We start from the raw sequence: 112,915 nt of genomic DNA, 5'->3' as shown, positions 1-112,915 counted from the left end.
GGGAATTGGCCCAATCTGAGACCAGGCTTTTGTCTGCTAGAGAAGAGCATGGCAAAGCCGACGAGGTTTACTCCAAGCTCCAGTTTGAGACTGTGAAGGAGAAACTAGCCAGGTCTCAATAGCATGTTAATGAGTTGGAAGTCGGGCTTAGATCATCCAGGGAGGAGATTTTTTGTTTCTCCCCTCAATTTTCTATGGCTCCTTGGGTTTGTGATTGGGTGTGGGGGGTCAGATAAAAGCTCGAGTTGAAAACATTAAAGAGGTTTTTTTTAGCGCACCTTGAGACAAACTTGAGGACTTTGGAACTAAAGACTCTTCTCACTGACTTGGCCTCCTTACTCTTCCTGGATTCTCTTGACACCAATGTGAAACCAGAAACTTTCTTTAACCAACCACCTTGCCTTCCTCCAAATAGCAACCTAGCTCTTTTGGATTGGGCTTGTTCCACCTATTATTTTGCATTATGTTCTAGTGTTGATGGACCTGTAATATTTTGTTGGGGGCTTCGATATATTTTTATCTTGTGAGACACTTGCTATGTTATGTATGTATTCATTTGGTGTTTGACCTCATCTTCCTTGTTTTGTATTGTGGATCTCTAGCTTGTCGTATTCTATTTGGGTTTGCATTGTAAAAGACATACCGCTTTGCATGTGTAGTCCTTTAGTCTTTGATTATTTGCTATGGGTCTTCTTGTTCCTTGCAGTGCCAGATTTTTATTTTCCTTTATTACTTGTTTTTGCCACGCTGACCAATGTGCATGTTACTTGGGTGAAAGCAAAAGTTGAACGCATGTACCTGGTTAGCCTTTGATTGCTAGGTGTGAGTTTTAACCCTGATCGCATGCACGTTGTTAATGCTTGGCTTGGGAAGTGGGTGGGAGATTTTCTCGACCGTTCGCATGTGCGTTGTTAGCACTCGACTTAGGATGTGAGCGCATGCGCATTATTAGTCTTTGATTACCAGGTGCGAGTGTTGAACCCGATCGCATGCGCTTTTAACCATTAATTGCCAAGTGCAAGTGTTAACCCTAATCACATGCAAGCTATTAACACTCGGCATGGGAAGTGAGTGGGAGATTCTCTTGGCCGCTGCTTGGGTGAAGGCTAATCTTAATTGCATGCGCATTGTTTGCCTTTGATAGCTAGGTGCAAGTATTAACCCCATCTTATGTTTTTTGTTAACACTTGGCTTGGGACATGCACGTGTTAGCCTTTGATCACAAGTGCAAGTTTTAAGGTTGATCGTATGCTCGTTGTTGACACTTGGCTTGGGAAGTGAACGAGAGATTTTCTCGACCGTTACTTGGGCAAAGGCTAACTCTAATTGCATGCGTGGTGTTAGCCTTTGATTGCATGGTGCGATTGCTAACCCTAATCCCATGCGCACTGTTAAAACTTGGCTTGGAAAGTCATCATCATTCTTATTGAAAGTTGTATAAGATAAGTGTTTGCACAAAGCATTGCGCACCCGTAAAAACATTATTTTATTGCACATTCAGATTACATTAAATTTCCTAATAAAGTATTTCTTTAAATGTTTTGCATTCCATGGGCGGGTTCGTCTTTTCTCTTTCATGTCCTCTAGGTGGTATGAGCATGGTCCGTTGCTTGCTACTATCACGTATGACCCCTCCCATTTGTGTTAGAGCTTTCCTTATTCTTGCTTCTTGGTTGATGTTCTCACTTCCCTTAGAACGAGATCTCCAACTTTGAATGACTGGGCTTCACTTTCTTGTTGAAGTACTACATGGCACTTCTTCTGTAGGCTATTGCTCTCACGTGTACCTCGTCTCTTCTTTCCTCTAGAAGGTCAAGGTTTCCCTTCAAGCCTCTATCGTCTATTTCCTCGCATTAGTGTCGAACTCATGACTTGGCATGCCGATCTCCATCTGTATCACTGCCTCATGCCCACAACACTCCCAAGAGCTCTTTGACCATGCTTATTTTTCATCTGCTAGCTTCTTCTTCAGCATGCTAAACACAGTCTCTATGCTCGATTAGGAGTTGCTTTAGATGCTCCCTGAGTTCCAATGTCATTCGAGTCCCGATTTGGGTCGTTGCATCCAGTCAGCCTAGATACAGAGTTAATAGCTCCAGGGGCTCAGCGACCTTTTCTTGCCTTAGATTCCCCTTGTCCTGCGTCTTGATTTCCTACTCAATGAGTTCTGGCGGTGGGGGAATCACATCTTCAGCCTCTCCTTCTTTGGTGGATCCATGTCCATACCCCCGTTCTTTAGCTCTTTCATGAAGCAATCAAGTGCCAACATGTTTGCCATGGACTTCCTTGACATCCGGTTCTATTGAAAATTTCATCTTTAGGTAGTAAGTTGAAGTGACCGCCCTTTTCTTATTCAACGTTGGGCAACCAATGATGGTATTGTACGAGGAGCAGGCTTTAACCACCAAAACGTGTGTCATTACTGTAGTTGCGTAGGGCCACTCCCGCTGTAATAGGTAGTGCGATGGCTCTTGCATGCTATATTGTCTCTCCCAAGAATCCCTTCAAGGATGTCACATCTTGATGTAATATATCCTGCTCAATCTCCATACTTAGAAACGTGCCCCATAATAGGACATCTGTTAAGCTCCCATTGTTAATCAAGATTTTGTAGGTAGTATAGCTTGCAATGAGTAGCGTCACAACCAATGCGTTATCATGTGGATACAATATGCCCTCACAGTCTGTGTCGATGAAGCTTATGGGTACGGTCGTCCCCATCTTAGCTTCCTTTGATGGTTTGTCAAAAGCAAACACTTCTTCATACCTTGTCCTTCTAAGATGAGCTCTTTATGCAAAATGTGATGATTCGCCCCTAGCAAATCCTCATACTATATTTTGAATCTTGCATAGAGGTTGATTTGGCCTAGTAGGGTTGCAGCTAGGGGTATTGCTGCCCTACCGAGCTCTCCCGTCATTTCCCAGTTGGTTGCCTTGGTAGTTGCTCATGTTCAACAATGAGCTGCTCCAACTCCACATTCTCTAACATAGGGCTGCGAAAAAACCAAGTCGAATCGAATTCGAGCAAGGTTACTCGAGCTCAATTAGCATGCTTACGCGTTTGAACTTGGCTCGAATTTGAATAAAACTCAAATATCCTCTTACAAACTTGGCTCATTAACCATTAATGTTGTTCGAATTTTGCCCGAACTCGACTAAAAAAATGAATGACTCGAGCTAAAACTCTTTTTTTTTTTAATTATGATTCTTATCTTTTGATTAATATAAATAATTTTAATTTTTTGAAAAAAATCTAGCCATTTAACTATTCAACTAAATAGTTTTGATCAAAAGATTATTATGATATCATTTTGGATAATATAAATTAACTTATACTTATACTTATAAACTAAAAAAATGGTATATAAGATAAATATAATAAAATAAACCATTTAATATACATATAAGATAATAAATAAAAAGTTCTAGTTGTGTACTATATTATTATTAAATATAAGTTATGACCATATTATATTTATTAGATTATTACAAGTATATGATATAAGTTTATAGTTATAATATATAAGTTGTTGTACATATATTACACTATAAAAATATAATATTATGCACTTATAAATAATAAGTAATAGTTGTAAGCTACAATATGTGTTATCATTTATCTAGTATAATGAAAAACTATATTGTGTATAAGGTTAATGATATGATTCCTTAATTAAAAGAGAAATACCATCAACTTATGTTATGATGTGCATTACATATATGAATTATAGTTATTCAATTAAAGTTAATTTCATAATTTTTTCAAGTAAATGTGTATTCACTCATTCATTTATTACCATATCAATAGGCTATAATCTATGTAACAATTAAAAAATTAATATATAACATTAATGTTATATCACATAATACATAATTATAACCACCAAGGTGGTAGTTCAGTTAGTACAAGTTGGTATTTCATGGGCCATGAGATGGGCTTTGGACCAGCTGGATATTTTGGGGGTGTTGTGGTGACAGGCTCGCCCTTGGGGCTATAGTTATGGCTCAAATTGGACATTTTATAGTAGGGAAGGGCTTTTATGGTCATGCTTAGGGAGGGTTGCTTAGTTGGTCGCCCCTGCCTCCTCTTTTTAAGAGGAAAAAAAACTAAATTTATAAACATAGAATAGATTGATATATCATATAATTAGTAATAAAATACTCAACTAAATATTCATAACTAATTACATAAAATATATTCTATAAAAAGAATTATAGAAATTATCCTATACACACTTTGGAAACATAATAAATATATTAAATAAGGTAAGCTATAAATAAATCAATAAAATATAATTAAGTATATAAAATAAAACAAACATGTAATAACTATAACACATATTACAAGCTCAAACGAGACTAGTCAAGCTTATATGAACTTTGTTCACGAGCCTAAACTAAATCAAGTCAAGTTTATACAAGTTTTGAACTTTTATGAACATCTTATTTATTAAATGAATTGAGTATATACGAGCCAAGCTCGAGCTATCCACAAGTTGCACTGTTAATTTGCAGCTCTATTCTTGCATGACTATATAAGCTTCTAGATGAACCAGATTGTTTGATAGCCTACTCGATACTTGCTCGGTTAAACTCGAATCAAATTTGATTTGTGAAAAAAAAAACTTGGCTGTGACAGCAGATATCCACTCAATTAGTAAATGATACATACTCGACTAAACTCAACTCAACTTGATTAAAGCTCGTTAAGGCTTGCTTGTTTATGCTTGAGTCGACTCGTTAGCTTGACTCAATTAAAGCTCATGCATACATTGATAAATATGTATATACACACACATAAATATATATTGGTTCATAATATAAGTATAGCACCTTCTATAATTAATATATAGTATATAACCTAATTATTTCTGCCTACATATTGAATATACTTCATTGCTATTTTTTAATTAGTACAATAGTTAGTCCACAAGATTTAATAATTTCATATACTAGTATGTAGGAACCAAATATGAAATGTTGATATATACTATAATATTATCTATATGCATTGGTAATTTATGTAGGCATATAATATATGGTTATTATGGATAAATATTAACAAGTTAAATATTAATTATTTATAATTTGTTTCAATTTTCTAATTCAATAAATGATCTACTTGTTAGTTGTAAAATTTTTATTAAATTTAGACTTTTTATTTTCATATTTATCTAATTTTTGAATTATAAAATTTTATTCAAAAACTAAAAAATAAACAATTCGGGCCCGTCTCGACTCGACTTTAGCTCATTTTGGGACCAAGATCATGCTTGAGTTGAAAACTTAGCTCACCGAGTCGAGCTCGAATAAAATTCTCGAGCTCGATTTTTTTGAGTCAAATCGAGCTCGAAAATTCAAAGACCGGCTTGGTTCGGTTCAATTACAACCCTACGCATGACCTATATCCGATGTTTGAGGTTGCGACAGTCCTCGATTCCGTGTCCCCTCATTTTGTGGTAAGCACGTTAGTGATTGGATTCCCGGTTGTCCGAGTTCCCATAATCATCTAGCTGTGGCTTAACCTCATATTTCCCTTTCACATTCGTACACGAATGAGGTACCTTGGAACTTTGACAATGTGAGTGGGAGGCTTTGTCTTTTTGTCTGCCTCTTCTACCTCAGCTCTTCATGGGTACACTCTTAGTGTGTCTTCCGCATTAACAAAGTTGTCTGCCCTATCCATGAATTCCCGTAATGTCACTGGGCATCTTCGTCGCCAATTCTACCATAATGGGACTTGTAGGCAAAATCCCTCATAAGAGCACTACCAATGTTATTTTCTCGTCTTGATCTTTCCCCATCAGGAATTTCTTGTTGAATTGAGTAAGGTATGCCTCGCCCTCCCGTTGTTTCACGGCAAAGACGTATGTGGCCGGACACCTTATGTGCCTACTAGCCAAGAATTGAGTTAGAAATTGCCTACCAAGCTCCTCTTGCCATGCCCTTGAGGGTTAAAGGGAAGGCCCGTCATGTGATCTCTCCCGGAAACTTTCGCAAGGTTATGTGGGTCTTAAAAGTTTCCTAATATTCGATAGGGTCCTTAGACTGGTCATATAGGTCGATCTGCGAGATCTCAAATTTTGGGAGGAGTACAACCATAACGCCACATTGTATTGCAGATTAATCGGGTTGAGCAGGTTAAGGACTGAAGACGACGTTCCCACTCACTTCTTCATCTCCTTATACTTGTCCATGAGGTCACGTAGGCTGTTGTGCATCCTTTTCTTTTCCTCCTGGTCGTTCGGAGTCGGCACACTTTCGCTTTGAGACTCCTCACCGAGTTGTTTGCCACAGTCTTGGTCTATGCTGTGACGCCCCCAAATTCCGCATGGGATCGGACGGACATTTGAAGTGTCGAGACATGCAACACAAGGTTACCTGCCCCCGTTCATGACATATAAGATGCAATATTCCTAACATGCATCTAGCATTATGCAATATTCGCAGCGGATAATTTTTTTCTTTAGCAATACTATGCACCAAACTAAAATATCCCAAATACTTAAAACATACTCCATACTTAACGACATACTAAACAACTAAGATCACAATAATAGTCCATAAAGTTGTGATCAAAAGAGTGCTGGAGATTGAACTCCACCAATACAAGTAGTAATCTGAGGTAACTATTGAAATACCATCTACGTCGCACCGTCGCTTAGTCGGCCGTTTCCAGTTGGTCGATTCCCGGTTCTCCTTCAGATCCTATAACAAAATCTACCATTCGGGGGGAATGGTAGTTGGGACTACCATAGTGAGATTTGATTACAAATCTCAGCAAGTTAACGGAAAACTTCCACACAGGTTAATGATGCATGCATGGCAGTAAAAGCATGAATGCATAATCAAATCATAAGTAATCATAGCATAACTTGACATACAACATAACATAACTGGCATAACTTAAACTGAAACTGAAGCTTAGCATGAACATGACTTGAAACATAGCATGAACGTGAACTTGAAATATAACATGGACTTAAAACATAACATGAAAGTGAACATGCATAATTTGAACATGAACTTGAGCATGACATAACATAAATGTGAACTTGGAACATAACGTAAATGTGAACATAACATAACATGAACTTGAAACATATTCTTGTCTCATGGGATTACCATGATTGCGTGAACGTAAACTTGAACGTAACATAACGTGAACTTGAAACATGACTTGAACGTGAAATACATGAACTTGAAATCTTATTCAATAGACTTAATCATTAAAGTGACCATATGGGTGCTACACAGGTCCCCTTGAGCCGTGTGTCCCTGCCGATTACCGCATCACATCACAGGTTTCTATACCAGCTGTGAGTGCGTTAATACGTACTCCACAGTTGTTGTGGCCCCACGTATTCTACGTGTCACAATTGCTGTGTCTCACGTAGTGTATGCTCCACAGTTGTTGTGGACCCATACTTCATGCTCCACAGTTGTTGTAGCCCCATGACTTATCTGTTTGTGCCACACTTGCTGTGGACACATGTAACATAATGTGTGGCACCATCGGCGTTAGTGCCTGGCACGCTCCGGTGACCAGCTAATTAGGCCTCATTCGCAACCTGTTGACTGTACTTCGTCAACCCAGGGAATTTCACACCTATTTAGACACTCCAGCGTGAACAAAGGAGTTCCACTAGGATATTACCCCATCCTAGCACTTAGGGTCGTGATTGATATGAATGACTTAACTGGCAGACATGACATTTCGTAACGTGACATAACATGAACGTGACATAAAAGACAAAAGTCCTGACGTAGCATAACATGACATGAACATAAGATGACAGACATGACATACTTCAAGACATAAATGTAACAGAATACATTTCATAACATGGCATACATGTAACATGCAACATTTCGTAACATGGCATACCATATAACAGACAACATTTCATAACATGGTGTAACATGTGACAGTGAATCTTACATGACATGAAATACATGTAACAGATGGCATACTTAACTTAACATGACATGCTTGCAATGTATAGGAATATGTGACAGAATATCTTTTGTAACAGATGAATAATTCATGACAGAATATCTTTTGTAACATACTCTCCAGTTTCACGCCTAGAATGACCTTTCCATGGTTACAAATACTTTTGACTGACCAAATGAGAATGAAATGAGACTAATAATATATCCACGGAAACTAGACTCAAATACGAACAACTTATGTGAAGGAATCATCGTGTGAAAATACTTAAAAAGGGTCGTAAATGGCCACGCAAAAAGTCCCAGAAATCTGCCCGAGAGAGCTCTTTTGGGTTTCTCTCTAAGAACGGGAGAAAGAAGTGATAAAATGGAGAGAAGTATGTCTTGCACGACTTTGGACTTCTGGAGGGAGACGTTATGGGCTTGAATGACCCTTGATTGGAGGTGGATATGTGACATAAAGTGGAGAATAGAGAGGGGCAGAGACTGCTTGCAGCAGCTGTGAAAGATGGAGGTTGATGGAGTGGATTTCTCCTTCACATCAAGGCACTATTGGGTGCAGCCAATGGCAGTGGATGGTCTGCCATGTGGGGGAGGAAACTTCTCCAAGAAGCTTTGCCAAGGTGGCCAATTTCGTGGGCCTTGGTGGGCCCCACCAAGTGGGCTTCAATTTGGGGTTTAAAGGGGGTTTGGTTAGGGTTTGAGATGCTATCAAGCCCAAAATCAATTTTTCTTGGCCCAATCAAATTCCCAAGGTTTAAAAGGTTGAATAATGATGTCATAACAAGGATTTGATTAATTAATAGCATGTGGAAGTGATTTAATCAAGTGATTAAACACAATGCTAGAAATCGGATTAAAAAGGGTTTGGAGGCCAACTTTAGGGTTTGGGAAAACCATTTAGGGTTTTGGTTTCAACCAAGCTTTTGGGGTTTCAATTGGATTCCAATCATTTAGGGTTTTGCTAGGGTTGAAACCCTCTTTGGTCTGGCACAATTTGGTTGAACAGATGAAACACAACTTTGCTTAGGTGGCATGATCTCACACCTTGATTCCTTCACAAATCTATCTAATGGTTCTTCTTTGTGTCAAGTGTCTAATACCATTCACTAAGTGTGGCTAAAATCTTGCCAAGTGTCCAAATAAAACTTCTCTAACCTAATTTGGACATTCCACACTGTGATTTTGAAAACACTGCAATGGGTGTGCTTATCGAGGTTACTATTCACTCCAAAAAAATACATAATAAACTTAGTACTAAAAAATTCTAAATATTCATATTAACTTATAGTGAAAATCGTTTAACGAAATTCAACCCCGAAGTGTCCCTAAAAATAATTTCACAATTCTCAACAGACGTTTCGTCCGGAATTATGAAAATAAGTTATTACGCCATAAAATCCTAAATAATCCTCTGATTCTAATGGCGTAGACCATAATGCATTCTGACACTTCTAACTACCTCAAATAATTAAACTCATATTACTAGCACCATAGTGAGTGATTACACTGACTATGTTGACAGACTAAAACCTATGCGATTGGTCGATTCGTAAAAACTTATGGGGTTTTCACGAGATTCCTAAAGTCAATAGAAATTCTACCAATGAATTTCTAGCGGGCTGTTACATATGCTGTAACGCCCCGTCCCCGAGGGTCCGGAGAGTTAACTCATATAACCTGATAATCAACTCTAACAAGGCTAGAGTACTTCCAAATTCAAGAATATATATTTTCTCAAACCTCAAATCAAACGTAAATACTTCAATTAAATAAACCATATAAACTCATCTATCAAATTTTCAATCCAGCAACTCAAATAAAATCAACTCTTATTCATGTCTCAAATAACAAACTAAAAATAATGAAACATTAACATAAGTCTCCATAAACCGTTTAAATCCATTGAAGCAAACTTAAGAAATATAAATACCTTCCAACATCAACACTAATACCACGAGATACCCAACAACCATTCACTGCTAATCTTCTCCATAAACTCTAATACTGATCCTCAGCTGAACCATCAATGTCATCTGAAATATTATGGAGATAAGGGGGTGAGTTATCAACAACTCAGTAAGCAGAGAACATATACTAACATGTAAACATGAGAATTTATAACATTTGATAAGCCGAACAAAACATTTACTTTCAGAATGCAGAAACAAAACTTGTACAAAAACATTAGAGCGAAGTTTTCAGAAAAATAAACTTATTCCAAAAAGAGAATTCGTTGGCATTTCTAAAATGACACCTTATAATCATATCATCGTTTAATAAACACATCGGGACAATACCATGTTTAACCCCTGTGGTAGGGTTATAAACCACCATTATACCCGTGGCTGGGCCATTTTCCATGTTTCACCCCCGTGGTAGGGTTATAAACTACCATTATACCCGTGGCTGGGCCGTATACCATGTTTCACCCCCGTGATAGGGTTATAAACCACCATTATACCCGTGGTTGGGCCTTAACAGAAACAGAACGGATTTCATCGAAAATCCGGTTACAAACATATACAGAATCAGAACTTCATGCCAAGATTTTCAGACGATACATCATGTCTAAACAAAACACTGAAAAGCTTCAGATCATTTCACATGTTCGAGATAAACATAAACAAAATATTCTCATTTGTTCATAACAAAACTTTTAAAATTTCTTATTCGCTCTTTTACATAGTTCAGAAACAAAGTGCACAAAACTAGCTCATGTCTACACCAGTCATGACAGAAAACACTTTCTCTTATATTGAATTTATGCGTATGCAGAATAAACATCTGAGGTTGTTTTCAGATCATTTCTTTTCAAAAACAAACACGTTTATTTTCAAAGTCAACCTCATTTTATTTCTTTTATGCAAAACTAGTATATGAACCCCGCTTACCTAGACTTCTTAGCTTTTTCAGAATTTTCTTAAAAAAAAGTCGAGTCGACTATAAATCGTCACCTATAACAAATAATCACACAATTTCCTTAAGTTTTCAATCAATCACGGATTTCGATATTTAAGCCTAAACTTCTAAAATAACCTATTTTAATATCTCACAACTTAAAACCCTCATAATCCGAAAATAAACCATCACTTCTTAAAAATCACCAATATCCACCATGACCAGCATCAAACTCAAAACACCAATATTTAAACCTGAAACAGCCAACAAATTTCAAAGCATAAGCCAATCTCACACAAACAATTCTATCATCCAATCCAACCGACCCCTTACTCCTTGGACTCAGTCTGGCACAACCAACAAATTCACAGTAAATATAAATTAGCGTAAAAATACATTTAAATCTCAAAAGTTCTTTGGAAAAAATGCTTACAATGCTATAATATAATTGTTGAAAGATCACGAAGGTGCTAGAACCGGCAACGCAGCAACAAAACAGTGCGAAATGTACTGTGGCCGTGGGTCTCAAAAACTCACTTTTGAACGGGTGTAAACGAAGACCCGAGATTGATAGGGTAGGGCTTAGGGATGTCGGTGAAACTAGTGGTGGTGGTTGTTGGCCGTGGGTGGCGGCGTGGGCGGAGATTTAATGCCAAAAAGCTCAAATCAAAGATGGAGATAGATGGGCTTCACCGGTGACAGATCGGAGCCAAGGATGGGTGCATTAGGTTGCTAGCAGGTCGATGATGATGTGGTGAGAAGATGGTGGCCGGAGGTGGTGCGACGGCGGCGCAAGGAGTGCCGTGGCTTGGTGTGGTGCATGGGGGCTAACGGCGGCGCGAGGTCGCCGGCCGGTGGGGAGCACGATGGGGTGGGCGAAGTCGCGCACGGCGGCGCGACGGCGGCGGGCTGGGTGAGGAACGGTTGCACGGCGAGAGAGAGAGAGAGAGAGAGAGAGAGAGAGAGAGAGAGACGTCCGCTCGGGAAGGGAAACCAGGGGAGAAAAAGAAAAGAAAGAAAAAAAAAGAAAAGAAGAAAAGAAAAAGAAAAGGAAAAGAAAAAAAAAAAGAGGGAAAAGAAGTGAGGTCCAAAACTCACAACTTGGGTCACAAAATTCCAACAAAAAAAATTATTTCAACACCACAGTTTTAAATAAAATAAATTTAAATACAGTGACTAAGTAAAATAAAATGATTAAATCCAACAATACAATAATTTTTAAAACCTACAAACTAATTTAAATTAAGAGAATTTAAATGCATAACAATTACTAATATTAAGGAAACATGTCAAATTTAATTTTCACAAATAAAAAAAAATACACTAAAAAATACGGGGTGTTATTTATGCCTCCTTCAGACCTCGCATCTTGTTGCTTTAAGGTTCGTTCTCCCTTTGCAAGGCTTCCATCTCCAGAGCCTTCTTCAGCTTTTCTTCCATCTCTGTGAACCTCATTTCCATCTTGTCTCTTGCTTGTTCCTCCATTGCATACGCTTCCTAGCCATAGATCGTATGAGAGTGCATAGTCACAGACATTATGAAGACTCTAGACATGCAATAAAATAAAGGTTGACACTAACGCCTCTAGCAAAGGGTTGGCGCTAGTTTGAATCCCACAGACAACACTAAATTTTTATGCAACTTTGAGCATGCCTGCGGCGTGTCCTAACGACCTACAACCAGAAAGGAGGGCTTGGGATACCCAGTGGGGTATGCCTATAGTCCTTAAGTTAGCTAAGTGTTATGCTCTTGTAGTTGCCAATAAATATATTTCAATGGTAAGTATTTGGTGGGTTATTTATAAGGTTGAGGTGACCTAATATGGAAAGACTTCCCCTGTAGATACGATTCCCAACACCTAGTTTGGGATATTACCTTCTGGAGCAGGATTCAGCAATTTAATAGTGCCTGTCCGGTTTGGCTATCTTGCTTGGACATATCTTCACAGATCTGAATCTCATCGTGATATGGTTGGTTAGCATTCTAAATCGGTTACACCCTTCTAGGATTTAACCTTGTGGATTGGCCCCGATATTATCGGGATATGAGTGGTCGACTTTTATTCCTGAATCCACATGGTGAATTTAATGTAATTTGATATGTTAACCTCTCTTTGTCACGTGAACCTCGCATGACCTTTGCATTTAGTTGCCCGGAACTTCTTCCTTGTGTATTAAACAGAATTATACCTAACAAGGAGTATGTTTCAGAATTCATTATGGGTCTTAATGACTCGTATTCCCAATTCAGCAGGTAGATTTTGTTGATGGAACTGCTTCCTTGCATTAGCAAAATCCTTTCTAATAGCTATACAATAATAACCAAGAAATTAGAAAAACACACAGCGAAAGTATCATCTAATTGGAGATATGTTTGCCACATAGACGTCATTGCAAAGAGGGTACGTACTAGTAGATAGCCGCACAGATCCTTTCACCAAAACCTTGCTACAAAAGATTCGTGAGTCTCTCCTTGCATGAGTAGGTACGTATTAGGAGCTTGGATTTAAGAACAAGTGAAATATTCTCAAGATTATTAATGTTTGGGAATTGCACATTTGTTGACATTTTAGTTTAAAAGCGTTGTTTTATTATTTGAGATTTATTCTTTTAGGCATAACTTTACTCATTTGATTATGAATGCAGTCGTCAGCTTTTTTTAATCTAAATAAAGTGAATTGAGTTTAATACCCACAAGGCTCAAGGCTTACGTAATTTAGAAAGCCTCCTAATTTCGATTAGGTCTCTTTTTTTAAATGAGCCAAATCCCTCCATTTCCATCCATCCTCACTAATAAAAACCTATTGCCAGTTAGGGCTGTGAAAAAAAATCTGATTATGAGACTCCAACTCCAACTCCGTACCGTCAGAGTTGGAGCTCCGAGAAAATGTAGTCGAAGTTGGAGTTAGAGTCGGAGTTGAAGCTGATTCCTGACCGACACTGACTCCGACTCCAACTCTAAGTACGATACGAAATCCACCTCCGATTGGTACCTCCGACTACGAAATTAGTGTAAATAAGTTATAAAATATGTATTATTTATATAATGATATATTAAAAGTATATAACCTATATAGTTATATTGAATAGTCTACTAGTATGTGATAATTAATAAAGAATAATATTAATAGACTAATAATCTAGTATATGTACACACTACACATTATAGTATCATTATCATATGTATTACATATGTTAGGGTAGATGAAACTTGATTAACTATAGTGAGTCATGTACTATGTATAATATATATATATATATGTATATATATTGTAAGACTATCAATCTATTATCTACTATCTAATATAGTAGTATGTAATTTGAAAAATGATGGTGTGTAATTGTATATATAAAGCAATTGTACGTTAATAGTTATAATTTATAAACTATACCTATGAAATAATTTATTTTTTTAATTTTTCATATATACAAAGGATATGAAATCATTTTAGTTATATTTTTGGTTTTTGCATATCTAAAATTGGGGTTTTTTTTTATAATGTTTTTAGTAAACTTAAATTTTAGAGCCCACAAAAAAATTTACTAATATGTAAAATATTGTTTATAAATGTGCTAAATAGGGTAATGAAGATTGAAGAGGCGAATTTTCAAAATAAATAGGGTCCAATTCAATTAACATCAGCTGCAAGCCTGTCTAATTTTTCACGTGTTACAAAAACTTTATATTTGACTTTTTGATCGTTCCATAAATAGTACTGCCTGGGGGTAGTGAGAGATAAATGCTACATACAATGGACAATTGATGTTGACTTGTATATATTTGTAGATGACATGATTCACACCACCAATTGCTCAGATGAAGGGGAGCTCTAATGCTTAAGTTAGAGAAGCGTGATCTTAATATGAGTATATAAGCAAAAGTCTCTTATTTGTTACCTTTAGGTGTTATTTATAGAGGTGTTGAGGACATAGATAGGCACTAGTTATCTCGTAATAAGTGGACGAGATAACCACCCTAATCTATCGGCATTATCATATCACATGGCTAGACCCGTGGGTCACATGGGCTCTTGGACAGTGCGTTCCCCAGTCTTGGGCCCATAGGCTGGACCTATCCTCTAGTCGTGGGCCTATTACCAAGGGACCTAAGTATTCCTTATAGTTACCCTGCTAATTTCCTATGTGCTTTCACAAAGGGAATTAATTTATTTTATGTCCTTTTAAATCGCATAAAGGCACCTTACCCACTGGCTTGGGTTAGGTAGGCAGCAACTTAGACTTCCTTTCCTTCTACCCCGCTAAGAATCCATGTTAACTAAGTGTGGGTCCAAACTTATTGCATCCCAAAAAATGTGGCCCGCATAACTGTTCGCGCGCTTTTATTATCTTCCATTTAAAAGAATGGTAACCGTCAACTTGTCACCCATTTGGCTTCCCAAGAACCTCCTCATCATTACCCCTTCCCCTCTTTCATTTTGTTGATTCATCTCCTCTATCATTTTCCTTCTCATTTCACCTTTTTCACATTTCACATCCTCTCTCATGGCTAACCACGTCTCCTCACGTACCCCTAACCAACCTTCAACCCAGACTTTAGTCTAGGCCTCCTCTCATGCCACCGCAGAGTCTTCTGAGGGTTGAGCCCCTCCATTCTTTGAAGGATTCACTTGGCATTCCACCCTTCATTCGCCTAGTTTGCGATGTCTTGGACTTTCTAGAGTTGGCTCCCGCTCAACTTCATTCACACACATGGCGTGTTCTGCTGTGTTGATGCATGGTCTTTCACATGACCTTGGAGCCCTTGGGGGAGACGTACCCAGATTTGACCGCCAAGGAATTCCTATTCTTTTATTTCATAAAGGAATTGCCAGGTAACATATGTAACTTTCGTATTCATTCACAACACTTGGCGGCGTTTGAGCCCCACTACTCTAATGCCAAACAATGGCAAAGAAAATATTTTTTTCTTTCTGGTGGAGGTTGGAAATTTCTCACCTCTGAAAGACACATTCAAGATTTTTCTGTTCGTGTGATTTGGGGCAAAGTCCATGACGAAAAAGCCTCTTCCTAGAGCTAACTGGATAAAGAACACTTTCGCGTTGATATAGTCCTCAATTGGGGTAAAGAAAATGATGGTGGCCTGGGGATTGAGCAACTCTTGACTGCCGCCAACATCGACAGGCTTCTTGTTGTAATGAAAGCGACGAAGTTGAAACTATAGAGCCCGCTCAGAAGGGGTCGTGGCTTTTGGTTCTAATTTTTCTATTGGGAGTGAGGTGCCTGAAGCCTCTCCTGTACGAGTGTCGCTGCCGACATCACCGGGTCTTAACGACCTCAATGGGCTCATGGGGCAAGTCCTCGTTGACCTGATGACTGCCTTTGACTTCGACTTGCCCTCTAAAGAGTCATATTCAGTGGGTACACCCCATTTTGAGTTCCCTTCCTTTCCTCCCCGACTTCGATTTATAGTGTCGGCAAGATTTCTGCAAACATTTAAGACGCATTTTCTATGGGCTTTTCTAGGATGGCCATGCCTGAAGCTGTTGCCCCTCAAGTTGGGGGCGCCTAGACCAACGTCGAAGTCGATAACGGCGTTGAAACCTGTGATGGGCAAGATTCCACTCTAAGTTCCCTACTTCCTCCCCTTCCCCCTCTTCTTTTGGCGGTGATGGGGACTCCCCAACTCCCCATGAGGGCGGTGGGTCATCCTTGGAAGAGGGGAGGGAAGAGAAAGATGGGGCTAATCCCGATAGAGTTGGCGGCAGGAGCCCTGGTGACCATAGGGAAAGGGACCAAGGTGAATGCTAAGATGCGTTTGTGCCTGAGCCAGAAGTTCTAGCCGCCGTCTCATGCCTTTAGTGCATTCCTTCTTAGGAGAAACTGAGGCGGCGACCAAAGCAAGTGGGGTCGAGGTGCCCGAGAGTCTGCCCAAGCATTGTCTTCCTCCGAGGAGGAGTGCAAAAAGCTCGCCCTTGAGCTGTTAGAGGTGAAAACATCACATGTATAGGAGTGTAGGCAGCTCAACATTCAACTGTCTGAGGCAAAGGGCAATTATGAAATGTTGGAGTCACAATTTGCCTCCTATAAGAAGAGCTGGGAGGACACCGATGCCCACTTAGATAAAATGAACAAAACCATGGTCCGACATATGGGCTTGATTAAAGTGGTTGGTCCGGTACGTGGACAGGCCAACTTCTACAGGAGCGACTACTTCGCTCCAAAAGGCCAGATTGAATGGTGTCTTGCTTGTTGGGGTCTTCACAATTGTCCTATAGACCCATATGAGGCCTACGGGCCTCTTGGGAGTTCCTCTGCCCATTCTTCCTTTTTGGCGCCAAGCTTCTTTTATAAGATCCCAAGAAGGGGCTTGTTTGTCGACTCCGCCTGTCCGTTGGCTTGTAGGTGTCCTGACGATGAGCATTTTACCCGGATGCCCAACTCCCGACACATTTCTTTGTAATACTCCGAGTTGAACTGCTTCCCGTTATCAGAGACTATATTGTTGGGAATGCCAAACCTACATGATATTCATCCAAAGAAATCTGGTGATGGTCTTCGGTGTTATGGTTGCAAGGGGCTCTGCTTCAGCCCATTTAGTGAAGTAGTCTACTGCGATGACCAAGTGTTTTTCCCTACCCTTCCCTGGCGAAAAGGGACTGACCAGATCAGCGTCCCATTGGGCAAATGGCCATGGGGTAGTAATAGAGAGCAGTTTCTCAGGTGGACAATATGGAATGGGACTGTAGACTTGGCACTGAGTGCACTTTTTTGCAAATAGTTTGGTGTCCTATAAGGCATTGGACCAATAGCAGCCTGCCCTAAGGGCTTTCCTTGCCAAAGCCATTTCGCTTGGATGGTTACCGTAGACGCCTTCATGTATTTTTGCCAGAACATATTGTGCTTCCTTGGGTGAGATGCACCTTAGTAGAGGGATGGCAAAGCCTTTCTAGTACAAGATTCCCTCAACTTTAACAAATCGCGCCACATTCCTTCTAACTTTTCTTGACACCTCCTTCTCCTCTAGCAGTTTACCAATATCTAGGTATTCCGATATTTCCTTAGCCCACTCTGGCCACGAGGGTGCAACGTGGTTCACCTGTGCTCCGATTGTTAGGATCTTTATCACCCTTCTTTCTACTTCCCAAGGCAAGTCTGTGTCATCCCTTGCAGAGGTGGCTTTGGCTAGCCTATCCGCTATTGCGTTTTCTGCCCCAGGTACTTGCTTAAGACTAAAATAAGTGAGTTGGTCGCGGATTTATATAACACAATTTAGGTACTTTTTTAGTTTTTTCCCTTTCATGGCGTAAACCCCAGTTACTTGGTTTACCATTATTTGAGAGTCGGCTTCAGCTTCCATTTCCCTGGCGCCTAGAGCCCTCGCCCTTGAGAGTCCTGCTATTAGGGCCTTATACTCGGCTTCATTATTGGTGGTCATGAAAGTAATTGTGGCCACGTAGTAGTACTCTTGACTTGCCTTGCAAATATTGTAGATCCCTATACCTCTTCCCTTCTAGCAGGCGAATCTGGCAACAAACACTACCCAAGGTCGGCTGGGATGCGCCATTTCAATATCCACCGAACAATTGGTGAATTCGATGATGTAGTTTGCTAAGGCTTGTCCCTTCACTGCACTTCTGGGCACATAGTCGATATCAAACTCGCTAAGCTCTATTGGCCATGCGACCAATCTTCCTGAACTGTCCGACTTCTGTAGTATTCAGTCGAGTGGGTGTTCTGTCAACACTTTTATTGGGTGGGTCTGAAAATACAATCGTAACCTCCTGGCAGTTGTTACCAGTGTAAATGCTAACATTTCCAACCATAGGTACTTGATCTCAGCGCCTCTTAGCGCACGACTCATGTAATATACTAGCGCATGTGTTGCTTCCTCTTCTTTGACTAAGACCACTGAGCGGTGTGGGGCAAAACTGCCAAGTAAACATAAAATGTCCCTTTGATTGGGCTATTTTAGTAGAGGCAGGTTGGCCAGATATTGCTTCAGCTCCTGGAAGGCTCTATCGCATTTCTCATTCCGTGGGTGTGCTTTTCGCAAGACCCTAAAGAAAGGAAGACACTTGTCCATAGACCTCGATACGAATCTATTCAAGGCGGCTACTTTACTTACCAGTTGTTGGCTGTCGTTAATGTTTTTTGGCTACGCTATATTTAAGATGACGTCGATATTTTTGGTGTTTGTCTCAATACCCCTCTCCGAGAGAATAAAGCCCAAAAACTTTCACGAGTTGACCTCAAAGGCACACTTAGCCGGGTTCAACTTCATCATGTATTTGCGCAGCACCGCGAAGGATTCTCTGAGGTCTGCTAGATGCTAGGCAGGTTCCTTGCTCTTCACTAGTAATTCGTTGACGTACACCTCCATGGTCTTCCCAATTTGATGCTTGATCATCCGATTGACCAGACTTTGATAGGTCGCCCTAGCATTCTTCAAGCCGGAGGGCATCACTCGATAACAATAAAGGCCTCTGTTGGTGATGAATGTTATTTTATCCTCATCCGGCTTATTCATTTGAATCTGATTATACCCTAGATACACATCCATGAAGTTCAAAACTTTTTCTCCTGTCACGGCGTCTACGATGATGTCGATTCGTTGCAATCGGAAAATGTCTTTGGGGCAGACTTTATTGAGGCCAGTGAAGTCCACACACATTCTCCACTTTTTATTAGCTTTATTAACTAGTACTATGTTAGAGAGCCATTATGGGTAATACGTTTCCTTTATAAATCCTACTGCCAAGAGACGGTCTATCACCTTAGCAATGGTCGTGCACTTCTCCGTATTGAATGACCTTCTTTTTTGGCATACTTTTTTGGCCTCCAGGTTAATACACAACTTGTGCTCAATGACGGCGTTGTCAATCCTAGACATATCTTGATGGCTCCAGGCGAACACTTCTCGGTGTTCGATTAGCAACTGTGTCAATGCCTCTCTGTGTTCTGGTGGAAGCCTCGTCCCGACCCATGTCGTGGTGTTTGGGCGTTCTGGATCTAAGGTTACTATTTCTAGCGGTTCATTTGCTTCGGCTTGCATCAAGTTGTTCTCATCTCTCGATTCTATAGCCTAGCTGACTTCTACCAAGGGCGGTGGTGGCGACCTTTTGTCCAGACCGTCTACAACACACACTAGGCACCCCACCTTTAGCTCCTGAACATAACATTCCCACACAAGGAGCAGGTCACTTATTACGTATTTAAATCTATGGAATTTCCTTTCGAGGTACATTCTTGTTTTCAAATAAGCGATTGAGATGTGGTCATGGCCAACGAGACTTACAGAGTTGAATTCCCAAAGTTACCACGTAAGGAATCACCCAAGCTTGAACTCAACCTGCTTCCATCAAATTTAAGGAACGAAGAGGCCAGGGAGATCTCCAAAGGGTATACGGCTGCATCTTCATGGAAAATATTCTATTGGAAGACTAAAAAAAAAAATCAGGGGAGCATCTCTTACCTTCTCTCATTCTTTACTTTAGTTTTTCTTCCTTTTTTTTCCATTGAGGACAACGTGATATTTAAGTTTGGGGGGAAAGAATATTATTTTATTTAAAAATAAGAATAATAATAATGATGATGATGATAAAAAAAAAAAATATGGTTTGATGAATAAAAAGCTTATGATAAGAATATGATTGAAATTGATTATAATTTCTAGGAAAAATTCTCATTGCTTAAGTCTAGCTGTTAATTCTTTACTTAATTTAATATTTCCTCTGTTCAATAAATGCCTCTTATAATCATTAATTGTTTTGAGTACCTAGAGAAATTTTATGTAAATTTTGTGAATTTGTATGGTCTCAACTTACTCTAGAACTTGTTTGATTACACTCGAGGCAAAATCATGGACATAATATTATTGGGGAAATGATTAAGGCATTCTTTGGACTGATTGAGCCATTCAAGCTTACATGTTCATTCTCTTTAACTCTAGTCGCCCCTTTGAGCTTTATTGAAATATATTTTGGCCTTATATTTTTCATTCTTGTAAACCTCATATTCCCTACCCTATTAGAGCTTAAACTCTGATATCCTTACCTTTAGAGCTTAAACACTGATATCCTTACCTTTCAAGAGAACTAAGTTTACACAAAGTCAACGACTCACAAGAGAATGAAAGGCAAGAGAGATAGAAGGTCTACAAGTAAAGTAATTAATACAATATTATCAAAATCATAAGTTTGAGGGTGTGAAAAGTCAACTCGTCTACTATGTGGCCAACAAGAAAAGACCGACGAGAGTCATCCACAAAGGCAGTAAAAAAAAAGTATGGAATATTTTCAAAAAAAAAAAAAAAAATTCCTGGCCTACCGAATAGAGGGATAAAAAGAGAGATACTTGAAAGTGCAATAAAGAGAGATATGTTGAGAGATTTACAAAGATTGAGAATAGATGTTTGTGTTAGAAGTGAGAATGCTCTATTTATTCTGTTAGTATTCGAACTTAAGTTCTCTTGTTTTTTGAATCCTACATTTTTTTTGTAGCCCTCACCCTAACCTTACATTACAAGCATAATAAAGACCTATTGATCCCTAGTGATAGTTTTTGTTCTACATTAGTGGAGAGTGATTTGAAAAGCAAGCCTGTGGGGATGGCTAAAACTATTCGGGTGGTTAATGATGAAGTGAGAATGATAGGTATGCATGAATATGGGGATGGATAATGCGGTGGAATTGAGTTTTGAATTAACTTTTGGACTTGATTGATCTTGAATGATTATTTTGAATTATAAATTTTAGACAATCTTTGAGGCAATACATTTTATAAATCAAACCAATGCTTATTTTAAGTTTGGGGGTATTTGATAAGTGTTATTTTTATGTGATTTTTATCACTCTTTTATTTATGAAAAATTTCATTTTCCCTTCAATACTATTGATTTTATTTTATTTCTACATATTTTTATTTATTTTCTTGGATTTGAAGGAATGAGAAGATTTGGTGCAAAATGAGAGCATTTTCGTACAAAAGAATAGATTACCGATCCAGACCGATGAGAGGCAGCAAGATTTGAAGAGAGCCGATAAGATTTGGGCGAGGTGCCTTATCCCAAGGGCAGCAAATAGATTTCTCTCGCCCAAAGGCGAGAAGACTTACCTCTCTGTAGGCGAGGATAGGGTCGTGTGGTCTTCGTGACCTCTGCGGCTGTTCATTTGTGACCTCCATTCCAGTTATATTTAGCGCACAAGACATCTACTCGGTCGGATAATTCCTCCTGACCAGGATTAATCTGCTGCAAACCACCAAATTCGAGTTCCGCAATCAATCTGTTGGCGACCAAATCCTCTCGAACCTCGCAATTCAAGCCGCATATCACTGAATCTTCCATTTTAGATACTTTCGTTATTCTTGAGATAATTTCTTTTATATTAACATTTATCTCTAGAAACTATTTTTCAGATCTTTAGGCTAAATTGTATCTGCAGTTATCTTGTTTCCAGATTTGAATTTCGATATCTATTTAATCCCGCTTTGTGTGATGAATAAGGGGAGTTCTGAATCAGAGTCGAGAGTTTTTATGTTTTAGAGTCAGAGTCAGAGTTTAGAGTTCCAGAATTTATTCTTGAAGTGTTCTTTCGAGAAGGAGGAACTAGAGGGCAGAGGCGAGAACTATCTGCTTCATCAACTGACTTCAACAAAGAACACCAGTTTTATTCTTTTTCTTTTTAATTTCATTATGAACTAATTCTATTTTCTAGAGTTTTGATGTAGCCTAGTTTTGAACACACAATTTATATTCCAAATTATTTTATTTTCAATATTTCCATGATTGATTGTTTATTCTTTGATCTTAATGCTTACAATTTTATAGCTAACTATTGCTCGATCTATTGAATCACAATGAGACCGAGAGGTGATTTGTGATTAAAGCTCTAGGATTAAACACTTTAGTTGAGCGAAAGCATAGATGTTTTACCGCGACTAGTGTGATTTTCAAGAAAAATCGAAACAACTTAATGAGTTTCCAATTAGTTAAATTCACATAGATATATGCAGTTATTAGTAGGAGATACTTTTGGTATTGTTCAAGAGAAAATAGTGAATAGTTAAGGGATTTTTATCATCAACTTGGGATAATTAGGATTTTATAATAATGAAGAATAAACTGTGTGGGATTTGCTAGGTGAAGTCAAACGGTCTAGATCTATTCTTATTATTTTTAAAATCATAATTTTAATGTTCTTTTCTTCTATTTAATTTAGATAAATCATTCTTCAAATTTCGATTTTCCAAATAGTAATTAATTATTCCATGTGCGTTCGATAACCGTTTTCTCTAAAACACCCTGCCCGGTCTTCTTGTCCTTGGTGTTGTTGGAGTTCCTAGCCTTAGACTTCATATTCTATTTTCTGGACTCCAAAAGTGCCTGCAACGTGCCAACGAAGTCATCTGCCTTATCCATGAACTCTCTCGAAGTGGAGGGAGTCCTCCTGGCTAGCTCAGCCATGAACGGGCTTCGAGGCCATATACCCCTTAGGAAGGCGGCTAGTGTGATCTTTTCATCTTGATCATTCGTGATCAACTTCACCTTGTTGAAGCGGGTTAGATATGCTTTCAGGCTCTCTCCTTCTCTTTGTTTGAAGGTGAGCATATAGGCAGCTGGCCTTCGGTGCCTCTTACTCGCCATGAACTGCGTTAGAAACTATCTGGATAACACCTCGAAATTGCTAGTGGATCCTGGACGCAAAGTCCCGAACCAACCCCGTGCTATTCCCTTTAACGTTAACAGGAAAGCTTGGCAAGCCACTTCTCTGGGAAAGCCATGAGGGTCATGTCTGCTTCGAAGTTCTCCAAGTGATCTATCGGGTCCTGCAACCCATCATACATGTAGATCTGAGGAACCTTAAACTTGGATGGGAGGGGTACTGCCATTACTTCCTCACTATAGGGGAGGTCGGTCCGGTTAAGCAGCTGTTCCATAGAAGAGGACCCTTCCATCCTTCTTGCCATCTTTTCATACTTGTCAACGAGACTACTTAGTTCGTCATGTAACCTCTTTTTTTCCAGCTCTTCATTGTTCATGCCTCATGCACTGTGTGCATCTCCTTCCACGTGCCCATTCTGGACAGGTGGTGTAACGGCGTTCTGCTGCTTCAACTCTTCATTCTCCTTTTGGAACTGCTCCACTACCTTCACAGTCTCTCTCAACTTCTACTCGACTTCTGCCAACCTTGCTTATATCTCTGACGCATTCATCTCTTGATCACGAGTTACTTGAGATTGCATAGTAGTTGGCATGTGAAAATCACGCTGAAGTCTGTCAAGATCCCACAGATGGTGCCACTATAGATGACGTATTTCACACCACCGACTGCTCGGATGACCTACAACAGATAAGAGGGTGGCATTGGTCGGCCAATAGAGCTTCAATGCATAAATTAGAGAAGCGTGATCTTAATATGAGTATATAAGCTAAAGTCCCTTATCTGTTATTTTAGATGTTATTTATAGAGGTGTTGAGGACAAAGATAGGCACTAGTTATCCCGTAATAAGTAGACGAGATAACCACATTGATCTATCGGCATTATCATATCACACGGTCCCGTGGGTCACATGGGCTCTTAGACAGTGCGTTCCCTAGTCTTTTTTTTTTTTTTTTTTTAAATACAACCTCCTCTTTCATTCATATATCATTGTCTACAATGCAAATATCTCTCTGTAAACAATCTGATATGAAAGCTGGTGTATCTTCTATCCAAATATTTTCTATTCCTACATGTAATGCTTCTTTAGCTAGATTGTGTGCGACTGTGTTTGTATTTTTATGCGTATGCTTCGTTGTCCAGTTAGGCCACTCCTTTAACAGAACCTTCATGTCTTCAATGATGCTACCAAAATAAGATAAATCTTCAATCTAGCCATTCACTGCATTAACAACAACCTGAGCATCCCCTTCCAGAGTCACTTTGTTAAAACTTAGATCCTTGCATAATTCCATAGCTTTCCTCAGTGCCCATCATTAAGCTATAGCAGGTTGTTCCACATAACTTTTTGAATCACAACAAGCTGCCATCACCTCTCCCTTATCATTCCTGATTATCACCCTTAAACCCACCCTCCTTAACTTTAAATCTAAACATGCATCCCAATTGGCCTTAAAACAATCCACACTTGGTGATTTCCATTTCTGATCCAACCCTCCTGCTCTGCTTCTGTTTTCTGTCATCTGCATATTAGCTATCTGATACTCTTCCAACCTATCTCTTGCTGCTCTAATAACATTGTTGTGACTTAGTAATTTACTTTCAAACACAAAGGTGTTCCTCCTAAGCCATAACCCTCTCATTATTACAGTAGTTTCCTCCATCTCAGACTATGTGAAATTCTCTGCCAGCTCTTCCAGTAGCCGAAGTAGATCCCCTTCTCCCACTCTCCGTTTCTGAACCGACTTAACAGCCTCTGACCATACATCATTCGCAATAGATCATTGCCATAGGACATGCATAACTGTTTCTTCTTCTTGTAAACAAATAGGGCACCTAGCATCTTCAACAATCCTCTTAGACAGCAAATTTTTCCTAGTAGCTAAGAGTTTATTCCCTGCCTTCCATAGAAAATTTTTTGTTGTGCTAGGAATTTTCATTTCCCAAATGCTCTTCGAACTCTTTCCCTAGCCATTCTGCTCTAAAGATTCACCCAATGAAGCTCTTTTCCTCGATTCCTCCAAATAGTAAGCAGTCTTTACACTAAAGATGCCTTTCTTTGATGGATCCCAAATCAATCTATCTTCCATAATCCTCTTGCTTAAAGGATTACTACATATCTGCTCAGCCTCTTCCTTTAAAAAAATTGAATTTATAAGATCCTCATTCCATTCCTTCCTCTCCTCATATCATTAACCTTTGTACAAGTATTCAGAGAAGGATTGGGAGTTTGTACACTGAATGAAGATGGTGTTGACAACCACCTTTGACCCCATATATTGATCTTTTGCCCATTTCCCACCCTCCATCCAAGTCCCTCCTTTAGCAATCCAAGTGAACTCCACATACTTCTCCATATCTGAGATGGAGCCCTACCAAATTTTGCTTCCAGCAAAGATGTGCTTCTAAAGTATTTTTCTTTGAAAATAGTAGCAGCCATAGTAAAGGGATCATGGAGGATTTTCCATGCTCGCTTGGCTAGAAGTACTTTGTTAAAACTGGCTAAATCTCTAAATTCCAATCCTCCATACCCTTTTGACTAACTCATTCTCTCCCAACTTCTCCACTGGATGCCACACGAATTCTTCTAATTCTTCTTCCAAAACTTGGAGAGCATTACATTAAATTCTTTACACAATCGTTTTGGCAACTTAAAGACACTCATAGTATAAGAGGGGATTGCTTGTAGAACAGCTTTGATCATAACTTTATTTCCAGCCCCTGAAAGGAAGAAGTTCTTCCAATTGTTAATCTTATGCTAAAATCTTTCATTTTTACTTCTACAAGTATTATACTTTGATTTACCTACCAAAGTAGGCAGACCCAAGTACCTTTCATAGCTACCTTGCACAAGAGCACCTATTTCCAATAGAATCTTTCTTCTGTCTTCCAGAAGTGTATTAGAACTAAAAATCACTGTTGTCTTATCCTTATTCAGGCACTGACCCGAGGCCTTTTCATATTTAAGCAATAAACCTTACATCTTCCTCCATTCTTCCACACAAGTTCTTCCAAATAAGATACAATCATCTGCAAAGAGCTGATGATTTACTCTTAAACCCCTTCTCACTACTGAAATTCCTTTTGTGTCCCTTTTAAGATCTGAATTATTGAATAAAGAGCTCAACCCCTCTGCACACAAGATGAATAGATAAGGGGATAGAGGATCCCCTTGTCTAAGTCCCCTTGAAGGATTTACTACTGCTCCTGGTTTGCCATTGATCAACACTGAGAAAGAGACTGAGGAGTGGTTTAGATTCAGAGATGAGTTGAGATGGGTTGAGATGGTTTGTGAATAGTAGAATAAAAGTTGAATTATTTATTATATTTTGTGTGAAAATTTAGAAAAGTTGTTTTGAAATTTGAAAAAGTTGAATTGTTTATTATATTTTATGTGGGAATTTGAGAAAGTTGTAATAATGAGATGAGATGAGTTGATGTGGGTTGAGATGGGTTATGAATACAAACGAGGCCTGAGTTAATACACTTCATGATTAAATCTGTCCAGTCATCACAAAACCCAAGCCTTTTCATAATAGCACCCACATAAGGCCACTCTATCCTATCATTTGCCTTGAACATATCCAACTTGATAGCCATACTACCTTCTTTACCCTTCTTCCTCATCTTCATTGAGTGTAATGCATCATAAGCCACCATTACATTACAGTTATGATCCTACCAGGAATAAAAGCACTTTGGTTGGCTAAAATAGTTACTGACAACACTTTTTTGAGTCTGTTAGCTATCACTTTGGACACCATCTTGTAGATGACATTACAGAGGCTAATAGGCCTACATTCAATTACCAACTTAGGGTCCTTTGTTTTGGGAATCAAAGCAATAAAAGTATGGTTAACTGAATTGAAAGGAATTTTACCATTCAGCAGGTCCAGTATTGTCAAACACACCTCATCACTTACTATTGCCCAATGATTTTGGTAGAAACAAACACCAAAACCATCAGGGCCTAATGACTTCAAAGGGGCCATACTTTTAATAGCCTCTTCTATCTCCAATCTGCTAAAAGGTCTTCTTAGTTTTTCATTCATCTCACTTGTCACTCGAGGTACTACATGTTATAAGGGAATCCACATAAATCACGACCATATGTGATTTCCTCTCTGTCAATATCTTTGTATAACAACTCTATTTCTTGGCTGTATATTCCGTAAATAGTTGTTGTCCTTTTATGGTTGTATATTCCTTAAATAGCCACATTTTTGTATTATATAAAGATGACTTGTAATGCGTAATATGAATAAGAGATTTCCACCAAATTACTTGCGTAATCCTTATATGGTATCAGAAGGTTCCTCTCCCACGAGAACAGAAACATCCTCCAATTCCATGTCGTCAAATGATAATTCTTCGGTGCCCAATGGCTCCAACTCTGCATCTACACTACCTCTTGTTACCATCAACACTTCCAACCAATTGCCCTACAAACTCACATCTTCAAATTATCCTTCCTGGCGTGCAACTTTTCTCACCATTCTCATTGGATATGATCTGATGAAATACTTGGACGGCACTTTTCAGTGTCCTCCTACACCTGCTGTGAATTCTTCTGCGTCTGCTGTAGCACTTTACATGCACTGGTGCCAACAGGACCAGTTATTGCTAAATGCTATTTTTGCTTCTATTTCTGAAGCAGTTATGCCCCTCATTGCTATGACTACTACAAGTCGTGATGCCTGGCAGTATCTAGCTCGCTTGTTTGCTAGAAAATCCCGGGCAAGGATTATGCAGTTGAAGGAAGATCTCACCCTTATTCAATGGGGTACCCGCACGGTGTCTGAGTTTCTTCATGCAGTTAAGGTAATTGCTGATGAACTCTCTTTGATTGATGCCCCAGTTTTGGATGATGATTTGACGTTATATGTACTTAATGGCCTCGGTTCTGAGTTTCGAGATATGGTAGCCCCTATACGCATGAGAGAAACTGCCTTGTCTTTTGCAGAATTGCATGATCTGTTAATTGGTCATGAACACTATCTCAAACGCACGGATGGAAATACTTCAACCCTGGTTGTCACTGCCAATTCCACTCAAAAGAAGCCGTCCAACACTCGGTTCAAAAATAACAAGAACCGTTCCAAACAAAATTCCTACAACAAAACTCCTTCTAAGAAGCCCTCTGTTGTATGCCAAATCTGTGATCAGCCTGGACACACTGCTAAACATTGTGCAATAATGCAGTCTCGTCCTGTTGTCAACTGCACTACTTCTTCGGCTCCATCGAATGGCAAATGGCTTCTTGATTCTGCTGCTTCTCATAATATTACGTCTGATTTGGAAAATCTCTCCATTCACTCTGAATATGATGGACAAGATGAGGTTGTTCTTGGAGATGGTATAGGTTTGCAAGTTACTAACATCGGTTCCACCACTATTTCCTTCCCTTCATGTTCTCTTACTTTAAAAAAAAACTCTGCATGTGCCCCTTATTCATAAAAATCTTATCTCTGTTCACAAGTTTACTCATGATAACAACGTTATTATTGAATTTCACCCTTTCTTTTACCTTGTGAAGGATCGGATGACGGGAACGGTGCTCATGCGCAGTAGGTGTGAAGATGGAGTTTATCCCGTGGAACTATGTTCTTCCTTCTCTCAGGCTCATGCAGTCACATTAGCTGGAACTCGTGCTTCATTTGCTCATTGGCATCATTGGCTGGGTCACCCTACTCCGAAGCTTTTATCATCTCTCCTTCGTAGCTTTGACTTACCTATGTCCTCTCCTAAGTCCTTATTGTCATGTATTTCGTGTCATTGCAATAAATCGCATAAATTGCCATTTACTCTCACCTCTCTTACGAGTCATGCTCCTCTTGAATATTTGTATGCCGATGTTTGAGGACCATCCACGGTTCCTTCTGTTGATGGCTACCGATATTATATACTTCTTGTTGATCATTTCATTAAGTATTGCTGGTTTTATCCTATGCAAAATAAGTCCAATGTGTCCTCTATTTTTGTTCAATTTAGCGCCATGGTTGAAAATCAATTCTCCGAAAAAATTTTAAAAAAAAATTTCTGACAATGGTGGTGAATTTATTAAACTTAGACCTCTTCTGGCTGCTTGTGGCATTAGCCATTTTACTACTGCCCCGCATACTCCCCAGCAAAATGGTATTGTCGAACGTCGCCATCGACATATAGTCGAAACGGGTATGACCCTTTTACATCATGCTTCCGTCCCTTCTACTTATTGGTCATATGCCTTGGCCACGGTGGTTTATCTCATTAATCGTCTTCCCACTCCCTTACTCTCACGTCGAAGTCCCTTTGAAGCATTATTTGGCAGGGTTCCCGATTATCATAAGTTGCGCACCTTTGGTTGTCAATGCTACCCTTGGCTTGTTCCCTATCGCACAAATAAATTTCAACCCAAGTCCAAACCTTGTGTTTTTCTCGGCTCTTCCTTGACTCAACATGCTTTCAAATGTTTGGACCTTCACACGGGTAAGCTTTATCTCTCGCGTCATGTTACCTTTGATGAAAATATTTTTCCATTCACAACGTTCACTCCTTCTACCCCTATCGTTGCTGCTACACCATGCCCTGTTGCTTCCTTCGTCAATTCCTCCGGTTTGCATAGTTCCTTAGGATAATCTCCTCGACACACCTACTGCACCTGATGCTATGGCAACTGTCACTCCATCTCCTACACCAGGTATGGCTTCCTCTTCTCATGCTAGTAATCCTTCTAGCTCTAAGTCTCCTCTGCCCATCGAACCCACACCTCCTACCCGCACTCATCCCATGATTACTCGAGCTAGAAATAATATTTTTTGTCCTAAGCAACTCTCAGTTACTACCAAACATCCTCATGCACCACCTTTGGAACCAACCTGTGTCTCTCAAGCACTCAAAGACTCTCGCTGGCGTTAAGCCATGGCAGATGAATTTACTGCCATAGTTTCACATGGTACATGGAAACTGGTACCTAAGTCCTTTTCTTCCAATTTAATTGGCTGTAAATGGGTGTTTTGGATTAAGTGTCATCCTGATGGTACAATGGATCAGTTTAAGGCATGCCTTGTTGCAAAAGGATTCAATCAGCGTCCAGGTGTCGATTACACGGAGACCTTCAGTCCCATTATAAAACTAACTACCATTGGACTTATTCTGTCATTGGCGTTGTCCAACAATTGGCTAATAAAGCAAATTGATGTCAATAACACGTTCCTTCATGGTCAGTTAACTGAGCAAGTGTTTATGCAGCAACCTGTGGGCTTCGTTGATCAATCTAATCCTCATCATGTTTGCTCTCTTCAAAAATCCATTTACGGTCTCAAGGAGGCGCCTAGGGCCTGGTACAATGCACTGCGCTCTGGTCTTCTTGAGCTGGGTTTCTTTAATTCGAGGTCTGACAGCTCCTTGTTTATCTTCAATGGGATGGGATTATGTTCTATGTGTTGGTGTATGTTGATGATTTAATCCTCACCGGAAATAACAATAAGTTCTTGCAGCACGTTGTCAAGTCTTTAGGTGATAAGTTTTCACTGAAGGAACTAAGTGATCTGCATTACTTTCTAGGGGTGGAAGTCATTCCGGTTCAGCAAGGTTTTTTTCTTTCTAAAAACTGATATGTTCATGACCTTTTTACCAGATTGAAGATGGCTGGTGCTAAGGAAGTTCAAACACCTATGTCAGTGTCTGCTAAGCTCATGCTTGATGATGGTTCTGTTAGCTGTGATGCTACTGAATATCGACGCACTATTGGCTCTCTCAATATCTCTCACTCACTTGCCCAAACTTCGGTTTCGCAGTCAATCGTCTTGCCTAGTTCATGCACAAATCGACCGTCACGCACTGGCAACATGTTAAACGGCTCTTACGATATGTCAAACAGACCATTCACATTGGTCTCTTATTGCGTCGTCAAACAAACCCAATGCTTAGAGGCTTCTCAGATGCTGATTGGGGTGGTGATCTTGATGATCGAAAGTCCACTACAGCTTATATAATTTTTCTGGGCAATAATCCTATCAGTTGACACACTCAAAAGCAAAAGGCGGTGGCTTGCTCCTCCACAGAAGCTGAATATCGGGCACTAGCCACTGCAGCGTCGGATATTGCTTGGATACAGTCCCTTCTAGATGAACTTGGTCTCACGTTACGTGAGCCACCACTTCTACTCTGTGATAACGTTGGTGCAACCCAGCTCAGTCTCAATCCTGTTATGCATTCCAGGATGAAACACATTGCCATCGATCTCCACTTTGTTCGTGACTTTGTTCGTCATGGTAAATTACATGTTGCTCATGTTCACACGGATGACCAGCTCGTAGATTTACTAACAAAACCTCTCACTCGATCTTGCTTCCATTTGTTACGTGGCAAAATTAACGTTGTTGATGGAACGTCCATTTTGAGGGGCCGTATAAGGGAATCCACATAAATCACGACCATACGTGATTTCCTCTCTGTCAATATCTTTGTATAACAACTCTGTTTCTTGGCTGTATATTCCGTAAATAGTTGTTGTCCTTTTATGGTTGTATATTTCTTAGATAGCCACACTCTTGTATTATATAAAGATGACTTGTAATGCATAATATGAATAAGAGATTTCCACCAAATTACTTGCGTAATCCTTATACATGTTGTAGACACTCCTCCATTGCAGTTGTACTTGGGTTTGAGGTAGTGAACAACCTTTCAAAATAGGATATGAAAGCTTCATCAACTTCCACATGACTTCTGAACACTCTTCCTTGTTCATCTCTCACTTGATTAATGCTATTATTCCTTTTTCTCTGGTTTGCACAAGTCTAGAAAAACTTGGTGTTCCTATCACCTGAGGCATACCAATTCCTTTTTGTCCTTTACTTCCACTTCACATCCTCTTTATCAAGCAAGAGTCCCACATCCCTTTGCACTCTTTTAATCCTTACTGAGTTGTGCCTATCCTTCTCATCTTGTAGCTTTTTTAGATATTCAGTCTTCTCTTCAATTTCTTTCATCCTATCTACTTTGTTCTGATCTTTTCACTTCACAAGTGCCTAGTTGCATCTTTCCACAAGTGCATTTCCTAGTCTTGGATCCATAGGCTGGACCTATCCTCTAGTCGTTAGCTTATTACAAAAGGACGTAAATATATCTTCCATTATTAATTGTGCTTTTTATTGTAATAATTTTTTAGTTTCATAAATCCTTGAATTACCACCTTGATGGAATATTATCAACCCTTTTATCTCTTTTTACACTGCATTAATACCGTCAATATTATAAATTGTATTTATGTTTAAATATTGTAAAAAGCATTAATTAATGATAATAAAACTGACACGATCCGTTTTGACCGTTCATGTCTCTATCAATCAATGAAAAAATATATATATCTAGAAAGAGGGAGATCAAGGGAGAGGGCAGCCATGCGTGCTTCAACAAACTTTCAAGATTTTCAAAGAGCTTTGTACGAAAGTTAGTTCGAAGTAGGTCCAATTACGAGTGAAGGTTGAAAAAAGTGCCTACAGAGATTTAATTATCAAACCATTTGTTCTTTTTTAATGCAGACAGGCATTTTGGGGGCAATTATCAGTTTAGGTCATTTAATATTTTCGTCGTTAGTGACTATTGTATATTGAAAAATAATTTGTGCAGTTCTAATTATGTAAGTCGCATTTAATTTGAAAGTATGCGAAATTTACACGTTTTCAAATTATATATAGAATAATTTTATATATAATTATAAAGTATATAAATATCGCATAATTATTTTTAAAAAAAATAATATTTATTATTAAAAAATTAATTTTTTTTATATGAATCATATGTTATATTTATTTTTTTTAAAACGATTACATGATTGTATAATTTACAGTTAGAAATATCTTTTCTGTTATATATAATATTATTTTTATATATTCATGCCTAACCTATACTGCTTTATAGGTTCTTCTCTTTTTTTTTTATTGTGCAAATCACATCTCGTTGATTTTAATTAGAATTAAACCTTTATTATATATTATTTTGAATTTTTTCCACAACTTTAATAATATTACATGTCTTCCTTTTTATTTTGAAAAAAAATATTCGAATCAAATACTTGTTAAGGACTAGATAGGGAACAAGATTTGACTCTTTTGGTCCGCTATTAGTAGCTAGTAAATGGATATGATGTTCAAGAAAAGCTTTTTATCCCCAAAAAATTATTATAAAAATATAGTTTGATTTAATTAGTAGTTAAGTTGCTTCAGTTTTCTTTTATATATTTTTATTTGGACCCGACACTTCATAAAGCCAGCACTGGAATCTCTCTCTCTCCCTCTCTCTCTAAATATAGGTTTGATTATATTCATCATGTCAGTGACGTAGATAAGACCACAGGAAACGAGACACATGGGCCAATTAATGAATAATGAAAACATGGTAATTAATTCTGGAGCAATGCTACATACAGTCGTGGAATGCGCAAACGCTGTGCAGTCGCTTTGAAAAAGAGTGTGGTCTATTATTAAAAAATTAATTTCTTTTCAGGTGGGTCCCTTATTTATTCACTTTTTTCAAAGCGACTGCACGGCGACTGCACGCTCACAACTGCAAGTATCATTTCTCTTAATTCTGTATGACAAAATTGCTACTATAAGCCTATAAGAATCACTCTCGTACATTCAGCACTGGCAACCAAAATCCATTGAAAAGACTGTACAGAGAGAGAGAGAGAGATGGGGAGAAGCCCGTGTTGTTCCAAGGAGGGCTTGAACAGAGGTGCTTGGACAGCTCAAGAAGACAGAATTCTCAGAGAATATATTAGAATCCATGGGGAAGGCAAATGGAGAAACATGCCCAAAAGAGCAGGTAACATACATATTATAGGAATCAAAGAGTGATTTTTCTTTTCTGTTTTGCTTGTTGTGTATGTCTAATTGGGATATATAACTGTTTCTTCTGCAGGTTTGAAAAGATGTGGGAAGAGCTGCAGGCTCCGCTGGTTGAATTATCTTAGACCTGACATTAAGAGAGGTAACATATCACCAGATGAAGAAGAACTCATCATCAGGCTTCACAAGCTCTTGGGGAACAGGTCTCTCTCTCTCTCTCTCTCACCCAGAAAATGGGAACTAATGATAGCTCTGATATGATGTAAATGTAAATGAAAGATTCAATTGACAGTAAGATAAAGACGACAGAGGAAGATGGATAATCTAGTTTTAGTTCATTTCTCAGGTGGTCTCTCATAGCTGGGAGGCTCCCGGGGCGAACAGACAATGAAATCAAGAACTATTGGAACACCAATCTGGGCAGAAAAGTTCAGGGCCACCAAAACACTGCCCCACACCTCAAGCTTTCAAGCAGCTCCGTTGAGAAGACTCTAAAGAACACCAATATCATTAACCTTTCCCACAACACAAACTCACTATCACTATCCAAAATGAATAATTTCCAAGTGATTCGGACCAAGGCAACTAAGTGCTCCAAGGTTATCCTGGCTCCCCAGCCTGGAAACATTGAACATTTTGACACCGAAAAGGCAGGAGCATCAGTCGAAAGTGAGCAATATCCCACCAGCAACAAGGCCGTGGAATTTGATGCTTTCAAGGGATCATCGTCGTTTGCGAGCACAGAAAATAATCAAACATCGGAATTACAGACGGATTTCAACATTGGAGAGCTTTGCTTCTCTGATCTTCTCAACTCTTACTTTCCAGATTCAGGTGACCTCAAATATAGCAACGATAGTAACAAGGAATCATCGACCTCTTTGAAGGAATCTATGATGTTTCTCGATGAAATGCTGCAAGATTGGACCAATAACAACAATTGTGCTCAATCGAATGTGGCTTCCGATGAACTGCATTCTTTGGCTTCAATGCTTGATTCCAAAGGGGAATGGCAGGTTGAATAATAATCGATTAACAAACTGGTCATGTTGACATGACAATGACATCTCAGACTTTTGCTCCACTTCACGACGCAAGATAATGTGTTTAATATTTCTGGGACACTGCAAAATTAGCCAGTGGCTGTGAGTTTAGCCAGGTTAATTGTTGTATGAATAAAGGGCTGTGCTGCGAATCAGCCGGAAGGCCCAGCACACTCTTCATAAAATTTTTTTTTTTTTTTTTTTTTTCTTCACCCTGCTGGGCTTATTCACACAGTATTCATAAATAAAACAGAAACAGAATCTAGCGAAGAAGAAAATGACTTTTCCAGATACCTTGTCCTCCTCACATGTCAAGCGCTCGTGCTGGTCAGCTATTCAGCATCTCATTTTTCCTACTTAAGATTTTTCCTACTCTGAAAAAGGTATATTCGAAGACAATACCATGCATGACGGCATGACCACCGAATATCTGAAGAACTATTTGCTTTTGTCTCCACAAATTAGCTTGGCCAAAACAATTCAAGCATTAATTAACGAAATAATATCATGAATTTTCACTTATGTTATTATTTTGCCACCCCAATAATAATTTCAGCAGAAAATAATACTCATAGTAAAATATAAATTGAGAAAAAAAAAATATTTGTATTTTCCAAGACGAAGTTTTTAAATGAAAATAGTAATTTGTTAAATTTCTCTTTCAGTCTCGGCTAGTGGGCGCCACTTTTGGCAGTGACCACGCAAATCTTTGTTTCAGTTTTACCTACTTCTCTCCTTCATATGTTTCGACTTTGGAAATAATGGGATGTTTTAAGTTGGCACGTCTACGCAATGTGGCTGATCTGTAAACATATTTTCAAACAAAGAATTATAGTCATTTGAAAATGGAGGAACAAACGGTTGATGGGTTTCATTGAAGTGTCTCCCTGCACCATCAATTATTGCTAAAAGTTTTAGCTTTAAGAGGATGGTTTGAATTCAAAGTCGAGTTTTGAATTCAGAACTACATTATTAATTTTATGGTATTTTGTTCAAACTCCACGATGGATATAAATCCTCAAGACTTGTTTGAATTGATCTGTAATATCGCTCCATGAATGGGAGCTTAAACTACATATGATGCCTGGAGGACATGAGGTCTATATATCATTTGGAAATAAGTCAGCCTGAGACAAGGAGGCAATTGACACTCGATGCCAAACCATCTGACTTTCAACATCAACAAAAGAATTGAAGGTCACAACTATGTTGTTAATTACGACCCTTGAACTGTTATTACTCATAGCTAGTTCTAGACGCTAGCAGTACGTACGTATCATGACTTGGCTTGGTTTGTATCATCTGAGTACAACAGCCTTTTTCATAGACACAAATCCCAGAAACTTTGCTAGCTTTTTACTTTGTGTAGTAGAATAATCAGTCAGATATTATAACAATTAGGGGTAAAAGTTGGTTCCAACAGGAGAAATCGACTCAGATCAAGATTGGTTGGTCTCAATATCAGAAATAGAGGATTGAGATTTTTTGATCTAGTACCAGTCTAGGGTTTTCCATCTTAGATCGGACCAGATCGACCAAATTTTTTTAACAAAATATATATATTATATATATTATTTATATAATAATTACTTAATTAATTATGTAATTTTCACCATTAAAAATAAAAAAATTTAAATATGTTATTAAAAAAAGTAATATTCTATCAATTAACTAATGTATAATATCAATTAACTAATTATATAGTAATTATATAAATTAAGAATATAACTTTCATCTAATTTATTATCATTGACCATATAAAATAATTTTTTTTATTGAGTTAGTTACATAATACACATTAATAATTCATTTAATTTTAACTTGATATTTTAAATAAATTTTTTTATTATTTAAAAAAAAACAGACCAGACCGATCTATCTGGGCTAGGGATCGATCGGTCCAGTCCGGTCTAGGGAAAATGATCCCCACCCCTCCCCCCCCCCCAGCGGGGACCGGACTGGACCAATTTCCACCCCTAATAACAATACTCCTTCTACATTAGAAATCATTCACTGTTCCAAAAATTTAAGTCAATGTGAAATAATAGACTTAATTATTTGTATTACATTTTTAACACTTTACCTCACCATGTGAATAAAACCAATGAAGTTCAAGTTGTCCAAAAAGTTCCAAAAAAATGCAATATTTGTGAAGATATAGGGCATCCAACAAGTGAATGCCCTACAATTCCAGCATTTAAAAAAGTCCTTTTAAACTAAACTAATGTTGTTAACATGGTGACTAAACCTTTTGCAGGTCCATCTTCAAACACTTACAATCGACAGTGGAGGAGTCATCCAAATTTTAGTTGGAGGAATGAGCACTCAGCTTAGTCCTCATCTCATGCATCTGTAGGGCTTACCAGTATGCATTTGCCCTAGTGGGGTAAGAGCCATCCCAATATCCTGCACCAGCACCTTTTGGATAGAAGAGAAACCTTAAGGAAGCTATCCATCAAATGGCAGCAAACCTCCAATAGTTCATGCAAGGGCAAGCAACCATAAATAATCAAAATACATAAGCTATCAATGATATTAGGGGGTCATTAACAAGGCTAACAACAACTTTAAGTGTGCAGGAGAAGGGAAGTTCCCTGCACAACCCCAACCAGCCCCCAAGGCCAAATTCATCGAGTAACAAAAATGACTGAGGACTCAAGTCTAAAACAAGTGAAAGCTATCACAACATTGAGCAGTGGTAAAACTCTAGAAAATCCTACTCTTGAACAAGATACCACTGGTAAGGTTTCTAACCCTCTTTGCATAGAAGCTGAAAAAGAACACTGCACTGCACCTGGACCTGCACCTTTCCCCATAAGGTTGACTTCCTTACACAAGGATAAGAACCTCGCTAAAATCGTAGAGGTTTTTAAACAAGTATGGATTAACATACTTTTGTTGGATGCTATTCAGAAAATTCCCACATATGCCAAATTGTTTAAGGACTTGTGTACTATTAAAAGAAAATTAAATGTGAAAAAAGGGGTCTTCCTGACTAAGCAGGTCAATGCTATCATTCAGAGCAATACCCCACCCAAATATAAGGACCCAGGCTCACCCACTATTGCTTGTATAATTGGAAATTCAAAAATTGGTCATGCATTGTTAGACTTAGGGTCTAGTGTGAACTTGTTGCCTTATACTCTGTATGAAAAGCTTGGCCTAGGAGAACTGAAACCCACCTCAATCACTCTGCAGTTAGTTAACAGTTCCATAAAATTACCCAGGGGATAGTGGAAGATGTTTTAGTCCAAGTTGATAAGTTTTATTACCCAGTGGACTTTGTGGTTCTTGATATGCACCTTTGAATAAATTATGTGTTTCAAGCACCTATAACTTTTGGGAAGACCATTTCTTGCTACCTCAAATGCTCTAATAAATTATAGAAATGGTGTTCTAAAATTAAGTTTTGGAAATATGACCTTAGAACTAAATATTTTCAATTTGTGCAGGCAACCCCAAGAAGTGGAAGAATTGCAGGAAGTAAACCTGTTAGAAAGCATTTTTTCATAAACTTTTCCACTATCTTGCCAATCTACTAATTCATTAATTGATTTAGAGGATGATTTTGATCCAATCAATACATCTACTGAATTTTCCTCTATTTCATGTATAGGGACTCAAGCCGAACCACAGTGGAAACTCAAGTTTGAACAACTAGCTCCAGTGACAGCAACAGTAAGACACTCAAAGGAGTAGATCCCAACATGGATCTCAAGCCCTGCCAGCAAAACTTAAGTATGCCTTTTTGGGACCCCATAGCACCTTCCCAGTGGTAATTTCCTCTTGTTTATTAGTTAAACAAGAGGAGAAACTATTGGAGGTCCTAACAAAACATAAAAAGGCCTTAGGCTGGACCTTGGCCGACATTAAGGGTACTGACCCTTTAATCTACACCCATAAAATCTACTTGGAGGAGGATACCAAACCTTCTAGAGAAATGCAAAGAAGGCTCATTCCTTCAATGAAAGAAGTAGTAAAGAATGAGGTCTTTAAATTGTTGGATGTGGGTATCATTTACCCCATATCTAATAGTAGGTGGGTTAGCCCCATACAAGTGGTTCCAAAAAAATCAAGGTTGACAGTAATTAAAAATGAGAAAAATGAGTTAGTGCCCACATGGGTGACTACAGGATGGAGAATGTGTATTGACTATAGGAAGCTTAATGCTTCCACTAAAAAAGACCTTTTCCCTTACCATTTCTCTACCAAGTCTTGGAGAAGGTTGCTGGCCATGCATTTTATTGTTTCTTAGATGGATTCTCAGGCTATTATCAAATTGAAATAGCACCTGAGGACCAAGAAAAAAACACTTTTACCTACCCATTTGGTACTTTTGCATTTAGAAGAATGTCTTTTGGGTTGTGTAATGCCCCAGCAACTTTTCAAAGATGCATGCTTAGTATATTCAGTGATTTAATTGAGAGTAGCTTAGAAGTCCTTATGGATGACTCCTCTGTTTTTGGGAGCACTTTGAGAAATGTTTGACTACCTTACAAGCGGTTTTTGCCAAGTGAGAAGAAACACTTACTGCTCAACTGGGAAAAGTGCCACTTTATGGCCCAGCAGGTGTATAGTATTGGGGCATATAGTGTCCTCAAAAGGTATTGAAGTGGATAAATAAAAAATAGACCTGGTCTCTAAACTCCCCATACCTAAAGTTGTAAAGGACATTAGGTCATTCTTAGGGCATGCTAGGTTTTATAGGAGGTTTATACAAGGTTTTAATTCAATTTCTAAACCTTTATGTAAACTACTCATGCATGACACTGTTTTTTATTAGACCACAGAACACCAAAGCGAATTTGATAAACTCAACTGTAATGAACAACTGTAATGTGGAAAGTGGCCTAATAGAAGATGACCTGCAACTCTAGTGACCTAGTCACACACTGAACACAGTTTGGGGAATGCAATTGTATTATCTATTTCCTGTGAGCAAGTGATTGCGTATTATATGAACTTTTGAGTTAAGCTACTTTCTGAACTGTGGAAGTTAAAATAACCCATGCTTTTGACAAGTCCTTAATTTGTAGAATTCTGAATGATAGTTTGAATAGTTGAAAGAAAGAGTAATTCCTAGGCATCTATAGCATCATTTGCTAGAGGCTAGTAAAAAGCTAGTTGGAGGGTGTGATAGAGTGGACATAATGTACTAAATAAGCATAAAGTTGAGGAAATTTTAGAAAAAAATCATGTTACATTGTGCTTAGTAAGTAGTATCATCTCGTTCTATTGTTTTTAATTTTTTTTCCTCTCAATCTTATTCTATGATGTTTTCAGTGTTTTCTTTCATTGTTTACCAACACACTATATGTGAGTAATTTCTAAAACTTAGGCTCGAGATTTCTTTGAACGGTTTGTGTTTCCTAGGGTTTGTCATTTCCATTGTGCTTAGTAAGTAGTATCCATAAAGTTTTCTTATCATCTGTTATATGATGCTATTCCAGAGCTTACTTACCTCTCTTTGATCCATCGTAGACTGAAGGGCATGGTGGATTCTTGGTTTGTGTGAAACTTTGGTTTTTCTTAGCAACGATAGTTTGATATTAACATGATGGAGGTTATTTCAAGAGTTTAATTTGAGCATGAAACATATACATTAGCCATACAGTTTGTTCTTGACCGAAATAGTGTTTGTGGAAATTGAGAAATCCTAATCCTTCTTGTGAAACCAAGCTGTGAGAAGGAACCCGCAGCTTAAGTGTTTGACAAAAGTTTGATTAACATCAAAAAATTGTTTTAACTCTTCTTTTATTTGAAATTGAAAAATTCAAGTATTATTGAAAGATCCTCCAAAAAGATTCATCAGAATAGGAACATTGTTCAAATTGAAGGAAAGTGAAGATTAAATCAATTCATTTCATTCCTGTGCATAATAAGTCAGACTCAATAGTCTAAGACTTGTTTCCATCCCTTTTCCATAAACATTCTTTCTAAGTTTGAGTAAATAAGCATTCTCATTTTAAAACACCACGGTTTAGTTCTTTAAAAAGCTTTAATCCTTGTGAAATCAATCTTGGTACTCTTCCTAGAAACAATTTCATATCTTCTACACTTGGGAGACACTTTAATTGAAGAGACACCACGAAAGTCTGATAAAAGAGGCAAAATTTTAGCATGGAGAACTTTGCCTCGATGGCAAAGGAGGTGGACTAGCTACTCGCTATGAGGTTCATCCAGGAAGGCCCTAAGAGCAAAGCCAAGATATCCACCGATGGAACTGTTGGTGTTCGCACTTGTAGTGGCTGACCATTAGCTAAGGACTTACTTTCAAGCATATCCGATAAAGGTCGTAATGGATGCGTAATTAAAGAAAGTCCTTCAGTGCCTTGACACATCCGCAAGCATGGTAAACTGGTTGATTGAACTAAGCGAATTCTACATCGACTACATCTCCAGTATGACCATCCAAGGACAAGATCTGGCGAACTTCATCTCTGAGATAACTGGACCTGCTGAAGCTGCACCTGCCCCACTAGAGGACAACCAGTGGCATGTTTACGTTGACGACTTGTCATGCCGAAAAGGCAGGAGTGTGGGGTTATATTTAGTTTCCGACGAAGGTGAGGAGACCTACCACTCGATAAGACTTGAGTTCAAGACTACACTTGAGGTAGAGTATAAGGTCTCACGACGCGACGGACTTAACAATAAATTCAAACTCCGAGATAGTGGTGAACCAAGTTAAAGGGAAGTACATTACGAAGAGTGAGAGACTCCAGCTCTATCTGCAACAAGTATGGAGAGAGTGCAACTGCTTCTGGAGCATCACTATCAAACGAATTCCCTAAAAGGACAACTAGAAAGTGGACTGGCTAGCATGGGCTGCATCGGGCATAGATGACACATAACTACTTTGGAAACAAGGGTAATAGAGGTCCCAACTGTGGGAATCATGACCTTAGAAATAGGGGACATCGTCCCTGATTGGGCTCATGAAATAAATTTACTTCTAATCACTAGAGAGCTACCAATCTGAAAAGAGGAGGCTATGAGAGTAAAGAATAGAGCAACTCGCTTTGTCTTTGCAGAAGAGAAGTTGTACGAACGAGGTTTCTCTTCCCCCTCCTCCAATATATCTCCTCAAAAGAGGTTTAGTACATCATGGCAGAAATACATGAATGGCTATGTGGAAATCGCTCGAGCAGGATGACCCTGGTGTTAAAGGTACTAAGAGTTGGTTACTATTAGCCTCGAGCCCTCCATGACAAGGAGGAGTTCATCCAAAAGTGTGAGAAGTGTCAAATGCACGCGCCGATAATGCATTGCCCATCTGAGGAAATGACAAATGTCACCTCACCTTGGCCTTTACTAGGGACTAGATATCGTCAGGCCATTGCCACGAGGAAAAGGCGGTGTAAAGTGCATTTTGGTGGTGGTGGACTTCTTCACTAAGTGGGTGGAGGCAGAGCCCACTCTCTCCCTTCCTCTTGACTCAAACTCCACTCTTTTTGTAGAAGTAATTCTTCCGCAACCTCGCTGACCCCTTCTTTCTTATATTTGTTTATTTTCTTCCAACCGAAAACAAGGTTCCAGATTCCCGCGTGAGTGGTTCTGCCAGCCAACTTTTTTTCACCTTCAATTCTTTATTCTCCTATTTTCCTGCATGCCTTTTTCATCCATATTCTCTAGAAAAGAAGATTCAGTGATATGCGACTTGATTTATAGAGTTCAAGATTTAGTGGTCAGTAGCAGATTGATCCTGGTCGGTAGGAATTATCCCATCAGATAGATGCCTTGTGCACTAAATAAAATTGGTCTCCTCGCTTATCGAGAAGACAAACTCCCAATCAGGATTATAGAACCCTTTCACCTACCAAGTAGATAGACTCCCAATCGAGATTATAGAACCCTCTCGCCGACCTACCAAGCAGTAAAGCTGCTCACCTTCTACCTCATGATTGTCGATGATGTCGTTTAGATTTGTCTTTTAAGTTGGTCGTTTAGACTAGTCACCTAATCTAACCGCCTTCTGGTCGCGAGTTTCCTCGCCTACTAACAAGTAAGTCTACTTACCTTTGGGCGAGAGAAATCTCTTTGCTACCCACGGGATAAGGCTCCTCGCCCAAATCTTATCAGCTTTCTTCAGATCTCGCTACCTCTCATCTGTCTAGATCTGTAGTCTCTTATTTTGTTCCAAAATACTCTTCTTTCGCACTAAATCTTCTCATTCCTTTAAATCTAAGAAAATAAAGAAAACTATGTAGAAATAAACTAAAATTAACAGAATTGAAGGAAAGCTGACACTTTTCATAATTAAAAGAGTAATAAAAATCACACTTATCATGTAACAGCCCGCTAGAAATTCATTGGTGGAATTTCTATTGACTTTAGGAATCTCGTGAAAACCCCATAAGTTTTTACGAATCGACCAATCGCATAGGTTTTAGTCTGTCAACATAGTCAGTGTTATCACTCACTATGGTGCTAGTAATATGAGTTTAATTATTTGAGGTAATTAGAAGTGTTAGAATGCGTTATGGTCTACGCCATTGGACTCAGAGGATTATTTAGGATTTTATGGCGCAATAACTTATTTTCATAATTCCGGACGAAACGTCTGTTTAAAATTGTGAAATTATTTTTAGGGGCACTTCGGGGTTGAATTTCGTTAAGCGATTTTCACTATAAGTTAATATGAATATTTAGAATTTTCTAGTACTAAGTTTATTATGTATTTTTTTTGGAGTGAGTAGTAACCTCGATAAGCGCACCCATTGCAGTGTTTTCAAAATCACAGTGTGGAATGTCCAAATTAGGTTAGAGAAATTTTATTTGGACACTTGGCAAGATTTTAGCCACACTTAGTGAATGGTATTAGACACTTGACACAAAGAAGAACCATTAGATAGATTTGTGAAGGAATCAAGGTGTGAGATCATGCCACCTAAGCAAAGTTGTGTTTCATCTGTTCAACCAAATTGTGCAAGACCAAAGAGGGTTTCAACCCTAGCAAAACCCTAAATGATTGGAATCCAATTGAAACCCCAAAATCTTGGTTGAAACCAAAACCCTAAATGGTTTTCCCAAACCCTAAAGTTGGCCTCCAAACCCTTTTTAATCCGATTTCTAGCATTGTGTTTAATCACTTGATTAAATCACTTCCACATGCTATTAATTAATCAAATCCTTGTTATGACATCATTATTCAACCTTTTAAACCTTGGGAATTTGTTTGGGCCAAGAAAAATTGATTTTGGGCTTGATAGCATCTCAAACCCTAACCAAACCCCCTTTAAACCCCAAATTGAAGCCCACTTAGTGGGGCCCACCAAGGCCCACGAAATTGGCCACCTTGGCAAAGCTTCTTGGAGAAGTTTCCTCCCCCACATGGCAGACCATCTACTGCCATTGGCTACACCCAATAGTGCCTTGATGTGAAGGAGAAATCCACTCCATCAACCTCCATCTTTCACAGCTGCTGCAAGCAGTCTCTGCGCCTCTCTATTCTCCACTTTATGTCACATATCCACCTCCAATCAAGGGTCATTCAAGCCCATAACTTCTCTCTCCAGAAGTCTAAAGTCATGCAAGACATACTTCTCTCCATTTTATCACTTCTTTCTCCCGTTCTTAGAGAGAAACCCAAAAGAGCTCTCTAGGGCAGATTTCTGGGACTTTTTGCGTGGCTATTTACGACCCTTTGAAGGTATGTTCGCACGATGATTCCTTCACATAAGTTGTTCGTCTTTGAGTCTAGTTTCCGTGGATATACTATTAGTCTCATTACATTCTCATTTGGCCGGTCAAAAGTATTTTTAACTATGGAAAGGTCATTCTGGGCGTGAAACTGGAGAGTATGTTATGTTTTGGAAGTTTTGACCAAGCTAATGGACTTATCTTGGTCCGAAAATTTTATGGAGTGTTGTTAACATGTGTTTATGAATGTTCATTGAGGTTTTGTTGCATGAATAAAGCTTTTGATGATAGATTTGCTTAGAGTTAGAAACTTGAAAACTGGGAGTGGAAAAACAGTTTCTGTTTGGTGAAAGTTTGAATATTTCGTGGTTTAATCTTATTCCAAAGGCTTTGATATTTTTATATGATGATCTTAAGCCTCTTATATACATGTTAGGATGTTATTTCGAAGATATTTAGTATTATTTTTAAAGATATGATTTTCTATGCGAGAGGATTTCGGTTAGGCCTAAACTTTGATGTTTTTGAGTTAGATCCATGTTTTATTAAATTTTAGCCATGTGATTTTAAGTTTGATGGTGGGATATTCTTTAGGACACATTTTTAAACCATTTGATGTGTTAGTTTGAAGATCACATGTCTTTAAGCCATGGATCAAGAGATTGATCATAGTTAGTTGGGAAAATCAGTTTCTGTTTTGGACTAAGTTTAAAACCAAAAACTCCAAGTGTTGTTTTGTGTTTTTTGGTGAGTTTTGTTTGATGTTTTAAAGCATGTTTGATCTTAGGATGATGTTATGAATATGTTAGAAGTAAGATTTGATTTTTTGGAATTCTTGGAGATGTTTTTATTAAGGTCAAAACTTGTGATTTAAGGTTTACTTTTTGTTAAAAAGTTTGGGTCTTTTTACAAAAAGTTTGGTATTGATAATTAGCTTTTTCTTAATGGATAGTTTTAAGGGTGTTTTTAAACTTAGGATAGGAAGATCTTTGTTACAAGATTTTGGTTTATTCATGAGTTTTGGAACTTGAAAGAATTGCAACCAAAATAAGACAAATGGCCTATGTAGGTTTCGGCCATAGTGAGTTTTTCATAGTTGTTATTGGTTTTAAATTTTTCTGAGTTGAGATTTGAGTTTGGGACAAAATTTACATTAGGAATGTAAATTTTGGTAATTTTTTGGAATTAGGATATCAAATCCTTAAGTTATGGGGTAAAATGGTCATTTGCCCACATGTAGAGGGTAAAAGGGTAAAATGGTAATTTTACTCTAAGTTGTCTCTTTTCACATTTCTAATTGTTAGTAATTAATTTCTAACTTTTAGAATAACCTTTTACAGTTTCTCGTGTTTCGCGCTTTATTCTAGTAGAACGCGACGATCGAGGTAAGTTAGCTTTTAACTTACTATCAGTTTAATGTGTATGAGTGATAAGTAATGGAACTAAATTGTATGTATGCATGTTATCATATGTGCCATGCCAAGTCATTACATATTTATCTGTTACACAGAATTTATTCTGTCATGAATTATTCATCTGTTACAAAAGATTTTCTGTCACGTATTCCTATACATTGCAAGCATGTCATGTTAAGTTAAGTATGCCATCTGTTACATGTATTTCATGTCATGTAAGATTCATTGTCACATGTTACACCATGTTATGAAATGTTGTCTGTTATATGTTATGCCATGTTACGAAATGTTGCATGTTACAAGTATGCCATGTTATGAAATGTTCTATATTACATTTATGTCTCGAAGTATGTCATGTCTGTCGTCTTACGTTCATGTCACGTTATGCTACGTCAAGATTTCTGTCTTTTATGTCACGTTCATGTTACGTCACGTTACGAAATGTCATGTATGCCAGTTAAGTCATTCATGTCAATCACGACCCTAAGCGCTAGGATGGGGTAATATCCTAGTGGAACTCTTTTGTTCACGCTGGAGTGTCTAAATAGGTGTGAAATTCCCTGGGTTGACGAAGTACAGTCAACAGGTTGCAAATTGGGCCTAATTAGCTGGTCACCGGAGCGCGCCAGGCACTAACGCCGATGGTGCCACACATTATGTTACGTGTGTCCACAGCAAGTGTGGCACAAACAGATAAGTCATGGGGCCACAACAACTGTGGAGCATACACTACGTGAGACACAGCAATTGTGACACGTAGACTACGTGGGGCCATAACAACTGTGGAGTACGTATTAACGCACTCACAACTAGTATAGAAACATGTGATGTGATGCGGTAATCGGCAGGGACACACGGCTCAAGGGGACCTGTCTAGCACCCATATGGTCATTTTAATGATTAAATCTATTGAATAAGATTTCAAGTTCATGTATTTCACGTTCAAGTCATGTTTCAAGTTCATGTTATGTTACGTTCAAGTTTACGTTCACGCAATCATGGTAATCCCATGAGACAAGAATATGTTTCAAGTTCATGTTATGTTATGTTCACATTTACGTTATGTTCCAAGTTCACATTTATGTTATGTCATGCTCAAGTTCATGTTCAAATTATGCATGTTCACGTTCATGTTATGTTTTAAGTCCATGTTATATTTCAAGTTCACGTTCATGCTATGTTGCAAGTCGCGTTCATGCTAAGCTTCAGTTTCAGTTTAAGTTATGCCAGTTATGTTATGTTCTATGTCAAGTTATGCTATAATTACTTATGATTTGATTGTCCATTCATGCTTTTACTGCCATGCATGCATCATTAACCTGTGTGGAAGTTTTCCGTTAACTTGCTGAGATTTGTAATCAAATCTCACTATGGTAGTCCCAACTACCATTTCCCCCGAATGGTAGATTTTGTTATAGGATCTGAAGGAGAACCGGGAATCGACCAACTGGAAACGGCCGACTAAGCGACGGTGCGACGTAGATGGTATTACAATAGTTACCTCAGATTACTACTTGTATTGGTGGAGTTCAATCTCCAGCACTCTTTTGATCACAACCTTATGGACTATTATTGTGATCTTAGTTGTTTAGTATGTCGTTAAGTATGGAGTATGTTTTAAGTATTTGAGATATTTTAGTTTGGTGCATAGTATTGCTAAAGAAAAAAAAATTATCCGCTGCGAATATTGCATAATGCTAGATGCATGTTAGGAATATTGCATCTTATATGTCATGAACGGGGGCAGGTAACCTTGTGTTGCATGTCTCGACACTTCAAATGTCCGTCCGATCCCAAGCGGAATTTGGGGGAGTCACATATCAAGCCCTGACTGGGCCGACAACACCACGAATTGTTCAATCTTCACTCTCATCAACAGGGCCTTGCTCTAAGCCTTTTCCTAGTGCCCTTATACCCGGGCATAAACCTTCCCGATGCAAGCTCGCTCATGAACAGGGCACTAGGAAAATGAGTTTATTATTGTAATGAGTTTCCTGATACCCAGGTGATGAAAATGAGTTCACGATAAACTCATTTTCATCACCCCCCACAAGTTTATCATGAACTCATTTTCATCAGGGACGATAGGTGGAGTACTTAAGGGTTGGCCCAAACTCTTTGTGACTGCTTTCCTGGCGGGAAACTCCCAACCCCTTCCTGACATGAAAAAGAACTTCTTAAACCAATCCTTGACACTGGAGAATCGTTGTTCAAGGTGGGTAACTCGAAACTTAGGACGGGACCTGAAACTACACTTGTTGGCCTCACGACCCTGTATCTGGTGGGTATGGAAAAACTCCATAGCTGTTAGGTCAAGATATTCTTCATCCTGATCATGCAACACCTTGCACCAAAAAATGCAATAAGACATCAATATCCTCTAGGCGTTGGGGTGAAGATACAAAGGGGCCAGCAAGACAAAATTCCAAACGTCTTAAACAGGTCGGCAGAAAGGGAGTCGCAACCCGTTCGAGAATATCTTGGGGTCTGGAGGCACCTTCTCAACGAACCCCTCCGAGTCCACGGCACCTTGATAGAGTCCTAACATCTCGAGAGTAATGCACTCTAATACCCCAAATGAGGCACTAACAGCATTTAAATCTAAGCGAGAGGTGGATGCAATCCAGTGGTACCCCTCAAAATATTGGGAAGCATCACGGAACATGCGCCCCAAATACTTAAAGGAGGATTCGGGACACGAAAAATGCGATTCTCAAGAAGGGAAGGATTGTTGCTCTAAGCTAGGGGTACAAATAGGTCTACTGAAATCGTTGGAAGGTTTATGATGGAAATGTGACAAGTGTCAAACAAGGTGGGATGCTGGAAACAAATCCCGTAACTCCCACCACACGATTGGACATGGAAGATGAATAATCGTACATTATCTCAGGACTAGGGATGCAAGCTATAGCGAGAAATGGTCATGGGGGCATGGAAACGTCGCGAGACAAAAAAATTAATTGTCACTGCTCACACAGTAAGAATTGGTAGGGTAACTAGAGGTATATTTTACCCCCTCCATAGAATTAGGTTTGTGAGGCCTGTGCCCACAGAGCCTCTAGGCCTCAAATCAAGGCATCTAGTCCGACTTGATATCGTGAGGAGAAGGCCTAGCTTGAGTGACTTGCAAAAAGTGATGTTACATTAAATGAGCCGGCATGGAGTGTAAGCTTGAGATCCCAACTAAAGATCCTGTTGTCGACAAGAAACTACCACATTAAATGTGGCAGTGTGGCAATCTGAGCAGAAAGACCTTGACGAGGTAAATATAAATAGCATAAAATTCGATAACAATAGGAGGTTAATCACTCTGACCTCACTCTCAAGCACTTAATATCTTTTAATTTTGGCATCAGAGGTGTCACGGAGACACCCAACCACCACGTTCTTCTCTTTTACAGGCACATGGTGCAATTCTTGACTATTGGTTACAAAATACGCTTTGACATACTATAATTTATGGTCACCTGAGATAAGACACCTTGCACGATATGAGAATGACATATGTTAAAACCGGAGAAAAAGTAGCAAAGGTGTGGAATGATCCTAAATATAACGAACACTAAATACATGAGAAATTTCCCATATTATCTACTTAAGGATTTTCTAATATGGAATAAACGAATAAATTGAATGGCCTTTAAATGCATAGACAAAGGTAGAGATCGAGTATGTAAGGCAATCTCGAGCACTATGGTTATCTATAGAGATCATAAAAGTTGGAGATAGCCGAATCTGCCAAATAGAACCCATCAAAGTGTGCAGCACTGCCCAGTCATGCCACAATTCATGGAGTGAGTGATGGGGATACAACATGATAAGCTCAAGATGAAAGGTCGATGTCATGGGTGAGAGATCTCAAATTGGAGTTTTGAGGTGCGAGAACATCGCAATGGTGGAGGAAAGTGTCATTGTAGAAGAGGAGCGAAGTAATAATGGATGAAGAAAGAGATATTGCATTTGTTGGGAAAAAAAAATGAAAGAAAATACTAAGGGATTGAAAGTGAACATTTATGCAGGACAGACAAAGGCACAATGAAATGAGGCATTGGTATATATGGATATTGCTTAAATGTTACTTTGCACTGCAAGAGAATGCACTGTTTGGGAAAATGGCATTTTTGTCCCAAAAAAGTATCAGAGACAAAATATTTTCATCTCTAATTTGTTCCAAAAGCTCGATCTCAAAAGGTTTTTTGTGATGAAATTTAATTTTGTCCCAAAAAATACTTTTATGAACGAAATCCGGGCAGAACCAGTTGAAAGCGTTCAAACGAGAACATTCTTTTGGGATGAAACATTTTCGCACCAAAAAACCATTCGAATGGAATATCTTCTGTTCAAACGATCGGGTAATTGTTCAAACCCTATCAAAATTTGATTCAAACGACCGAATTTATTTGATCTTGTTCGAATGGAGGGAGTGTTCAAACAAATATATTTTTGTTTGAACAAAATTAATCTAATCGAACACAATTTATATACATTCGAATTGAAAACATTTGTTCAAACGGATGGTTCAATATTTTCTTTTGAACGATGTATGGTACATTCGAATGATGACAAATGTGTTCGAACAAACTATTATTTGTTCGAATGTTCAAACATGCAGTCTATTCGAATGGACAATTTATATATTCAAATACGCTTGATAGTTCTCAAGTCATTTGAATAGTTTTGATTGCTAGTTTGAACAAAAGCTAAAATGCGTTCGAAGGTTAATAAATTATAAATTGCAGTTCAAACTAGGTATTTTCTATTCGAACGGTACACATGATACCGTAAACTCTTAATTCAAAATATGAAACTAATATTAAATATTGTAATTAAAACATCACATTTATTCAAATGTTCAAGTCAAAATAATAAAAAGACAACTAAAGAAAATAAGTTTTAGGATTGTGGTGGCAAGAGTTTTAGGACATCATTGATTGTCGTTGTTCAAACATTTTTTGAGATTGAGTCTTCTGCTTCTTCTACATGTTTTGTTCTAATCTCGCTTCTATATCCGCAGCCTGATCTAATTGTGTCTGCAACTCTCTTTGCTTGGACCTCAAATGTTCTATCTCGAGCCTTACTTCCTCTACTTCCTTTAATTCACACAACGTCCTAAGCTCCTCAAATATCCAGAATGTGGTCCAAGAACCTAAGAAAAAATTTGAACATCATTCACAAACAATTCATCAGATGGAGCTGCACTAGTTTCCTTAAGTGATACCATCTTGTCCTACAAAAAAAACCATTAAAGATAGTATAAATAACAAAAATATTATTAAACAACACAAATAAAAAACTTAGACTTACATAATTTTCTTCCGTTTCGGGACTAGTCCAAACACCATCACAATTTGTATGTGATTTAGCATACAATTTGGTCAGTTTATACTTAGTAGGGCTTTCTTCTTCCTGCAAAAGGAAAATCTATATTATAACTTCAATAAAAACTTTTGATATGTTAATATTTAACGAGAACTAGTACAACATTACCAATTTTTAGATAGTCGATGAAAATATCGCAAACCTGCATGATGGTGTATCGTTAAATTTACTCTATTTGCTTTGTTAACAGTACTCTGTTTTTGTTTAATACATCTATCTTATATCATAAAGAATGATTGTAGTGAAATTCTCTGATATGCCTAATCTTCAAACATTTCACAAAACGTCTCCCATTCGTTTGGTGGCATTTCTTGGAATGAATTTTGACTCGCCTCTACTGCACTACTGAACTTCTGATAGTGTGCATGGCGTCTACCATTGTACCTCCGAAATGCATTAGAGATTAGCTCCTTAACCATTAGTTGATCCTCTCGCCGGCCAAAATTAAGTTCAAATTCATCCTTGAAGAAATTATAAAGAATTAGTCTAAATACAAACTAATTATAAATTAACATGTTATACTTATTGTTTTCTAAGTAACTTATTACCAGGCAACTATTTTTTACGCAATCTTTCACATCTTGGAGAACTTTAGCCTAGGAGGATGTAGTTATCGGAGCATATGTGCGAGTAAGGATACCGACAAAAGAAGCAAGCCAAGCAGCCGAACTCCCAAAGCCACTAGTGTGATCATCAAGAATATTAACTTTAATTTTTCTCGCTTTCCTTACTTTCTCTACGCATGCGATAGCTTACTAGTAGTACCTTGACCACGGCGATAGCTTACAATAGCTATACAGTAATTAAAGCACATAATATCAAAAAATATATTTTATTTTTAAGACACTATTACTTAAATCATCACATAAAATTAAGTTTATTTTGGAAAAAAACCTTGTTCTGAATCTGGTGATGGCCCACCATTCATGGCAGGCAAACCAATTGGAGAGTCAGTAATGGATGAAGATGGCATAGGTGTTGTTTTGCATTCGGGAGGCATATCTGTTTTAAAGGAAACACTGAACCAAATTCTCAAACTAACACAAGAGTTTAGACTGAATATATCTGTCATATAGATGATAGAATCCCAAATTATCCACTTTGGACAATTCAGAAGTTGTACCCAAACATTCTTTGTGAACAATAGGGCATAACTTTCAAGCGGGTCTAAGATTCAATTAGACCAGAAGTCAAACATGCAAACACAATAGCATTTTATTTGGGTAATTTATGGAAATGACACTAATATTTTATTTGGATTTAGAATTAGTAGGTAATTAACTAGTTGGTTTAGATTTAAATTAGAATAATTTATGGTTTATGCTCATATTATTACAATTAGGTAATTTATGGAAAATGAGACATAAATTAGAATAATTTATGGTCTAGATTCATATTATTTCAATTAGGTAATTTCTAGAAAATGAGACTAATATTTTATTTGGGTTTTGAATTAATAGTTAATTAAGTAATTTATGGAAATCTTTTATTTCCCTACAATCTTATGTTTCTTAATCATGTTTGTTGTAAAATGAACTTAGGATTTATTTATTTTTTTATTATTCCATGTGTTAGGATTTATTCTTTTTTAAAAAAATGAAAATAAAATTCTGATATGATTTTAAGCCTATCTTTCTAATTTTTATTATTTTTATTATTCTATGTGTTAGGAATTACTCAATTTTGTTAACAAAAGTTTGATGGAGCAAAAAAACTTGATAAAAAAGCCGAGCCTAGAGATTAAAAAACCAAATGACTTAATTAAAAGATAATAAAATGTCAATATAACATGTAACTTAATTCAGGCATATCATAAGAAAATCTCTACTCAAACTTACATACAACCATGCATATAAATTTTAGATAGATACTAATTAAGTTTTGTGCATACTAAACAATGGCTAACACATATATACTAAAAAACACGTTTCTTTCACCCCATGGCTAACACATTATATTATAATCACTATCAAAAAATTTCCAATATATACCAAATCCCTAATCAAACACATATATATAATAATTTCAAAGAATTTCAAATCCCTAATCAAATACATATATACTATATACTATATACTATATATAGTATATACATCCTCAGGCATCATGCCAGAGTCTGAAACTGCATCAAAGTCTATGGTCCCGAGAACAAAACCATACGTAGGTTAGGCATCTATAAGACTGTTAATGAAATATAATGCTATTGGAGATGCAATGAAAACATTTCTTTAAATACTGGAAGAATATGTAGGTGCATGGAGGTATCACCCTCTCTCCTTGTAGCAACATGCATTCCTAAAACCTGGCAAGGAATCACCCTTTCAGTGAAAACATAAATATATATATATATATATATATATAAGCATGGCGAGAAATCACCGTCTCAAGATGTAGCCTTCTCTTTATGCAAAATAGATTAAAACTCAATAGTATTATTATGGCGAGGAGTTACTCATCTCCATATAATAGAAAACCTGTAAAAACCAATATTGGGTCAAGTATCGTTCTTTGTTCATAGACGCTCATTCCTTCAAATGTCTAATAGGGACACACACTTGGTCATAAGCACACACTGAAACTTGTTGCCCTAGGAATGCTACTCAACCTAGCCACTGCCAACTCGAAAACATTAGTATGTGTCACGTTGAGGGATCCCATATCCCAACTATCAAGTGAGACCAAATACGACAGCATTCCTTCCTACTCCCACAAAATATTCTCCTTTGCGTTTGATGTACATGGTAACGCTTCATAGAATGGTCTCAAGGAATTCTCCATCCCGTACCAAGATTATAGACTCACGCTGACTCCATAGAAACTTATACTCACATACACTGGTATCCAAAGTTCCCATTCAAGATATCGCATCAGAAGCATAAAACAGTTAAAGCATTCAAAACATAGAAAGCATAATAAAACAGCGAGTAAATATAGTTTGAAACATAGTGCTAGAAATATTTATCTATGCTTTTAGAAAAAGGGGAGAAGATTAGAGAAGTGATGCAATGTCTCTCACATACAACATTCACCCCACATTACCCAACATTATCTTAGAAGCTAATCTACCTTCCTCTCGTTGCTTTCCTGCTCCTTGTTTTCTATAGCAGCCGCCTTCTAGAGCTCTTTAGTGAATAAAGAATAATAAGTGAGATCTTGTCTCACGTCTAGGTCCTTTAAATAGAGTATGAATGTCAGATGTCCTTCCTGACATATCAGAGACACCAAATATGCTTGGAAAATAGTATTTCATCCTTGTCCTATCATATTGTAGGATGATATAGACAAGCGACCAGGGCATGGTCCGCACACCCTACGATTAGCCAACTCCTCAGTTATCCTTTGAACGAGGATCCTACACATGGCGTTGGGCCATACTTTTGGGTCTTAATGACCCGACTCGTCGAGCTTTTACCTTTAATTGCATAGGCACTCCGGATGTGACCTCTCAGACGGAGTGGGCTTTTGCACTTGTTGATACTTATCCAAACTCTTCCATGTTATTCTGAAAAGTTCCAATGACTGATTGTGGCAGTCATTGTATGTAGTTGATCTTTGGCAAGTGAGTGTTTCTCACCTTGGGTGGGTAGCTTGTAACTCGCCTAAGCTCATTAGTCCCTTCAGCTCCTCATTTCCATCCTTACGAGAGATAAATTTTCTAGCTCATCTACCATGGTTGAGTTCCTCATCTCTACCCTATTCTAGGACATGTCAGCCAGATTCCCACGTGGTGCCTGCTCACCCAGATGTTGGACTAGCTACACTCAGTCGCTCTTGTTGCTGGTTCCTAAGACTGTTGGAGTGCTCCTCATCTTTAACTTTTCTTCAACTCCATGAATCGTGTGTCCCCTTTCGGATTAGGTATGACCCTCACATTAGAGTGGGCATGGGATAAAAAAGGAAACAAATGAGGGGTTGCTTGGTTCGGTCATGGCATGGGATGGGATGGGGGTGATAGGAAGGTTACTTGTGGACTTGGACAAAATCTTTGGTGGTTGAGGTTTGAGGGATGGGGTTGGTTTTTGCTTGAGTGTGGGAGGAGTTTTGGTGGCTGTCAAGGGAGGTACATGGCACTATGGCAGGTGATGGGCTCAACAATCATGGAGTTGCTTGCTTGTGGAAGGAGCCATTTTGTTTTGAGAAAGGATGGCAAACCAATTGGGTGAAAGTACTTGTACCTGATGGAGTGGAGGGGCTCGGCTTGGAATTTTAAAACTTGACCATGAGGCTGTTTTTCATGGAGTGTGGAGGTGGATTAGAGGGATAAAAACGTGTTTGACTTTGTTCACACTCAAACTCCTTACATATGTGTACTAAACTTGACACGTGTAAATGAGGTCCAAATGGATGATGGTGATGATGCCACGTGTCCATGAGGTTCTGGCCTAGTGTTCCTGGGCTGACTTGGACATCTTACATGGCAATGTAATAGCTGGATGATGACAAAGTGTGCTAGACGCCATATGGCATTCTTCGATTGGTCCATTTGGCACCCGAAAACACGAAACTTTTTATTGCACCATAAAATCCTTAAAACATCATACGAATCTAACGGTGCAATTCATTTCGTCTAATTATGATCGTAAGTTCCATAAAAAATCCAAAAGGTATTCACTCCCTTAATGGATCATAATTCGACTATGCTACCAAACTTAAAGTCTCACGAGTTCTTAAGCCATGAATTTTATCATAAGTTTTCATGGTATGTCCAAGGTCTAAATAGAAAAAAAATATTATTTCCGTTCAAATTTATTTCGGGGTGTTACACGCAGCTCTAGTAAGCACGTAGCACCTTGCTCCTTCATGCGCGTAGCCAACTTCCATGCAGGCCACTGAAACCACGAAGGCCAACCACCTACATCTAGCCCTTTTGTCATGCTCAACTCCACCCAAAATGGGGAACCACTACAATTTGTCCATCTCTAAATAATAGCAGTAATATTTTCATCAACATTTCTTTTTCAATAATAAAACAAAAGACCTTAGGCAGAAGTATAAATGAATTAGCATTAGAAACTGAAACAGGGGCCATGTTTACCCCCGTGGTAGGGTTGTGCATATCTGTTGTTAGCTAAGCAGAACATAAATTGCTATTTTTTCACCGAAGTGAGTACACTCAAAATAGAGGCTATGTTTATCCCTGTGGCAGGGTTTTGTATTCTGCAGATAGCCAAGTATAACATAAATCACTTTGTCACCAAAATGATTGCACTTAGAACAGAAGCCACTATTATATCCTGTGGTAGGGACTAGAAATCAAAGGCAAATATTATATCTCGTGGCAAGGCCAGAAATAAGAGCATAATAATCTTATGCCTTAGGGTTTTTAGATACAATGCAATAATAGAAATAGTATATTGATCAAATAATATCAGATAATCGGATAAAATATTGTAGACTTAATATTCACATTTTATGCAGAAGAGAAACATGGTACACAAATTGGTCATCCACACTAGTAATGCTAAAATGTCACGTTTCAATGTTAAATACAGAGATGAGTGTAGAAAATAGCAGGGCTGTTTTCACAACAAAATGTGCATGTTTTCTTAAAAATCAACCACAATCAATTTTAGGCAAAGTCTAGCATATGAGTACTACTGCTTACCCAAACCTTTTAACATTCTTTGAATTTTCCTCACGACAATGATAACTGTATATCAATCGTCACCTATAAAATGGACATATAACTTGCATAAATTCCCAATTGTACATAAATCTCTAAGTAAGCACATACTTTGTAATTAAACTTGAAATACTTAAATAACCTATACTTCATAAACCCTAAAATCATCATAATCCTAAAAAATTATGGCTGCCAAATCATTAATATCGAGATAATTTCCCCAAATAATTACACAATTATGCCCATATCTCCTCATCCAAGCATCAATTTTTCTCCTGATTTTATCATAAACTATCATCAACCCTAAACAACTCATGCAAGCTTGTATGACCCATATAGCTAAACCAATGACCTATATTATTCATCCAACCCGTAATACTCAATCCACCTTTAACCTATGACCTATAATCACGATATATAAGCTTATAGTCTAGGTCTATGCCAAGCAAGAGAGAGGTAAAAAGGGAGAGGGAGTCTCACGTAGGGAGAAGATAGAGAGAGAAGACTCACGGTTGGGCATTGGTCTTCACCCGTGGTACACAAACGATGCTATGGACAGAGGGTAATGGCTCACGGTGGGTGCAAGGACTAAGCGGCTGGTGCAGATGGGTTGGTTTCGTGCGTGCATGGAAGAGTCGGGGTTGCTATGTTTGTTTTGAGGCTTGCAGTTTGGATATTTGATGATGGGTGGCTTATGGCTGAGTATGGATGGGCGGCAGTGCAACCATGGTTGAACACAAAATGAGGGTTGTAGCGGCTTGGTGGTAAAGCTGGGGCTTACATTGTGGGAAAGGTCATGCTCTATTTTCAATATCGTAAAATAAAGGATGTGGGTGTTAATGCCAAAAATTGCACAACAGACTGGAATGGAGGAAAGAATTATCCACGACCCATGAGACGATTCGGGCATCGATGCAGTGCTCTTCGAATTCATTCATATGATAAATAATAAATAAGTGAAATAAAATAAATAAAGGGAGACACAAGAATTTACGTGATTCGGCTATGTCCACTGGTTGTTGGGGGAAAAACCCACTATATCAGGTCATGATTTTACAATGTCTCATGGTCATACATATCAATCAATACAATAGGAGAATTTACTCTCAATAGAGTCTCTTTAGAGAATTGGTGGATAATGCCTTGAGTCAACCTATCATATTTGTGGGGGAGCAGCTCCTTATATAGACGTTATTTCCTTGGAGTGATGGAGTCCAACTTAACTTGTGATACCTTTTGCTTTTAGGAGTCTGGGCCAACTTCTCTTCTTTATCTCTTTCTGCCTTGTCTTTTGACTTTATCTATTTTTCTCTTATCTCTTGACTTTATCTCTTTCGTTAGTGATAGGTTTCCAGAGGGTTTGACCAATCAATTTAGTCCCTAACAGTGGGATTCTTCCACCGAATAGGTTGTTCGCTTTCTTAGCACTGGTCTTACTTCGTTTACGTTGCAAAAGGCAGCGGTGCAATTGGGTCCATATTCGATGTGGGCGATGGCACCATGCGAAAGGTGGAACCAGTAGTGTGCTACGATCTTGCAGCTTGATGCTTACTAGGTGAATGTTCATGGTAGATGTTGGTTGCCGGTTGGGTTGACAGTTTTTGAGTCATGGGGAGAGGTGGTTGGTATGGAGGTGTTGTGTTGTTCTTGTGGCTCACCATGGTATAGAAGAGGTGCAGGCGACAGAGAATCAAGCAAAGGGTTGTATTTATCATGCATTGTGCTAAGGCAGACTCTTGTCTCGGTTTGTGTTGGTTGTTGGCGGAGTAAGCGTGCCGTGGAGTGCCAGGTTGGTTGTACAACTGAGAGAATGCGGTGGCTTTGCAAGAGGAATACTTGCAGTGGTTGCCAATGCATGGATGCTATGACATGAATGGGGTTTTCCGTGGTCTTCACTAAAGACAGCAAATTCTGGTAAAAGGGAGAAAGGGCCTTGAATTTGCGAAAACCGGAGAAGTTTGGTACGGATGTGATGGGCATGGAGGGGTAGGGATGAAGCCAGATGATAAGTTTGGAGGGGGCAGGTATTTTTATGTCTGAAATAAATAGTTGAATTTAAAATTTTCAAAGAATATGATTTTTACAAAGCAATAAAAAATCAAAGAAAAAATAAGAAAGAAAAAAACTTTTCAAACTTGTATTCATGAGTAAAATAATTTTTATATCGAAACTTTTGTTGCAATTAAGAGAAATGTTGAACTATGGTAATGATCTATATAGGAATTATAAAAAGTGTACTAAACATACGTAAACCATAAACTAAATTTTGTATTCTGTTGAATAATGTATAACAGTAATTTCATATATTTAAAAAATTTGAAGTAGAGCAATTGCATACCACGTAGCTAACTAACCACTAAAAGTGGGGTTTTTTGTTAAATATATTTCTTCTAGATAATTACAAACTTTAAAGGACAAATAAGTGAATATTATTTTCTAATTTAATTTCTTGAAATAAAACAGTATAAGAAAAAATGTAACTACTATAAAGTTATAAACTTTTAAGTGAAACCAAATTCTAATTTGATGAGATATAAGAAATATCTATTAAAAATTATTGATAACTTACCAGGCATCTGTTAAAATCAACAAAAGTGCCAAATCGAGAAGAGCGGCATGAGTAGAGACACAACTCTTTGTCCCTTCGGGGACATCCAATAAAATTGGAACGATACAGAGAAAATTAGCATGGCCCCTGCACAAGGATGACATGCACAAATCGAGAAATAGTCCAATTTTTTTAAAAGATTGTAGATTTGTTGGCTAAACTATGCGATTTTCTCGGATCTATCGTTTTGGATTGTGATTAGGTTTCAACTAGGGTTTCGCCTATGGCGGCATCCCTTGGCCCTCTAGTGTCGTTGGCACTGGTAGGGTCTCCGTCCGATGGTGGGAAGAGTGGTGCTGGGGATTAGTGGTAAGGATGAGGGGCATGTGCCGAGGACCTACGTTCAAGCTTTGTCGCGGATTAATGATCCATCCGGTTTCAAGATTCCTATGAGATATCCAGTGGAGGTGGACGACGAATTGCAATTTGTGTCTACAAAGGCGGAGATGTCAAAAGTGGCGAAGGAGTTTCGGTTTGCTCTGGTTTTGAAATTTTTGCATACGAGACCATCTATTGATGCGGTTCGATTGGCTATTATGAAGACATGGGGGCTGTTAGAGATACCTACTGTAAGCTTCATGTATGATTATCATGTCCTGGTGCAGATGGCAAGTGAGAGAGATTTTGTGCATGGGTGGGCGCGAGAGTGGTGTTTGATCGAGGGGTGCAGTTTCCGGATATTTCGTTGGACAAAGGATTTCTCCTTGGCTGAGGAACCTTCATTAGTAGCACAATGGATCTTCTTGCCGGGATAGCCATTACATATGTATTGTCGGGATTGTCTTCAAATTCTAGCTACCAGGTTTGGCAGATATATGGGCACGGACAATGCCACTTTGAACAAGATTCAGGTGACAGTTGCTAGGATTTGTGTGGAGATGGATCTAGCGGCTGAGTTGGTTCAAGGTTTTCCGATTGTGGTAGCAAACAAGAATCGGTGGTAGCCTATTCGATTTGAAAAATTGGGATTCTATTGTTCTAAGTGTAGGCATCAAGGGCATACTGATGTGGTGTGTAGATTGGGGCGGATTAGTGTTCGCCATGCTCCGGAACAAAGGGATAGAGGAAAGCAGGTTGTGCGCAAGGATGTTTGGCAGGAAAAAACTGCTCCAAAGTCTGTAAAGGACACTCAGGCTGTTGAGGAGATGCCAAATGTGGAGGCCTTGCCTTCTGGTGCAGTTCTAGTTGGCAAAAGGCATACGGAGGGTGAGAAAGCAGGGGATTCACAGGTTGGGAATAATCAAGCGCGGGTTCCTTTGGAGCAGTCTAGTGGGGTGAGGGGGTTTGCTGAGGTGGAGCTTCACATAGAAGAGGTAGGTGTAGAGACTAATGTAGTGGGGGCGCAGCCTGAGGATGTGGCCCAGGAGAACGCATGTGAAGTGTCAAAAGGAGGTGAGGATGAAGGTTTGAAGGAAAATAATGGTGTGGTTGATATGGGGAGCAATTGTAAAACTAAGTCAGTAATGGAGGAAAAACAAAGGCTGAGGAGGTTTAGTGGGCAAGCTTCCTCTGTGGTGGATTTTCTTTTGATGGATGAGGGAAATCGCTTGGCGTGGGATAGTGGTGGCTCCTCAAGGTTTATTACGGATGCACTAGACATAGAAGGGAGGGATGTAGCACCTGAAATTGATATTAGAGATGGTCATATCTCTGATTGTGAAGAGGAGGAATCTATTGCGCAACTTGCTATTGACAGGGGGTATGAGTCCAATTTGGAGACCGAAAGGTCTTCGTATAGAGAGGCGAGGAATACCAAGCTCATGGGGTTAAGGCAGTCAAAGAGGGTGTTGTCCAGGTTCTCAAAACTTACAACATGATTGAATCAGTTCTAGTGTGGAACATCCATGGCTTACGTACGTCACGGATACGCTTGAAACAGTTAGTGAATAAATGGAAGGTTCATATTGTTGTTATTCTAGAACCATTTGCAAGGGAGGACAAGTTACCAGGTCTTGCAATTTATCTTGGCTTCCAATCTTATTGTTCCAATGAGGTGGTAGGAAAGAAGGTGTGGCTTCTGTGGCAGGATGTGTTTGAGGTAGATATTATTGATATGTCGGATCAGTTTTTGACAAGCTGCTTTCGGGTTGCAGATCAGAAGCTGGTTTTAACATTTGTTTACGCTAAATGTACCTATCAAGAGAGGAAGGACCTTTGGCAGGCGCTGGAGTGTCATGACGGTGACCTTCCGTGGTTGGTGGCAGGTGATTTCAATATTATATGCAATGACGGTGAGCTGATCGGGGGTAACCCGAGAGCACTAGTGGCGATGGAGGAATTTAATCAAAGCTTGAATTCGTGTGGATTTCTAGAGTTGCCGGTGAAGGGCCGCAGGCTATCTTGGTGCAATGGACAGTCTGGATGTGCACGTAGCTGGGCTCATTTGGACCATGTGGTGATGAACACCAGGTTTTTGCGTGGCTATCCTTCAGTTTCCATGGAGTATGTTAATTGGAAGATATCAGACCATTGTCCTATGATTATAAGGGGATCAATGATGGAGGATAGATACGGTCTAGTGCCGTTCAAATTTCAAAACATGTGGACTATTCATGCTTCTTTTCAAGAGTGTGTTGCTGCGGTTTGGAGGGAGCCTGTGGAGGGAAATGGGCTGTAAAGACTTGCGGCAAGGTTAAAAAAATTAAAGGTAATGTTGCGAACGTGGAATAAAAATGTTTTTGCTCATGTTGGCAATACTATCTCGATTTTGGAGGAGGGAATTGTGAAGTTAGAGGTTCAGCTGCATGGGGTTATCATCCTAATGTGGAGATGGAGTTTTTGGTCTCTAAGGCTGAATTGGCATATTGGAAACAAAATGATGAGATAAGGTTGGCGCAATTGGCTAAGAAGAAATGGCTAGATGAAGGTGATCAGAATTCCAAATTTTTTTATGTTGTTGCAAACATAAGGAAACGAAAGGCGGTAATATCTTCGATGACGCTTATGGATGGGATGGTGTTATGTTCGCCGGCGGAAGTTCATTTGGGAGCGGTTCAACAATTTCAGAATTTTTTGGTTGAGGGTCGTGTGGCTGAACAGGTTGATTTATCAGACTTAATTAGTGAAGAGGTTTCAGAGGAGGAGAATGAGGCCCTTTGTCGAAGACCTTCAGAAAATGAGCTTTGGGAGGGCGTTTCTTCCATTCTGAGATTGAGTAGTCCGGGGCCAGATAGGTTTGGGTCGACTTTCTATTTGTCTTGTTGGGAAATTGTTAAGGATGATGTCATAGCAGCTGCGGGGGATTTCTTTTCAGGGCAAGTCTTACGCAGATTTTATTCCTTATCTTCTATTATGCTAATCCCTAAAGTGCAGGATCCTAAGTCTTTTGACAAATTTAAGCTTATGTTATGTGGCTTATAAGATTTTTTCAAAAAATTTAGTAAGGCGAATGATGTGACTCCTCCGTCGGCTAATTTCTCATGAGCAAGGTGCTTTCATTCCAGGAGGGAGTATCATTGAAAATATCACTCTGGCTCAGGAGATGGTGAAAGTGATCAATAAGAAGGCTATGGGTAGCAATATTTTGTTGAAGATTGACAAAGCCAAAGCCTATGATCGAGTGGATTGGAGTTTTTTACCAGCCTTTTTGAAGAGTTTTGGCTTCTCAAAAAAATCTTGTGATTTGATCAAGGTTTGCATTCAGTCCCCATGGTTTTCTATTATGATGAATGGGACATATAAAGGATTCTTTCAGCCAAAGAAAGGGTTGAGACAAGAGGATCATTTATCATTGTATTTGTTCATTATAATGGAGGAGGTGCTTTCTTGTTTATTGAAGAAGGAGTTTCAGCAGGGTAACATTAAGACCTTTTCCCATCCTAGGGGGGGCCCTTTAATCTCTCATCTATTATATGCGAATGATTTATTGATTTTTACGAATGGTGAGAGGAAGTCTTTGAGGGTGCTACTGGATACTTCAAAAAAATATGAGTCATGGTCGGGGCAAAAAATAAATAATGAGAAGTTGGCGTTATTTTTTTTAGATAAATGTTCAAAGTCAAGAAGGATTTCTCTCTTACATATCACTAGTTTCGTTGAAGGAAAATTGCGCACTTGCTATCTTGGTGCACCGCTGGTTGTGGGAAGAATGAATTCAAGAATAGTTGTGCAGTTAGTCAGGAAGTTTCAGCAAAAAGTGGAAGGGTGGAAAGTAAAGTTGCTCTCTCAGGGTGGGCTGTGGTTCTTATTAAACATGTTCTAGCAAGCTTGCCTACTCATTTTGTAATTCATATGCCGAAGATGGTTTTGAAGAAATTAAATTCCATTCTAGCTTCCTTTTTTTGGGGGGGAATAGCATGGTAGGAATATGAGGAAATGGAGGCCGTGGTCCTAATTGTGTAAACCTACCGTGGAAGGGGGGATTGGTGTGTGAGATTTTGCGGAGGTGCAAAGGGCGTTGCATATAAAATTTGCGTGGCATTTGTTATCATTAGGGAATTTGTGGACGAGGTTTTTGAAGGTAAAGTATCTAAAGGGGAAGCATTTTCTGGAGACAACAATGAGGAACTCGGATTCCATGTTTTGGAAATCTATTTGTACTGTTATGATGGAGGCTATTGTGAATATGTCAGTAAAAGTAAGGGAGAGAGATGTTTCTTTTTGGTTCAACCATTGGTTGGTGAAGGGGTGCCCTCAGCAAAACTGCCTTATATTAAGCAGCCTAATTTGGAGGTGAAAGAGTGTTGGGTGGATGGGAAATGGGGTTGGGAGTTATTGGGCTCACTAGTGGACTCAAATGTGGGTGCTGACATTCTAAGGGAGATTCCTGGGAGAAGGGTGGGGCTTGACATTCGAGTGTGGTATCCTGGTGTGGATGGGACATTCTCGACTAGAACGGCATGGGAGATCACTCGGTTTAAGCAGCCACAGCTTGAGGGTTTGGACTGGATATGGTACAATCTTATACCAAAAAATATGCCCGTGTGCATGTGGAAGGCAAGGTTTAATTGTCTTCCTGTGGAGGAAAGGGTGCAATCGGTGGGTGTGTCTTTGGCCTCAAAGTGTATCTGTTGTTCCAGAGGAGGGGTAAAGGATCGGGATCACATTTTGTGTAAGGGGTCTGTGGCGTCTGAAGTTTGGCATCGAGCAGCATGTTTCTTAAGCGTTCCATGCATGGGTTTCAATGAGTGGTGGGCGAGATGTAGAGTGTGGTTTAATTGTGCAAAGAAGTCGACGCAGCGTTGGGTTTTAATTGGAATCATGCCGATGCGGATTTCTTGGAGGCTCTGGAAGTGGAGATGTGATGCTCGGATGCAGGGGAGGTATGAGTCAGTGGATGCGATTTGGTGCTCTATCAAATATTGGCTGATGGTTGTTTCGTCCAAGCTACTGAAAGCAAAATCTTTATCAAGTTTTGACCGCAGTATTATTACTGAGTTGGGTATCCCAGTGAGAACAGCGAAGCTAGTTTCGTGGGCCAAATTGAGGGATGGATGGGAGAAATTAAACGTAGATGGTTCATGTAGGGGCAATCTAGGTAGTTGTGGTGGAGGTGGGGTTATTAGGGATCATAGAGGGCGTTTTTTGGCGGCTTTCTCTACTAGGTTTGGTTTTGGTACTAATAATGAAGCAGAGTTAAGGGCACTTATTGGTGGTTTAAAGCTTTGTAAAGAATTGGGATATAGGAATTTGGAGATAGAAAGTGATTCAACTTTGGTGGTTAATTGGCTTAGGGAGAAGAAGTGCACGGTGTGGAACATTTCGGATTATTGGGAGGAAGTGATGTAGGGGCTAATTGGTTTTCAATATTTGGTTTCACATCAATTTCGAGAAGGGAATAAAGTTGTGGATTTCATTGCTAGACAGGGAGAAGAGGGGACTGATTGCATCTATATGTCTTCATCTGAATTGCCTCATCATGCTCAAGGTTTGCTTCGGTTGGATTTGCTGGGTTTGCCAAGTCTTAGGATATGAGTTTTGTTGTTTCCTATTTTTGAGTTGTGGGTGGTATTGGTTGATTTGTTGGTTTTTTACTCTTTGGGTTAATGTGGTTTTTTGGGTGGTTTGTAACTACGTATTCCTCCTCCGTAAGTGAGGTTTTTAATAAACTGGAGAGGGGTCACTCTTGTACATGTCGCCCTAACTTTGTATACCGTTCATTATACAGCCAGAATATGAACCCACCCAAGGGTCTGGTCCACAAGCTATTGCATAAAGATCATCAGAGACACTTGGAGGATCCGTAGCATGCAATGCTTGAATCTAGAAATGATGAAGTAAAGTAGTTGAAAAGGCAACCGCAATGACTAAGGTTTAATGACTAAGGTTTAATGATCATCCGTACCAAAGTTGATAGATAGGCACATTAATAGAACTTACGCGTTTCCTGAACCTCGATGGAAATTCAGCTTCATGCCTCCTTTCAATGTTAGATATGCTCTGCTCCTTCAAAATGATATTATGCTCCTTGCAATGTGTAATAAAATGATTTAGTTTCATCCAAAGTGCAAAGATGGTGAATGGCTACCACAGTTAAATTTAGGTAACGAGCCAAGGTCAATGTTAGGTTCTTACTCCAAATATTGGACAATCTCGGCGCAATTGTTAAGGGTGTACCATCTGACAGTTTTAAATAGTTTCTTCTCTAAGTGGATGGTTATTGCATTATCAAGTGGCCGTACTTTCTGATAAAATATTGAGAAGCCAAATATCTCGGATGTTTGCACACCAACATCAATATTTCAATCCTCTCGAGTGAACTTAGTTGGTACATCATGTAGATGCATCGATGAGAAAGTCAAACATTTTTCATGAATATAAGCCTCAGCAATGGACCCTCCTAGGTGGGCTTTGTTTTTCACGTACCACTTAAATTTCTCCAAATACCTTTTGAGGGGATACATCCATCTGTATTGAACTAGACCTCCAAGCATCAAATCTCGGGGCAAGTGGATAGCTAGGTGGACCATTATGCCAAAAAAGTTGGTGAAAATATTATTTTCAGCTCACAAAGAATGAGGACAATGTCAATCTCAAGACATTTCACTGCTTCTTTCTTACATGTTCGTTCACATAATTTGCTGAAGAATGTGCTAAGGTCCATCAGTGCCACCAGGATGTCATGTCTTAAGTACCCTCTGATTACAGCTAGCAATAGCCTTTGCATGAATATGTGGACATCATGGCTTTTCATACCAGATATTTTACAGTCAGTAACATTAACACAACCAGAAACATTAGATGCAAAACCATTAGGAAATTTGACCGAGTTTAGCCATGCTCAAAACTCTTTTCTCTCATCTCCATGCAACATAAAATATGCACGAGGGATTATAACTCGATCGCCAACTTCTCTCAAATGTAACTCTTTTCTTATACAAAGTTTTGCCAAGTCCCATCGAGCATTGGTACCATCTTTTGTTTTACCTGGAATATACATCAATGTACCCAACACATTGTCACAAATGCTTTTTTTGATGTGCATGACATCTAGATCATGTCAAAGTTTAGAGATGGCCAATAGAGTAGATTAAAGAAGATACTTCGTTTTGTCCAATTTAACTCCTCAAGAGTGTGTTCCATTCTTTTACTAGCCTTGCCAAAATCTATATGACCGATGCCATTTAATTGTTGCAGTATATCCTCTCCCAAAAGTTGCGTAGGTGGTATTCGGTTATCTTATTTGCCATTAAAAGAGCTCTTCTTGGATCTCCAGATGTGACCTACTGGTAGGAAGCGCCATTGACCCATGTAGTAATGTTTTCACCCATGTCTCAACCACTGAGATTCTATATCTAGATTGCAACAAGGACATGCTAACTTTCCTTTAGTGCTCCGGCCAGAAAGGTTACTGTATGCGGGAAAATCGTTAATTGTCCACAATAACGCTACATGTAATTTAAATCTTTGTCCAACCATGACATCATACGTATCAACACCATTTTTCCACAAATAAACTAGTTTATCAACTAAAGAACATAAGTAAACATTAATTTCATTGCCAGGAGATTCAGGCCCAAGAATTAGTGTAAACAACATGAAGAATGGATCTTTCATACATAACCAAGGAGGCAAGTTATATGGAACTAGAATCATTAGCCATATACTGTATGGTTTGCTCGTATAATTGAATGGGTTAAATCCATCACTAGCAAGACTGAGCCTGACATTACGAGCATCTTTAGTAGACCAATGATGCTTTCTGTCAAATGTGGACCACACCTCTAAGTCTGCAGGATGTCACAAAGTGCTTTCATCGTGCATCCTTTCTGATCAATGCCACCTCATGGATGATGCAGTTTTCTTGGACATAAATAGTCTCTGCAACATTGGCTTCAGTGGAAAATACCGCACTACTTTTTGGGGTACTGGTCATTTAGAAGGTGTGGAGGAGGACAACCACCTAGATGCTTTACACTTTGGGCACTCTTGCTTGTTGATATTTTCCTTATAAAATAGTACACAATCGTTTGGACATGCATGAATTTTAATGTATGTAAATCCCAACCCGCGCTCCAATCATTGTGCATCATGGAAAGAATCTGGCAAAAGCACTTCAGGAAAAACTGTTTTCATAGTGTAGCATGTCAAAGGATTTTACACTCCACCCACCAATTGATTTGATGTGGAGCAACTTCACAATGAATGATAGTTTGGAAAATGTTGTGCAACCATCTTAAAGTGGACACCGAGCATCTTCCAAGAGCTTCTCAAAAGTCGTTGGTTCGGGTTCAACCGTGCTAATTCCCAAGGTATGTGGAGCTGCGTCTTCATCAATCCCAACGGTGGTTGCCGCATGAATGTCACCCAACATATCGTCGATGTCATCAAAGTAACTATCATCAAGATTATCAAGCTACATATCGTCGAGGCCCATGAAATTCATGGGTTCTGTCTCCCCATGAAAAATTCAATCAGTGTAAGTTAGATCTATGCCCGTGATAAATAAATGTCGTTCTACCTGGCTTATAGGCAGGAACAAGTTATTACGACATCTACGACATGAACACTTAATATTGTTGCTTCCGAAAGCATGAGCTCGAGCCATTGTGATAAACTGCCCAACTCCTTTGCCATAGTCCCTTGACCTAAACCTATCGGTAAGCTGCATCCAAGTTTTGTCCATCTGAAAAATTAAATATTTGAACACTAGGTTTATTATAAAAGCACACCAAGCTAACAAACATGGATTGGAGTTCATATGGTCAAAACTACCCATTATTATTTCAAAAACATAATGCGAATGCCTCCCTTAATTAACAAAATGTTAATGGCTCATTTTGTATTGGTGAGTGAAATTTCTATATGGCAGGAATATCATGTGAATCATGTGAAGCTGAAAACAGGGGATCAAGTTATGAAAAGATAATATGAAAGTGCCATTTTTGCTAAAAGGGGCAACAAAGTTGGAAATATTGAGAAGGCTCAATATTAGTTAACTGTAAGTCACATGTTGTGTTAACAATGAAAGCATGGCCTGTAAATCATGGTAGAAAAGTACGAGTTAATTGGGAAATCATGTTGATCCAATTTCCTCATGATTACTCCCCTTTCTAGTAAAGAAAATAGGTACGGGTTACAATGTATTTTGTTGGTAAAGTGAACCAGTTTTCTGTTAAAATGGTGCCTTTATATGCATGTACGTGTTTTTTGTGTGGCATAAATTTGGCATAACTGAGGGCACAAGCTGTGAATGAACAATAAAGAAATACAGTGATTATTTGAATTCATTTTGTCAAGATGATGTTGGAGAGGCTAAGGAAGAAGAGGCTTATGTTTGTGGGAGATTCTCTTAATAGGGGTCAGTGGGTTTCAATGGTCTGCCTGCTCGATTCATGGATTTCACCAAAACTCAAATCCATGCAACACAATGGCTCTTTGACCACCTTTAAGGCCATTTTGAGTAATATATATATATATATAAATATATATATATATATATATATTTGGTTAAATTTACTAACATGTAGTTCTGCCTTATCAACCTTAGAATTGAGATAGGAATTATTGGATTAGCAATAGTCTAAAGAAATAATATATACCTAAAAGGCTGATCTTAAGATACAACTAAATTTTAAAGCCATAATTCTAGATTGTTAGAGTCAAGGCAATAGAGAAGCCTGCTAGGCATTGGACAGATGTAGACATATTGGTGTTTGACTCCTACTTATGGTGGAGAAGGCCATGCATGAAAGTTCTATAAGTATCTTCAATACATAAAAGTAGGCCAACATTAACAGCTAGATAGTTAGCTCCTTAATTGCTCATTTGTCACAATATCAACTTAATTAGGAATCTAATCTTACAATAATAATTTTTGGTGGCAATGATTAGGTTGGGATCATTTGAAAGTCCAGATGATGCTATTATAAAGAAATAGAGATGCTTAACGAAATTGGGCTCTAAGAACAGCAAGAAGATTGGGTGGAAGTTTAGGTATAATAGAACCAAGACCCAATTGTTTTTTGTTAACATGTCACCAACTCGTGAAATTTATAACTAATATATCCTGACTCCCTCCTACCCTTGTTCCTTGGCAGGCCCAATTTTTTTTTTTTTTTTTTTAATAGAAGAGCCGAAGCCACCTGTCCATGAGTGACCCCGTCCCAAATTTTATTAATAACCCTCACTTGTGGCGGAGGAATACCGTGGTTACAGACCGACACCTAGTATTACAAACAATATTACCAGATGTCAAAATTACAAAACAAAATTACAAACCTACTAAAAACGGACAAACATTACACAAGAACAAGACACTAACGATAACGTAAAGAAGGCAAACCCAAATTATCCAAACGGATTAAACCACGAAGCACCCTAGGCACCTCCCTAACAAATCTCCACTCTGAATTAAGACCCAATGCACCACTCCGAGCCAACCAATCCGCAACTTTATTTCCCTCTCTATAAACATGACGAACAACGCACACCATAGAATCCATGAGGGACAATTTATCTTCCCAAAAATCTTCTAAATACCACACACCACACCTTCTCCTATGCCACCACGAAATCACCACTTGCGAATCTAATTCAATTTCCACAAAATTAATCCCCAACTCCTTACATGCTTTGAGCCCCTGAAGAACAGCTAACAACTCCGCTCTATTACTTGTACCGATCCCAATAGAAGAATTAAAAGCATAAACCATAAGACCACGATCATTCCTAATGATACCGCCCACCCCTGAACAACCAGGATTACCCATACTACTCCCAACTGTATTCAATTTAAACCACCCATGAGCTGGCTTTTGCCAAGCCACTGGTTGTACATGCTTTCTAATAGGAACCAAAACAGGAATATTCAATGACTGTAAAACCTGTAAATCATGTCTGGAACAATTACTAACATTTTTCATATCTCGAACTACAACTCCCATCCATCTACTAATAGAAAGCCGAACCGAAAAAATAGACTGGAACCTTCCCTCCATACGTGCAGCACAACGTCTAGTCCAAAGGTGCCAAGTAATAATAGACGGTAAAATCCCCACTATTAATCCCAGTTGAGAATTAAAAGATGCCCTTCGAAACCAAATTTGAACCGTCTCCCTCCAAGTACGACCAATAGGAATACCAAAAATAGATCCATAGAAGTGCCATATAGCTGATGCAAATTCCCCTGTAAGTAACACATGATCTTGATCTTCATAATTACCTTCATCACAACAATCACAACGAGAAACAATCTGGATCCCAATGCGCCGAAGACGATCATCAACACTTAATGCCATGAACCACACCTTCCACATTAAAACCGAAACTTTAAGTGGAAGTAATTTATGCCATACCCAAGGATGCCACTCCATACTAGAACCTTGAACCCGAATATAATCCCAAGCGGATTTAGTCGAAAAATTCCCATTGTCATTCTTCATCCAGATCAATACATCAGATCCTCCCTTACACCCAGCCAAAGCCTCAATAATACTCTCCACCTTATCCTGACCAACTAACGTACTCAAAAACTCCACATCCCAACTATTGGACAACTTACACTCTTTAACTTGCAACATCGGATTACCCACTATCTGTAACTCATCAATTAGAGGACCCTCATCTCTCCATTTATCATACCAAAATAAAATATTACCATCTCGAACTCTCCATTTAGAATTATTAAAAACACTCGGAATACTTTTGACAATCATTTTCCAAAACCTCGTACCTTTTCTCATATCAATAAGACACCAACTCGAATTTCCCACATATTTTCCTTTAAAGAAACTAGCCCACAAAGATTCTCCTTTCAAAAGATTCCAAGCAAACCTCATATGCAACGCTCTTTGAATATCCCCCAAATTCCGCAAACCAAGACCACCCTCCTCTATTGGCTTACAAATATTCTCCCAAGCCACCCACTTTTTTTTTCCTTTACCATTAATCTCACCCCAAAAAAATGTGCTCAACAGTCGATTTAAAATTTTAATAATAGAATGAGGAACCTGTAAAACTGCAAAAATATGTAAAGCCATACTAGACAGCACATGACGAAGTAAAATTAAGCGCCCACCCGCAGATAATAATTTCATTTTCCAACCACTGATTTTATTCCAGACTTTGTTAATCATCTCCTCTAGATGCTCATGCTTAAGACGCCCTAAAACAATCGGAACCCCAAGGTATTTAAAAGGAAACAAACCTTCAGAGAACCCTGTCAGCCTTTTAAGATCTCTCTTTCTTGCTAACGAAATTTTAGGAGAATAAAATATAGCCGTCTTTTCTTTACTAATTTGCTGACCTGTCCATTTTTCATATTTTTCAAAAACCACCAAAAGTTCCTTAACCGATTTCTTACCCCCATTCAGAAAAATAATAATATCATCAGCATACATAAGATGAGAAATATGAGGAGTACCTCTAGCTTGGGAAAATTTTCCAATCTTGTTCCCATCAAAGCTTTGTTTCAAAAGTCTAGAAAGTACTTCTTGAAGAATAATAAAAAGGTAAGGCGAGAGAGGATCCCCTTGGCGCAAACCCCACCTCCCTTGAAAGAAACCTTTCGTCGTACCATTAAGCATCACAGAATACCACACATTCGAAATACAAGCACTAATCAGAGCACAAAAGGAAGAAGGAAAGCCAAAACACCTCAAAACCTCAAGCAAAAATTGCCACTCCACCCGATCATATGCTTTAGCCATATCAACTTTAATCATAATATCACCACCATGTGACGTCCTCTTCAGAGAGTGAACCATTTCCTGGGTAAGACTGATATTCTCAAAAATACTTCGCCCAGGTATAAACGCACCTTATTCAAGAGAAATCATTTTGGGAAGGAAACCTGTCATGCGATTCACAATAATTTTTGAACAAATTTTATAGAAAACTGAACAAAGGCTAATTTGTGTGTGTATATGTATATATAAAAACAGTTTAGGATTTGGGTACCTCTTAGAATTTCTAGGATAATGCAAAATGATGGATCAGAAAAAATTTATATTCTCAATAAATTAATGATACACTGCCCAAAAATATATATACATTAGTGCTTGAGACACAATACCAATAACAAAAGAAAACGGAAGATTATATACCAAGTAATTATTATCTAACTTTCATCATATACAGATATTGCTTTTAGTTTTATATATATATATATATATATATCTACCTATATATATAAAAAGCCTATCTAACGGCAATTCTTGTTTTAACAGTTAACAAGATTTTTCCGTTAAAAACAATTCCTCTCCGTTAAAAGTTCTTCAAATCGTTAAAAAGCTCTATTTCCAATTTGATACCCATTGATTGGGTATTTTATGCCATCCGTATTTCAAATCTGATGATGCCCATCTATTAACTCTTTAATACCATTTATTACCATTTATTGATTGTTAAATTATGACAAATAAATATAATAATCAACCGTTGATTTTTCACCGTATCATTTAAATTCTCTCGTTTAAACAGTTCCTGACGATTCAAATGTATGTATATCATTCTGAGATTCATTATATTCTACACTTGCCGTTACAAATTCCAATTAATAATCACATATAAAAAAAATACACATACATAGAATTTAAATAATATCAAATACTATTCTCCTAAAATAACATTCTAATAAAATATCCTTCCCAGCCGAGCCGAAGAAATCCCCCGTTTCTCTTGAATTTGTATTCATCATTCCCCATATTTCTCCAGTTTGTATTCAACATTCCCCTGTTTCTCCTTCAGCTTGTATTCATCTTTGTACTCGTGGAAGCTATTAGAGACTTACATACACAAATTCTGCTGGATTTGAGGTAATATTTTGTTTCTTTATCAATCTTTTATGTTTAACTATTTGAATGAAAAAAAATTCAATTCATATCTACAACAGAATTTTCACAGTTTATCTTTTCTTCTATAGGTTGTTTCTCTCAAATCAGTTCTCTACAAGTAGTGCAGTGGTGATAAAGTTTGAAGGAAACATTGAAAAGGTCAGTGTACGCACCTTTTGTGTGTTTATAGCATATCATTAGTCTACCTCTGTAATTTTCACAGTTTATCTTTTCTTCTATAGGCTGTTTCTCTCAAATCAGTTCCCTACAAGTAATGCAGTGGTGATAAAGTTTGAAGGAAACATTGAAAAGGTCAGTGTACCCACCTTTTGTGTGTTTATAGCATATCATTAGTCTACCTCTGTTTTACATTTATAGTTTGTTTCTAATGTTTATAGCATATCTATAGTCTAGCATATAACTTCAGGATTAGTATATAGAAATAGACATAAATTTACAGAAAATTCTAACATCATAGGATTCAAAATTCTGGAGTAATTTAACTATAACAAAAACCATGGATTAAACACGATGGATTCAAAATTCTAACATCATAGGATTAAACACCATCATAATAGAATGGGAAGAAAAAAACCAAAAAAAGAAGTGCTGAGTGGATTTAAAGAAGCAAAAAAGAGAAAAAAAAACACACAGATCAGCAACTATAAATCCGATAGCATTAGCACAAACTATAAATCTGAAGTAGCACCAACCATAGTAGAAGCAAAAGCTATTTTATTAAAAAAGAAACACAGTTCAGCAACTATAAATCCCATAGCATTAGCACAAACTATAAATCTCAAGTAGCACAAACCATAGTAGATGCAAAAACTATTTTATTTTGATTCCACAGTGAAGCAACACCAACCAAATCAAAGTAAGAAAAATTTATGATCACACCAAATCAAATCAAAGCAACACCAAACAAGAAAAACACATCCAAAATAAAGAAAAACACATCGAACAAGAATAAAGAAAAATATATATATATACACACACAATCGGGATTGCTCGAAATTTTTATGAGTTCCAAAAAGATATAAATATAGAGGTAAAATTTTTTCGATCCAATGAAAGAAGTTTTCTCATGATGACGAACAACTTGCATCATTTCATGCTTTATATCATAACACTGCATGAAGCTAGCCTTGACATGATGATGATGATGATCTTCTTCTAATTAGTTAGTTAGTTAGTACCATCTAGCTGAGAAAAAGAGAGTTGGTTTTCGGTACTACAGTTGATAATGCTTTTTTCCCTTTATCTAGATCACTTGTAACTTTATCGTGCAGTGATGGATGTAATTATCTGATTCCTGATCAAAGCAACACCAACCAAATCAAAGCAAGAAAAATTTCTGATCACACCAAATCAAATCAAAGCAAAAATGAAAAAAAAAAACACAGATCAGTAACTATAAATCCCATAGCTTTAGCACAAACTATAAATCTCAAGTAGCACCAACCATAATAGAAGCAAAAACTATTTTATTTTGATTCCACAATGAAGCAACACCAACCAAATCAAAGCAAGAAAAATTCCTTATCACACCAAATCAAATCAAAGCAACACCGAAGATCGAGTGCGAGGGTTTGGTATGTTTACCCTGTTGCTGGGATCAAATCTGGAGAGTAGCTCTGAAGCAGGAGCTGTGTTATGATCTACACCATCCAAAATAACCAATCGGACAATATAGAAAAACACATCCAAAATAAAGAAAAACACATCGAACAAAAATAAAGAAAAAATATATATATATATATATATATACACACACAATCGGGATTGCTCGAAAATTTTATGAGTTTCGAAAAGATATAAATAGAGGTAAAATTTTATCGATCCACTGAAAGAGGTTTTCTCAGGAACCAAACATATTCAATCAGAGAGAGAGAGAGAGGGAGGTAGAGAGATTACCAGATGAACGGACTCATTTTTAATCCCCTCGAGACTGATGGCCTTGTCGCCAGCCATGTTGAAAGCAGGCGAGACTATAGCCTGAGGTAACAAGAAATCGAATCGGATCAGAAACCCCTTAAGCGAGAGAAGCAGAGTAGAAAATGCATGGTGGAAGAAGTACAACCACTTCATCAGAAGTGAAAAAGAAAAAAGAAAATTAAATGGAGAGAGAGTAGATGCCGACGGTCTGATCGGGAGGGATGAGAAATCTAGAGAGAGAGAGAGCGAGACAGAGAGAGAGAGAGAGGCTCTGTTGAGCCGAGAACAATGGAGGTTCTTGAACCTTCTTCCGTAAGACAGAAAGAGAAAGAGAAAGAGAGAGGGTTGCGGGTAGAGTGATCGCAATCCGTGTGTTGTGCTTTTAATGTGTGAAAGCGAACGGTGGATGGAGTTGTAAGCTGTGTTTTTTCGCTTGGAATGGACGGCCAAGATGTGATTGAAGAGATGACGCGGATTGTGATAGAAATTAACTGTATTTCAACTAATTTTAATTCATTATTATAATTTTTTTAAATTTTAACATAAAATATAATAATTAATTAATATTTTAAATTTTTAAATATTAATAATATGATAAAATTAATTTTCTAACAATATTAAAAAATAATTTCCTTACCAAAATTTTTACTGAATTGTATTTTTTTACTAAATAATTAAGTAAGCGTTTACTTAATGATTAATTTTTTTAAAAAAAAAAAAGTTATTTACTATTTCTACATGAATTTCTTACCAAAAATTTTCACCGAATTGAATTTTTTATTTTTTTATTTTTTTATTTAATGATTAAGTAAGTGTTTTTGAGTGGTGATGCGAATTGTGATAGAACCTAAATGCATTTAAACTCATTTCAGTTCTTCATTATAATTTTCTTAAATTTCAACACAAAATATAATAAACAATTAAATATTTTTAAATATTACAATATTAAAAATATTAAAAAATAATTTTTTAACAATATTAAAAAATAATTTTCTAACCAAAAATTTCCACCGAATTGTCTTTTTTTTTTCTTTTATATAATAATTAAGTAAGTGTTTACTTAATGATTAATTGTTTTAAAAAAAAAGTTAATTATTATTCCTACATGAATTTCTTATCAAAAATTCTCACGGAATTGCATTTTTAAAATTTTTTTTTTAGTTAATGATTAAGGGTATGTTTAGATATCAAACTACTCTAAACACTTTTCAAGTATTCTTGTACTTTTAAAAATACTTTACATGCCAAACAACTTAAAATACTCTCAATGGGACCCACAAACCCACTTCAATTTCTACTCATAACTATTCACAAACATTTTATAATACTTATCACTATTATATATAAATAAAAAATAAAATCACTATAATATTTATCGCTATTAAATATAAATAAAATAAAATCACTATAATATATAAATAAAAAATATTTATCACTATTACATATAAATAAAAAATAAAATCACTGTAATATATAAATAAAAAATAAAATCACTATAATATTTATCACTATTAAATATAAATAAAAAATAAAATCATCATAATATATAAATAAAAAATAAAATCACTATAATATATAAATAAAAAATAAAATCACTATAATATATAAATAAAAAATAAAATCACTATAATATTTATCACTATTAAATATAAATAAAAAATAAAATCATTATAATATATAAATAAAAAATAAAATCACTATAATATATAAATAAAATCACTATAATATATAAATAAAAAATAAAATCACTATAATATATACATAAAAAATAAAATCACTATAATATTTACCACTATTAAATATAAATAAAAAATAAAATCATTATAATATTTATCTCTATTATATATAAATAAAAAATAAAAAATAAAATCACTATAATATATAAATAAAAATAAAATCACTATTATATATAAATAAAAAATAAAATACTATAATATTTATCACTATTATATATAAATTAAAAATAAAATCACTATAATATATAAATAAATAATAACATTACTATAATATTTATTACTATTATATATATATATATATAAATAAAATCATTATAATATTTATCACTATTATATATAAATTAAAAATAAAATCATTATAATATTTATCATTATTATATAAAAAAGTAAAATAAAATCACTACAATATTTATTAATATTAAAAAATCACTATAATAAAATCATTATAATATTTATTACTAAAAATAAAATCACTATAATATTTATGGGACCCACACATTTTTCAACTACCTACTCAAAAGTCAACAACTCAACATATTTCACACATCCAAACAACTCAAAATACTCTCAATGGGACCCACAAACTCACTCCAATCTCTACTCATAACTATTCACAAACATTCTCAATACTTCTCAACACCCAAACGTACCCTAAGTAAGTATATTTAAATGAATTTGTGATTTTATTTATTTTTTTTAAATATTTAAAATGTTTTAAAAAATGATTGAAAAAAAAAAAGGAAAGGGAAAAAAAATATATTTACCCTTTTAGTGAGGATTCTATGTAATAACCCTCAGAAAAAGAAACACATTTTTACTCCACAAAAGTTTGTGCCCCAGAAAAAGCACTTGAATAAAGATATTAATTAGAAAGGAATAAAGTAAAAGAACAATGACTGTATGTAAAAAAATTGATATGGATTTCAGTTTCATAGTATTTTGAAGAGAAGAGAGGGATTTGTGTGGCAAAAAAGTGATATGGGGAAAATATCACTACCAAAACATCAAGTTGTAAAGACTAAATTTGCTTCTTGAAACCGAGAAATAGAATGAAGAAAGACTTTTAACCTACGAATTTTTTTAGTTTTAAAAATTTTAGGATAAATTATATATATATAAATATTTCAACCAATTAAAATAAATAAATAAATCATAACATTCAAAATAAAAAATTAATAGAGAAATATTTTAAATAATAATTATTAGAGAAATAGTTGGCAGTTGCTTGGAATAGGGAATTAAGTTTGACAAATATTTTCTAAAACATTTTTTATGTGTGATATTAAAATATGTTTTTTTTAGATTTCAGTTTCATAGTATTTTATCATTTGATTATTTATTTAATTTTTTATATGTAATATTGAAATATGTTTTTGTTAGATTCCAGTTTCATAGTATTTTATCATTTGATTATTTATTTAATTGAGCATTAGAAATAATAGTTATTTCTTTATTTCATCTTGCTTGTGTAGAACAGTATCCAACAGTTGAAACAATCATTTTCTTCATTAACATAATGAGAAATGGTAAGATTCTTCAAATAATTTATTTAAAAAAATTTAACAACGAAAATATAAATTCGTGTCAAATTTAAGTCTATAAATAATTTTTTGAAGATCATGGAAAACAACCTGCAAAAAGAATCTTGTATAAAGATTTACTAGAAGAGAAGAAGGAGGAGATTCGTAGAAAGCAAAGAGAAAGATATGCTAAACAAAGAGCATATAGAAGCAACTCGATTCGTATTAATGATTCGACATCATTTGGTGATGATGATTCTAATAGATCTGTTGGTGATCAAACGACTACGTCGATTGCTCGATATCCAAACAATAATGTCCAATATACAGACAACATTGGAGACTTTAGTCTTGTTCAAAGAGTATCAAAGAGACAACGAAATTCTGATATTCACATCGGTATCACTGAAGAGGATCCTTCTCGTGAATCATGTGTTCTTCATGGTGTTGATGTCTGTGTCATTAATTCAGAGACACATTCATCCATAAACAATGTCTCCGAATCATCTAATCAACTCTTTATCCAGCAGGTTCTCCTCTAATAATTTTTCTAAATTTCTTATTCACCCATCATTCTGTTATTTTTCTCTGAGATTTCGAAAAATATTATACAAATAGGATCCATATGTTGTTCGAGAGGAGTCAAGCTATGGTCAGTCGCATCACGGTTCTACTGGATTCAGACAATTGTTGAAGGTAGTGCCATCTGAAGCGTATTCTCTACCATTAGTACCCAGCTGCATACACTGTAAAGCAAAGCGATTTTGCCATGAAACAACTGGCTTTTGCTGTGCTAATGGGAAAATTTATTTAGCCACAAATAATGTTCCTGATCAGCTTTATGCATTGTTCACCTCCAACACGGATGAATCTACACATTTTAGGACATACATTCGAACTTATAACAACAAGTTCGCTTTTACATCCTTCGGAGTGAAATTTGATAAAGATCTATGTAGGAGAAATAGAGGAATTTATACTTTCAGAACTCAGGGACAGATCTATCACTATATCAACGATTTGCTTCCTTCAAATGGTTGTCCTTCTTATCTCCAGTTGTATTTCTATGATACAGAGCATGAATTAGAAAATCGCATTTCTGATTCAAATAGAATGGATCCATCAATTATAGCTCAACTCATCGATATTCTTCGCATCAATCCATATTCCATTTTTTTCCGTTCTCTTGGTGATTTGCCAGATTTAGAAAATCAAAAAATCCGCATAAGATCAGATGCTGGCCTAGATCAACGTGTATTTAATGCCCCTACATCTTCACAAGTTACAGCAATATGGGTAGAAAATGATGATGGAGGTCAACTAAGAGGACGCGACATTTTTGTCTTTAACCATTCTGGTGGAAGTCATATAGTTCAGTACTATTTTGGATGTTATGATCCACTGCAACATCCATTATTATTTCCTTTTGGTGAAATTGGTTGGCATCAAGGAATTGAAAGGGTCAGTAGAGGAAGAAGATCTACACATAACGAAACAAGCCGATCAATAAATCCTCAACAATCAGGAACTGCAGATGAATTACTTGCAAGAGAACAGCGAGGTTAGATTGCGATATTAATATTCAAAAATTTCATTTAGCATCTACGACCAATTTAATAACATTCCATTCACATTCTACTTTTGTAGTGTTAAACAGAGAAAGGAAGGATCCAATTGTTTCTTGCCGTGAATATTATTGTTACAAATTGCAAATAAGAGAAAATGTCAGATCAATTTTACTACTTTCTGGTCGACTACTGCAACAATTTGTAGTGGATATGTATGTCAAAATCTAGACGTCAAGATTAGATTATTTTAGAAATAACCAACAACATATCCGATCAGAGGTATATCAAGGTATTGTTGATACCATTACGCTTGGGGAAACAAACGCTTCTAATGTTGGGAAACAGATTATACTGCCTTCGTCATTTATTGGAGGTCCAAGAGACATGAGGAAAAGATATATGGAAGCAATGGCTTTAGTTCAGCGATATGGCAAACTAGACATTTTCTTAACAATGACGTGCAATCCAAACTAGCAAGAAATTACAAACGAATTAAGTCCGCACGAGAAGAGTCAGAATCGACCTGACTTGGTTGCTCGGGTCTTCCATTCAAAATTAGAAGAATTAAAGGATCAATTATTCAAGAAACATATTTTTGGTAAAGTCTCAGCATATGTCTACGTTATCGAGCACCAAAAAAGAGGTCTTCCACATGAACATTTTTTAATTATCTTACAGAATGATTGGAAAGTCTATGCACCTGAATCTTTTGATGAGATCGTATCAGCAGAGATACTTGATAAAAATACAAACATGTACTTGCATAACGTTGTTGTCAAGCATATGATGCATGGACCATGTGGAGCCTTGAACCCATCAAATGTTTGCATGAAAAGAAATGGTTGTTGCAAAAGTAATTATCCAAAGAATTATGCATCTGCTACGACCATTGGAAATGATTCCTTCCCAATATATAGACGTAAGAACAATGGAATAACTGTCAAAGTCAGAGGCAAAAATTTAGACAATCGTTGGGTTGTGCCAAATAATCCATATCTGCTTGCAACATTTGACTGTCATATCAATGTCGAGATTTGTTCTACAATACAAGCAGTCAAATATCTTTATAAGTACATTTATAAAGGGCATGATCGTGTTGCTTTCAACCTGATATCTGAACAAAACAATCAACAAGTTGATGAAATCCAACAATTCCAATCGGCTTGATGGATTACTCCCCCCGAAGCTATGTGGAGAATATATGGGTTTGTTATTAATGAAATGTATCCTGCAGTGTATAGTTTACATTTACATTTAGAAGATCAACACCCAATGACTTTCCGAGCAAATGAAGATCTAATTAACGTTATCAGTTTAGATCGTTCCAGAAAATCGATGTTAACAGAATTTTTTGCATTAAATCGAGTAGATGATAATGCAAAGAGATTACTGTATAAAGAATTTCCGGAATATTATGTTTGGAACCAACAATACAAAGAGTGGACTCCTCGGAAAAAGAAAACCGTTATAGGTCGTATTGTTACAGCAAATCCGTTTGAAGGCGAGAGATATTATCTGCGGATATTACTAAACCATATAAGAGGACCTTTGTCCTTTGAAGATCTTAGAACAATTGATGGTGTTGTGTCCCCAACATTTCGCGAAGCAGCAACAATGCATGGTTTGCTACAGAGAGACAGTAGCTTAGAAGATTGTTTACAAGAAGCATCTCTGTATCAAATGTCATCCAATTTTAGACGATTATTTGCAACAATATTGGTTTATTGTAATCCAACCAATCCCAGGGAACTATGGGAACGTTTTGAGCAAGACATGTCAGTTGATTTCAAATCAACAGAAAATTCTATATCAAATGTAAGAACCAAAGTATTGAGGTCAATCTCCTTCACAATCGAATCGATGGGTAAAGACATTAATTCCTACAATCTACTTGATGATGACATCTGTTTTGATGAAGAAGAATTTTAGTTTAGAGAAATCGATGATGAATTGGCTGTTGAAATTCCAGAAGAAGATATTGCCGCATCAGAATTTCTTAACAGTGAACAAAAACATGTCTATAATGTAGTGCTGGAAAAAGTATTTGCAAACCAAAATACTGCATTCTTTGTAGATGGCCCGGCTGGTACAGGGAAAACATTCTTATACAAGGCACTTCTCACAACAGTACGATCAAGAAAATTGGTAACACTTGCAACTGCTTCATCAGGTGTTGCAGCATCTATTCTTCCGGGAGGTCGAACGGCACACTCACGTTTCAAGCTTCCACTTGATACTGACAAAAAAAGCACGTGTTGTGTCAGCAAACAAAGTGCACTGGCAAACCTACTTCGTTCAGCAAAACTAATAATATGGGATGAGGCTCCAATGACAAGAAAACAACACATCGAAGTATTAGATAAAATGCTACGAAACATCAATGATTCGGATGTAACATTCGGTGGAAAGGTTGTTGTTTTCGACAGGTTTTACCAGTGGTTCGCAAAGGAACGAGACAAGAACATGTTACTTCCAGTTTGGTTTATTCGTATTTGTGGCCTACATTGACCAAGTTCCACTTAACTGAAAATATGCGAGCAAGATTTGATCCAGTTTTTTCAGATTATGTGTTAGAAGTAGGCAACGGAATGCCGCCAAACACAATTGATGAAACCATAAAAATTCCGAATGGGATGCTTGTTCCCTATGAAGATGACAACACTTCTTTAGATCATTTAATAGAAGATGTTTTCCACAATATTCAAGAGTATTCAGCAAATATTTCAACTATGATGAATTGAGCCATATTAACACCAAAGAATGGTTATGTTGATGAAATAAATGCATTGTTGATTCATAGGTTCCCAGGTGAAGTTCATCGATATTACAGTTTTGATAAGACAATAGATGCATCTGAACAATCAGTTATGGAAGATTTCTTAAATACTTTAACCCCAAATGGACTTCCGCCTCATGAATTATTACTCAAGAAAAACTGTCCCATCATGCTGCTTAGAAACATTAATCCTTCAGAAGGTTTATGCAATAGAACCCGTTTTATTTGTCGGTCTTTTGATTGAAATATCATAGATGCAGAAATTTCGGTTGGACATCATATCGGAAAAAGGGTGTTCATTCCAAGGATACCATTGTTACCAAATGTTGATGAAAATAGTGGTTTTGCATTTAAACGAACTCAATTCCCTATAAGATTAAGTTTCGCAATGACTATAAATAAGTCACAAGGGCAGACATTGGATTATGTTGGGATTTATTTACCTCAACCAGTTTTTTCACATGGTCAATTATATGTGGCTTTATCAAGGGCAAAGACAGCATCTACAGTCAGGATTCTAATACGACCAGTGTCCATTGAACAACGTGAAAATAACTACACAAAAAATATTGTGTTCACAGAATTACTAACATTATCATGTTCAAATTAATGTTATACAGGTAACTAGATTTAATTGTATAGTTCTGATTTACTGTCTATTATAATATTAATCTCTATATGACTAATATTGAATCATTTAATTAAATGCCTTCATCAATTGCTCTGGTAGATCATGAATTTAAATCAACACTTGTTATACTTATGCATTTGAAATTTTTGTATCTAAAAAGGGGAGAAAATGCGGACGGTATATACATCAATAAAGGATATCACTCCAAATACAAGAAACTGGAAAATTAAGATGATCGTTGCGGATAAGTCGCCCGAGCGAATAAGCCAACGTACAAATGTGAAGTACCAAAATCTGACATTATTTGATGAAGAGGTATAATATTTATTTTTTTTAATAACAAAAATACTAATTACATTTGTAATGGCAATTGGAATGATATTAACTCCTATTTATTTTTATTGTTGTTCCAGGGAAATCGTGTACAGGCAGCAATGTTTGGAACTGATATTGACCACAGGGAAGACACTTTAAATATTTTCCAGTCATATTATATCAACAATGCACATGTCAAACCAGTTGATCCGAGGTACAAAATTGAAGAATATCACTATCAATGGACCATGAACTCAAGGACAATAATAGAAGATGTTCCACAAAATGAAGAGCAAATAGAGACACCGAAATATGAGATCGTCTCATTTAAGGACATAGACGCCTACAAAGAGACGATTGGAGAAATAGGTAATTTAATTTTAATTTTATTATAAATAATAATCAATAAATTAATATTTCTATTTGAATATTTAGATATTTTAGTTGTTGCCATCAAAATTAAGCCAATTAAAGAAGTAACGACAGCATATGGACCAACAACAATCCAAGAGATATATGTCATTGTTGAAAGGTAAAAAAATTCTTATAACTTCACATTTCTTTTAAATTTGAATTCCAATATTAATTTTGATAAATTCTATTAATTCTTTTAATTATTTCAATTTTGTAGCTTGAATCCCATATGTTTGACTATGTGGGGTAAATTTGTCCAAGATGAATGCCAGAAAATATCAGAAATTATTGAAGATAAACCAATAATACTTGGAACAAAAATATCTGTTCGATCAAAAAACGGTATTTATAATAATTAAGAAGCTTAGTTATTTTTCCGTATTATATATATCTGCATTAATATTGATCTCAATTGCAACAAAGGATTGTCTCTGTCATCACGTCCGTCAAGTACCTTTACAATCAATCTCATTCTTCCTGAGGCAGCTACAATAAAGAAATGGTAATTTTCAAAAATTAAATATTACATATTAGTGTATTTATATTATAGTTAATTATGCAATTTATGTAATTTATCTACATATTTCATTTTCTTATATTATTCTTCATTTCTGTATTTTAAGGAAGGATGATAATGATTTGATCATCAAAAGTATCATTGCAAGAAACCTAACATACCCATCTGCCCCTCTGTCATCTGTTGGTATCCGAGAAATTATGAAGAACTGCGATATTGCAGAGTTGATGAAGGGTCTGCAACCCATGGAGGTAAATATTATTTTATTAGTAATAAATTAAAATATTTACATAAACATTAATTCTAAAAATTGATTATGATTTAATGTAGAAACTCAAAATCTGGATAGAGGCCAAGATAAAAGTGATTGACTTGGACCAAGTCTTTTATTACATGTCATGTGTTGGCTGTAATAAAGGAACTGGATATAAGTATAATGAAAGTTTTGTTTGTATATATTGCAAAAATCAAGGGGTCTGCAAACCACGATATGTATCTTACAATTTAAATTTACAATCGATATCTAATTTAATTTAGAATTCAAAAATATTCAAATTTAAATTAATATTAATATATTCAATGCATTTAAAGTGCTAGGGCATATGTTGAACTGGACGATAATACTGGAAAGATAGCTGCTATTATGTTTGGTGAAGTAGCAGAAGAGGCATTTGGCTGTTCAGCAGTTGAGTTGATGGAGAATTCTGGAGAGGTATCTTTTAAAATTTTTATTCAAAAATTGAATTTGATTATAATGAGTTAATTAAAAATAAAATTAGGTTTTAATTAATTATGTAAACCTATTCATTTTTTTTTTTTTTTTGTAGGAACATCAACCATATATTAAAAACATTGCAGACAAATTATCAACAAAAATCTGGAAGATTCAAGTTTATGCAGATCCAGATAAAGTGAAGGAGAAAAGACATAAGCATTTTAATGTTCTCTCTATCGAGGCAATTGAAGATGAGAGAAATGCTGGATCATCATCTTAGAATCAAAATTATCTCAAATAACTTTTATAAGACTATGGACGACGTTTATTTACAAGACTATGATATAGTTTCTATTAATGCTCTTCATTTATTTGTGATGTTAATTTATACGAAATAAATATTACATCGTTATTTAATTAAATAAAAAAATTATGTCCTTATTAATAAAAAAATAATTCTTAAAAAAATTAAAATATAAACTAAGCAAACGTGCATTGCACGTTGCTTTTACCTAGTATATATATATATAGACACACACATACATACAGACACACCATGCAATCAGTTATTGCTTTTTAAAATAAGAAATCATGATGAAATAGGGATGGATCGTGGCCCAAATAATAGTTCATGGAAATAAAACCTAACATCCAATGCATATTGCAGTGGAGAAGATTGGGGCGGTGGTGAAACCTGTTACAAAGAAAGAGATGCAATTTTAGATGAAAGATATTGGGGAAATGACAGAGATCGAAAAGTGATGCGAGTCCTTGAAATTTCGTGAGGTCTTTGACTATCTCAATTGAAATGGTCTTACATCTACCATTGAAATATATTAACCATGAAATTCCATACGGTCTTTAACCCAATTTGATTATCACAATTGATACTCAAATACATGCAAAATATTAACCCTTCCACTAACTGATGGAGATGCACAAAAACAACAAAGCTTATTGAAAAGAAAAAATCTGGTGGATCTCATAATCGGAAATTGTTGGCATCATCTAATTATCCCTTCAAATTTGGCTTCGATTGGAGTGAGAGAGCCAAACCAATCCACCAGATCAGCGCTCTTGTGATGCAAAAGCAGAGAGAGAGAGAGTGGCTACCGCGACGAGGTGATGGCGCTCTGTTTTCTTCTCCCCCAGCTCCCCGTGTTTGTGAGATGTATACACAGGCTTATGGGAAATTGTAGGGTATCGGGTTGGGGGAGAAGAAAACAGAGCGATAAAATTGACAAAATTACCATTAAAGGCGATATAATTTGCTGCAAGCATATTTCCCAACTGCATAGCTATTGTGTCGGCCCAAGATCACCGTGATATATCACCCCAATGCGGTAAAAACGTTAATAGGTCCAAACTTAATGCTGCGACAGCACATTCGACACAATTAATCACTTATCATGACATTCTTAAAATCGCCGCACTAAAATGGTCAACTGCTTGCTGTTGCGTCACACATACATGGAAAAAAGGGATATATGTTGTAGTATTGTGGCGACGCGATGGTGGGGCAGCGAAAATCTTTAGACCGAGTGAGAGAGCAGGACTAATCGGCCAGATTTGTTTTTGTAATCAAATAGAGAAAGAGAGACAGAGGATGAGAGGGTCAAACCATCAGAGAGAGAGAGAGAGAGAGAGAGACTCACTAGCAAGGCGAGCTGGCGTTGAAAGGGAGACACGAACAGAGAAGTTAGATAGATAGCAGAGTATCGAGTTGGGGGAAAAGAAAAAAGAGGGAAGTATTTAATTCCTTATCTTTTGCCGCAAAAAAAATAAATAAATAAATAAAAAAAATCGTTGCAAGTAAATGGATTGCGATGTTCCACCTAGTGCCAATAACGGACTGCAAGTAAAGAATTTTTCTGTCAAACTTATATATAGGCGGTAGCCCAATTATTTATGGCCCAATTGTTGCCATAAATAAATCGACCATAATTCCTTTTTGCATCAAATGTATTGCATGAGACCTCTTTATTTTGAAAATAAAATGCCTCTACTTTATATTCATGACTCAAGCAGTTTAATTTTAAGATTACCGTTGGGTGGCGCCTTGTCATTTTTTATTGCTCAGCTCATTGCCGTTTAATTAGCTTGTCAATAACTTTCACTTTTCATTAAATTGTCTTGAGCTCCTCTTTGAATCGGTGTCTCCTATAAATGGTGTTTATCGGATACCAATAATATTTGGACACATCAACTAAGCACATGCACACAGCCTGAACCTGGCCACATCATAGAAACAAATCCCTTCAAATCGGCTGAACCTAGAAAGTGGAACCTGCCAAGCATGAGACACCCAGCCGCACGCCAGACCAGTCCCAGCTGCAAGCCATAGGCCGGTGGATGAGCAACTCTTCCGGCGAACCCAGACCAGCGTGCCCCTTCCAGCGGTTCCCACTCTTTCTCACACTTCACACTCACAGTTAGCAGCAGCTGCTCTCCAGACCATTCCAACAAGCGATTGATGAAAATGGAGTTGTTAGCATTCAGAAATGCTTATAAAATAAGGTTTCCTTGTTAGAATTGAATGTAGGATGAGAGAAATAAGTTACAATTATGTTGAGAGAAAATAACTTGGAAAGTTTGAAATATATTCAAAATATGCTATAAAAGCTCTTAAAATACAGAGGAGCCCGAGAGGGTAATTTATATACGTGAAGGAAGAATAAAATAATATAGCTAAAATTACTGACAGTGGCTATTAAACAAGACATATGCACAAATACAAAACTCTATACAAGTTATCTAAACAGAGGCATAGAGTAAATTAAGGAGGATGGCTTGTGGGCATTGTCTTTCCAAATATAGCAGTTATGTTTCCAAGGTGCTGAACTGCTACCGCAAATTGAGGATTTTGGGGCAGATTATCTGCTGACTTATCTCTTAAGTTCCTTGAATCTTGAGACTCCCCTTCAAGGTGGACGCACAGATTAAGTGTGTTCATCTTGGACAGTAAACAATGGAATGTAGCAGTAGGTAGAGCCTTTGTTAGGATGTCTGCAATCTGTAATTTTGAACTCACGTGTACTGGTGTAATGATTCCAGTAAGCACTTTCTCTCTAACAAGATGACAGTCCAGCTCAATGTGCTTTGTTCTTTCAGGAACATTGAGTTTTTGGTGAGGTGTATGGCTGCTTGATTATTACAATATAGGAGGGCAGGTCTCGGATGGCTGGTATTAAAATCTTGCAACAGATTTTTCAGCCATATAATCTCACAACTGGTGTTAGCTAATGCACGGTATTCAGTTTCGGCAGAGGACCTAGATATGGTGGTTTGCTTCTTTGATTTCCAGCTAATTAAAGAATCTCCTAAGAAGATGTAAAAACCAGTAGTAGATCTTCGTGTCTCAGGGCAAGCTGCCCAATTTGAGTCACTAAATGCCCTGAGGAATGGTGCAGACTTGGAAGAATATAGGAGGCCTTGGCCTATGGATCCCTTGAGGTATCTCAAGACTAGATGTGCAGCTTGCTGATGGATCTGTGAAGGGCAATCCATGAATTGACTCAAGATGTTAACTGAGTATGTGATATCCAGTCTTGTAATGGACAAATAAATCAGCCTTCCAACCAACCTTCTATAACCTGTAATGTCAATGAGAGGATCTGCCGCCAAATGAGAAAGTTTATGATTCAATTCCATTGGTGTGTTGATAGGCTTGCATCCGAGCATACCAGCATCCTCTAAAATTTCAAGAGTGTACTTCCTTTGACTCAAATGAATTCCTTTTTCTGATCTTGATATTTCTAAGCCAAGGAAGTACTTTAGATTGCCAAGATCTTTGATCTTAAATTGGTTGTGCATATATGTCTTGATGAAGTTAATTGTTTTGAGATCATTACTTCCAATGAGAATGTCATCAACATACACTAACAATGCAACAAATTGACCATCATGAATCTTTGTAAACAAAGAATAATCTGACCTGGATTGTTGGAAACCAATGGCAATGAGAGATGTGGAAACTTTTGAGTGCCATTGCCTTGAGGCTTGCTTAAGGCCATAAAGGGATTTGTGCAGCCTACATACTAAATTTTGATCTGTAAGTGACTCCCCTTTAGGCTAAAATCCCGGAGGTAAATCCATGTAGATTTCCTCTTCTAGATCCCCATGAAGAAATGCATTGTGACCATCCAATTGGTTCAAATGCCAATTGTGAATTGCTGCCAAAGCAAGGAAGACACGAACAGTAGTGAGCTTTGCAACAGGACTAAAAGTTTCATGGAAGTCAAATCCCTCTCTTTGAATGTAGCCCTTGGCTACCAACCGGGCCTTGTGCCTTTCTATAGAACCATCTGAGTTCAATTTGGTCTTGTAGACATATCGACAACCAATTGCTTTCTTTCCTTTTGGAAGAGTAGTGACTGTCCAAGTGTTGTTGGCCTCCAAGGCATTTAACTCATCTGCCATGGCTTTGGTCCAATGCTCAGAGAGAACAGCTTCTGCATAGGTAGTAGGATCTCGGGTAGAGGAGAGGGAGAGTGTATAGGCCTTGTGAGAAGGAGAGAAATGAGTGTAGGAGAGGTAATGCTCAAGTGGGTGAGTAGTGGAGTGATGAGGTGATGGTGAAGATGCTGAGTTGCAGTGATAATCAAGGAGGTATTTAGGTGGATTTCTGACCCTATCTGGTCTTCTCAGGGGTGGAAGGGATGGCAAACTTTGTGGTAAATGAGAAGGTGAGGATAAGGTTGTGGTTGGTAGAGTGGTGGGAGGACTAGGATCAGAAGGAGGGGAAGAGGGGTCGGTTGAAGAGGCAGGGTCAAGGGAATGGGGTGAAAATGAATCTCTATCATTGAAAGAAGGAAAGGAAGATGGGGAAAGAGAATTTTGGAAGTTTGTAGCCGAAGGGATGGGAGTTAGAATGGAGTCTAGAGATGGAGAAGATGGAGAATATTTTCATGAAAAATGATGACTCTTGAGATGCTATACTTGTGACTGTCCAAATCATAAACCTTGTACCCTTTAACCCCTGGCGGATATCCTATGAAAATACATCTCCTAGCTCTTGGATCTAGCTTGGTCTTGTTATGTTTGAGAGTGGAGATAAAACATAAGCAACCAAAGACTCTTAAATGTGAATATGAAGGAGGAGCTGAAAAGAAGATCTCATAAGGTGACCGATTGTTGAGCACAAGAGTGGGGATCCTATTTATCAAATGAACTGTTGTTAGAACAGCATCTCCCCAAAATTTGGTTGGGAGAGAGGCCTGGAATAGCAAAGCCCGAGTAGTGGAAATGAGGTGCTGATGCTTCCTTTCAACTACTCCATTTTGCTGATATAAATGCAAGTCTTTTGATGGAGGATTCCATGTTTATTATAAAAATCTTGGATCAAAAACTCTGCTCCATTATCAGATCTAATTTTTTTGACTTTGAGATTGTATTGAGTTTGTGTCATTTGGATGAAGGATTGCAAGAGGCTTCGAGTTTCAGATTTAAACTTCATCAAAAAAATCCATGTCATTCGACTATAGTCATCCACTATAGTGAGGAAATATTGATATCCTTGAGGTGTGGCTTGTGAATATGGTCCCCAAATATCACTGGATTAACTCAAAAGGAGAAGAAGTGGAAGAAACACTTCGGGGAAAGGGATTTCTTTTCTGTTTTGCAAAGTGGCAAATATTACATTGATTAAAATCAGTACATTTTACATCTGAGGCATGAGAAGAAATCAAATTTAACCTCTGATTTGATACATGCCCTAGTCTAAAATGCCATAAATGAAATTCTTGATTTGCTGAAACTTGTTGGACACGAGATAAATGACTGGGATCAGAATTGGTTATTGCTGGACTTTGATTGTCAAAAGAGCTTCCTAGTGAGTTGGAATCAAGGAAATAGAGTCCCTCTCGAACTCTAGCAACTCCAATCATTGTCCATGTAGCTATGTCCCGAATGAGACACTGTTTTTGAGAGAAAATAAGACACAAAGAAGAGTCTTGAGTTAATTTGCTGACTGAGAGAAGATTAAAAGTAAAAGATGGTATACACAATACTCCATGGAGAGTTAAGGCATTATTGATTTGGACAGTGCCTATGTGAGTGACTTGTGCTTTCTCTCCATTTGGCATCTGTACATAAGCTTGGGAAGTGGAGGTGATGGAAGAGAGGAGAGTGGTGGAGCAGACCATGTGGTCTGTGGCCCCAGTGTCCACTATCCATGTGATGTGTTTTGGTTTGTGTGAAATGTAGGTGGTCATGGATGCAAAATGGTGATCATGTTCAAAGGAAACGATAGGAGTTTTGGATGAGGGTGAGTGGTAGATTATCATACCTGCCATGTGGGAGCCATGATTGGTAGGGTCAGGTTGTGAGAAATTCTGTTGTGAGGCATTTTTTCCTTTGCTCGAGTCCTCTATGCTGAGCTGTGATGTCTGAGAGTTGGCCAAAAACATGAGTTGTTGTATCTGAGCTTGACTCAAAGCTAGTTGAGCAGGTTCTGTTGCACTGCCATTAGAAAGGTGACTGGTGGTTTGATTTGCTGAGTGATTGTTTCCTTGTTTGGTCTTTGTAAACTTGAAATCAGGAGGGAATCCAATTAACCGGTAGCACTTGTCCTTAGTGTGTCCAGCTTTTCCACAATTGTAACAAGTGAGGTCAGATTTATCTTTCTTCTTGGTCTGATTGTGGGATGCTGCCAAAGCACAAGATTCTGCAGCAGGGAGAATGGCAACCCGAGCCTGCCTTTGTCTCTCTTCTTGAAGTATTAGCGGAAAGGCCTTGTCAAGTGAGGGCATGGGACTCATGATGAGGATTTGGCCTCGAATGCCATCATACGTCTCATTTAAGCCCATAAGGAACTTAAAGACATAGTCTGTTTGCTGCCTTTCTCCAACAGAACCGAGGGCATCACAAGTGCATAGACCACATCAGCAATTTGGTGATGGTCGATAGTTGTGTATTTCTTCCCATACTGCATTCAGTTGAGTAAAATACTCATTTACAGATTGAGTTCCTTGCATAATGGTCCCAAGTTGATGCTGAAGTTGATAAATGCGAGCATTGTCAGGTTGTGCAAATCTGTCTTTTAGTTTGTCCCATACTTTCTTGGAATCACCTATGAAGCAGACATTTGATGCTATCTCTTGGGAGATGGAGTGAAGGATCCAAGAGAGGATGATATTATTACATCTAACCCATGGTCCATAAAGGGTGCTGGTTCAAGCAGGAGTGGTGATGCTTCCATCAAGGAAGCCCAATTTATTCTTGACAGAGAGTGCAAGTGTGAAGGATCGGCTCCATGATAAGTAGTTGGGGCCAGATAGAGGTGGAGTAATGACAACAGTATTAATGCCATCAGAATGGTGAAGGAAATATGGGTTGTTGGGGTCCTCGAATGGTGAGAGATTTCTGGCAAGAGGATTACCGATAGGTTCATCTGTAGACATGATGAAAACTGAATGAGAGTTGATAGTAGCAGAAGGAAATTAGAGTGAGGAAGATGAGTAAAAGAACAGGTCAAAGATCCTTCTCTGATACCATGTTAGAATTAAGTGAAGGATGAGAGAAATAAGTTACAATTCTGTTGAGAGAAAATAACTTGGAAAGTTTGAAATATATTCCAAATATGCTATAAAAGCTCTTAAAATACAGAGGAGCCCGAGAGGGTAATTTATATAGGTGAAGGAAGAATAAAATAATCTAGCTAAAATTACTGACAGTGGCTATTAAACAAGACATATGCACAAATACAAAACTCTATACAAGTTATCTAAACAGAGGCATAGAGTAAATTAAGGAGGATGGCTTGTGGGGCATTGTCTTTCCAAATATAGCAGTTATGTTTCCAAGGTGCTGAACTGCTACCACAGATTGAGGATTTTGGGGTAGATTATCTGCTGACTTATCTCTTAAGTTCCTTGAATCTTGAGATTCCTAGCTTGAGGTTTGTCCAAATCTCTGAAACTGGCGAGCATAGAAGCATACAACAACTACTCCCATATGAACAATATTTCTTGGTGATTTATTGCTTTTTCAGTTCCCATGTCCTCTAATATTCATTTATCTATAGAACGGTGGATGAAATTGAGTAAGAAAAGCTTGGAAATGGATTACATGACTATCTATTAGAGATCATTAAGAAAAGAGAAGAGAAGGCTAGGACCGGGGAGGTGGCCAACTTTGGAGGCTATTTTCTTGGAGTTCTTATAAAGGCTCATCATGATGACAATGCAAACCGAAGAAATTCCACAGAAGATCTGCAAAACATTATACGTTGTTGGACAAAAAACCACCTATGGTTTGCTTGCTTGGACTATCTTTCTTTTGGCAATCCACACGGAATGGCAAGAGGAAGTAAGAAAAGAGGTGCTCAAAATATTTGGCCACCAAAATCCAAACCCAGATAGCGAGGAGAGAGGGAGAGAGAGAGGGGGGAGGGGGAGGGGGAGGCACGAATAGTTTTTTTTTTTCTTCTGAATCGCATCACATAACAATTTGGATGTGTGGTCTACGTGGCATGTTTTAATTAGACTATATTATTTAGAGAAAAACAGAATAACCTGTGTCAAGTTTTTCTCACTTGTCTTTTCATTCAATTGCACGTCCATTACTCACAGAATTATTATATGTTTTTGGGGGTGCCTCTTTTCTGTATCATATAGAGAAGATTTGTGAAAAAAAATATAAATAAATAAATAAATCCTGTTAGCATCCCGAGCTTTTTCTAGAATTTCAGCTCTAATTCCTCTTTCACGAAGAGTGGAAGTCGGGCTTATTTTTTGGTACGAGACAGGAGTCAAAATAAAAATAAAAATAAAAAGTGTGTACGTAAATACTCTTGAGAGTTTTCTAAACAAGAGAGATGTATTTTTTATATTAATGTAGTTTTGGGCTCAACAACGACTTCCTGTAAGAGATTAGTCAAAATTATGAGGTCTCGTGATCTCGCTATCACTCATGTCTACATCCATAGCTTTGCCCATGCCATCATGCATGCTGCAACGAAGCATTCGAACCTCTACACTCCGTACTTGAGCTCCTCTCTCTCTCTCTCTCTCTCTCTATATATATATATATATAATTAAGGGTGTAAACCGGTCCGGATCGAACCGAACCGAACATCTCATAAGAACCGGACCGGACTGGTAGTTATCGATCCGGTCTGGTCCAGTCGGTCTATTCGGTCCGGCATTTTTTTTTTAAATTAATTAATAAAAAAAATTATTTAAAATACTAAATTAAATTAAGCGACTTATTAATGTAAATTATGTAACAAATTCAATAAAAAATTATATGGTCAATGATAAGAAATTAAATGAAAATTATATTATTAATTTATATAATTACTATATAATTAACTAATTGAATTGAAAACTGACGCTGGTTTTCTTTGCTCGTCGATTTTCTCTCTGCATTCCTCTGGGGGCATTTCCGAGACATACACTTGGGCCTGAATGATGTACATAATTCCCCGTCGTCCAAGATCATGAATTCTTTCTTGGATAGCCTTTAGTCAAAAGCAACGTACGTACGAAAAGAAATCTTATAGTATTCGTTTCTTCTATTCTAGAATCTTAAGATGGTATATGGGAGGTTTTCATCATGATGGGCGTCTTGAAGCAAGAGTTTTAACGCTGGGCTCCAAGAAATGCTTCAAGAATTGATGCGGCTTCTTGAAAACTCTCCTTGAGTTTTCTTTTGCTGCATAGTTTTGTTCCCAGATTTACGTAAGGCTGCATGGCAGCCGCTGATGAAGTTGGTAGAGGATTTGTAGATTTAGTTTCGGTGGTTCCTCAGCCTCTTCCTGAGTTGGCCGTGTCTCACCGTGCGCCAAAAACTAAGGATGGAGAACTTTTCTTTCAGTTCTCCAAGGAGGAGATATTCCGTTCGGCAAAACCATTCAGGTTTTCAATAGTTTTGAAGTTTCTCCGTAACCGGCCATCTTTGGACGCTATCTGAAACTTCATTCAGAATCGATGGGGCTTGGAAGGTACTCCAGTTGTTTCAACCATGAGGCGTCCGAGAAATGTTTTCGTTCGTACGGTTTCGGAGGAGGACTGCATGAAAGCTTTATCAAGGGAGACATGCGATATGGACGGTATTCCTTATCGTGCCTTTCACTGGACGCCAGAGTTTAAGGAGGAGGAAGAACCATCAATAGTGACGGTTTGGATTGCTTTACCAGGTTTGCCTCCTAATTTTTATCATGAATCATTGCTTAAAATCTTGACAGCTCCAATCGGTAGATTTATTAGGCGTGATAACCCCACACGTTGTGCGACTCGCACTGATGGTGCGCGTCTCTGTGTGGAGATGGATGCGGCCATTGAGCCTATTTCACATTTTTGGATTGGCATGCCGGGGTTGGGTTCTAGCCGAAAGCAGGAGATTGTAACACTGCCTGCTTTCTGTTCCATTTGTAAAATTCAGGGGCACAATGTGCGTACATGTCGGGCTGGAAAAAAGAAACCAAAAAAGAAAATGTGGGTTCGGCAACAACCAACAGATGGTGATCAAGAACCAGATAGGAAAGAGCCTAGAGAAATAGTATTGGAAGAGCCTAAAGAACCAGTTACGGAGGAACCTGGGGTGGAAGATCAATCTAAGTTGGTTCTTGGGTCTTCGGTTTTAGCCTTTCCAAGAAATCATGCAGAACAAGTTGATGCAGAATACGTGGATGTTAATTTGGTTTTAGGGGCCCCTGCTTCTACTTTGATGATAAAGGAATTAGTAATGGACACAGAACTTGGAGAGGCAGTAAATACGGAGAGTCTTGCTGAGGTGAGGCAAACGGATGCTAGTTTGCAATCGGAGGCAGTCACGCGAGAGACAGAGCAGGTTACGAAAACAGAGCATTTGGCAGAGGAAGAAACAGTGATTACGGAAGAGGCCCAGCATACTGATGATGTTTTTTGTTTGGAAGAAGGGTCTTTATCGGATCCAGAACCTGATATTCATGCGGAAGTTTTTTCGCAGGATAAGGAGTATCATTAGAACATAGAGGAAGAAACTGGGAAGAGGAAATATAGGAAAAAAAATTTCATAAAATTAGGAGTTCTAATCGAGTGATTACTCGAGCCAAAAAATTGTCACTATGATAGGTTCTATTTTGGTGTGGAATATTAGGGGACTAGGTTCCTCTATAGGTCGTTTAAAAATACTGCAAAGAAAGTTGAATTGCAAGATGATTATTTTAATGGAGCCTTTCCTGAATTTTGTTAAAGCTCAATCATACATGCGGACTCTCCATTTTGATAATGTAATTTCTAATGAAGAAGTTGGTGGGAAAATATGGGTCTTGTGGATGAATGATTTAAATGTACAGATTATGCGGATGACCTCACAATTTTTGTCTCTAAGGATAGTTGAGGGTGAATTTCAATTTTTGGGTAATTTTATTTATGCAAAGTGTAATATGATGGATAGGCGGGTTCTATGGGAGGATTTGAGGTGGAATAGTATGAATAATGATCCTTGTTTGTTTGCTGGCGATTTTAATATTATTCGTACGAATTTGGAAAGACGGGGTGGTCGTCCTAGGCCAATAGCGGCGATGGATGATTTTAACCAATGGATCCATGAGGGTGGTTTAATTGATTTAAGTGCTCAAGGTAGTAATTTTTCTTGGTGTAATGGCCAGAGTGGTTTAGCTAGAGCTTGGGCGAAGCTGGATCGTGTGTTATTGGATGCAAATTTATTGTCTTTGTCCCCTACGGCGTCTTGTTCGTACTTATCAAGGACGACTTCCGACCATTTCCCTATGTTGGTTGAATTTTTTAAGGATACTTATTCCTATGGTCCTCCTCCATTTAGATTTCAGCAAATGTGGGTTGAGCATCCAGAATTTATTGGTTTTATAAAGCAGGTGTGGGATGTGCCGGTGCTTGGGACGGGGCTTGTCATTCTTGCTTGTAAGCTTAAAAAGGTGAAAGTGTCTCTTCGTGAATGGAATAAGCTAGTGTTTGGTAGGACTAATACCCATATTGAATCTTTGGAAGCGAAGGTTGAGGGTCTGGAAGGTTGTCTGCAAAGAGAGTGGGATATTGATGCCGAGAGGGAGCTTGTGCTGGCTTCGGATGAATTAAATTCTTGGAGACGTAGGGAAGATATCAGATTAGCTCAAATGGCTAAAATAAAATGGAATATGGAAGGTGATCGTAATTCAAAATTTTTTCATGTATGGTTAGCTAATAAACGACGTAAAAGAATCAAAGGGATGAGAACTCCGGATGGGGTAGAGTTTAACTCGCCAGAAGAAATTCATAATGGAGCTGTTGAATATTTTGCGGATTTTCTTAAAAATACTAACCAGTCACGAGTACTTTCGGATTTATCAGATTTGATTTCACCAGTTATTGATGTTGAGGATTGTACATGTCTTTGTCGTACCCCTTCATTGGATGAAGTAAAGGAGGCTCTTTCTTCGATTCCTATAAACAGTTCTCCTGGGCCAGATGGTTTTGGAGCAGGTTTTTTTAAAACTTGTTGGGAGGTGATTAAGATGGATGTCTTCGCAGCCGTTTCTGAATTTTTTATTTTCAAAAAGCTTCCGAGGTTCTTTTTGGCTTCTTTTATTGTGCTAATTCCGAAGACAGATGTGCCTACTGGTTTTGACAAATTTAGGCCTATAAGTCTGTGTTCGGTTTTTTATAAAATTTGTTCAAAAATTATAGTAAATCGTCTGGCAAATTATCTTCCCAAATTAATATCTCTTGAACAAGGAGCCTTTATACCTGTGAGGAATATTTTTGAGAATATTAGTATTACTCAGTAAATGGTTCATTCCTTGAATAAGGACACTCATGGAGGAAATATTATGATTAAAGTTGATATGGCTAAAGCATACGATCGAGTAGATTGGAATTTTTTGTTGGAGGTTTTTCGCTGTTTTGGATTCTCTCCTTCTTTTTGTGATTTAATCCGTGCTTGCACTTCGAATATTTGGTATTCTGTTTTGCTTAATGGAACGATGAGAGGTTTCTTCCAAAATGGTCATGGGTTACGTCAGGGGGACCCATTATCGCCTTATCTTTTTATTATTATTCAGGAAGTCCTTTCTCGTCTTTTGAAGCAGAGTGTGTCATCACATAAGATTGGTAATTTCTCCCAACCTAGAGGTACTCCTCAGATCTCACACCTTATGTACGCAGATGATATTGTGATTTTTTTGAATGGGGGAAAAAAATATGTTAAGGAACTTTTGTTGGTTTTTGAAAAGTATGAAGCATGGTCGGGTCAGATGATTAATAAAGAGAAAACAGCCATATATTTTTCTTCAAAAATTTATGTTGCTCGTAAGAGAGCCCTAAAAAGACTGACAGGGTTCTCAGAAGGTTCCTTTCCCTTTAAATATCTAGGGGTTCCGATTGTATTGGGGCGTCTAAAGCATGTGCATTTGGAGGAAATGGTTAACAAAGTTTGGAAAAAAATTAGTGGTTGGAAAATGAAGATACTTTCATCAGGTGGCCGTCTAATACTTCTTCGGCACGTGCTTTCTAGTATGGCTTTATATTTATTTGCTGTTTTGCAGGTTCCTCAATCAATTATTAAAGCTCTAAATCGTATGGTGAGTACATTTTTTTGGGGGGAGGTTAATGGTAAAAGTAAAAAAAAATGGGTGTCGTGGGAAAATATTTGTAAGCCAGAAAAGGAAGGGGGCCTAGGATTGCGTAAATTAGAGGACATGCAAAAAGCATTGCATATGCGGCTTGCATGGAATTTAATTGAGGGTAAATCCTTATGGGCAAATTTTTTTTAAAGGAAAATATGTGGGATCTTCTCCTTGGTCTCTCATTGATACTAAAAAGGTTCTAGATTTTGAAAAATGATTATGAAGAGTATTCCCGATGTGCTTAATAATTCAAGATGGAAAGTGAGGGAGGGGAATATTTTTTTCTGGTATGATAAATGGAAAGATAGGGGTCCTTTATTGGAGGAGGTCCAGATGGTGGGGAATCCGCAGATTACAGTAAATGAGTGTATGCTGAATAATAGTTGGGATATGGACCTTTTGATTTCTTTAGTTGGTCAAGAGAATGTTGACGATATTGTTGAAGCTTTGGCCGGTTGTAAGGAGGGTTCGGACGTATTAATCTGGACTAAACATGAGAGTGGAAATTTTTCTACTAAATCAGCATGGGATTGTATTAGAATTAGAGGTTCTACTTTGGATTGGCATCCATGGATATGGCATAGGTTGTTGCCTCTTAAAATTTCGGTTTTTATGTGGAGGGCATGGAACATAGTTTTGAGTGTTGATGATAGTCTTAGAAGGATTGGGGTCCCGATTGTCTCTCGTTGTGATTGCTGTGAAGAAGGTAAGTATGAGGACCAAAACCATGTTTTGTTTGGAGGAGAGTTTGCATTTAATATATGGTGTTATTGTGCTAATATTTTTGGTTTACCTCTTGGTCATACTTGGATGGAGACAGTGACGGCTTGGTTAAGACGTGCGTCAACTGATTCTCAAGTGGGGATTCTTGTGGGGTTACTTCCGTCGATTATTAGTTGGCATCTTTGGCGTAGAAGATGCACTGCCCGTATGGAGGGGCGGATTCAATCTGTTAGTGCGGTTTGGCAAATGATCAAAAATTGGATGAGCTCTTGTAGCCATGATATGAAAAACGTAAAAAAATGTTCTATGTATGATCTTCAGATTTTAAATGCTTTGCATATTCCTTCTAAAGCTCCCGTGAGGCAGTTTATTAAAATTGTGACTTAGCAAAAACCTGCTCCAGGGTGGTTTAAATTGAATACAGATGGTAGTAGTCTAGGAAATCCAGGGCCTTCGGGGGTGGGTGGTATTATTAGAAATGATCAGGGTCACTTGGTTCATGCTTTTAATTCTTATATTAGTTTTGGTTCCAATAATAAAGCTGAATTGTTAGCATTGCTGCAGGGTCTTAAAACTTGTAAAAATCTAGGGATTATTTTTGTGGAAATAGAATTAGACTCTCAAGTGGTAATCTCTTAGTGGAATAGGCGAAGATGTGGCATATGGTATTTAGAAGATTTCTGGGAGGATACTCTTGCTCTTATGGATTCGATGGTTTGCACAGTTAGGCATGTTTATAGGGAAGGTAATAAAGTTGCTGAATGGTTGGCTCGGAGTGGGGCAGCTGGTCTTAATATGGATTGGAATATAGCTGGAGAATTGCCTAGGGTCCCTCGAGGTTTACTTCGGTTGGATAAACTTGGGTTACCTTCTTTGAGGTGCTGTCAGAATTAAGAATCTGGTTCTATTTGGTTGTTGTGTTGGTTTGGTTAGATTTTATTGTATATGTTTGTTGTGCTAATGGTTTTTTTGCAGGTGAGGAGGTTGTTTTTGTAATTTTCTCTAGATATACTAGGTTTTTCTTTTAATATCTGGTTTCGGATTTTTATATTGTAACGCCAGGTATTGGTATGTAACCACGGTTTTCCTCCTCCATAAGTGAGGGTTTATTAATATAATCGGGACGGGATCACTCGTGGACAGGTGATTCTGGGCTCTTCATCAAAAAAAAAAAAAACTAATTGATATTATATGTTAGTTAATTCATAGAATATTAACAAGTGTTAATAATATATTCAAAATTTTATATTGTTAATAGTGATAAGTTAGATGAAGATATATATAAAATATTATTAATTTATAGAATATTAACAAGTATTAATAACATATTTAAAATTTTATATTGTTAATTGTACAATTATTATATAAATAATATATATAATATTTTATTTATTTTTATTTTTTATTCGGTTAGTCCTGTCCAGTCCGGTCCAAAAAATCTCCATCCCAGGACCGGACCGAAGATCGAAATTTCTTTATTTACTGGATCGAAACCGACTATGCATTTGGTCGGTCCGGTCTGTTTCTCCGATCCGGACCGACCGGTTTACACCCATTATAACCTTCACTCAATTTTTGAAGAATAATATTAGTCTTATTTTATCTTCTCATTTTGAGTACCTCTTATATATGTAATTTTTTTTAATTTTTTTGTTTTATTTATTAATTAAAGAAGTGATTATTAATATATTAATGTATTTTTTTTATTTTTTAAAAATGTTAAAAATATATATATTTAAAAAAAAAAAAAGGTTAAATTTGTACTGGGCAACTAGCACTACCCATTATGGAAGTTTTTTATGGCTAGCTACCCCATTTTGGAATATATGTAGGGCTAGGCTGCTAGCTACCATTTTTGGAACATTTTGGAAACTAGTAGCAACGTACTGTACTCAACAAAAGTTCAAAATGTGAACAGAAACAAATAGGATCAGACCGAATGTGAAACGGCGGATGGCTAGAATACAGTGCTTATTGTAAGAAAAAGCTGAATAGGAAGATTTTTAAACAAGATAACGTAAGCGTACTGGTATTTTCATCTTAGCACAAAACGCGGCTATATATATATATATATATGTTCTTAAAATTTGGTGCTAATTATGTATAAGCAACTCTGGATTATCCAATAATTTTTAAAAATAGAACAATTGTTAGCTAGGCATGCGGTACTCTCATAGACAAGTGATACTTTCACGCTGCCACGAGATGACATATTATTAAAATTCAAACACAACCATTTTCACTTTTTTAACTTTAATTTGAAACTTTTAACACAAGTTTTGTAATCTGCTATCACCAGTATACTTGTGCACAGGCCGGTTTCTTTTAATCACTTGCCTATTGTAAATTCACTAATTAATAATTAAGCTCTTCCGATCCGGACCAGGTTTAATTTGGTAGTAAAAAATTAAGTTATGGCTTTGTTTGCAACTAAAAATCTGCAGCATTACAAGAAAACTGTTTATTTACGATCAATTATTTCTAATAAAATGATTATTTCAGTTAAAATGAGTCTGTTTCGTTATAAATAATCATTTTAATTATTAAAAAAATCATAAATATCCGTTTTTCTTGTAGTGCTGATTCGTAGCTGCTGACCGGGACATCCCAACTAGCTTAATTACAATATGTCTTGTCCATTTTTTTTTTTTTTTATCTATTATTAGTTTCTAAATTTAAGTGAGGACTATATCATCAAGCGTAACGCTGATATATGTACCAATGACAGAAACTTTTAAAAAGCATCATAGCTATATAATGACGATGGAGAAGCTAGCAGATTGTCCAAAAGGGTTCAGAATGGGCCATAGAGCTGCAGCATGCGTTATTATATTGATAGTTTGATTTCAATGATCACCCTGGTAGATTTAAATTAAGAGCAATGTTACATACAGTCGTGGAATGCGTAAATGCCGTGCAGTCGTTTTGAAAAAGAGTGGGGTCTATTATTAAAAAATTAATTTCTTTTCAGGTGGGTCCCTTATTTATTCACTTTTTTCAAAGCGACTGCACGGCGACTACACGCTCACGACTGCAAGTATCATTTCTCTTAAATTAAAGATGTGGATGCTGATCATTACTGCCTGATCTGTCATCACACGCTGATCATCTTCCGACACGTTTCTTATTAATTTGAAGGAAAGATAGGCCGGATCAGGGGGACAGGGTCCTTGCTGGCCTGCCTTGTGTTGTACAACAAACTTTCAATCGTCTGCAGTGAGAATGTTAGTTGGAGATAAGACACAATAATTAAAAGATGGCTGGTGAGTTATATGGAGATTTAAGTTTTACACTCTATTGCCATAGCTACTACCTAAGCTGCTATCTCCTCGAATATCCCATCTTCTGGCTTCTCACTTTGAAAATATATATATATATTTATAATATTATATAAATTCTCACCATCTTGAATATTAATGCATCTCTTGCATTATATTGTATAAGGAAGGAGCGGACAATATTAAATTGAAGCAGGTTACATCGTCTTGTCTTCAGTACTCTATTACTTATTTAATTTGCACCCAAAAAAGCTTGTCCCTCAGTGAGCATGTTTCCAAAAGCCAGCCCTTCAATAATTGTTCTTTTTTTTTTCCTACTCTGGACTGGGATTTGCCTGAAAAGATACGGTGGTTTGAATTAAGAGATAAATTAAAACGAATTGAAATGATTTATAAATAATAGAATAAAAATTAAATTATTTATTATATTTTAAATGATAATTTAATAAAATTGTTTTAAATTTTAAAAAAATTAAATTATTTATTATAAATTTTAAAAAAATTATAATAATAAAATAAAATAAATTGAGATAAATCGAAGTTACTTGTAATTGCAAAGTAGGCCGTTTAGTTTGAATATGAAGTAGGACCACGTGACCACGAGACACGTAAATTATAAGTGAGAGAAATATTATTTAAGGCAAGTTGGTTTTGAATAAGACAAAGGGACTACATACATGACCACGAGACACACGCAGTATTGTTTTTTATATAATATTTTAATCACAAAAATATAAAAGCTAGTTAATTATACGGCAAAAAACCTTCTATATAAGCACCATTGCTCGCTCCCTCTAGACCATAACCAACATTCAATTACAAGGCGGAAACATCACATCGATTGAGACGAACAGTGCCAAATGGGGAGGAGCCCTTGTTGTGCTAAGGAGGGCTTAAACAAAGGTGCTTGGACATCTCAAGAAGATGATATTCTCATAGAGTACATTAGAATCAATGGTGAAGGCAAATGGAGAAACCTTCCCAAAAATGCAGGTACTGATCGATCATGATCTATATATATTTAAACGAAGAGAGATTCAATTCCCAACTTTAATTATTCATGTTTGTTTAATATTTTATTACTTTTAAGTAAGAATTAAATGAACGTTACAATATGCATGGACGTTTGGAGCAGGTCTGAAAAGATGTGGGAAGAGCTGCAGGCTTCGATGGTTGAACTACCTGAGACCAGATATCAAGAGAGGTAACATGGGACCGGATGAAGAGGAACTCATCATTAGGCTCCACAAACTTCTGGGAAACAGGTTTTGAATCTCTTCTAGCTAATAAAAACTCTAATGTATTTAACGATGGATGGATGTATTAAGTTAATCAGGCAGCTAAATGATCTTATATATCTTTTTGCGGTTTTTATAGATGGTCTCTAATTGCTGGGAGGCTTCCGGGCCGAACAGACAATGAAATAAAAAACTACTGGAACACCAACCTGGGAAAAAAAGTTCAAAACCAGCAAATCAGTACTGCCGTTTCGATTCCTCCAAAGCTTTCAGGGCATTCAGATGAAAACAATTTTCCGCCACCTGCAGTTTCAACGACTCCTATGCTTTCAGGTTATACCGATGAAAACAATTTTAATCCAGTACCAACGATCAACCTGATGTCCTCCATTGACACAAGCACCTTACCATCATCACCAATATCGAAAACCTGCACGAACTCCAATGTGATCCGGACCAAAGCATTCAGGTGCAGCTCTAAACTTCTTCCGACCCCACAACCAAACAAGTCATCATGTAAAGAAAATTTGGAGACCAACGTGATCGGGGTAGGATTAATGCCGATGGATGGTCAACATCATTCCATAAACAAGACCACGGAGTTATCTGGTACATTCGATGAGTTATTATCACTTGTTACTACTACTCCTACTACTACAGGATCATCAGGAGATCATAATAATAATCAGTCGTCGGATTTGGTGATGAATTTCAACTTGGGGGATATTTGCTTATCGGATCTTCTCAACTCAGACTTCTCAGGTGTTTGTGATTTCAATTGTAGTGACGATAACATGAGTAATGATTTATCGCCAGTTTCTGCAGACCAACCACCTCTAATGCAGTACTCTGATCATCGGGATATGCTGCAAGATTGGAAGATAAGCAACTCATGTGTTCAAACAATGAATTATGTGGCTCCAAATCTCCAGTACTCTTTCTCATCACTTCTTAATTCTGGTGCGGAATGGTTTGAAGAATAATTTGACTTGCTAGTACTCATAGTAAGTATGTCTAGGCAGAGCTGGAATGAATAATTCAGTTCAAATGTACTTGAAACGAATAAATAGTACTACTGGGTGTCCAGTAAGATTTTATGTGACTTTGTTTTGGTGCCCAGCCGGCTCTATGTGTAGTTACATAACAATAATGTAAGATTTCCAATGGATTTTTATACGGTGATCGTGTTATTTATTTTCGGCAGCTTGTTATTCAAATAAATACTCCTAGAAAAATAATTTAGTCGATTATATAAAAATAAACCTACAAACTGACGTGATTTAATGTGATACGTAAAATTATAAAGTTATTTTTATTGTAAAGTATCTAACGGATGTTATAAAGTCACGTTAATTTGTGAGTTTATTTTTAGAATAAATATAGATATAAGTCACTATTGAAAGCATTTATTTTGTACACATGATATGGCATCATGTAGACAACACATCTTTCCAAGTGAGTATTAGAAATAATCAATTAGAAATAGTCACGCAGTGAATACAAAATATACATTACTATAATGACTTCTCTCTAACGTTACTTTTATTTTTATATAATCTATCTATATATATATATAACAATTCTCATACCCGTATATAGTATATACGTAAAAATGATAGTAATTAATTCCCTGCGTTTTCTGGTTTGTGGGAATAATCTTCAGATATCTCTTCTACTAGCACGTAGTACTCGCGCGTGCTGGTGATAATGGTACGAAACCCGACCGCTTAGACCGATAATCGACTGATTGAGCTGACAGCAAGTGACAATTAAAAAAAGTGCACTCACGCATTCAATAACTCCTGATTTCGATTTCCTCCAACAGTTTTATCTTTGAATAATGCTACTATCATCACTCCCGGTCCCGCTACATTTTTTTTTATTTTTTTAATATATTTTTTTTTACTTAATGATTAAGTAAGTATTTTTTAATAATATTATAATTTTTTTATTTTTTTAAAAAATATTTTATAGTGTTAAAAAAATATATGTATAAAAAAATAAAATAAAAAAACACTATATTTTACACTGAGCGGGACTGAGAGCGGGAGAGGGAGCGGGGGCTGTAGCACGGTTCATAAACTTTTGTTCACAACTTCAGAGCATTGTAAGTTGAGAAATGATAAACAACCAACTAATTTATTACTGTTAAATTATTATTAAATAAAATAATATTTTTTAAAAATTTGATTTTGCCTTTTTATTTTAATTTGATGTATCTAAAATTTAAAAAAATTATATTTTATAAAGAAGTAGTAGACAAATTATAGATGGGTTGTTAGTGTTTTTTAAAATCTTTTTAAATTTTATAAATACACTTCATATATTAATTAATAATATAATTAATATTGTCAAATTATTTAATATGAAAAAGAAAGGAAGAGAAAAGAAAAAGAAAGGAAGAGAAAATGAACTTTTTTAATAAAATATTCTTTTGTTGGATGAATAGTAACTCACAAAATATGATTTTGGTTTTCCATTTATGAGTCATAACTTGACTTAGAGTAATTTGACAAGTCCACTACAACTGATTTTAAGAAAATTTAGATTTGACTAATATTTGACTATTCTAATGCCAGTATTCTTATTTTCCTTCTAATTCTTCTCAACTAACAAACAAGTGGTAAGAAATAAATAAAATTAGAAAAAAAAATAAAAGTTGAGACAGATTCACGATCGAAACAAGTGGTCATGGATTCACCCTAGTTTAAGGAACTAAACAAGATTCACAACACTTCAGACCAATCTTGCAAGAAAATCTAAAATAGAGACGTGAGGGAGGAGGGAGGCAAACCATGCTCAAAGACACTTCAAACCCACGCCGGAAATGTGATTTCATCCTAGCGGAAGGGAGGGAGGCCGTGTGCCAAGGTGAAAAGAGGAGTTAGAACTGTGTAGTTTTTATTTTAAGTATTTTATATGATGAATCATTCAAAAACTGAAATGTGGCATCCTTCGGTCTAATATCTCTTCGTTTAATATGTAAAGGGAAGTGATAGGCTAAAAATCCATTTACAATTTATAGATAATTTAAATATAATAATATTTTTTTATTATATTTAAACACATCAAATCAAAATAAAAAGTCAAATTAAATTTAAAATAATATTATTTTATTATATAATTATATACAAATTATTATTTAATAATAACTTTATCATATGTAAAATATGACAAAGCTGATATATATATATATATATATATATATATATATATATATATATATATATATATATACTAGTGGTGATAAACGTGCAAAGCACGTTTGCCACATCTATCAAATTAAAAAAAATATATATATATAACTTTGAATATTAAAATATTTTAATGTATAAAAATAAAATTATTATTTATTTATGTTCATCATTTATTATGAAATTTAAATTATATTAAAAATTCAAATTAATTAGATAATTTTTTTTCTTAAAAATGTACAGTAAAATTTTATTATTTATTTAATGATAAAAAATTAGTATTTTAATTATCTATTTTATGTTAGTTTAAATCAATATTTAAACTTCTATCGTTAGATTAAATCTGAAAATTAAAGATGAAGAGTTGTAATTTAAAACCTATAAACCAATATTTTTCCCCACCTTTCATTTCTCTCTCTCTTTCATTCCCCACGCACAATTGTGGTATTACGTCGCACATTGACATTCACACAGACGAACCTAAAAGAAACAAAAAAACAAAACAAACGTGAAAAAAAAAAAAAAAACCTATTTACTGTTCATAACAGTAATGAACAGTATAGGAATATGCGAAAAAAAAAACCACACAGCTTATTTACTGTTCATTACTGTTGATTAACAGTAATAGGATAGCCTCTTTTAAGATATCGACAAATATATATATATAAATTGAAGTTAATTTTAAGTGTATGATAGAATATTTATATTTTAATTATCTATTTTATGTTAGTTTAAATCAATATTTAAACTTCTACCGTTAGATTAAATCTGAAGATTAAAAATGATATATCACTTTTAGTATTACTTTATAAAAGTCTAAATAACTTAAATAAAAATCTAAAAAATACTTATCACACAAATTTGATCCAATCAATTCAATTATATATACTTGCTTTTACAAATTCTAATATAATCACTAAAAATTCAAGAATTATAAATAACAATTACATAACAATCCGACTATAAAGCAAGCATTTGATAGAAGTAATAATTTATTTTACTCTTTAGATGAATACAAAAAAAAGTCTATTTAAAGAGAAAGAGATAATATAAACACTTGCAGAAAAAAACATGCGAAAAAAAAAAAAAAAACTTTACACTGTTAATTATTGTTGATGAACGGTAATGAAGGTAACAGTAATAAACAGTACATACATAGCCACTTACAAATTATTATTTAATAATAACTTTATCATATGTAAAATATGACAAAGCTGATATATATATATATATATATATATATATATATATATATATATACTAGTGGTGATAAACGTGCAAAGCACGTTTGCCACATCTATCAAATTAAAGAAAAAAATAAAATATAACTTTGAATATTAAAATATTTTAATGTATAAAAATAAAATTATTATTTATTTATGTTCATCATTTATTATGAAATTTAAATTATATTAAAAATTCAAATTAATTAGATAATTTTTTTTCTTAAAAATGTACAGTAAAATTTTATTATTTATTTAATGATAAAAAATTAGTATTTTAATTATCTATTTTATGTTAGTTTAAATCAATATTTAAACTTCTATCGTTAGATTAAATCTGAAAATTAAAGATGAAGAGTTGTAATTTAAAACCTATAAACCAATATTTTTCCCCACCTTTCATTTCTCTCTCTCTTTCATTCCCCACTCACAATTGTGGTATTACGTCGCACATTGACATTCACACAGACGAACCTAAAAAGAAACAAAAAAACAAAACAAACATGAAAAAAAAAAAAAAACCCTCTTTACTGTTCATAACAGTAATGAACAGTATATGAATATGCGAAAAAAAAAACCACACAGCTTATTTACTGTTCATTACTGTTGATTAACAGTAATAGGATAGCCTCTTTTAAGATATCGACAAATATATATATATATATATATAAATTGAAGTTAATTTTAAGTGTATGATAGAATATTTATATTTTAATTATCTATTTTATGTTAGTTTAAATCAATATTTAAACTTCTACCGTTAGATTAAATCTGAAGATTAAAAATGATATATCACTTTTAGTATTACTCTATAAAAGTCTAAATAACTTAAATAAAAATCTAAAAAATACTTATCACACAAATTTGATCCAATCAATTCAATTATATATACTTGCTTTTACAAATTCTAATATAATCACTAAAACTTCAAGAATTATAAATAACAATTACATAACAATCCGACTATAAAGCAAGCATTTGACAGAAGTAATAATTTATTTTACTCTTTAGATGAATACAAAAAAAAGTCTATTTAAAGAGAGAGATAATATAAACAATTGCGGAAAAAAACATGCGAAAAAAAAAAACTTTATACTGTTCATTATTGTTGATGAACGGTAATGAAGGTAATATAAACAATTGTAAAAAAAAAAAAAAAAAAAAAAAAAAAAAAAAAAAAAAAAAAAAAAAAAATCTACACTGTTTATTACTGTTGATGAACAGTAACATCAACAGTAATAAACAGTACATGCATAGCCACTTTTAAGTATATCGCAAGGCGCAGATATATATATATATATATATATATATATATATATATATATATATAGCTGATGATCAGTCTGGCTAGCTAACGACGTGCCTTAATTTCATGGCCTGATAGTAATGCCTGCGCGCGCGCTGTGCATGCACTATGCAGGCCACAATATTGAGATGATCGAGGTTAATTCATCGAACGAGCTGATCGTGATCTAATCTCTATTTGTTTAATCCAAAAGGTTGGCAACCTGTCAATTGATGGTGTTTTCGAAAAGAGAACTAATATGGGTTTTGAATTTGAGATCTAAAATGTGTCTCAAATAGATTTTTTTTTTATATATATTTTTAATTATCATAAATATTTTTTAAAAAAGTAAAAAAATCACAATATCATTTAAAAATATTTTTTTAATCATTTGGTAAAAAAACAAAAAATAAAATAAAATCTCATTCAAGATACATTTTAGGTTTCGAATTCGGAATCCAAAACATTTCCATTTCAAAAAACTCTATATGTAGTCCATGCACGCAGTCGGGATACAATCGATCTGACAATTTGAGTCCCACTTTTTCTTTTTAACTCTTTTCTCTTTCCTTCTTTTTTCATGACTTGTATTTTTTTTTCACCCGCTCTCACCTAATGCAGTCCCACTTTCTCTCTCTGGGGTTTTCTTGTATTTTGTGCTAGCAATAAGTACTTCATGCAAGAGCATTGGCAATGGCCAAGTCCAAATTTTAGCTAGAATGTTAGATTTTAGCTATAATATGGATTTGTAGGTACATTAGTCCACATTGGACTAGCTATCTTGAAGTTCAAATAATAATAAAATATTATATATATAATTTTTTTTTTTTTTTACAAATAGAGTTGATATATTAATTAATAACTTTATTAATAAAAAAGATTATTATTTTTCAAAGATTGTAGTTGTGAAAATGTATTTATTAATACCTGATAACTTATTATTCTAATATATAGTGGCAGGCTCTATACATAAATAAGCTTAAGTACTAGTATATATACGAATCCCCGATTTGCCTATCCAAGTACACTTGCATGTACATAGAAAACAAATAATAAAGCGCACGGGAGATACAGAAAATATATAGAACAAAAGCGGGAGCAAGAAATTATTAAAATAATGATTTGGCTTGTGTGCAGTAGCTCGCCAGACTTGGCGAGAGATGAAGAAATACTGTAGCTAAATGTTGAACTTTAAATATTTAGCTAGGCCGATGTGGGTATTTTTTTCTCTTTTTACCTTTAAGTTAGACTTGCATTGACAAATGGCTAGTCCATTGCCAATGCTCTAAGGAACCCAATCTTGAGGGAGCTGCATTCCACAGATCCACCGTTGTCTACAAACCACAACTAGTGACAAGCTCAAGCCTCCCCCTAGTCACCAGCGTAGCCTTACTTTAACCACCTAACAATAGAATGATTTACTTAGACTTAAAACTCAAAAAAAAAAAAAAAAAGAGCAGGAGAGAGAAGATAACCACTTCATAACCAAGAGCTATGGAGATTAAGTAGTTGGACGAGGATGAGAGAAGCGAGAAAGAGAAAAATGATAGTGAGCTGATTAGCGTGAAACCAGATAATATAAATGGCCATGGGCCATCATCTTCCCCACTGCATTCAAGAAACAGTATAAAATACCAAGGCCATCATCTTTACCACCGCATTCAAAAATCACCCAATACAAAAAAATAATTGAAGAAACTATATCCCAAAAATCAAACAAGGAAAAATAGAGAGAGGGAATTACTTTTATCCTTTTTATTTTATTTTATTCAAAATAAACTCTAACATGCAACCCATTTACCTCCCGCTTGCCGATCATGTTCGTACCTAGCAAAACTGTTCTCATAAACTTGGGTTGGGTTCACGTTGCGAGTGGCTACCTGTTATTATAAAAAATAATAATAATAAAAAAATAATTATAAAAAAAAAACCTGTCAATTGAGTTGATTGCGATGATTTCCATATAACTTTTTTTCATCATGATTAGCACAAACCGCCAAATTCTTGCAAGATATTGCATGCATGGTGGGTATAAACCATATAATATT

General features: G+C 36.8%; 6 protein-coding genes and 1 non-coding gene across 7 annotated transcripts; 6 read left to right on the top strand and 1 right to left on the bottom strand.

The window, feature by feature from the left end:
• The first annotated feature begins 34,119 nt into the window (after window positions 1–34,119).
• On the top strand, window positions 34,120–35,635 carry LOC109008735 (transcription factor MYB1-like). Its single transcript, XM_018988950.2, has 3 exons — window positions 34,120–34,286; window positions 34,383–34,512; window positions 34,656–35,635. Exons 1-3 carry the CDS (start codon window positions 34,154–34,156, stop codon window positions 35,332–35,334), a joined length of 942 nt encoding a protein of 313 aa, XP_018844495.1. The 5' UTR covers window positions 34,120–34,153; the 3' UTR covers window positions 35,335–35,635.
• Window positions 35,636–60,049: 24,414 nt separating this feature from the next.
• LOC118344420 lies at window positions 60,050–60,152 on the top strand. Its single transcript, XR_004798194.1, has one exon. It is a non-coding gene; the product is annotated as a U6 spliceosomal RNA (small nuclear RNA).
• A 1,680-nt stretch (window positions 60,153–61,832) lies between these two features.
• On the top strand, window positions 61,833–62,636 carry LOC109008343. Its single transcript, XM_018988405.1, has one exon. It carries the CDS (start codon window positions 61,833–61,835, stop codon window positions 62,634–62,636), a length of 804 nt encoding a protein of 267 aa, XP_018843950.1.
• Window positions 62,637–82,266: 19,630 nt separating this feature from the next.
• Window positions 82,267–83,502, top strand: LOC109008334. Its single transcript, XM_018988393.1, has 2 exons — window positions 82,267–82,809; window positions 82,924–83,502. Exons 1-2 carry the CDS (start codon window positions 82,267–82,269, stop codon window positions 83,500–83,502), a joined length of 1,122 nt encoding a protein of 373 aa, XP_018843938.1.
• A 5,887-nt stretch (window positions 83,503–89,389) lies between these two features.
• On the bottom strand, window positions 89,390–90,175 carry LOC109008324 (uncharacterized mitochondrial protein AtMg00810-like). Its single transcript, XM_018988383.1, has one exon. It carries the CDS (start codon window positions 90,173–90,175, stop codon window positions 89,390–89,392), a length of 786 nt encoding a protein of 261 aa, XP_018843928.1.
• Window positions 90,176–97,550: 7,375 nt separating this feature from the next.
• On the top strand, window positions 97,551–99,865 carry LOC109008303. Its single transcript, XM_018988348.1, has 2 exons — window positions 97,551–98,784; window positions 99,846–99,865. Exons 1-2 carry the CDS (start codon window positions 97,551–97,553, stop codon window positions 99,863–99,865), a joined length of 1,254 nt encoding a protein of 417 aa, XP_018843893.1.
• A 4,863-nt stretch (window positions 99,866–104,728) lies between these two features.
• On the top strand, window positions 104,729–106,341 carry LOC109008728 (myb-related protein 330-like). The gene is made up of 3 exons (XM_035686306.1): window positions 104,729–104,920; window positions 105,063–105,192; window positions 105,305–106,341. The coding sequence occupies exons 1-3, from the start codon at window positions 104,788–104,790 to the stop codon at window positions 106,146–106,148; spliced, it is 1,107 nt and encodes a 368-aa protein (XP_035542199.1). The 5' UTR covers window positions 104,729–104,787; the 3' UTR covers window positions 106,149–106,341.
• Window positions 106,342–112,915: the final 6,574 nt, after the last annotated feature.

The sequence above is a fragment of the Juglans regia genome, chromosome 1 (assembly GCF_001411555.2).
Source record: "Juglans regia cultivar Chandler chromosome 1, Walnut 2.0, whole genome shotgun sequence".
In the NCBI taxonomy this organism is placed as follows: domain Eukaryota; kingdom Viridiplantae; phylum Streptophyta; class Magnoliopsida; order Fagales; family Juglandaceae; genus Juglans; species Juglans regia.
The sequence above is the reverse complement of the archived record's forward strand: the minus strand, read 5'-3'. Positions and strand labels throughout refer to the sequence as shown.

What these genes read in the sequence shown, in the direction of transcription:
- LOC109008735 (XM_018988950.2), top strand. Translation starts at nt 34,154, where the DNA reads ATGGGGAGAAGCCCGTGTTGTTCCAAGGAGGGCTTGAACAGAGGTGCT. An exon ending in AAACATGCCCAAAAGAGCAG is followed by an intron (nt 34,287 to 34,382) that starts GTAACATACATA and finishes TTTCTTCTGCAG; the next exon opens with GTTTGAAAAGATGTGGGAAG. An exon ending in CACAAGCTCTTGGGGAACAG is followed by an intron (nt 34,513 to 34,655) that starts GTCTCTCTCTCT and finishes TTCATTTCTCAG; the next exon opens with GTGGTCTCTCATAGCTGGGA.
- LOC109008343 (XM_018988405.1), top strand. Translation starts at nt 61,833, where the DNA reads ATGATTGAATCAGTTCTAGTGTGGAACATCCATGGCTTACGTACGTCA.
- LOC109008334 (XM_018988393.1), top strand. Translation starts at nt 82,267, where the DNA reads ATGACTTTCCGAGCAAATGAAGATCTAATTAACGTTATCAGTTTAGAT. An exon ending in CAGAAAATTCTATATCAAAT is followed by an intron (nt 82,810 to 82,923) that starts GTAAGAACCAAA and finishes GAAGAATTTTAG; the next exon opens with TTTAGAGAAATCGATGATGA.
- LOC109008324 (XM_018988383.1), bottom strand. Translation starts at nt 90,175, where the DNA reads ATGCACAACCAATTTAAGATCAAAGATCTTGGCAATCTAAAGTACTTC.
- LOC109008303 (XM_018988348.1), top strand. Translation starts at nt 97,551, where the DNA reads ATGCGGACTCTCCATTTTGATAATGTAATTTCTAATGAAGAAGTTGGT. An exon ending in GCCAGATGGTTTTGGAGCAG is followed by an intron (nt 98,785 to 99,845) that starts GTTTTTTTAAAA and finishes GCTGTTTTGCAG; the next exon opens with GTTCCTCAATCAATTATTAA.
- LOC109008728 (XM_035686306.1), top strand. Translation starts at nt 104,788, where the DNA reads ATGGGGAGGAGCCCTTGTTGTGCTAAGGAGGGCTTAAACAAAGGTGCT. An exon ending in AAACCTTCCCAAAAATGCAG is followed by an intron (nt 104,921 to 105,062) that starts GTACTGATCGAT and finishes CGTTTGGAGCAG; the next exon opens with GTCTGAAAAGATGTGGGAAG. An exon ending in CACAAACTTCTGGGAAACAG is followed by an intron (nt 105,193 to 105,304) that starts GTTTTGAATCTC and finishes CGGTTTTTATAG; the next exon opens with ATGGTCTCTAATTGCTGGGA.